Raw genomic sequence first — 121627 nt, forward strand, 5'->3', positions numbered from 1 at the left:
CCGGGGATCGAACCCGCAGACTTGGGCTCAGAAGGCCGACGACAAACCAACTGCGCCACCCAGCCACCGGGAATTAATTATAAAAAACAGAAAAAAATATGCATTTTCTTCTTAGAGATAAAACCTAATGCCTGCGTAATCACTCTACAAAATTTAATGATCTGATATGAAAGGCCAATTTAAACTTTGCACTCCATACTTTTCTGAATCATATTGCTTCAAACATTAAAATATGCAAAAAATATATAGAAACACATAAAGTTATTTAATTTAATTTTGCAAAAAAAGTTTTTTTGCAACAATTTTATCAAAAAATTTAAAGTTTCAATAAAAAAATCCCTATTTATAACTAAACAACGATGACTAACGACAAAAAAAAAATTATTCTAAAAATTTCTCATATTAAAATTTAAAAAAAATCATGTTGCTACTTTTTAATTTCTTTTTATTCTTAATCAGAACTAGAAAACCATTCTGTAGAGAACAATCAACAATTTAGAAAAAAAAATTATTTGAAAGTAAATTTTTTATTGTAAAAATCATGTCACTTACCAGCTATATAAATCCGGAGAATTCTAAAATGAAATGTTCTTCGTTTGAAAGTTATATTTTCAAATGTATTCATAGATTATCTCTTTATTACTTCAAGATGACATACCACACAATAAAATTTTATAATTATATAAAATCTCGATATGAATTTCAATATCTAACCAAAGAACAAAATAGCTGAATTCTAGTTAAAATTAATCATTTAAAATTAAATACTTACAAAAAAAACGATAAAAATTTATTAATAATCAACACAAATGATACTATTTTAAATAATTCGGATGATTCTTTATTGTTTTCAGAATTATATAGATACAGAAATATATACTATTCTATGAAGAAGAAGAATATTCTATAACTATTGCAGTTCTGCACGTTCTGAAATCGCATTTATTCATTGGAATGACGAAAGCAATGTTGACTTCACTTTGACTACTAATGAACTGAAGACAGAAAAATGTATTTTACCGTCATACACACATCTGTAACAGTGTACGATCACGAAATTGAAAGTTATCGGTTGCAAGCAAAATTTTCAAAATTTAAAATTTGCTTAAAATTCGCTGCATTGGTATTACTTGCCTTGTCGAAAAAGTCAGCACTCAGTTTATGGATGTATTTCATCAGTGTGTGGATTTTGTGGTCTCAATGAATGTTAGAGATACTGATGAACCATCAATCATCTTACGGAGAATCTTATTCAGGCAGATTTTAAGTATTTTTTGTAGATTCAAGAGGAGTGTGCACTAAGCTGGTGATGCTTAGGTGATGATAAATCGTATGAGAGGTGTACAGTCCGCAAAAAAAAAAGATATCACCCTGAATAACTTTCGTTCTAATGATCGGATTTTCACGAACTAAAAGTCAATCTTAATGGCTCCCGGGGGTGACCTCAAATATACTAATTAATTAGTGCCAACTATTAATTAAGTTACGAAATCAGACACAAAAACGTACTTTCTCTGAATAAACATATATTTTTTTTTTACATATTTGGAATCTAGACACTTGAATTAGGGGGGGGGGGGTAGGCAAAATTTTGAAAAAATTGGGTCATAAATTGGGTAGCAATAAAGGTTTATATATTTGGCGATAAACCAGAAATCCGCCAAAAAAAGTCGCCAGCGCAAATGAATATTTTAAGATAACCCATTGACTAATTCAAAAACTTAATGCTTAATTTTACTAGGTTGCTAGGCAACCTAGTAAAAGAACTCTGAATGTAAAAAAAAATGAAATAATGTTCATTAATTTCATAATGTAATTGCTGGGAGAGGTTTAAGTAATTGTTAATAGAAAATATCTCGAAGTTTCTAGGCAATAGACAGTTTTTAAGCTGATTTCTGTCCAAAAAGCAAAAAAAAATTTTTAAATCTGCTTTGAAAAGAAAATTTGAATTGATTTATAAATTATTTATGGTTTTTTAAGTTTTTAGAATTTAAATACATGAACTTTTTATCTGATATTATTTAGATATGTTGTTTTAGCTATATTTATTCGAGGATTTCTTACTAAAATCAAATTGACATAACTTATTATAGCTATATACAAAATTTTAGGGATAATCATTTTTACATATTTAATCGAGTCTCCTAGGCAAGAAAGTTTGAAGAAACAAAAAATGCTTGAAAAATAAAATGTAGATTGTATAGTAATTCTAATACACATTCACAAGGTTTTCTATAATTTACGATATTTCTTTTTTCTATAATTCAAGGAATTGCTGAATGTTTAGTGGCATTTTAAAAACATTGAAACATGTTATATTTAAGAATAAGATATTGAAATAATATGTTGCATATTGTATGATTCATTGTTTAAAAAATCGCTTCATTCTGCTAGATATTTAGGTTACATGGTTTTCTTTGGATAAAGATTATTAGCAAATAGCATCCTCATGTTTCGATACATTCTGAAACTTCGCAAATTCACCATAAAATGTCGCACAGCATATTCTTCAATTACGATAAGCTACATTTACCCCCAAATACTGCTACTATGATTATTGTTTTCTTATATATATCTGATACTCTCTTTTTAAGTAGAGCTCGTAAGATCTTTAAGATACTGAAATGGAGGCACAAAAATTTAAAAGATAAAATATTTAATTTCATTAACTCAAAATATCTGGTGTCAAAACTGAAATTTTTAAGTACTTATAACTTTCACAATATTGATGCTATTACGTTTTTAAAAACCACATAAATCCTGTTAAAATATAGAAATGCTTATGTTTACTTTAACGAAGGTAAAATCCTTATCAAAATAATGATCAAGACTCAAATGTAAAACGGTATATTTGATGATAAAAACTCACCTGGCTCAAAAAATATGAAGAGGGAAATAAAAGTCGACATGTTTCGAGCGTTCAAATATAATCGCCCATTCTCAAAACTTGTCAAGCTTGAATAACTTGTGACTTTTATTATTGGACACTCAAAACATGTCTATTTTTATTACCATCTATTATTTTTTTAAATCAATGAAGTTTCTATATTTTCGATTCAGTTTCTTGGGATTATCTATTTAGTTACACAACATATAAAATTCTTTCACTCGATATTAAAATAAGTTTTACATAAGTTATAGGCACAGGTTCTTAGATTGAAAAAAATAATAATTCATTACTTTGTAAAAAAAGCAATGCAGTACAATTTTTTTTTTTTTTTTTTTTTGCTGCATCCTTAAATTTCAAAAGTCGAATGTGAAAATGGAATGTCCCCTAGCACCAGGAATCGAAATTAAATAGTTACAAGGACAACTATTTCAAAAAAGTTTACGTTTCCGTCCTACTCGAAGTTGTTTGAAAAGGTATTTTTTATATATCGATTCCAAAGTTTATTCTACATATATTTTAGGGTATACGTTCGGAGTATTTTGATCGAGTTTATTTTTACACCCTTATTTGCTTAAAATTATTAAATAATTTGCTTAAAATAAAATATTCAAGCTACCTGATTTAATGCATTTATAGTATAATAGTAAACGGGCCTTCCACCGCATATCCTTAACCTTGATATCGCTATCATTAAATAAATGGAATAAGCTTAGATAAGTAATAAAATTAATTGTTTTCTCGTTTTAATTTTCATGCAAATATGTTTCGATCAAACAGATTTCATTCTGGAAATAACGAAATTTTTGAGTAAATCCCTTGGAGCAATATCATTCTTATCTTATTTTGACGAAATATAGGAAAAATTGGTTTTCACAGTATGTTAGCCTTCTTGCCACGTTTTTTTTATTTTTAATCAAAATAAGATCGGAAATTGCGTATTTTTTATTGCATTTTTTTTAAAAAAAATCAGATGGTTCTAAAATTGCCACGGCTTCGGAATGTTCTTACAAATTTCAATTTTTATTATTTCCTACTTAACAAAATAAGGCATTTCTCCTGATAACAAACTATACTGCAATAATATCTTGGGAATCGTGCTAAAGAAAAAAATTAAACAAAATAGATTAGCATATTATCCGGAAAAAAAATCTACATGTAATCATAAAGAAAGAGTAAAAGATAATGAAATAATTATTGAATAATGAATAATTATTGACAGATAATTAAAAATTTAATTTCACAACTAAGATGTTAGGACGACATTTAAGATACTGAGATATTTTAAGACGCTTAAAAATTTTGGCTACGTATTCGACAGCTTTTTATGTTCGGTATCTTTAGACTCTTTGTAGTGACTTCTAAAACATCAACTCTATTTTAGATAATCTATGTTGAAGTCACAAGAAACAAAACAAAAAAAAAAAAGACTATCAATGATTTATATTCCTTTTTTGAAAAAAATAGTATGCTTAGTAAATAATCAGCTGTTTTGCATTAAATAATTGTAAACAGTGGAATGTTTTCAATTTCTTAACAAGGTTTTATTTTTAGCTAGCAGACAATAATTCGTTTAAAAAAAACTTGACTATAATTTAAAAAGGAACTTCACTTAAAAGAAAACCTAAATTAAAGTACTAAAAAATTGATTAGTATATTAATGAGGAAATAATAAACGTAATATGGTAAAGAATAAGATTTTTAAAAATGTTATAATTTAATTAAATAGTTGGTAAAATAGTTCTGCGAAACGCTTCTGGACAGGTGATTAAAAAATTACTTCTAACATTAAGACGATATATAAAATGTTGAGAAATTTGCGATGATGTGAGGTATGCTTAAATATGTTTACTACGTATTTTTATTAATATTTATAAAAAATATATTCAAGAAATTGATAAATATTTTATTCCAAATCAATTCATACGTATGTATATTATTGAAATTGTATCAGTTATTGAGAAGAAAAAACTAAAAACTAAAAAATAATCACATTAAATAAGCACAATCTGGTGTATGATCTATCAGAAGCATGCTTTTATAAAACTCTACATTCGTTGAATAAAATGTTTTTTATTCAATAAGATGTTTTATTCAAATTTCTTTACTAAATTGCAAATAGAATTTTAGACTCTTAAAAAAGAAACATCGTATTTTATAGTTTTAAAAAAATAAAAATAAAAAGATTTGCAAACGATTATTAGCGAAAAAAATATGAATGAAATTTTCGCTACGCGCGCTTAGTTAAGTTCCTCGTAAGTTTATCACATTTTAATATTTATCGCCCCACTTAATCATTTCTTCATTGTCGCCAAATTTTTTTTTTTTTTAATAATTAATTTTAATTTTTCTCATCTTCTAATAAATAAAAACAGTTGAAACTTTAGATTTTTCAATTGAAAAATATGTTGATTAAAATGGTATAAAAAAATTCATACCTTATAATTCAACTTTTTTTCATCCTCACTTTAATTAAATGATAAAAAATAATAAATAATTATTAAAAATTATTTTCCTCATGAAATTATCTTTGGGTAAATGCGTTTTATGAGTGGGTGCAATTTTTTTTTGAGTTGCTTCATTAGTTTTTAAAATATGACTGAAAACGCAAAAAGCGAAATTAACATTAAGGGGCCCGAACTTTGAATCGCTCTCCTGACCAAACTATGGGAACCACATTTCCCAGATTGCTGCTACCCCCTATATTTTGAAGATGAAAAATCCAAATATGTAAAAAAAAAATGTATGTTTATTCAGAGAAAGTACGTTTTTGTGTCTGATTTCGTAACTTAATTAATAGTTAGCACTAATTAATTAGTATATCTGAGGTTAACCCCAGGAACCATTAAGATTGACGCTTAGTTCGTGAAAATCCTATCATTAGAACGAAAGTTATTCAGGGTGATATCTTTTTTTTTTTTGCGGACTGTACAAGGGTCTTTTAAGATAGATGTTCAATCTATGCTTGTAAATTAATTATAAAAATTAAAGGTAGAATTTGCTTAATTGTAGCCTTGGGACTTGTCAAAAACTTATTTTATATGTTCTTGGTAATTATGTTGTTAAGAATTGTTTATTCTTAAGTCCTAGATAGGTAGCTTTGTTTCCTGCCTTACACGTTGAGCACCGCGTCAGCCATCGGTTTCTGACACTGGACTTTCCATTTAGGCCACATCAACCACCGGTGGCTGACACTGAAATTACATTTAGGCTGCGTCAACCACCGGTGGCTGACACTGAAATTACATTTAGTCTGCGTCTGCCACCGCTTGCTGACACTGACCTTTCACATAGGCCGCGAAAAACAGCTGGCTGACAGCGTATAACATGATATAGAACTATAAAATTTACACTCTTTCATGGAATTGCAGAAAATTTATTCAAAATTTACTTAAAGAAGTTATTTTATCGATTAAGAGTTCTGTTATAGATTGGGGGTGCCATACATATTCAGAGATGCCAACTTGCTCTGAACAGCAAATATATATTTTAAAGTGATATATATTAATTGTGATTCTTAGTTTAATAAATTCAATTTAGTAGATTTTTATCCACGACTATTTCTAAATAATTCGTAGGTTTGCATAATTCACCACTTTTGTTAGATGTGCCATGTATGGGATTGGGGCCTTCTGCGTGGCCCAAGTGCCCAATTTTTTATAAATAAAGAAGGAAAGAAGATATGTCATGCTAAACCTTCTAAAAAAATTACAAAATCCGTCTAATATTTGCAAATTTAGTTTGTAGTTATTTACCGTTGCCAGATGGGCAAGCCATGTAAAATTAGCGTGGCATTCAACGTGTTAATTGGATAATTAAAGATTGCTGATTGGTTAAGAGGCTGTAGTAAAATTCTCATTTTTTTATTTTATTTTTTTGAATAACTATGTTTTGCGATTTTTGAGCATTCACATATTCACACGAGTCTTGCATCTGAGGGGTTTATCTTCTATAATATAAAGCAAATCTTGAAGTTTTGTACGAGCAGTATTAAGATTTACCAATTGGATGATCCTGGCAATTAATAGTGTTAATAGGAAGTAAATAATGGACACCAGGGTATTTCTGATATTACGGATTGATGATTTCACAATATTTATTATGCTTTGAGGTTTCTATTTGTAAGAGAGAAGATAATAAATTTAAGGATTCCAGGTTGAAAATTAAATTGTGAAAAGTTGGAATAAGATACGTGGGTATCAAACGCGGTCGAATACTTTTACTGACATCTAACATTAAAAATTGTTTATTTATAACACCTCTACCCATACAGTCAACGATACGGAGCTTTTTCTCGGAGAAATTTTTTTTTTATGTACAGTCAGCAAAAAAAAAAAGATATCACCCTGAATAACTTTTGTTCTAATGATCGGATTTTCACGATCTAAGTGTCGATCTTAATGGTTCCCGGGGGTGACCTCAAATATGCTAATTAATTAGTGCTAACTATTAATTAAGTTACGAAATCAGACACAAAATCGTACTTTCTCTGAATAAACATGTATTTTTTTTTACATATTTGGATTTCTAAGCCTCAAAATATAGGGAGTAGCCGCAATCTGGGAAATATGGTCCCCATAGTTTGGCCAGGAGAGCGATCCAAAGTTCGTACCCGTTAATGTTAATTTCACTTTTTACGTTTTTAGTCATATTTTCAGAACTAATAAAGCAATTTGAAGAAAATTGCTCCCACTCATAAAACTCATTTACCCAAAGATAATTTCATGAAAAAAATAATTTTTAATAATTATTAATTATTTTTTATTATTTAATTAAATTGAGGATGAAAAAATTTTGAATTATAAGGTATGAATTTTTTTATACCATAATAATCTACATATTTTTCAATAGAAAAATCTAAAGTTTCAACTGTTTTTATTTATTAGAAGCTGAAAAAAATTAAAATTAATTATTTTTGAAAAAATAATTTGGCGACACTAAAAAAATGATTAAATGGGGCGATTAATATTAAAATGTGATAAACTTGCGAGGAACTTGACTTCTCGCGCGTAGTGTAAAATTTCATTCATATTTTTTTCGCTAATAATCGTTTGCTAATCTTTTTATTTTTATTTCTTTCAAACTATAAAATACGATGTTTCTTTTTAGTCATTTAATAATTTATTTGTAATTTAGTAAAGAAATTATAAATAAAACATTTTGAATAAAAAACACTTTATTCAACGAATGTCTAGTTTTATAAAGGCGTGCTTCTGATAGAATATGATTATGCACCTGATTGTGCTTACTTAATGTGATTATTTTTTAATTTTCGATTTTCTTTTTCAATAACTGATACAATTTCAATAATATACATACGTATGCATAGATTTGGAATAATATATTTATCAATTTCTTGAATATATATTTTATAATTATTAATACGAATGCGTAGTCAACATTTTTAATCATCTTAAAACTTCGCCCGGTGGCTGAGCGGTAGCGCTTCGCGCTGTCGTTCCTCGGGCCGGGCAAGGCTGACTCAGCCTTTCATCCCTTCAGTGGGTCGATAAATAAGTACCAAGCATGATTGGGAACTAAACACTGGGGGTTCCGCGTTCGGCTGACCACCTGACCGGAACATCTGCTCCTGCACCCCAGAGCCCTAGGTCCAGAAAACTGAGATGGGCACAGTAGGCCTTGGCCCTCCATGGGCTGTCGTGCAGCTGAGTTTAGAGTAGAGTTTTTTAAAACTTCTTTACATCTTATATATCGCTTTAATCTTAAAATAAATTTGTAAATTACCTGTCTGTGCGTGTTTCGCAGAATTATTTTTCTAACTTTTTTATTGAATTTTAATGCAATTTTTTTAAAATTCTATTATGTATATTTTTTTCCAATAATCAATCGTTTAAGTACTTTAATTTATGTTTTTCTTTAAAATAAAATTACTTTTTAAATTATTGCTAAGTTCTTATTGAAAGAAAACTTAGAATTATTGCCAGCTATCTGAGAATTAAATCTTGTTAAGAAATTAAAAATATTCTACTGATCACACACAATATCATTCGAAGCAGAACAGCTGACTATTTACTAAAAATACTATTGTTTACGAAAAATGAAGATAAATTATTAATTTTATTTTTTTTATTGCTTCTTATTTATTCGAGTAATGAAAAGTAAATGCGTATGTGCGCACAGGGGAAAAATTTAACAGATTGTTTTGTTTTTTAAATGAACAAAAAACTATGGGCATGCAATTTTAATTAAACATTCAAAGAAAATCTTGTGCGCTAACCCTTTTAAGTTACCCTTTTGTCTTAAAAAGTTGAAAATATTTGCTTTAAAAGTTGTTTGTATGATTTCTCAACTTTTGCACAGTTCAAAAAAATATTGCTATATCAGGAAAATGTTCGATATGCCTTGTTTTGTTAAACAACTACTAAAATAAAAAATTGTAAAAGGATTTGAAAAACGTGCTATTTTTAGAATCATCATCTCAAAAATTGTTCTTTTACTCCATTTGACTTTCTTCTTCTTAAATAACTTATAATCATAGTTTTAACACACGTTTTGAAAAAATTATGTATACAAATTTCTCCTAATATTTCGTAATAAAAAAACAAGAATATTAATGATTTATTTATACAGTGAAACCTGCCAAGTTGACCACACTTGTAAGTTTTACATCTGAATAAGTTGACCTCAATTATCAAGAACGGAAATTTTCCTACATAATAAAGAAGCAAAACCTTTGTAACTTGACCACCTGTCTATCTTGTATGTTGACCACTGAAATAAGTTAATTTTGTCTAGGAGTATTATGAAATTCTATTCTAAAACCCTCATAAGTTGACCAGAAAAAAAAATCAGAAAATTTTCTGTCATTTTGCAATGTATGTTAATATTTCACTTGTTCGGTGAAATAGTGTAAAAAGCTAATCTAAACCCTTTTGTGAGTTGACCATCTGGGGAAACTGTAGGGAGTCAGCTTTTGACCATTTCGTTCATTCATTCTTTGAAAACAGGTGTGTTAGTTGAAAAGTTGCTCTTCCAGTTGCAATAGTGAGCAAATAGGCTTATATGTGTAGTAATAACAGAATAAATTTTGAAGTGTTAAAATTTTGTTTTGTTAAAGTTTTCAATGTTTTCGTGTTCTGATATTTTAAGAAATTATTTTTATTAAACACTTCACATGCATAACTAACAAAATAATTTTTTTAAAAAAGTTAGTTAAGTATTAAAATTATTTCTGTGTAACAAATTGAAGTTCGTTTAGGTTTAAACACATTTCTTGAGATATTCATTTGGCCATTTGCTAAATCAAATTTTTAAGTCAAGTAAAAAAAAAATTTAAATGTATAGCAACATGTAGGAAACGAAAAGGTAAACAATGTCCCACCCCTTCTATAAGTTGACCACTTGTCTACGTTGGCCACTAAAACAATGCACATGAAGTGGTCAACTAACACAAGTTTGACTGTAATTGTTTCATTGAACCAGAGTAGTTAATTGTTTTCGTAATAATCGGCCTTACAACTATTTAACTTAGATTCTTTGGACTAGGCGTCACTTCATGCATGTCTTTCGAGATTGAAATTTCAAAGATAAAATGTAAAAATTACAAGAATGCGTAAGCTGGTTTCAACTAATAAAAAAAAAGGGACAAAATCGTTGGCAAAAGAAGTTATCTCATGAAAAGAGTGTCAGAGTTGAAAAAGTATTGTAAAAACTGTAACAATTGTTACTCTTGTTTAATTAAGGGTATTATAAACCTAATTTTCTTTTAATCATATTTTTTAAAGAACTAACGAAAGGAGTGTGTAAATAACATCAACTCGTAATTTTCTTCGTGTTTTTTTTGTTTTTATTTATATTTACAACTATTTAATTTCTATAAAATTTTGCGATTATGCATCAGAATAGCTATCTTTTTTCAGGTCCACCTTTGCTTGATCACTTTTTTTTTCCTTTCCTGAGAAGCTCTTCATAAATTTATGATAACTTATGAAAATTTGGTTTTAATTCAAAACTGTCATACAAATTACATTAAAACAGCTTTAAAAAAATAAATAATGTCAGATAAAAAGTCAAAGATTCTATAATCTTGGAGAATCAAAAATAATTTATTAATTTATTTAAATTTCCTTTTTAAAGGAGATTTTAAAAAAAAAAAAAGCCCAGAAAGCAACGCGAAAAATTATGGTTGCTTAGCAACGAGAAGCACGATCTTTTCCCATCTTGTCATTCATTCAGTTTCTTTATGGTTGTTATAAATTATTTCCCCTTCTATGGCGAGGTAATTTGGCATATTTTTAAACCATCACCAGATATATAAATCCTTATTGCGACCTAATTTATAACCCATTTTTTTCGAAATTTTGTCTACCCCCCCTATTTTAAGGGTCAGGATTCCAAATATGTAAAAAAAAATGCATGTTTATTCAGAGAAAGTACGTTTTTGTGTCTGATTTCGTAACTTAATTAATAGTTAGCACTAATTAATTAGCATATTTGAGGTCACCCCCAGGAACCATTAAGATTGACACTTAAATCGTGAAAATCCGATCATTAGAACAAAAGTTATTCAGGGTGATATCTTTTTTTTTTGCGGACTGTACACATATGTTAGAGCTGTTATCAAAATCTAAATAGTTGTGGATATTTTAATTTTCTAAAAAATTAGCTGAAATGAAAATAATTTCCTTACCTGTCTTTGCTCTATTTTGTCTTGATATACAGTGAAAAACAATTGAAGAGAAAATTGTTTTTGCTTTTATTTCGTGATAAAGGAACTGACAAAGCAAATAAAACCAAACTTGGCTAAAATATCATCCGATTTAAGACCAATATATTGGAAAACAAAAATGAGCTCAACATGCACCCTAAATAAGGAAGCTGATTTAGCAGCAGAGCAGCTAACCGACCCCCTGTCAGCCAGATAATTTCTTATAGGGTGTATGATGACTTCTAACATAGCCCCACTTGAGCCCACCTAGTACCCAATAATAGTTCCCAAATTCCAGACATTCTGGATTTTGCTATCACCAATATTAAAATACCGATGAGCAGCTCAGTTATTAATGAATTTATCATAGACCTCTTCTCTTAAATGTTGGCATATCTGTAATTCACACGCCCAAGATGATTAAAACCACAAACTAAGACTACTTTCAAAATATCCTCACTACCAAACTGCCTCCCAATCTAGAGTTAAACAACCCATATGACATCAACAATCAAATCGCTAGCATTGAGAACATCATGACTGGCACATACGGGAAGCTTCCATTGAAAAAGAATGTAAAAATAATTTTCTCAAACTGCTTCAGGAAATTAGAAACTTAGTGAAAACTAGAAACTGGTGTAGTAAAAAATTCAAAAGAACCTGAGACCCGAATTATAAAACAAAGATGCTTGAACTAAATGAAATCATTCACAAAGAGACTAGAAAGTATAAAAAATTACAGTGGAATGATGAGATCAAAAATCTAACAACTGAAGACAATTCAGTCTTGAAAATAGGGAAGGCCCTCAAAACTGACCAATTAGAAAACCAATTAAGACCGATTATTGTTTTGCATGTATTAACACTGACAAGGCAGAAGTCTTTGCCACACATATAGCTAAACGATTCTCGCTTAACGATGAGTATGATATCAGCACACATGATACTGTCAATACTTTCTAGTCTCGGACTTTCTAGTCTCTAACTCCCAACTCACCCCTATTGAACCCACCAGTAATTATGAAGTACAAAATATTAAGAAACTAAAACCGAAGAAGGCACCAGGTGCCGACAATACTAAGAATAAAATGGTGAAACTTTTACCAAATACTTACATCTCTACCTTAACAGATATTTACAATGCCTGTCTGCACTTAAAATATTTTCCCACAAACTTGAAGAATGCAACCATTATTCTGCTCCAGAAAGCAAATAAGAACCTAACCTTACATGAGAGCTTCAGACCAATCAGCCTGTTGTGTACTTTCGGTAAAATTCTTGAACGTATACCGTATAACAGATTTAAACTTTTTCTAGGCTGTCTGCCTAATGAGCAGTACAGCTTCAGAAAAAACTTAGATACCACCAAGCAACTCCTTCGAATCATTGATTTCATTGGAAACGGCCTGCACAACAAAAAGACCACTGCATTTCTCATGCTCGACATCAGCAAAGCATGGCATCGTGTTTGGAATGCTATCGTGCACAAACTAATTAATTTAAACTTTCCCTATGGCAGTGTAAAAATAATACATAACTACTTATCAAACCGTACCTTTAATATTAATCTAAATAATGTTACTTCATCCAAGGGAAAAAAATAAAAGCGGGTGTTACCTAAGGGAGAATTCTGGGACCCTGGGACACTCACTGAGTTATTCACACGCAGATTCATCTTGTCCCTGTGAAAGAGCAATCCCCCGGGGTCTGATCAGGGGTAAGCTAATCCCTGTAACTTAAGTGTAGAGAGCAACCCGGCACGAGTGGTAATTACCAGGACTGGCGGGTCTCTACTATACACTGTTAAAAATTTCTTTCCAAAATTACGGTAAAAGGAACGGCAGCAGTCTGTCCATCCGATTAACCGTAAAGTTTACGGCTGAGAAAAGTTATTTACCTTTACGGATTTAATACTGTTTACAACAAACACGGTTAAAAAACAATGTTAACAAAAATAAACGGTTGTACTACTGTATACACCTAATACGGTTAATTAACCAGGTCTAAAGAATTTAATTTGTTTATAACCGTATAGTTTAGTATTGTTTAATAACAGTAAATATAAAAGTCTATGATTTAGAAACTATTTACAACATCTCGGGCTAAAGAGATAACTATCATAAATAGAATAATTAACAATAAAATAGAATAATTGTTTCATATGGAATGTCACTGAATATGTATGGAATCTTTACGATTTATTTTCTAATTGGAACTAACACAGGTAAAAAAAAATTAACATTAAGCCGTTTATAAATTTATGAGACTAAAACATTGAATTACGATCAGAAGATGCAAATAGCTTATTAAAACTGTTTAGTAAATTGTTAACTCTATAATATTAGTGACCAAGATTTCAGAAAACAGATTAGGTGCTGAAATAGTTTAAATTTTTCTAAGAAATATGAAAATAGTTCGCAGCTATAAAATTACACTGGCGGAGGAACTTAATAAATTTAATGGTAACCTAAGGCCTGTCGGGTGACCATTTTCTTAACATTGCTTGTCTACCTGAATAGGAACTATACAACAACAGGGTCCTTATTGCTTGTTTGGCATAAGGCCAATAAGAATGAAATTTTCAACAGGTTAGATACTGAACTTCAAGATATATCATTTAACGTATACGAAAACAGAATATAAATGATAATTAGAAAAATTTATAACACAATTTTTGAAAGTTAAGTTATTCTCAAAACTAAACTAGGTAATTCTAACATCAACTGTTTCAACTTTTTAAGTAAAATAAAGTTTTTTATTAAAACTTCATAAACATGTTGATAAATTGCAGATAATGAAAAGAAAACAATTACAAATAACAAAAATGACTTTATTAATTTCTACAGATCATTTCATACAAAATAAACACCTTTAAACACTTTTTTAAAATGTTACGCACCCTGTGAATGAAGGAAAGAATAAAAAATTGATGAATTTATTAATGTCGACAATCTTTCACCCAACTGTCATAGATAGAAAGCTTAAAATCTTGAGTGAATTTCTGATAAACAATCTTTTCCCTTTCTACTTTGGAGCCAGACACTGGATTTATTCTAACAAAGCACCTGAAAAATATGTTAAAATTAGTAAAAAATAATTTCATGTACATCAATTTTCTTATGCTTCAGAAACAACCATAATTATGATAAAATTCAATATAATAGCAAACTGACTTTTTCTATTGAAAATTTTGCAAGACAAACATTACTGATATCAATATTCCAAATACTGATTTTTAAGAAACAAATTTAGCCAAAATAGAAAACCTTGCCACACCATATCTCAAATCTCATATTGTGGAAAATGAAAAAAAAAAAAAAACTCCACGAAGTCAAAAATATTTTCAATACTATTTTAATACCAAGTTTTCATGGAGAATCCTTTTATTTAGAAACGCTCAACATACACATATGTAAGAAAATAAAAGCAAAAAGCTAAAAAAATGGCTATCAACAAAAGCAACTGAAAGGCAAATTAGAAATTACCATAAACATTTATACAAATTGACAAGTTTATTATTAGTTATAGACTGTTAATTATTAGAGAAACCAGTTAGTTGTTAATAAACTCAGCACAGAAAGGTTGACCAAGCCAAATGCAACTTGATGCAAAAGTAAATGAACAAATTTATTTTATTACCTCGGAACTAGATTAAAAAAATGTGTAAATATGTGTTATCTGTAGCAAAAAGAATCTATTCTCAATATGTATGAACACTCAATGAATAAAATTGATACATAGCATATATTCAGCAGCTTTTTAAGCTCTTAAAACATAATACAACACTACTGTTTTAGTGACAGTCTCATTTTGTTTAAAATATTTTACTAACATAGGAATTGTAACTTTCAGTTATTTCTAACATTTTAGATATGACATTTTCACATGAGAAAGCAAACAATTATAGAATATTGGAAAGTCACATACATTTGTTTAACAGACTTAATCTGCAAACATTTTTAAATTAATTTAATCTATTAAGAGTAGAGCATAAAAAAAAAAAAAAGGCGAAGGCACATCCAAGCAGAATCTATTGTTAATTTGTATAACAAAATACTTAAAATTTCTCATAATTAAACTTATTTATCGTAATATTTGATTTATTAGTGATTTGATTTCAGTAAAAAAAAAAAAAAATCGTGAGTTAAATCAGAGCTTCTAATCTTTAATCAGGGGTCTGCCCAGACATTTTGTGAAAGGTCCTTTTTTGTAAAATTGTGAAAAAATTACTCGTAATTTGTGAATATAAAATAAATGTTAAGTCACATTCTTTCAACCAGGGTCTGCTTTTGTGAATTTGTGCAAATAGGGTCCGTTATTGCAAAAAAACTTTTCCAAGGAGTTTTTAAATTGTAAAGACATACAAGATTATGCTTAACACTGTAAAATTATAATAAATTAAAAAAATTAAATTTTCAAAAATAAACAGCAATTGCTGCAACTAAATGAGAGGAGCAACATAGAAATATTTCGTATTCAGCTTTTACTGCTGAACGCAGAATATTTATTTCGGACGAATAAAGGAAGAAGCGTCTGCCGAAGACAAAACTTAGTTTGTTTACATCTGTCTCCCCCCCCGGGAAGGTCTTATTCGATTAGCAAAACAATAATGAAGATAAACAAATTTGTGAAGGGTCCGATTAAAAGATAAATTATTTTGTGAAGGGTCCGTTTTTAAGTTAAAATATTTTGTGAAGGGTCTGTTGTTATGAAAAGATATTTTGTGAAGGGTCCCTTTTTATGAAAAGATATTTTGTGAAGGGTCCGTTAACGGACCCAAATTTCTTCTAAACAGACCCCAGTTAATTTAAGTTGTTTACATTATGATAAAAAGCACAAAATAACTGATGGATCATCCCTTAACTGAATTGAGATTCATTTGTAATTAGTTAGAACTATTTGAATTAATAATTAAATTTTAATCATAAACAGCAATTCTGATAAGATATTGTTCCAATCATAGGTTTATTTAAAATATAATTGGTTTTAATGAATAATATATTGAAACACACATCAGGTAAATTTTTGTGCAACAATTGGAAGAATGGTATAAAAAGTCATGTTTATAGGTCTTGTGGCATTCTAACGATTTGCTAAAAGTTTTTTTTTTTTTGCTCAAGAACTTTAGAGCTTAGGGGAGGGGGAGAAGAAGAAAAATACAAGAAAAATCAATGAAATTTTTAGTACCTCTAATATGTAATAGATGCAAAAAATTTGGTGTTTACGGCTATGCCATCCATAGTTCCTCACACCTCAACATTGATGTCCCTAAAATTAAAAAAATAATAATAATAATAATGAGTGATATGAGAATAAAAAAATACATTATCTTATAAATTAATTTATAATTTTCACAAAATTTTAAATTTAAACATTTCTGAAAACATTCAAATGCTAAGACAACAAATATTAGATATAGATTATTTCAAACGTGTGGAGATACATCTCCCAGCAGTGAGAAATTTTATAAAATTCTAATTAATTTTCTCAATTATTAATAAAAATATCTTACAACATTTATTCTCATAAAATTCAATATGCAAGTTTAAATAGGGAGAGAAATATCCCAGATGAATTATTTTAATTCTTTTAATCATTTTTCTCTTTTTAAACAATAGCTAAAATTAAACTAAAAATATATTGACATTTTTAGTCACTGGCAAATTGAAACTCTATGTTTGTGGATCACACAATTACCTAAGACATGGATGCTTTGGTAACGATTGCAGATCAAGTGGTTTGAAGACCTGAAAGAAAATTAACTATTTAGATGTACCTACACTAAGTACATACATAATAAGTTTGAAATACATCTACATTTAAATAAAATTATTAATAGTAAAACAGCAAATTAATTTATTTGCAACTAACGAGTTACACTTAAATTTAACACAGAACTCATGTCTATGAGTTGACATGTGGAGATAGTACACTCTAGATGAGTAACTTACATAATTACATATACAGATAATATGCAATGATACATTATAAATTTTGCTTTTAAATTATTATTCATCACATTTTCAATTTAGCCTACATTTCACTTTTGCAAACTGTAAAAACATATAGCACCTTGCCTCATTACATTAAAATAACTTAAAGTGAATTTAAGTAATAAAAATGAACACACTAGATATGTTGTAACAGCAATTAATGGGATAAAAGCTAGAAAATAAAGACTAAATCATGAATATGAGAATTTTAAAAAGGAATTAATTGTGTAAAATCACTAAATACACTACTACACTTTACAAAAACAAATAAAAACTAGAAATTTTTTTTAATTTGACTCTTTTTTCAATACTTAGGTATGTTCAGGTTTAGTAGTCGGCCTGAAAAAAAACACAATAAATAAATAAAGACATTTTTTGTACATAATGGATGTACCAGACTAACTATAACTGAAATAAAAGGCTGGGATAGCTTGGTCGATAGGGCCCAGGGCACATGTCCAAGAGTTCGTGGGTTCGATCCATGCCAGCCGAAGACTCCATGTGTAGTAAATGGTGACTGATTAACATTAAATCTGTCGAGTCTCTAAGTCCCTCATGATTTTGTAACAAATCAATACTTCTGGGAGTACTGATCCAGGAGTTTTCTTGTCTTCTGGATTGGCAATGGAGTTGAACATTTGTTGTCATAAACCCAAAAATTGGGATGGCTGTTCAACAACGGATATAAAATAAATATAACTGAAGTATAATTTGCTCCACTAAAGTGCAAGAAAAGCAATTTCAACATAAAAGAAAGAAAAAACTGTCTTTTAAATTCAAAACCTACTATTTTTAATTATTATTTTGTTTAGAAGAGAACACTTTTATAATTTCCAGCATAATTTTGTCAATATTGTACAGTATTGTGCAAAATTAACAGTCACCACCTACTTTAAGGCACTAAACATAACAAATGGCAATTCACTAGCTAGTTGTCACACTGTCACTTTTTTCATAAAAAATATGCCTTTTACTACTATTTTAATAAATTGGAATCATTAAGAAGACTTTATAATATTCTGAACTTTATTTTACGGTTAATTCGCAAACTATCAACCAAGGTAGCATTAACCTCTTTTGCTGTTTCAATCAGATAAACATTTAATATTAATTATTAACAATCAGTTTTTTTTCTCGACAAATTTATTAAAGCAAAGAGTTTTTGAGTTGGTTCATACTATCAAAAGTAACCAGAATGTCATCAAGTTCATTTTAATATTTAGTATAGAACAGAACTAATCAAAACTTTTAATTTATCACAAGGTCAAATGTTAATTATATATATTGAGGTAAAAAGACTTCTTAAAATAATTTAGGGAATAAGTCCATACAAGGATCTGTGCTGCCACTATCACCAATGTGCCAAATGAATTTCAAACTACCAAATTTAGGATAACAAAATAAGAATCAGAAAAAAATACGATTTACAAATATACTACAAAAATACAATAATAAATTCTTAAATAATTGCAGTCAATAAATATTATGTGACTTAAGGATTTTTAAGGCGATAAACCTGAAATGAAGTATCGGTTTACAGTCGATGGTAAAGCATTTGTGAGTTATTTAGCCAATATCTTTGAAAAACCGAATATATTAAATAAGAAACTTCAAGGAACCAATAAAACTCTTGTTGATGCAAAAACGAAGATACTTGGCTTCATTACCCTTATTGAGTTATGTCAGAAATATATTAACAACAAAAATTTTGAACAGTTTCATTGGCTCCAAAAATGTGAAGTAAACGATACCGCTTTACTTGTTATTGTCTATCATCTGAAAATTCTATCGGCTGATTTAAGAGAAAGATATTCTGATTTAAAACAAATTTATATACCAACATGGATGTTGCAGTCCATGTTAGTGGATTTGTCTGATATATCAAGAACTTGCAGAAATGGAAAATGATTAGTCAGTTAAAACTTTATTTAATATGAAATGAGTGATGTCATGGCTTCGAGAGGAAACAAAAAACTAATACCCAAATTCAATCAAATGTGCAAGAAAACTATTGTTACCGATTCCATCTTCATATTTAGCTGAATGTGGATTTAGTGCTGTAAATGATTTCATTGGTAAAAAAAAGAAATCGTACACAATGGGGAGACTTGAGACTGAAGCTAACCAAATTGGAACCTAAGATAAAATCTATGTGCAGCAAGCATCAAGGGCAAGAATCTCACTAAATTAAAATATTAAATAATTATAGAAAAATCTTTATTAAAATTATTTCGAATTTGAATTTTTTATTATATGTTCTGAAAATTTACTTATTTTGTTTCGCTAGCAATTTCCTAAGTTTCTTAAATGAACAATTCGATTTTCTTATATTAAAAATTATGTATATGTTACATAGAATTTTAGAAAGGCTTAGGTGGGGCATGGTACAAAAAAGGTTGGGAAACACTGTATTAGACTTTCACGAATAATATTTCTTATGCAATGAATAAACTTTAATAGTAATAATATATTTAATTAAGAATTGTGTTTTCATTCGAAAATCAAAGTTCGTCGCTAGTAGAATATTGAAGTGCAATGGCGCTTACTTATCACTTGACACTACATAAGAACACATGTACTCAAAATTACATTTTTACGAGGGATTCAAACTTAAATACAATATATAATAACATGAAATAATTGATGATGAAATACTTACATTTTGTATCTTAGTCTTGCTCAATGGTGATGGAGATCCCATGCATTCCATCAAAGCTCACGCGATTTGGAATAATATTTATATTTCCATTATCGCATGAGCTTTGAGCTTCTAACGCTTCTCTATGGCGAAAGACCTAGATGGCGCGAATAAATTTACAGTTGTTTTAACGTATTTGGTTAAAATGATCAATCGACGATTTTTTTCACAGTTAACAGTTTGATTACCATATTATTTATGGTGATTTGACTGTTTTGTTTGAATATGGTGAAATAACAATGAAATAAATTGTTGTTTAACCATCTTTTCCGAGAAATTTCTAACAGTGTAACACAGCCACACTTACTTACGCATATACACACATCCTCACATTCCTTTAACTCTTCCCCCCTTTGTATATATTCCCAAACTGTAAATATTGATTGGTGTTTATTTTCTCAATGTACTTAATTATTAATTTTAATTTTTAATTTAACCTTTTGTCATGTACTTTAATATTGCATGTAATCTTGTTATTGCCTAATAATGGCAAAGTGCCATTTTTTCTCCTAACACGAACTGCATTTTGTTCCCCAAACTTTATTTTTGTCATGTATGTTTCCTAGTCTAATTTCAGGATGAATGGGAAAAGGGTCGTAATGGCCTCAGACGCCCAGTTCCACTACAACGAACGAACGAACTTTCTCATTCTTCAAAATAGCTAAAATTTCACTCTTATATAAGCTCTCTTGATGATAAGCGTTCTCGAAAGGGAGGCTAGAAATACCCAGTAGAGATGCACAAAACTGCTTCTGGGAATCAAAAATAACAGTCTCAAACAGCAGTGATTGTGATTATTTCGATATCTAAATAACTAAATAAAATACTTAATAGTTATATTTAGAAGTCCTTTTTATGTTAAATAATGATTTTTAATAACCAATGTATATGCATGTACAGTCCGCAAAGAAAAAAAGATATCACCCTGAATAACTTTCGTTCTAATGATCGGATTTTCACGAACTAAGTGTCAATCTTAATGGTTCCTGGGGGTGACCTCAAATATACTAATTAATTAGTGCTAACTATTAATTAAGTTACGAAATAAGACACAAAAACGTACTTTCTCTGAATAAACATATATTTTTTTTACATATTTGGATTTTTCATCTTCAAAATATAGGGGGTAGCCGCAATCTGGGAATTGTGGTCCCCATAGTTTGGTCAGGAGAGCGATTCAAAGTTCGGGCCCCTTAATGTTAATTTCGCTTTTTGCGTTTTCAGTCATATTTTTAAAACTAATGAAACAATTAAAAAAAAACTGCACCCACTCATCAAACTCATTTACCCAAAGATAATTTCAGGAAGAAAATAATTTTTAATAATTATTTATTATTTTTTATTATTTAATTAAAGTGAGGATGAGAAAAAGTTGAATTATAAGGTATGAATTTTTTTATACCATTTTAATCAACATATTTTTCAATTGAAAAATCTAAAGTTTCAACTGTTTTTATTTATTAGAAGATGAGAAAAATTAAAATTAATTATTTAAAAAAAAATAATTTGCTGACAATGAAGAAATGATTAAGTGGGGCGATAAATATTAAAATGTGATAAACTTACGAGGAACTTAACTTAGCGCGCGTAGCGAAAATTTCATTCATATTTTTTTTGCTAATAATCGTTTGCAAATCTTTTTATTTTTATTTTTTTAAAACTATAAAATACGATGTTTCTTTTTTAAGAGTCTAAAATTCTATTTGCAATTTAGTAAAGAAATTTGAATAAAACATCTTATTGAATAAAAAACATTTTATTCAACGAATGTTGAGTTTTATAAAAGCATGCTTCTGATAGAATATGATTATGCACCAGATTGTGCTTATTTAATGTGATTATTTTTTAGTTTTTAGTTTTTTCTTCTCAATAACTGATACAATTTCAATAATATACATACGTATGAATTGATTTGGAACAAAATATTTATCAATTTCTTGAATATATTTTTTATAAATATTAATAAAAATACGTAGTAAACATATTTAAGCATACCTCACATCATCGTAAATTTTTCAACATTTTATATATCGTCTTAATGTTAGAAGTAATTTTTTAATCACCTGTCCAGAAGTGTTTCGCAGAACTATTTTACCAACTATTTAATTAAATTTTAACATTTTTAAAAATCTTATTCTTTACCCTACTACGTTTATTATTTCCTCATTAATATACTAATTAATTTTTTAGTACTTTAATTTAGGTTTTCTTTAAAGTGAAGTTCCTTTTTAAATTATTGTCAAGTTTTTTTTAAACGAATTATCGTCTGCTAGATAAGAATAAACCCTTGTTAAGAAATGAAAAACATTCCGCTGTTTAAAATTATTTAATGCAAAACAGCTGATTATTTACTACACATACTATTTTTTTCGAAAAAAGAATATAAATCATTGATAGTCTTTTTTCTTGTTTTGTTTCTTGTTACTTCAACATAGATTATCTAAAATAGTGTTGATGCTTTAGAAGTCACTACAAAGAGTATAATGATACCGAACATAAAAAGCTGTCGAATACGTAGTCAAAATTTTTAAGCGTCTTAAAATATCTCAGTATATTAAATGCCGTCCTAACATCTTAGTTGTGAAATTAAATTTTTAATTATCTAACCACCCGTGATTCACTAATTATTTCATTATATCTTTTACTCTTTCTTTATGATTACATGTAGATTTTTTTCCGGATAATATGCTAAACTATTTTGCTTATTTTTTTTTCTTTAGCACGATTGCGAAGATATAATTGTAGTATAATTTGTTATCAAGAGAAATGCCTTATTTTGTTAAGCAGGAAATACTAAAAATCGAAATTTGTAAGAAGATTCCGAAGCCGTGCCAATTTTAGAACCATCTGATTTTTTTAAGAAAATGCAATAAAAAATACGCAATTTCCGAACTTATTTTGATTAAAAATAAAGAAAAAAAACGTGGCAAGAAGGCTAACATACTTTTTACAGAAACTGCGAAAGCCAATTTTTCCTATATTTCGTCAAAAGAGGATAAGAATGATATTGCTCTAAGGGACCTACTCAATAATTTCGCTATTTCCAGAATGAAATCTGTTTGATCGAAACATATTTCCTTGAAAATTAAAACGAGAAAACAATTAATTTTATTATTTATCTAAGTTTATTCCATTTATTTAATGATAGCGGTATCAAGGTTAAGACTATGCGATGGAAGCCCCGTTTACTATTATAATATAAATGCATTAAATCAGGTAGCTTGAATATTTTATTTTAAGCAAATTATTTAATAACTAGGAGGCTTCGCCCCCTGCTCGCTAACGCTCACCAACCCCCGGAACTGCTTTCGCAGTTTATTTCGGATTGCTTCGCAATCCAATGCTCGCTTTGCTCGCTCATTGGATACGTTCATAACGTCTAGCTTTTGTATACTTTTTTGAATACTGAAGTTCCGAAAACTTTTCACTGTAGAAAATTCTAAACCTGTACATTTCAATATTAATTTGAAATTGCAAACAGTTCACATATTTTTCTTAATCATACTATTCTAAATTTCAGTTGTTGAGAAAAGTAACTGTTGTAGGTTTTGTTTCAATGTCTTTCCCACCAGAGGGCTAAAGCCATGTGTTGTAAAACAATATGAAATAGTAGTCTGCCACTGAACGCCGGATGTAAAGCATCGGCTTTGATGAAGATAATTTTGTATTTTAATTCTCTGAAGGGCACCACCCTAATAATATGGAATTCGTAAAATAAATGTAGATACTTTTGATTGTTGATGAAGCCCATCATTTTGTGTTTTCATCGGTGTTCAGATGCAGAACAACAATAAGTTTTTTATTTTATCACAAAAATATAAGATGTATAAAAAACAAAGAAAAGAGTAAGAAAATGAGTATAGTCATAGAAAAAGTTAAAATTATAATATAGTATTTGTCAGTTAAAATAAAACTTTTTGTTTAAGTCATTTCTAACAATTCAAATTTCTCCGAGGCAATTCTAAAGTATAAATTAAGGTAGTATTGCTAAGCTGAAACACAATATTTTTAGTTTTGATGTCAACAATACAATTCAATTTTTCACAAAAACGATTGCTGCCATTGTTAAATTCAATATCAACAATTCAAATTTTTCTGAGGCAAACTCTTAACCTCTAAATATTACTTCTTTATGTACACATATCTAAATGTCAGTATTCCACCACAAAATAACCTTAACTCCTCAAATTTAGCATGAAGTTGTAAAATGTAATGAAAGAGGGTCATAGCAATAATGAAAGTAGAAGTAAAGTTAGTACTGTAAAATTAAAACAATATTTTTAATCAATGAGCCAAGTTTTTCAAGAATCAGTTGTAGAAGTAGGTTGTTTATTAAAATTTTTTATAGAATTTCTTTAAAAACACAATTGTTAATTTGGGCATTTGGCGATACAACACTTATAGAATTGAAGGATTTGTTACGTCAAGCGCTCAGGTATCATAATTTTGATCTAGTTGTGCTTCTATGTCATTTTCATTTATGTTGCTAAGTTAACTTTCAAAAAATTCCATGGCTGGCAACAGCATTTTTATTTTTTAGAATTCGTTATTTTTTTAGCGAAATGTTTTTTAACCTAACAGAATTCTTTGCCGACTGCTATATGAAGAAAATAAAGTAAATATTTAAGTGTTGTGAAAATAATCTTATTTAATTGTACAAAGTACTTCAGCCAAAATTTGGGAGCCACGTAAGAGAATTATATATATTAGATCAGAAACACATCATTAAAAGGCAGAATGCTTTGGTGTTTCCAAAACGTAAACAAAACAAAGCAAACGTTGCCACCGTCGGAAAAGAAATACAGCCAAAATTTGGGAGCCACGTAAGAGAATTATATATAATAGATTTTAAGCAAATAAGGGGGTAAAAATAAACTCGATCAAAATACTCCGAACGTATACCCTAAAATATATGTAGAATAAACTTTGGAATCGATATATAAAAAATACCTTTTCAAACAACTTCGAGTAGGACGGAAACGTAAACTTTTTTGAAATAGTTGTCCTTGTAACTATTTAATTTCGATTCCTGGTGCTAGGGGACATTCCATTTTCACATTCGACTTTTGAAATTTAAGGCTTGCAGCAAAAAAAAAAAAAAATTGTACTGCATTGATTTTTTTACAAAGTAATGAATTATTATTTTTTTAAATCTAAGAACCTGTGCCTATAACTTATGTAAAACTTATTTTAATATCGGGTGAAATAATTTAATATGTTGTGTAACTAAATAGATAATCCCAAGAAACTGAATCGAAAATATAGAAACTTCATTGATTTAAAAAAATAATAGATGGTAATATAAATAGACTTGTTTTGAGCCTCCAATAATAAAAGTCACAAGTTATTCAAGCTTGACAAGTTTCGAGAATGGGCGATTATATTTGAACGCTCGAAATATGTCGACTTTTACTTCCCTCTTCATATTTTTTGAGGCCAGGTGAGTTTTTATAAATTATACTGTTTTACATTTGGATCTTGATCATTATTTTGATAAGTATTTTACTAACGTTAAAGTAAACATAAGCATTTCTATATTTTAACAGGATTTTTGTGGTCTTTAAAAACGTAATAGCATCAATTTTGTAAAGTTATATTTAACTTAAAAAGTAAAATTTTGAGTCCAGATATTTTGCGTTAATGAAATTAAATATTTTATCTTTTAAGTTTTTGTGCCCCCATTTCAGTATCTTAAGGATCTTACGAGCTCTACTTAAAAAGAGAGTATCAGATATATATAAGAAAACAAAAATAATCATAGTAGCAGTATTTGGGAGTAAATGTAGCTTATAGTAATTGAAGAATATGCTGTGCGACATTTTATGGTGAATTTGCGAACGTAAGTTTCAGAATGTATCGAAACATGAGGATGCTATTTGCAAATCATCTTTATCCAAAGAAAACCATGTAACCTAAATATCAAGCAGAATGAAGCGATTTTTTAAACAACGAATCATACCATGTGCTACATATTATTTCAATTTCTTATACTTAAACATAACATGTTTCAATTTTTTTAAAATGCCACTAAACATTCAGCAATTCTTTGAGTTATAGAGAAAAGAAATATCGTAAATTATAGAACACCTTGCGAATGTGCATTAGAATTACTATACAATCTACATTTTATTTTCAAGTACTTTTTTTTCCCTTCAAACTTTCTTGCCTAGAAAACTCGATTAAAGCTGTAAAAATGATTATCCCTAAAATTTTTTATATAGCTGTAATAAAGTTATGTTAATTTGATTTTAGCATGAAATCCTCGAATAAATATAGCGAAAACAACATAATCTAAATAATATCAGATAAAAAGTTCATGCATTTAAATTCTAAAAACTTAGAAAATCATAAATAATTTATAAATCGATTCAAATTTTCTTTTCAAAGGTGATTAAAATAATATTTTTTTTGTTGCTTTTTGGACAGAAATCAGCTTAAAAATTGACTATTGCCTGGAAACTTCGAGATATTTTCTATTAACGATTAATTAAACCTCTCCGAGCAATCACATAACATTATTTCAATTTTTTTACAGTTAGAGCTTGGTTTCCTAGCAACTTAGTAAAATTAAGTATACCTCTTTTGAATTAGTCAATGGGTTATCTTAAAATATTCATCTGCGCAGGCGACTTTTTTTGGCGGCTTTCTGGACTATCGCCAAATATATAAACCCTTATTGCGACCCAAATTTTTTAAAATTTTGTCTACCCCCCCCCCCAATTTAGGTATCTAGATTCCAAATATGTAAAAAAAATATATGTTTATTCAGAGAAAGTACGTTTTTGTGTCTGATTTCGTAACTTAATTAATAGTTAGCACTAATTAATTAGGATATTTGAGGTCACTCCAAGGAACAATTAAGATTGACACTTAGTTCGTGAAATTCCGATCATTAGAACGAAAGTTATTCAGGGTGATATCTTTTTTTTTGCGGACTGTACATTATGTAACATCAATTTTTCCTGCCTGGTTAGTGTGAAGAAAACTAAATATTTTTTAGATTGGCAGTCATTTCAATTTGGACTTCATTTGATATGTCATGAAATTTCTTTCTTAATTTCTTTTTTTTTTGTACTCTTAGATTTCTTGAACAGAAAGAGTTAACTTTAAAAATCTAAATACTTACAAAACCCATCCAAATCTGCTTATCTTGCACTAAAACATTTATGTTGTTTAGATACCTTTTTAATCATTTTTTTTTCAATTCAAATTTGTGTGGACAAGTATTAAAGCGGAAAAGCATCTTTCATTGAAATTAAATCTTTCAGGAATTGAATGCAGAAGTATTTAAAAAAAAATCTCAATACATTAAAATTAAATGTTCTGAATTTTTTTTTATAAGAATGCAAACTTGGGTATGCGGATTGAGTCATTGTGCAATCAAACCAGATCATGAAAAATAGGGTACATTTTTTTTCTAAGTATAAATTTGTTTTACGAAGAAATGCATTTTTTATAACAGAAGCATATCTCGTTTCTCTAAAATTTTGTAAAAACTTGAAAATGAGAAAATTCTTTCGAAAAATTTTCAATTTTATATAAAAATGTTCTCAATTTCATAAATTTTATATTAAATTTTATATTTTACATATTTTTTTTTTAATTTTATACTAAAAACTTTTATGTATTTGCTTTAAAAAATTTTGCCTTCATTTATGGGTTTAAGATATACTATTTCCTTTTGATGTGTGTAGGATAAAATTTGATAAAATGAGCATTGAAAATGTGCATTGAAAGGGTAATCTCGAAAGTAAATCACTATTTTTCTGAAACATTCTCTCCCTTTTAGGTTCAATGTTTGTTCAATTTCTTTCGACAAATCATTTGAGGCAATTTTGAAAATTTTTGTGTCCATGTTATACTTATTTTTTCCCATGTTGCTACCTCTTTGACGAGTTAAATCTCCTTTTGAATCTGATGTTTTAAGAATATTTGTTTGGCGAAAATGATTATCTTTGTCTTCAAATCCTCTTTTTCACAAAGTATCAGCGTTTATATTGGTTCGAGCAAGTATTAACAGATTGTTAACCGGAGACTGATTAACTCGACTTTGCACTTGCATTTTCGCATCAACTCTTCATCGGTTAGCAACGTTTGAGCATTTAATCAATATTTAGGTCTTATTTTACTTTCATATTTAATTTCAGAATGCATGACAGTTTTTATGTAAAATTGCCACTCAGCAAAGTTTTAAGTCAACAAACTCTTATTTTATACCATTTCGTAATACTAATCATAGAGTCTGACACAAAAGCGTTATATTTTTTGAGTTTTTATTGGGATTTGAATCCTTGTATAAAATAAGAAGTAAACAATTTTGATAATCGCTAGGAATGTGCCTGGATGTTTTTTAAGCGAAAGAAACTTTTTAGCTAGTAATAAACACTGTGCACGGATTGAAAATGTTAGCTCCTGACTCCTTTCAATCATATCAAAGACAAAAAGTAAAAAACTATTAAAATTACTAAAAGCATTTTTGAGATTCGTGATAAAAGGATGTTCTTAAGCCGATTTAATAAAGCTTAAGTTTACCATATGAAAGCTTAAAATTGCTGGTGGAGCTCAAAGATTAATTCTCGAATTTTATTGTCGTGTGGATAAATACAAGGTATTATAAGAAAATGAAGGAAGTATTAATGTCTGGAAAAATCTAAATTGAAAATCCATATTAACCATAATCGATACAAGCTATTTTTTGATCGAAATGAGATCGAAAATTTTCTTCAAAAAAACTATCTCTTTTACATTACTATCTTGCCACAAACTATTAAGCTGGAAGATTGTTCAATCACAAACTAATTAGTTTACTGAAGATATTCATGTCCAAAAATCTTCCGCATACCTGTTCTCATTTCATCAAAATTTGAGATGAAAGGAAATATAGTAGTTTACTTTTCAGTAAGCTTAAGGAATTCTGTAAGTGCACATTTCAGCTTGCCACAAACTATTGAGCTGGAAGATTGTTTAATCACAAACTAATTAGTTTACTGAAGATACTCATGTCCAAAAATCTTCCATATATCTGTTCTCATTTCATCAAAATTTGAGATGAAAGGAAATATAGTAGTTTACTTTTAAGTAAGCTTAAGGAATTCTGTAAGTGCACATTTCAGCTTGCCACAAACTATTGAGCTGGAAGATTGTTCAATCACATACTAATTAGTTTACTGAAGATACTCATGTCCAAAAATCTTCCATATATCTGTTCTCATTTCATCAAAATTTGAGATGAAAGGAAATATAGTAGTTTACTTTTCAGTAAGCTTAAGGAATTCTGTAATTGCAAATTTCAGCGGTTTCATTCCGTTATCGAAGTAAACTCGCTCCAAAATGGTAGTTTTTGCTTTAGAAAACAAACAGCATTCTGTGCATCCTGTTTACTATATTCAAGGTATTAACAAACTGATCGTCGTTTTGTTAATTGGTCTACGTATTTATTGGAAACTTCCTTACCCCATTCCTATTATTTACTCACTCATTCAATAATTACATTATTTATTCGCTGTGTCGAGAATTATTAAAAGAAATAAAGTGGTAAACTTATTAGAAAAGGGTCGTCATATAAATTTAGAACATCAAATGTTACATCATTATTTTTTTGTTTTTCAAGGCACGCAAAACACCATGAATAACTTTTGATCTAATAATCGGACTTTTACGTGCTTGGACTTAATGGTTTAAAGCTCTGACCTCATATATGCTAATTAATTAACGTTGTTGAAATTTTAAGTTATGAAACCAGACACAAAAACGTACTTTTTCTGAATAAACCACGCATTTTTCCCGACACATATGAATTTCTTAGTTTCAAAATATGAAAATATGGTCTCAATAATTTTGTCAGAGGAATGATCAAAAATTTGGACCCCTCAATGATAATTTTAAATGATGAAGTTAAAATAAGACTTGTCCCGCAGTGGACTGATCGTTAAGACACTGTTCCCAGCAGATCACCGAAGTCAAGCATCACTGGCTGCGTTCAGTGTGCGGTTGGGTGACCACTGGGATCAGTCTGCGTAGGGACCGAGGGTGTGCGGTATTGGTCCTCGTTTAACTGTTCGACCGTAAAGTGCTCAACTTCGCGTGCAGGTCGTCGGGCTACTGAAGCGGGGGTGACATCCCCTCTGCTGAGGATCAAAATTGTGATGGCATGTCTTCGGATTATCCTCAGGGATGTTTCCCAGACCGTCGCCAATAGCCCATTGTGCAGCTCTAGTGCGACGTAAATGAACAAATTAAATAAATTAAAATAAGACTTTTTTCGATTATTAAGCAATTCGATTTTTAGGGAACTATATGACCGATTTCGATCAAGTTTTGTATTTTACCACGTACAATTGTTCTTTAAAATTATGTCACTAATTATGTACCTTATAATAAATTTTTTTCTTGTAATCAATATGGTTCCAATAGTTTAGGTAAGAGAGTGGTCGAATGTTTGGACTCCTTAATGCTGCTTTCACATTTTGCATATTTTGCTGCATCTCTGAAAAGTCTTAAGGGGATTCGAAAAAATTATGCAAACAATTATAAAATTCGTTTATCTGAAAATAATTGCATAAAAAATATTTTTCAAAAAATCAGCTATCATTTTAAATTATTTTTTAATAGTAGTCAAACAATTTTTGAATTTTATAACACGCAATTTTTAAATCACTTTAAAGTATTCAATTTTAAATAGCAAGGTACAAAATTTGAACAAAACGGGCTAATAGTTATCAAAAAATCTAATTTTTAAATATGTGTCTCTTTAAAACTGAACGAGCTACTTAGAAATTATTCGACAAATTTCGTTCATCTTTAACATTTTGCCATTCTTTAAAATGATTTGGAATTTTGCGCACCTTACCATTCAAAATTTTTTCAAATGTTATTAAATAATTTAAAAAATAACAAATAATTACTAAAAATTATTTTTACATAGAACTATCTTTGGATAAATAAATTTTATAATTGTATTCAAAACTTTTTCGATTCGCTTAAAAAGTTCTCAAAATATGACGAAATGCGCAAAATTAAAATTAACATTAAGGGATCCAAACTTTCGATCGCACTCTTCACCAAACTATTGGAGCAATATTTCTCAGATAGCTGCTACTTCCCGTATTTTGAGAGACAAGAATCCAAATCTGTCAAAAAAGGTTTATGTCCACGAAACATTGATATTGAGCATTGTCACTTAAAAATGAGATCATTACTATCAAAAATTATTCAAGGTGTTTCGTCCCCCCCATTTTTCCTTCTCCATCCCCACCCCAAAGTCTATGACTTTCCCCGTAATGATAACGCTTAGTTTTTAATAAACGTGATTCCTTATTTCAGCGTTGAAACGTGATTCTTTATTTCATTGTATATTGCAAGTTATTTAATGCGTGTTGTTTTATTATTATTATTCAATTCATGGTATATTTAGATCACAAGTTCTTAGAAGAGTGTCGTTTTTTTCTCCAATTTATTATATATTATGTAGATTACAAACTCTTTGAAGAAGGCGTATTTTTTTTTCAATTCATTGCACATTACGTCAAGTACGAATTCTTTATAGCGTGTCGTTTTTTTTTATAGATACTTTTTAATTCATTGTATATAAATAACGAAATTTTAACGAATATCATACAAAATATCATGCTATTCGTTAAGTCAGAAGAGGGTAAATTAAAAAGTTCATATCTCGAAATATAAAAGACCAGTAACTGATTTTGTTGTGTTGCATCTAACACTTCAAAACTGAAAATTTATGCAAGATAATATTTTCCATTCCTTTAACAATCTTTTAAAATGCTAAACTCGTAATTCTCAGAAGAAAAAAAAATAAATTCATTAATAAATAAATAGTCTATTTATGTGGGTAGTATTTTAAACAGCATTCTAAATAAAATAAAAAGATTATTTGGAAGAAAAAAAAGATTTAACTATCCAGTGTTATAAAAAGTATAAATAAAAATCAAGTGAGAAAAGAAAAAAAAAATAATATCCCGTCTAAAAAAATAATTTATTAAAACATGCTTTTTCCGGCTTTGAAATATCCTGGACAGCCTGATTTCATTCGTCAACCTTCCTGACCCGGATATCACAATATTTTCGCAATGAATATTTGACTATCGCAATCTATATATATATTTCTTTTACTCGGCGACAAAAATAAGCCTCATTACAACTCCCCGAATGGCAACGCTAGAAAATCGACCAATGATTGCCGTTAAAAATGTCACATGCCAAATTTAGCTGAGATGGCTCAACATATAGCGCTTTTAAAGACGGAAACTGAAATAACCAGAGAGAGCATAAGCTAGGCAGAAGCGTGTAGTCTTTGTTGATAGATCTCTATTTTAATATTTTGTCGAAAGCGCTTTTTTCACGAATTTATATATTACGAATTTATTTGACGATTTTTGATTTATTATCACGAATTTATTAGCTTTACTAGAATTTATTTGTTTATGCAGGTTTTTCCATTGCAATTCACTTATTTCAATTTTTAATAGACTTAATTGTAGCCAAAATTTTAACCTTCTTAAAGAGATTTCAGTTTTAGAAATTTTAGCTTAAGATTTTATACTATAGCACATTTCTAATAGGTTTAATGAATTACATGTCATTTATTTGAATTCAAATTTATTTTAATGACTATACTAAAAATATGTAATTTTTTTTTTTTAAAAAAAAGTTTTATATGGATTTGAATGATTGTTTTGAATTCTACGAATTTTGTGCATATGCAATGTACGTAAATTAGCAGCGAGCGAAGCGAGCTTGGTATACGAAGCAAACCATATAAGATTGCGTAGCAATTTTCGGGGGTTGGCGAACGTTAGCGAGCAGGGGGTGCAGCCCACTAGTATTGATTATCGCAATATGAATATTGATATATTATTATCGCAAATGAATATTTGAGCAAGAGAGCCGTTAAAAAATGAATGCGAAACGGAGCCTCTTAACTGTTTTGGTTTCATGTTTAGGTTCGCCTTAAAAGTAAGGTCATATCCAAAGTGAGAAACGAGGAAGCGAAAACTTCCGCTCACGCTTCAGAATCAGTTTTTGTTTTCATTCAGAGCAAAGAAATGGCATCTCCGAGGAAAATATTTACGTTTTGGCTTTAAGCTCGGTTAATAGTTAACTTAGCTGTGCTATAAAATGAGCAAAATGCAAGCAAAAAGAAGGCTGTATAATGTTTCAAGAGTTGGTGATGTTGATATACGTTTGCTCTGGGATCTTGGAATCCATTTGGCTTGCACTTTGGAGAGAACCTGTTTGTATTTGGCTTGCAGATGCAAACAGGTTCTCTTCATAAGGATCATGGTTTTTTCTTAACTTGCAACAGAATATAGTAAAAATAAAAAACTCAACACAATTCATAAAAATTTTAATGCTATATTGTAATGTGAGATTTACAATCACTTCAAGAAATTGAAAAACTAAAAACAGTTACTATTTTTTATAAGCTATTTATCTAAATCACTGAGGATGTTGAATTCGAAAATAGGTTCTACTTTTCTACTTTTTTGCGGAAAATCATGTATCAAGAACTTTTCTGAGTAAAGTTGCAAAAAGATTGATGAAAATTTAATAGTTAGATCTAAAGTTCCTTGAAAAATATTTTCTTTTTTAATACATGGTATATTATATATATCACCATTTCTTTTTATCGTGTCGTTCATTTTTTCCCCAGTTCATTGTGTATTTAGATAAGTTCTTTGAAGCATTTCGGGTTTTTTTATTCATTGCCTGTTATGTATATCACAAATCCTCTCAAAGAGGCAGGTCTGTTTTTTTCCTTCTTTCTAATCACTGCATAGTATGTAGATTACAAGGTCTATGAAGCTATTTTTTTTCATTGTATATTGTGTATATCACAAGTTCTTTAAAGCATGTTGGTTTTATATTATTGTTCTTCAATTCATTGCATATCTATATCACTAGTTCTTAGAAGTCTGTGTCTTTTTAAATCATACTATATTATACATACGACAAGTTCTTTAAAGTATGTAGTTTTTTTAATTATTATTTTTCAATTCAATATTTAAAACTAGAACACAAGTTCTTAGAAGCCTGTTGTTATTTTCAAATTTATTTTATATTATGTATGTCACAATTTCTTTAAAATGTGTACTATTTATTATTATTTTTCAATTCATTGTTTTTGTTTAGTACACAAGTTCTGTGAATTGCGTGTTTTTTTAAAATTTATTACATATTCTGTAGATCTTTGAAGCGTGATTCTTTGTTTCGTTGTTTATTACAAGTTCTTTAATGCGTGTTGTTTTATTATTATTATTATTCAATTAATAGTATATTTAGATCTCAAGTTCATAGAAGCATGCTGTTTTTTAAAAATTCATTATGTAAATCACAAGTTCCTTAAAGTGTGTAATTTGTTTTAATTATTTTATAATAAGTTGTATGTTGAGAACACTAGTTTTTTGAAGAGAGTCGTTTTTTTCTATCAATTTATTATATATTATGTAGATTACAAGCTCTTTTGAGAAGGCGTGTCTTTTTTTTAAATTCAGTGCACATTACGTCAAGTACGAATTCTTCAAAGCGTGTCGTTTTTTTTTATAGATACTTTTTAATTCATTGTATATTATGTAGCGTTTTTTCCTCCTATTTTCTTCTTCGTAGAACATGTCATCCTATTCAGAAGAGGGTAAATTAGAAATTTCATATCTCAAAATATAAAAGACCAGTGACTGATTTTGATGTGTTGCATCCAAAACTGCAAAGCTGATAATTTATGCAAAATAATATTTTCCATTCGTTTAGCAATCTTTTAAAATGCTAAACTCGTAATTCTCTAAAAAAAAACAGATACAAATAAATAAGTTATTTATTGAATACATTGTCCATTTAAGCGGGTAGTATTTAAAACAGCATTATAATTAAAAAAGATTATTTGGAAATTAATAATAAAAGATTTAACTATCCAGTGTTATAAAAATTATAAATAAAATAACAGGTGAGAAAAAAATGTAATATAATATCTGGTTTTAAAAATTAACTTATTAAAACATGCTTTTTCAGGCTTTGAAATATCCGGGACAGCCTGATTTTATTCGCTAACCTTCATGACCCGGATATCATAATATTTTCGCAATGAATATTTGATTATCGTAACATTGATTATTGCAATATGAGTATTAATTTAATATAGTCGCAAATGAGCAAGGGAGGTGTTAAAAAATGCTATCAAAACTTAATGAATGCAAAACGCTAACGGGGCAAAACCTCTTAACTGTTTTAGTTTGAGGTTCAGGTTCGCCTCATAAGTAAGGTCATATCCAAAATGGGAAAAGAGGTTCAACTGGTAAGGTAACGAGCTTTACTTTATTTATGAGGAAGCGAAAACCTCTACTCACGCTTCAGAATCAGTTTTTGTTTTCATTCAGAGCAGAGAAATGGCATCTCCGAGGAAAATATTTACGTTTTGGTACTAAGCTCGGTTAATAGTTAACTATGTCTTAGAATGAAAACTTGACTAGTTGTCCATTACCTCTGAGAAAAGTGGAAGGAGAACCAGATGATTGCCTTAAAAGGGTTTCTAATAAATAGAACTCAATTCTTTTTAATTTGTCTCGGCAGTCAAACAGGTCTTGCTTTCTCTAGTAGTGATTTGTCAGATTTTGATAGCATGTAGTAGTGTGATAGTCTTGTTTTTTTCCCCCTTCATTTAATAATAATTTGTTATCCTTTTTGATTTTTGATAAGGTTTATAAATGCATATTCATTACAAAACACCCTGCGAATTACTGTAACATTAAGCTGAACTAGAAAATGATGTTATTTTTATTAAACTTCTAACTTTGAAATGGCAATTCGTATTTGTACATCAATGAGTATAATTTCAATTATTTAAGGGCGAAATCAATATATACGACTTAAAAATGTATACTTTTAAGATTAACTTTTCTATTTTGCTTATGAAGTTTCGAATGTTTTATTTTTCATTGCGGTTCTTCTGTTTAAACTAAAATGAATTTCAAATGTCTTTAGACAGTATTCTTATATTCTACTTACCATTATAAGGGCAAACAAGTCCTAATTCATAGTAATACTTTCTCTCTTTCCTAGGTTCACCTTTGTGAGGAAAGTAGTGTTCAGCATCAAAGCCTGCTACTGCACAATTTGAGAAATCTTTCCTACAGCAACGTTTGCATGCGCCGGATAGAAAATCTTCGTAATTGTCACACATCGCACCTATTTGCAATCCTGCGGGGTGGTTAATGGACACTTTGTAGAATTGCAGAACTTGGAGGTGAGTGCATAATTGTGGAATAAGAATTGATGCAATGGCTAGGAAAGAAGGAAATAATAGTATTTTATCTCTTTGTAATCTTATCTTTTGTAGGCGTCTCAATCTTAAGCAATTTTCCCAGTCTGCACGCTTTTCCCGTCTCGTTACCATTTTCAGGAAAAATCCTGCATTTTCGTTTCAGTAAGAAATTTAAACATGCTGGCGGATAAAAAAAAAACGTAAAATTTATTGAAACCAAGGAAACGGAGAGGAGAAAAGTGGGGAGAGGAAAGATCTCAAGTTATTTTGAGACGCCTATTTCACTGACCAAGCGTGTAGAAAATGTCATGCAATGTTTCTGCGATTGTCAATTTCTCCGTTCTTCAAACAATCCCTTTCCGCGCACTCTACGATTCAATCACTAATTTCTGTTTCTCACCAGAGGTCAGCAGTTTAAAGATTTATCAATCGTACAAAGTAACTTTTAATACAGGTTATCGGAACATAATGTTTCAGAGAGTGTGGTGACGAAGCTAGGTTGTTTGTACCATCATCTGCTGTACTGCAATGTGTATATATGCCAGCTTTGTCTCCGAATTATCATTACAGATTACTCTGTCCCCACCTCCAATAGCCCAATAGTACAGCTTCCGTATAATCTTAATAACCCATGGAAAAAGTATTTATGAAAGATAATCGGATGCCTAATTGGAATCGTACAAGGAAAACTAATTAATAAAATATCGCTATGGTGAGATTGTAGGAGGATGTATACAACGAATAATTTTAGAAACTATGGGCAATTGACATAACTTAATATAAGAATACTAGTAAATAATCCACAACAAACGTAAAAGAAGAAAAAAATTTTCACGACATGTCTTTCAAAAGATACTTAAAAAGTTTGACCATTGAAAAGAGAAATCCTCTCACCTTGTCAGTTCAAATTTTCACACTTTCTAAAATAATTTTAATATCGTTATATACACTTTCTAAATAGATCTAGAGCAAAATGAGATTAGTGATAGTTTCCAAGAGGAAACTAAAACAATTGCAAGTATGTGGAGAATTCTCTGCTGATATTCATTTTTCTTCCTGAATTTACGTGTAATAAATTCTGATTTTTCTGTTCAGTCAGTTTTGAACGAATTTCTAAAATATATATTCGAAATTTTTAACGAAACGAAAGAAATACAACAGCATCTATCCTGAGTTGAAGGAGGTTTGAATTCGCCCCAGCAATCGAAGCCAGTATCACACCGTGGTACATGTGCAAGTGATGAAAACGGCACGTAGACTGTTGTGTAAATGAGGGTTTTCCTCTTATATCAAAACTGATTTTAATCTTTTCAGCCACACCTCCCTATGTAAAGTAAAGTAAATTACTCCATACAGTTGTTGCTCTTTCTCAGAAGTAATTTGAAAAATTTAAATATCTTTTGTGTTATAAATATTACTCTACACTATCTGACGTGTAACGGAAACTTTTGACGTAATTTTAAACAAGAGTGCCTAAAACATAGCATACTATTAAAGGCATTTATTACGGAGCATTACGAATAGAGAAATTTTATTTTCCCTGATTGATGCTTCTTCTAAGTCGAATCCATACAGAAATGCACTTTTTTTCATTTATATAATGCAGATGAATCTTAATTTACAATACAACAGAGATCAACATATAGCCTGCTTTTCAATTGTACTTACCATACAAAGAATCCCCTTTTAAAATAGCTTCCACAATTTCGTAATAACAAGACAATTCTAAGACTCCGCCATTGGGATAGAAGTCAGCATGACCAATTGGCTTTATCTGTCCCACAATTTGTGCTGCAATGTTAACATTTTAAATCCATGTTTTATTTGCAGTTTTTATTTACAAATTTTCGTAGAATATACACTATGGTGGTCATAAGAAACGAACGTTCAAATATCCTCGACGGCACACTCTAGAGGTGCCAACTGGCATAAAACTATTATTCTTAACATCCTACAGTAAGTAGAAAACCAAAGTTAAACATCACTGGAAGAAGTCAGAAAGCGGGTGAGCAACCTCTTTGGTATGCCTGTGTATGGACCAAGAGTCTATAGTAATCGAACCTTATTAAAGTATTCTGACATAAGGGGCTAGACTTTGTGCGTTATGTTACCAAAATGCAAATGGGGTCCCAAAGGGGGGAAGCCATCCCCTATGAAGATTATCAAAATTGTGATACCGTATTTTCAAATCATCCTCCCTGGATGATTCGAAGATGTTTCCCAGAGGGATACTTACAATATATTGCTTCATTTTTTAGGTCTCCACTTGGATCTAACACAGCAATTAGCTTAACTTTTATCTAGATGCTTATTCAGGAAAGACAGATACTTCTAAAAGTATCTATTTAGGCAAATTCATATCCGAAAAATTATTTAGCTAGTTGCGGGCCTTGCCATCCACTAGGTATACAAAGTATCGCAACTTAAGTTCTGAAAAAGACAGTTTGTTCAGTGTTGCAAATACCATAAACATCCAGCATAATTGCAAAAATTCATTATAATCTTCTCAAATAAATTATTTTATGCTTTGAAATTCTCCAGATATGATATGGCAGCATTTCCAATGCCATTAGTTATTTATTCAATCAGCTCATCATCAAAATTAGTTTTTACCGATTTGTGTTCATTTCAGGTGAAGTTACTTTCATTGATTTCAGGTGATGGTACTTATATTATTTTAGGCTTGCTCATTCCCCTTGTAAGTTAAATAGCACCTTTTTATGGGATGTCGAAAAAGATTTGAGGGAGAAAATTTTTTTTCCATGACAATTCTTTATGACAATTTACTTATTTTTGGAGTAATTTTTTCATTTGCGACAATTTTAGCAATTAGAAATAAAGTTGAGTAATGTTGTCTTTCAGTAAAACCACCCTAATATGCACTCTACAAAGTAAAAAATTGGATAGCAAGTTCACCAATTGTTTGTTATCGCCGTGAACTTTCTTTAGTTGATTTCCTAACTATCATTATTCTAAGGTCCATGAGCATTTTCACGATTTACCAAATTTACCACGTTTACCAAATTTTATCACACAATATAAAACCCTATTCTGTTGTTAATCTTACCAAAATTATAACTTAAAATTCCAAAGAATCATTACCATTGTGTACCAATATCATTACCAAAGCGCTTCTGGGAAAATTTCTGGTGTTCCCATTGAGCAAGAAAAACGGTAAACTTTGTTTTAACTTTGTTCTTTTTCTTAGTGTATATGCCAACATATTCTATACAAATATTATGAGAATTACGAGTCTAGAAAAGTGAAAAAAATCTTTGTTTTGATTGATACTTAAACGAGGGAAGTTACTGTAACTTTCTTCTTCATAAAACTCAAATATCGATCCTACCATAATAAACTAATTTTTCTCCAATGATTGATTTAAAAGTTCTCTTTTCTTCTAGATTGGATTGAAACACTTATTGCCGCTAGTCAAATACATGAGTTGACTGTTGAATTTCAGTTGGATGCATTAGGAGAAAGAAAAATAATTAATTCTTTCATCTATTCTAATTAAAAAAAATACAAGCAAAAAAACGCATAAATGAAATACATTTACAACATGAAAACACGTTATAAGAGGTATCATTCTTTTGTAATAATTTGTAAAATAAGAAAAACGATGATGAATATTATAGATCCATCATTAGGGAGAAAAGGAAAGATTTAATAAGATCAAAATTAAATTAATCAAGCTAATAATTTAATAATCTGGATTTATAATGTATTTAAAATACTGTGGACTTAGAGTACGAAAATTATAATACATCAGAAATTGGAAACGTTTTTATGTATAAATGTGTATTTTTGAAACTCACCTATTTAGATTTTTGGAAACGTTCTTTGTTATGTAGACAAGGGAGAAAATGTTTCCAGTGTGCAATTTCCGCAGAAAAGTATTAAATCAAACATCAGTTGATAGGATAAAGAGTTTAGAAATTATAACGATTTTACTCATAAAAAAAATCCACGCGATAGATGTCATAGTTAGAATTATAAAAGAAAAAAAAAATTAGTTCTTTTTATGAACGGTTTTACGCTAAATCCAATAAGATCAAAATTAAATTAATAAAGCCAATAATTTAATTATGTGGATTTATAATGTATTTAAAATACTGTGGATTTTTAGAATGAAAATTATAATGCTTCAGAAGTAGAGAAGGTTCTTATGTATAAATGTGTATTTTTCACTTTCTTCTATGCAGAATTTTCGACACTGTTTTCTTGTATTTAGACTGTTGGCAAATCAGAAATTGGAAACGTTTTTATGTATAAATGTGTATTTTTGAAACTCACCTATTTAGATTTTTGGAAACGTTCTTTGTTATGTAGACAAGGGAGAAAATGTTTCCAGTGTGCAATTTCCGCAGAAAAGTATTAAATCAAACATCAGTTGATAGGATAAAGAGTTTAGAAATTATAACGATTTTACTCATAAAAAAAATTCCACGCGATAGATGTCATAGTTAGAATTATAAAAGAAAAAAAAAATTAGTTCTTTTTATGAACGGTTTTACGCTAAATCCAATAAGATCAAAATTAAATTAATAAAGCCAATAATTTAATTATGTGGATTTATAATGTATTTAAAATACTGTGGATTATTAAAATGAAAATTATAATGCTTCAGAAGTAGAGAAGGTTCTTATGTATAAATGTGTATTTTTCACTTTCTTCTATGCAGAATTTTCGACACTGTTTTCTTGTATTTAGGCTGTTGGCAAATCAGAAATTGGAAACGTTTTTATGTATAAATGTGTATTTTTGAAACTCACCTATTTAGATTTTTGGAAACGTTCTTTGTTATGTAGACAAGGGAGAAAATGTTTCCAGTGTGCAATTTCCGCAGAAAAGTATTAAATCAAACATCAGTTGATAGGATAAAGTGTTTAGAAATTATAACGATTTTACTCATAAAAAAAAATCCACGCGATAGATGTCATAGTTAGAATTATAAAAGAAAAAAAAATTAGTTCTTTTTATGAACGGTTTTACGCTATATCCAATAAGATCAAAATTAAATTAATAAAGCCAATAATTTAATTATATGGATTTATAATGTATTTAAAATACTGTGGATTTTTAGAATGAAAATTATAATGCTTCAGAAGTAGAGAAGGTTCTTATGTATAAATGTGTATTTTTCACTTTCTTCTATGCAGAATTTTCGACACTGTTTTCTTGTATTTAGACTGTTGGCAAATCAGAAATTGGAAACGTTTTTATGTATAAATGTGTATTTTTGAAACTCACCTATTTAGATTTTTGGAAACGTTCTTTGTTATGTAGACAAGGGAGAAAATGTTTCCAGTGTGCAATTTCCGCAGAAAAGTATTAAATCAAACATCAGTTGATAGGATAAAGAGTTTAGAAATTATAATGAGTTTACTCATAAAAAAAAATCCACGCGATAGATGTCATAGATAGAATTATAAAAGAAAAAAAAAATTAGTTCTTTTTATGAACGGTTTTACGCTAAATCCAATAAGATCAAAATTAAATTAATAAAGCCAATAATTTAATTATGTGGATTTATAATGTATTTAAAATACTGTGGATTTTTAGAATGAAAATTATAATGCTTCAGAAGTAGAGAAGGTTCTTATGTATAAATGTGTATTTTTCACTTTCTTCTATGCAGAATTTTCGACACTGTTTTCTTGTATTTAGACTGTTGGCAAATCAGAAATTGGAAACGTTTTTATGTATAAATGTGTATTTTTGAAACTCACCTATTTAGATTTTTGGAAACGTTCTTTGTTATGTAGACAAGGGAGAAAATGTTTCCAGTGTGCAATTTCCGCAGAAAAGTATTAAATCAAACATCAGTTGATAGGATAAAGAGTTTAGAAATTATAATGAGTTTACTCATAAAAAAAAATCCACGCGATAGATGTCATAGATAGAATTATAAAAGAAAAAAAAAATTAGTTCTTTTTATGAACGGTTTTACGCTAAATCCAATAAGATCAAAATTAAATTAATAAAGCCAATAATTTAATTATGTGGATTTATAATGTATTTAAAATACTGTGGATTTTTAGAATGAAAATTATAATGCTTCAGAAGTAGAGAAGGTTCTTATGTATAAATGTGTATTTTTCACTTTCTTCTATGCAGAATTTTCGACACTGTTTTCTTGTATTTAGACTGTTGGCAAATCAGAAATTGGAAACGTTTTTATGTATAAATGTGTATTTTTGAAACTCACCTATTTAGATTTTTGGAAACGTTCTTTGTTATGTAGACAAGGGAGAAAATGTTTCCAGTGTGCAATTTCCGCAGAAAAGTATTAAATCAAACATCAGTTGATAGGATAAAGAGTTTAGAAATTATAAGGAGTTTACTCATAAAAAAAAATCCACGCGATAGATGTCATAGTTAGAATTATAAAAGAAAAAAAAATTAGTTCTTTTTATGAACGGTTTTACGCTAAATCCAATAAGATCAAAATTAAATTAATAAAGCCAATAATTTAATTATGTGGATTTATAATGTATTTAAAATACTGTGGATTTTTAGAATGAAAATTATAATGCTTCAGAAGTAGAGAAGGTTCTTATGTATAAATGTGTATTTTTCACTTTCTTCTATGCAGAATTTTCGACACTGTTTTCTTGTATTTAGACTGTTGGCAAATCAGAAATTGGAAGCGTTTTTATGTATAAATGTGTATTTTTGAAACTCACCTATTTAGATTTTTGGAAACGTTCTTTGTTATGTAGACAAGGGAGAAAATGTTTCCAGTGTGCAATTTCCGCAGAAAAGTATTAAATCAAACATCAGTTGATAGGATAAAGAGTTTAGAAATTATAACGAGTTTACTCATAAAAAAAAATCCACGCGATAGATGTCATAGTTAGAATTATAAAAGAAAAAAAAAATTAGTTCTTTTTATGAACGGTTTTACGCTAAATCCAATAAGATCAAAATTAAATTAATAAAGCCAATAATTTAATTATGTGGATTTATAATGTATTTAAAATACTGTGGATTTTTAGAATGAAAATTATAATGCTTCAGAAGTAGAGAAGGTTCTTATGTATAAATGTGTATTTTTCACTTTCTTCTATGCAGAATTTTCGACACTGTTTTCTTGTATTTAGACTGTTGGCAAATCAGAAATTGGAAACGTTTTTATGTATAAATGTGTATTTTTGAAACTCACCTATTTAGATTTTTGGAAACGTTCTTTGTTATGTAGACAAGGGAGAAAATGTTTCCAGTGTGCAATTTCCGCAGAAAAGTATTAAATCAAACATCAGTTGATAGGATAAAGAGTTTAGAAATTATAACGAGTTTACTCATAAAAAAAAATCCACGCGATAGATGTCATAGTTAGAATTATAAAAGAAAAAAAAAGTTAGTTCTTTTTATGAACGGTTTTACGCTAAATCCAATAAGATCAAAATTAAATTAATAAAGCCAATAATTTAATTATGTGGATTTATAATGTATTTAAAATACTGTGGATTTTTAGAAAGAAAATTATAATGCTTCAGAAGTAGAGAAGGTTCTTATGTATAAATGTGTATTTTTCACTTTCTTCTATGCAGAATTTTCGACACTGTTTTCTTGTATTTAGACTGTTGGCAAATCAGAAATTGGAAACGTTTTTATGTATAAATGTGTATTTTTGAAACTCACCTATTTAGATTTTTGGAAACGTTCTTTGTTATGTAGACAAGGGAGAAAATGTTTCCAGTGTGCAGTTTCCGCAGAAAAGTATTAAATCAAACATCAGTTGATAGGATAAAGAGTTTAGAAATTATAACGAGTTTACTCATAAAAAAAAATCCACGCGATAGATGTCATAGTTAGAATTATAAAAGAAAAAAAAAATTAGTTCTTTTTATGAACGGTTTTACGCTAAATCCAATAAGATCAAAACTAAATTAATAAAGCCAATAATTTAATTATGTGGATTTATAATGTATTTAAAATACTGTGGATTTTTAGAATGAAAATTATAATGCTTCAGAAGTAGAGAAGGTTCTTATGTATAAATGTGTATTTTTCACTTTCTTCTATGCAGAATTTTCGACACTGTTTTCTTGTATTTAGACTGTTGGCAAATCAGAAATTGGAAACGTTTTTATGTATAAATGTGTATTTTTGAAACTCACTTATTTAGATTTTTGGAAACGTTCTTTGTTATGTAGACAAGGGAGAAAATGTTTCCAGTGTGCAATTTCCGCAGAAAAGTATTAAATCAAACATCAGTTGATAGGATAAAGAGTTTAGAAATTATAACGAGTTTACTCATAAAAAAAAATCCACGCGATAGATGTCATAGTTAGAATTATAAAAGAAAAAAAAAATTAGTTCTTTTTATGAACGGTTTTACGCTAAATCCAATAAGATCAAAATTAAATTAATAAAGCCAATAATTTAATTATGTGGATTTATAATGTATTTAAAATACTGTGGATTTTTAGAATGAAAATTATAATGCTTCAGAAGTAGAGAAGGTTCTTATGTATAAATGTGTATTTTTCACTTTCTTCTATGCAGAATTTTCGACACTGTTTTCTTGTATTTAGACTGTTGGCAAATCAGAAATTGGAAACGTTTTTATGTATAAATGTGTATTTTTGAAACTCACCTATTTAGATTTTTGGAAACGTTCTTTGTTATGTAGACAAGGGAGAAAATGTTTCCAGTGTGCAAGTTCCGCAGAAAAGTATTAAATCAAACATCAGTTGATAGGATAAAGAGTTTAGAAATTATAACGAGTTTACTCATAAAAAAAAATCCACGCGATAGATGTCATAGTTAGAATTATAAAAGAAAAAAAAAATTAGTTCTTTTTATGAACGGTTTTACGCTAAATCCAATAAGATCAAAATTAAATTAATAAAGCCAATAATTTAATTATGTGGATTTATAATGTATTTAAAATACTGTGGATTTTTAGAATGAAAATTATAATGCTTCAGAAGTAGAGAAGGTTCTTATGTATAAATGTGTATTTTTCACTTTCTTCTATGCAGAATTTTCGACACTGTTTTCTTGTATTTAGACTGTTGGCAAATCAGAAATTGGAAACGTTTTTATGTATAAATGTGTATTTTTAAATCTCACCTATTTAGACTTTTGGAAACGTTCCTTGTTATGTAGACAAGGGAGAAAATGTTTCCAGTGTGCAATTTGCGCAGAAAAGAATTAAATCGAACATCAGTTGATAGGATAAAAAGTTTAGAAATTATAACGATTTTACTCATAAAATATTTATCATAAAATATTTATCTAAGAAAAATCCACGCGATAGATGTCATGGCTAGAATTATAAAAGAAAAAAAAAATCAGTTCTTTTTATGAACGGTTTTACGCTAAATCCAATAAAATCAAAATTAAATTAATAAAGGCAATAATTTAATTATGTGGATTTATAATGTATTTAAAATGCTGTGGATTTTTAGAATGAGAATTATAATACTTCAGAAGTAGAGAAGGTTCTTATGTATAAATGTGTATTTTTCACTTTCTTCTATGCAGAATTTTCGACACTGTTTTCTTGTATTTAGACTGTTGGCAAATCAGAAATTGGAAACGTTTTTTATGTATAAATGTGTATTTTTGAAACTCACCTATTTAGATTTTTGGAAACGTTCTTTGTTATGTAGACAAGGGAGAAAATGTTTCCAGTGTGCAATTTCCGCAGAAAAGTATTAAATCAAACATCAGTTGATAGGATAAAGAGTTTAGAAATTATAACGATTTTACTCATAAAAAAAAAAATCCACGCGATAGATGTCATAGTTAGAATTATAAAAGAAAAAAAAAATTAGTTCTTTTTATGAACGGTTTTACGCTAAATCCAATAAGATCAAAATTAAATTAATAAAGCCAATAATTTAATTATGTGGATTTATAATGTATTTAAAATACTGTGGATTTTTAGAATGAAAATTATAATGCTTCAGAAGTAGAGAAGGTTCTTATGTATAAATGTGTATTTTTCACTTTCTTCTATGCAGAATTTTCGACACTGTTTTCTTGTATTTAGACTGTTGGCAAATCAGAAATTGGAAACGTTTTTATGTATAAATGTGTATTTTTAAATCTCACCTATTTAGACTTTTGGAAACGTTCCTTGTTATGTAGACAAGGGAGAAAATGTTTCCAGTGTGCAATTTGCGCAGAAAAGAATTAAATCGAACATCAGTTGATAGGATAAAAAGTTTAGAAATTATAACGATTTTACTCATAAAATATTTATCATAAAATATTTATCTAAGAAAAATCCACGCGATAGATGTCATGGTTAGAATTATAAAAGAAAAAAAAATCAGTTCTTTTTATGAACGGTTTTACGCTAAATCCAATAAAATCAAAATTAAATTAATAAAGGCAATAATTTAATTATGTGGATTTATAATGTATTTAAAATGCTGTGGATTTTTAGAATGAGAATTATAATACTTCAGAAGTAGAGAAGGTTCTTATGTATAAATGTCTATTTTTCTCTTTCTCCTGTTTAGACTTTTGGCTCTGTTTGTTTGTATTTAGACTGTTGGCAAATCAGAAATTGGAAACGTTTTTATGTATAAATGTGTTTTTTTAAATTTCATCTATTTAGACTTTTAGCAACGTTCTTTGTTGTCTAGACAAGTGAGAAATTGCTCTCAGTGTGGATTTCGCGCAGGCAAGAATTAGATCAAACATCAGTTGATGGGATAAAAAGTTTAGAAATTATAACGATTTTACTCATAAAATATTTGTCTCTATATTTATACATCATTGCATAGAATTTGAAAAGAGCTGAAATTATTCCCGACCGCCTATCCTGCATATAATGAACGCAGGAGATCGTCTTTGTCTGGAATATCCTTATTTTCTTGAGTTGCAAATAAATATTTATGACGAATTTTCTTTTCGTTTTATTCATTGAAGTGTGTTCTATCAAACTTTGTAATCGAGTTTGCAAATTTTAAGTTGTAAGCATTTTTAAACCGTTTTTAAAGTTTAAAGCTTTATAAAGTTCAAATTTTAAAAATACTCAAAACCTTAAAATTTAAAATTTGGTAACTGAATTTCATATAGAAGACATTTCAATTCAATAATTATTAAATACAATTTCAATAATTATTAAAATGTTTTCACTGTGGTTGAAAATAATGGAAATAAAATCGCTCCTCTGTTTGAAGGGGACCCTTAACAATTTTTCAATAGGCAGTATTTTTTTAACGTCTGGATAAGGGCGATATTTTGAACTATGGTTTTGATTTCATACACTAATGAAAGGTTCTGGTTGATATACTGCAGAAGCAAAGCTGCAGTATGTTCATTTTGCACCTTTACTAGTGAATTATTCCCCTTGCTTTACTTTATTCACATAAAGGCTCATTATTAAAATACATCATTTGACGCTATATTAGTTTATTCGCATAAGAAGAGAAAATTGGAGATAACTCTATTCTCCGGTTTTTAAACCAATTGAATTTTTTCAATTCTTAACTTCCATTTTCTTTGTGTCACGAACCTTGATCAATGTCACAGAACTGTCAAAGTATCAGGGCTTTTAGAGATTTCGCTAATAAGAAACTTGTATATAATAAATAATTTCTTATTGTCAAAATATCAAACTTAATATTATTTTAATTTAAATTCCCTAAAATAATGCGTAAATCATTTATGGGTCATTCTCACTGAAAAGGTATAAATAGACTAAAAATTTTTCTTAAATTAAAGTAATTAAAAAGTGATAAAAATGACATAAATGCCTTTATTTATTTTTGTTATATGTCCTTATAATAATGGTCAAGTTTTCTATTTTATTTTTACAAGATTTAAAATATTTTAAATTCTGCCTCGTCCACGAAGGGGATGTAATGGTCAACGGAGGAGACATTTTATGTTATAAAATATAAAATGTCAATGAAAGTTAATTAATTAATTATTGGGTACAACTGATATGAGTTTAACATTAATAAGTAAATAATAAAATATTTCATTATTAGAGATAGAGCTACTTCCGATTAATCATGCTGCTATGAAAGGAAACATCCATTTTTAACCTAGGTGTACAATTTTTTAAGTAACTCTTACTGAATATTAATAAATTAAAATGTAAAACTATTGAAATAAAATTTCAGACTCCTAATGAAAGTTGAGTGCTGAGGGTACTCTTTTATGAACATTTTATGCAAGTTAAACATACTGTCATTCAAATAACGTTTTTGTTTTTTCTCTTTTCTTCTTGTTATTGTTTCTTTTTTCCCTGGGCACAAACGGCTTGCTCTATCAATTTCTAGAAATTTAAGTATATTTAATCACGATTTTTCTGTTAAATCTTTTTCTGATACAGATTTTAAAGTTTCTTGTTCTTTTTTTTTTTTTTTTTTTTTACTTTCTTCAAACAATATAGGGTCTTCCTTTAATTTCTGTCTAGCTTGTCTCATACTAAGTTTTTTCTGTTCCCTTCTCTTTTGCATTTGAACATTTGATTGATTTCTTTTTTTTTCATTTTGGTTTTGCCATTTTTTTGTTAAATTTTGAAGAGAAAAAAAAATGTTAAACATCATTGAAATTATTTAGAAAAATTGCCAATATTTACTTCTCCGATAAGAAAAAGTTAAACTTAATTGATTTTCTTTAAAAATACAAACAAATTAACACATTTGTTCCATTTAAAAAATATAAATTAAAAGAAAATAGTTTTTTAATAATTAAAATTGTATTATGGTTATCTAACACATTGTCTCTTCCATTGACTGTGTCTTCTCCATGGACTTGTTATGTCCACGGAGGAGACAAACACTAGTTCTTGAATTTTACTGATTTTTGATTTTGAAGTTACAAAAATGGTGCAGTTCTTTTTATTAAATATACTATTTTTGCAATATAAAATTCATCTATCAGAAATAAAATAATTTTCTCTTACCTTCTTTATGATATCCACAGAGGATACGGTGAGAACTTTGAAAAACCCCATTTGAACACAACAATCCAAAACTGACACCAAAGAGAACAAAAATAACTGATAGTTAACATTAGAAAATAGAATGGTTACCTTTCCCAGCAGCTGTCTTTTAGGGATTTCGCATATGCTGCCCTTTATTGCATATTTACCGAACTATATTAATTGTCCATGGAGGGAGATTTCATTTTTGAAGGACAAAATTTACTTGTAATTTATTTTTAAAAAAAAATTTTTTTTTTAAAAAAAATCTATTATATATAATTCTCTTACGTGGCTCCCAAATTTTGGCTGTATTTCTTTTCCGCCGGTGGCAACGTTTGCTTTGTTTTGAAAACACCAAAGCATTCTGCCTTTTAATGATGTGTTTCTGATCTAATATATATAATTCTCTTACGTGGCTCCCAAATTTTGGCTGAAGTACTTTGTACAACTAAATAAGATTCTTTTCACAACAGCTAAATATTTACTTTATTTTCTTCATTCATAGAGAAAACAGTCGGCAAAGAATTCTGTTAGGTTAAAAAATATTTCGCTAAAAAAATAACGAGTTCTAAAAGAAATAAAAATAAACAACTTAAAAAATAAAAATGCTGTTTCCAGCCATAGAATTTTTTGAAAGTTAACTTAGCAACATAAATCAGAATGACATAGAAGCGCAACTAGATCAAAATTATGATACCTGAGCGCTTGACGTAACAAATCCTTTAATTCTATAAGTGTTGTATCGCCAAATGCCTAGATTAACAATTGTGTTTTTAAAAAAATTCTATAAAAAGTTTTAAATAAACAACTTACTAGCTACTTCTACAACTGCTTCTTGAAGAACTTGGCTCATTGATTAAAAATATTGTTTTAATTTTACAGTACTAACTTTACTTCTACTTTCATTATTACTATGACCCTCTTTCATTACATTTTACAACTTCATGCTAAATTTGAGGACTTGAATACTGACATTGATGAATACTGACAAATTTGAATACTGACATTTAGAAATGTATACATAAAAAAAATAATATTTAGAGGTTAAGAGTTGCCTCAGAAAAATTTGAGTTGTTGACTTTGAACTAAACAATGGAAACAATCGTTTTTGTGAAAAATTGAATTGTATTGTTGACATCAAAACTAAAAATATTGTGTTTCAACTTAACAATACTACCTTAATTTGGAATTGCCTCGGAGAAACTTAAATTGTTAGCAATGACTTAAACAAAAAGTTTTATTTTAACTGACAAATACTATATTATAATTTTAACTTTTTCTATGACTATACTCATTTTCTTACTCTTATTTTTTTGTTTTTTATACATTTTATATTTTTGTGATAAAATAAAAAAACTTATAGTTGTTCTGCTTCTGAACACTGATGAAAACACAAAATGATGGGCTTCATCAACAATCAAACATATATACATTTATTTTACAAATTCCATATTATTAAGGTGGCGCCCTTCAGAGAATTAAAAAAACAAAATTATCTTCATCAAAGCCGATGCTTTACATCCGGCGTTCAGTGGCAGACTACTATTTCATATTGTTTTACAGCACATGGCTTTAGCCCTCTGGTGGGAAAGACTTTAAAGCATAACTTACAACAGTTACTTTTCTCAACAACTGAAATTTTGAATAGTGTGATTAAGAAAAATATGTGAACTGTTTGAAATTTCAAATTAATATTGAAATGTACAGGTTTAGAATTTTCTACTGTGAAAAGATTTCGGAACTTCAGTATTCAAAAAAGTATACAAAAACTAGACGTTACGAACGTATCCAATGAGCGAGCAAAGCGAGCATTGGATTGCGAAGCAATCCGAAATGAACTGCGAAAGCACTTCCGGGGGTTGGTGAGCGGCAGCGAGCAGGGGGCGAAGCCTCCTAGTATTAAATAAAAAGTTACTACAAGCATTTAACTAGTTAAAACTTCAAAAATCATTAAAATAACATTTAAATTGTTTAACAGCCATTAAAAATTATTTTGTGTCACAGATGTAGGGACGTCCACGGAGGGGATTTTGAAGTCATGTTTATTAAAAAATGGGAATGAAATATTAAATACATTTAGCAGAAATGCATATGATTTGCTAGTTAGAACTTTATGAAAAATGATGAAGAAAAATATTAAGAAATCTGCTGTATTTCCTAATATTTATTACTAAGGGACTTAAGAAATCACCTTTTTGTGAGAATGACCCTTATCCACTCTGTTTTTCAATTTATATTTAACAGAAATGGATATATTTGATTTATTCTTCAATTTATTTTTCATATAAAGTGTTTTAAATTAAACTGATGGATTATAATTTTTTTAAAACAGAAAATAGTTCTTAAACTTGTCTATATGAACTTGTGATAGATTACAAGATGATATGGACCTGATTTTAGTTCAAAAATGTTTCAACAGGTAGCGCTGCAAGTACTAAACTTGAATATCAAAGAAAAATAACTGGAAATTAATAATACATTTTTCGAAATATTTCAGTGAATGAATATCACATGACAGTGGTTTCTAAATATTCACCATCAGTCACAATGTCATAATCAGGCAAAGGACTTTTTATACATCAAAAAGCAACGGAAAATGGTAGATGAAGCTTGAAGAGCCATCTGTCAGGAAATTTTTGATATAAAAACAAGAATTCTGGGAGAAATGATTATGGCCTGTCTCATAAATTTACTATTATGAATTTTTGAAAACTGCAGTCTAATTAAGAAAACTCTTTCAAAGAAAGTTAAAAAAAAAAAGGGAAATTTTCTTCTGAGCTCATCCTTACTTTCCTACTTTTTGTTTATTTATTTTCATGTTTATTATTTACATGAATAACTATTACTTACGGAAACAAGTTCCACCATCTGAATGCATGACATCAACAAAGTGGGCTTCTTGATAGGCTGTATTTTGCGGGAATTCCCCATCTTTTAAGTGAAATACTCCAGGTTCTAAAACTATAATGAAATCAAAAGAAACTTTGTGATTTCTGTTACAAAATAACCATGTTCCCGTTTAAAGTTTTGTAAGTTAAAAATAATGCAGTTCTTGTTTTATGTCCTGATATTTTCAGCGTGCTACTTCAGGTTATAAAACCGTAATACATAAAATAAAACTTGAAGATTACTGTTTGACTTGTGAGTTAAAAATAATACAGTTCTTGTTTTAAGTCCTGATATTTTCAGCGTTCTACTTCAGATTATAAAACCGTAATATATAATGTTGTTAATATGCAAATAAAATCTCATTTTTCCTCTCCTTCTCAGTTAAGTTGCGCGAGTTGCGTGATGTAATACAACGACTTCCCGATAGGGGAAATAGATATATATTTGTTGAAGAAGCTGACTAGTTGTTGGTTGATTCAGACGTGTAGCACTGTGTGTGCGAACTATTGTTTCCTCATATTATGTTTTAATAAATACTTTATTTGCCGGCATTAGCCTCTGTGTTATTCAACCAAACAACAGTGGTAGCAGAGCGTGGTTTACGATGATCATGGAAAAGGACTTAGTTTTTGGAATTCCGAAGTTGACTGGAACTAATTATCATCTTTGGGCCATGAAAATGGAAGCGGTTTTGAATCTCAAAAAACTAATGTCGGCATTGGCAGAGGAAGCTCCAACTGACCCTGGTAAATTGCAAGTTTGGAAAACTACAAACCAAGATGCCGTATCATACTTGAAGTTGTCTCTATCAGACGAACAAGCTTTGCAATATGCAGAAGAAAAGAATGCAAAAGCTTTGTGGACAAGAATTAAAACTACCTACACTGGGCTTGAGGAAGATAGAAAGATTTATGCGGGTGCCGAACTTAAGAGCTTAGAAATGCTGGATTCAGAAGCCGTAAACGATTATATAGCTCGAGCTAAAGGATTATCGACTAAGTTTGCTTCCTTGGGACTGAAAATATCTGACAGAGAATTAGTGTTCTACACGGTCAGAGGTCTAGCTGGAAAATATGAGCGCATAAAACAAGTTTTAAAAACGCAACGAGAAAAGTCGATAGAAGAAATACTTGAAGTCTTAAGGGAAGAAGAAAAAGATTTACTACAGAAATCCCGTGGACATAGAAATTTGGAATCCGCATATGCTACTCAGAAGAAGAGTTTACCTAGGAAAATTTGCTATGCCTGTAGACGACCGGGACATATAGCAAAGGATTGTTATTCGAAACATCAAGAAGTGGGAACAGATAGGGGCTACAAAACATCGACCAGCAGAGCAAAAGGTCGCCGAAAACCAAATTTTCAAGAGACATTGGTATCCGAAAGTGCTACTCCAGATGATTACGCCTTAGTTTCAGCTGAACAGAAAGGACAAGTGGACGAATGTTGGATCCTGGATAGCGGAGCCACGTCTCATATGTGCAAGGATGAACGCTGGTTCGAATCTATAGATGCTTGCGACAGTAAAATATACCAGGCAGGTAAGACTTTTACATTAGATACTAAAGGAACCGGAACTGTTAAAGCTATTTCACTAAGTAATAATGCAAAAATTACAATTAGTAATGTATTGTATGTACCAGAATTACGTCATAATTTACTGTCAGTTACATGTTTAATGGATAAGGGGTTTAATGTAAAATCACATTCAAACTCAGTATTAATTATTGCTCCTAATGGACGCGTAGTTTTGAAAGCTTTAAATGTGAATAAAAAATTAGAAGTTAAGCTAAAACCTAATGTTAATAACGAGGTATGTCTTTCTGAGTGTAACAAAGTTAAAAATAACGCTGAAATGAATGTAATTTGGCATAAAAGATTGTGTCATTTAAGTGCTGATTATATGCGTAAAATGTGTAAAATGTTAAATTTAAAAATTGATAATGAATTGTCTTGTGAATCATGTGATATTTCTAAGATTACCAGAAAACCTCATTCTAGTATTTTAACTCCTCAAAGTTCAACAACTTTAGAATTAATACATGGTGATTTGTGTGGACCATTCCCAGTTAAGTCCTTAGGTAATTCAAGATATTTTTTAATATTAGTAGATGATTTTTCTGGCATGTATTTTACTTATTTTCTTAAGAACAAAACCGAAGTATTTGATAAAATTGTAAGTTTTAAGTTGAAATTTGAAAACTTAATAAATAAGAAAATTAAGAAATTTCGTAGTGATAATGGTCTTGAGTTTGTAAACAAAGATCTTGAGTTTTATTTCAGTGAATGTGGAATTACTCATGAAAAATCTGTGCCGTACAACCCAGAAAGTTTGGGTAAAGCTGAACGAGCTAATAGAGTTTTGTTAGATAGAGCTAGAACATTAATCTATGATAGTAAACTTCATTTAAATTTTTGGGCTGAAGCAATAGCCTATGCAACGCATGTTACTAACCTAACTCCCCGAAAAGGTAAAACTGAAGTTCCAAAAGAATTATTCTTTAATAAAAGGCAGAACTATAAATATCTACGTGTTTTTGGATCTACAGTATACTATCACGTTCCTAAAGCTTTAAGACACAAACTTTCGATTCCAGGTAAAAAGGGTATTATGTTGGGATATTCGAATGAAAGACGAGCTTATCGTATTTACGACCCTGAAAGAAATAAAGTAATCGAAGAGCGTTCAGTAAAATTTAATGAGAAATTATTAGGTAGTAGTAATTTGTTTAGTGAGGATAAATCTAATGACATCGATGAATTTTTTAATATTCAAACTAATGTAGAAGACCAAAATACAGGTTTTGAATTTCCACTGGATTTGAAAGATACCCGAGATTTAAGTGAAACTAAAACTCGCGGTCGTCCAGTAGGTGCAACAAAAGAAAAAATTAGGGAATTAAATGAACAACGAATAATTGAAGACGAAAACAGGTTACTAGAGCTAGGTGTACGTCGATCAGATAGAATAAAGGAAAAAACAAGTTCGAACTTAGTAACTAATATTCCGGGTAATTTTGATGAAGCTAAACGTGATAAAAATTGGTTAAAATGGGAAAAAGCAATGAATGAAGAATTAAATTCCATTCACGAACACGATGTTTGGGATCTAGTTGATAAACCTGAAAATGTAAAATTAGTTAAGAGTAAATGGGTTTTTACTATGAAAGAAAATAAATACAAAGCTAGGTTAGTAGCAGCAGGTTTTAATCAAGTAAAAAATCGTGATTATTTAGAGTCTTATTCACCCGTGTTAAGTACCGAATCTTTGCGTTTGTTGTTAGCATTATCTGCCAAATTAAATTTAGAAGTAAAATTTTTAGATATTAAGACTGCATATCTTTATAGTAATTTGGAAGAAACTGTATATATGACTATTCCCCCAGGTTTTAAACATTTGTTTGGTGAAAATAAAGTATGCAAGTTAAAACGTAGTCTTTACGGATTACCCCAATCAGGTCGAAATTGGCATTTACATCTTAAACGGGAATTAGAAAAGCTTGGTTTAAAACAGCTAGCTTCGGATAATTGTATTTTCACTAGAATAGAGAATTCTAAGTATTTTTATATTGGAATATACGTAGACGACTTAATAGTTATTTATTCAGATTTGCAAATGTATAATGATATAGTGGGAAAATTATCTCGGATATTTGAAATGAAAGAAAGTAAAGAGAATAAATTTCTAGGTATAGAAATAAATAAAAGTGAGAAGGGCGTAACTTTGTCTCAAACTGAATATATAAACTATTTATTGCAGAAACATGGTATGTTTGATTCCAAATGTGTAAAAACACCAATCGTAAAAGGTGAGGATAGGAGTTTTAATTGTTCAAACGAAATGGTTAACCAAACACAATATCAAGAATTAATAGGGGAACTTTTATATCTCTCGAACAGAACACGACCAGACTTAGCATTTGTCATGAGCTACTTATCTCAATTTAATCATAAACCTGAGAAACGGCATTTTAATTTAGCTAAAAGAGTGTTAAAATATCTCAATGGTACAAAGGATAAAAAAATTATTTTTTAGTAACAAATCAGGACTTTTGAATGCTCATGCAGATGCAAGCTGGGGAAATGCTGAAAATGGGAAATCATTTTCAGGAGAAATTGTAATGTTAGGTGATTCTTTAATTTTATGGAAGAGCAATAAACAAAAAACAGTTGCTCTATCTACTTGTGAAACGGAACTTGTTTCTTTAGGTGGTGTTTGTAGAGAACTAATGTGGATATTAAATTTATTGGAAGAATTGCATTGTTCTATATTTGTAAAGAAACCTGTGACCATTTCGTCTGACAATCAATCTGCAATTGATTGGTTGAATAGTGCAAAATCATCTTCTAGAACGAGACATATAAATTTGAAACTTCATTACGTAAAGGATATAATTGGCAAAATTATTAAAGTAGAGTATGTGCAAACGGACGAAATGATCGCAGATTTCCTAACTAAAGCTGTAACTTTTGACAAGCTCACTTGGACTGTGTCACAAATAAATTTAATTGATTAATTATTAATAAGTTTAAGTTGTATGAGAAATTAGTATATTTATGTTTTATATTTTGTGAAAAAATGTGTATTTATTCGCAGGGGGAGTGTTGTTAATATGCAAATAAAATCTCATTTTTCCTCTCCTTCTCAGTTAAGTTGCGCGAGTTGCGTGATGTAATACAACGACTTCCCGATAGGGGAAATAGATATATATTTGTTGAAGAAGCTGACTAGTTGTTGGTTGATTCAGACGTGTAGCACTGTGTGTGCGAACTATTGTTTCCTCATATTATGATTTAATAAATACTTTATTTGCCGGCATTAGCCTCTGTGTTATTCAACCAAACAACACATAAAATAAAACTTGAAGATTACTGTTTGACTTGTGAGTTAAAAATAATACATTTCTTGTTTTAAGTCCTGATATTTTCAGCGTGCTACTTCAGGTTATAAAACCGTAATACATAAAATAAAACTTGAAGATTACTGTTTGACTTGTGAGTTAAAAATAATACAGTTCTTGTTTTAAGTCCTGATATTTTCAGCGTGCTACTTCAGGTTATAAAACCGTAATACATAAAATAAAAATTGAAGATTACTGTTTGACTTGTGAGTTAAAAATAATAAATTAGATAACATACAATTCTCATAAATAATCATATTCAAAAGGAAATTAACATACATACATTTGTTACAAACATACATGTGTTTGGGAACTAAAAATGGAAATTCAGTTAAGAAAAACATTGTTTTATGTTTTTTCATTTATTTTTCCTTTTAATTATTCATATGCAATCATTAAATTATTATAAAATGCAAACGTAAAAGAAAATTAATAAAAGCATAAAAAATAAAGTTGAAATCAGAAAACTAAAATGGGAATTAAAATCAAAATTTTTTGAAAGTTTGCTTTTAGTTTTTAATATTTACTCTGCAATAAGTAAGTTCTTTAAATGACGAATGATCATATAACCTATATGGATAATACAGTGAAATCATGATGCAACTTTCAATACCTACGTGTCATTCTTCTGATTTTATGACTTGATTTCCACTCCCTTATAAATTTGCCAGCCGTAGGTACCGCATACGTACCAGCACTGTGACCAATAAGGTAAAATTTCGAACCATCTTCGTAATTATTTTGCAACTAGAAAAATAATAAATAATGTTTTAGAATATAAAATAATTGTAACAAATTAATAAATTAAATATGTGATATTTCATAATACAAATATAAGTTGTATTTGAAAGTATAAACACTTTTGAATACAGTTCTTAATTTTTCATCTAAATAGTGCCAATTTAATGTTTCAGTTTCATTGTTAGTTAAAACAGTTAAAACTAGTTTTTTTACAATTAAATGGATCATTATTGATTTTTAGGGTATACGCCGTGTGATTTTTAACACATCTAAAACATAATTGCTGCGATTTGTGATAAATTATAAGCTAAACGTTAAGAAACAAATGTTTCATTGTTAGTAACAATTTCTTGCAAGTTCTCGTTTCAACACTATAGAAGATTCTACGAGATTTTTTTACACATTTGTTAGAATACAACTGCTACACTCTAATTTCTTGTATAGATAACACTTAGATTTCGGAGAAAAAAAATATTGCAAGATTATTATATTTTTTCAATCATGTAGTTTAAACATCATCTGAAACATAATTGCATCGTTTTGTACAGTGCAGCTAAGTTGCATTATTTTTAGAAAACTCTTGCAACATATTGCTTTGACATTGATTCACCAGAAAAAGAAACAGAACCTTACTTTTTAAAATTATTTTTGAGTTGCTCTTACTGATGTATGTAAAGACAATTTTTAGCTAATTGGAATTACTGCAAGCGAAGTGAGAAAATCTTGCCATTGGCTTATGCCACAATTCAGAAGCTAATCTGATGGGACATTTATTAGCCAAGCATAACGACGTGATTAGGCCTAACAATGTGATATGAATCACATGGTTAAACCAAATCACCTATTCTTCTTATCGAGTTTCAAGTATCCAATAGTAGAATGACTAAAGCAAAAATAACAACGTGAATAAAGCAAAAATAAAAGTACAGAAACGTGGCATGCTATATTTTAGGTTCAACAATCGGGTCAATTATCTTCAGTGTGTATCGAATTTCGTGTCAATGTGGTCTTCTCTATACTGGACACACTAAACGTACCTTTAAATTTTGACTTAAAGAACGCAAAAGATAAGTCCATAATCAGGATATTCAGCGATCTTCCACCGTTCTATATAACTGGCATTATAATCATGGGTTTGAGTTTTTTTTGTTGTTGTTAAGATCATTCAACACTGCTCTTTATCAATCGAACTTAATATCGGGGAATCATTCCATATTTTGAAAAATTCTAATAATTTAGTTAATTATCATTCTAGTATTCCACAGTTTCCTAATATTTCGAAATCTATTATAATTTTATCTTTTGTACCCTGGGTATTGATCTTCTATCTTGTTTCCCCTTACTATACTTGCTTACTATCTTGTTCAAACTTCTTTCTCTATACCTATTAGTTAAACCATTTTGTACGTATTTATCCCTTTAGTGCTCTATTATCGTTCTGCTCTTAGACACTGAGGAAGGTCTTGTTTATAAAATTAAAATTATAGTATGTCCATTTCTTAACTTTTATGAATGCTTTATCCACGCTGTTTTTCTTTTTTTTTGTAGCTTTGGTTTACTTAACACAAAGTATACCCTATCATTTTTAGATAACTACAGAATGATTTACAAAGCATAGTTATTAATTTCTCTCGCATTAAATCAAAGTAAATGGAGAGGAAATTAAGAAAACCTGAAGTCTATGAAATACATTAAAAAAAGAATGTAGGCAAAATATTTTACCCTCCAATAATTTTTGACAAAATATCTATATTTAAAGAATAAATTCTTCAATTAAGTAATTAAATAAAAATGTAAACTTTTTATTTGCACATTCTACTTCGGGAATAGGGAGGACAGTATATAAGATTATGCAAAAATTTTTTAACATTTGAAATCTAATAGCTACTCTTTGTGCTATATAAGTAAAATTTCTAAAAAACAATGTTGCAGCAAAATTATTTCAGCTTTAAAGGTAATGAGAATAGTAAAAATTTAATTAGGTGCCTTTTTTTAGTTACTGTAAGTAATACAATGAGCAATAACAAGTTCCCACCTCTATGGAGCAAGAAATAATTATTAATTTTCAGTTTAGGTGTGGCTTAATTTTTTTTTCTGTCAAAAATTCTCGAAATTACAGGATCGGATGATAGATTATGGAAAATTGCCTCTTTCTCATGAAATAGAGTTTTTACCTGAACAAGAAATTTACCGACATTCATGAAAATATTCGAAAATAGAAGTGACAATCATTCTCAACAAGCTGCCAAATTATTGCGATGCTGAGATCGATTTTATCTGGTCGTAACAAATTTTATTTTACAATCTTCGAAGAAGTTATTCTGCCAAAAAGGACGTGGGTTTTCTTAGTTCTGAATATTTTCTAGAAAATAATCTCGAAAATTTATGTTGATTCAGCAGTATGTTTATTTATTTCAAAGTTAAGACTCGAATTTTCTGGGCAACCTCTAACTATTATAAATAAATCTTAAACTATTTTATTTAAATTTTTAAATGAATTAAAAATGAATGCATTTTGCTTTCAATTTTTGTTTGATATTTCAATTTTCTTCTGCTCTCATCTAACTATCAGTCTCATCTCCATCTGGCGCAATATTAGTTTTAAGTGAAATTCCTATAGGTTTTAGGTAAAATTCAAAAAGTAATTTTCTTTCTAAAATTTTAAAAAAAATTATCAGAATTCCCTTTTAATATCAAATGGTTAATATATTACACACCTCTTAATTTAACTATTTTAACTTAAATAAAGTAATTAAAATATTTTGGCGTCATGTAACGACTAAATGAAATACTGGATAATTAATAATATTTTAGAACAAATCCTTTTTATGATTTAACCTCAAACAATATTTCATTACATTCTTTATATTTCTAGAATAATTACTTTATCACACATATACTATTATACTGATTAATCAAAAAATTTGAATAACTACATCGACTTACAGTTGCAACTAGAATAAACAACCTTAACTTACAAATGCAACTAGAGTCACAACATCAATGTCAACTTACCATAATATTTTTGATTACAAAACCCATCTGCTCTCCAACAACGTAAGAATTTGTAATTCCACCAACCGGATCTGGAAAATTTCCCCAAGTCCAATCGACTAAAATTATGTTATAGTTTCCTCTTACGAAAAATTGATCTTTATATTCCTAAAAGAATACGATAAAGGAATATAAAATGGTCACATTACAATCATTTTACTGTTACAATGAAAAATGATTTGTACATTGCGCAAAATAAAAAAAATAAAAATATTAAACACTTTATATTAGTACTAGGAGGCTTCGCCCCCTGCTCGCTGGTGCTCTCCAACCCCCGGAACTGCTATCGCAGTTCATTTCGGATTGCTTCGCAATCCGATGCTCGCTTTGCTCGCTCATTGGATACGTTTTTAACGTCTAGCTTTTGTATACTTTTTTGAACACTGAAGTTCCGAAAACTTTTCACTGTAGAAAATTCTAAACCTGTGCATTTCAATATTAATTTGAAATCGCAAACAGTTCACATATTTTTCGTAATCACACTATTCTAAATTTCAGTTGTTGAGAAAAGTAACTGTTGTAAGTTTTGTTTTAAAGTCTTTCCCACCAGAGGGCTAAAACCATGTGTTGTAAAACAATATGAAATAGCACTGAACGCCGCATGTAAAGCATCGGCTTCGATGAAGATAATTTACGATGACGATAAGATTTTTTTTATAATTCGGTGAGAATTCACCCGATTAGACATATGATGCTCACTACGTGCTCTTGCGCTCCGAAGCCTATCAATTAAAACGTATTAGCGTTTTATATAATATAGATTAGCCATATGATGCTCACTACGTGCTTTTGCGTGCCGAAGCCTATCAATTAAAACGTATTAGCGTTTTATATAATATAGATTAGCCATATGATGCTCACTACGTGCTCTTGCGCGCCGAAGCCTATCAATTAAAAATGAAAACTGTTGCCAACGCGAGAAAAGAAATATCATCGATTTTATTGATACGTATTAGCGTTTTATATAATATAGATAGTCAGTCTTAATGACCTAATGTGATTGTTATTTCAGGTGATATAAGTTACGTGACAACATAAAAAAACATACTTTATTTAAGTAACATACTGTACCAAGCATTAAGTTGAAGATACAGTTAATATAAAAATTGACATTTATTTAAATATCAGGAAGCTTTTAATCATTTCTAAGTAAACCAAACCTTAAAAATTCCATCCGTTCAGGTAATTTTCATACTGTGGCATCAGAACTAGTTTAACTGCAGGAAATTATTTAGGGGATGATATAGTTCGAACTTCTTCATTTTCTTATTCCATAACCAATAGTCCACATCTCTCAGCAAAAACTAAATACTATAGTTTTCCGTAAGGGTTTCATTACACATGCTCACACAAACTCGGCTTGAATTTTTGTCAACTCCAAAAATCACCTGCTTTTTTTAATCTATATCTTGGTTTATGTTATTGCTTATGTGTTAAACACTGTTTAACAATTTTAATGTCTTTAAGAAAAGACATAAGTTGCAAAAATATAAGACTTGAAGTATTGCTTTGTAACAAGGAAGAAATTGCATGGACTGATCCTATAGGAGCAGATTATCTCGAGGAGCAGCTTTTGAGACGACATGGGATTAGGCTGAACTTTCCCCGCAGCGACACCTGTCAGCTGAGTTCCCGAAGTGCAACAGTATTCAACAAAAAGTAATGGCAGCGTGGGAGTGCGGGATTCTTTTTCTTTCCCCCTGTTTTTAGAACATTTATTCGAAGTTGATTTTGGGCCTCCTGATGTACGTTCGGGTGCATCGGGGAGGCGTGCTGTCCTGTTGTAAGAGATTTAAGATGCCGACAACTATTTTTGTGAGAAGATAATCCTTTTTCATCTTTATTTGTGAAAATTTGAATCTACAAGTCATGGCCTGTGTGGCGATATTTTTGTTGATGATATTATAATTAGCAATTTTTTTAATAATTTAGTGAGAATAAACATGGTGAGTTTTAACATTTCAGTATTTGTTTTATCTGTCTCATGTACTTTTTAACTCAAAGCAATCCATTCCTTTTCAGCTATTTATTTTTCTTTCAGGTTAATTACTAGTTTAGGTTTATTGCGACAACGCAATCTTTTTAACATTATACCTTTGGCCATGTTTCTTAATAAGATGATACGTATCCGTTTACAGGATATTGTAATTCTAGTATTTTGTGATTGTTTATTCTAAATTAATTCTTAATGGTTCATTCTAAATTAATCATTTAATCTTTTGTTTTACTTATTAAACCTTTTTCCCTAAGCCATTAAGGAACAGATATTATTATTTGGTGCCTTAGTACCAGGTGTGAGCTTGATATTTTTTTAAATTTTCATTATAAATGATATATATTTTAAGTAAAATTAAATTTTGGAATGGATTGGACTAATTTTGATTTATTTTTTTTTTGATAAATATGTTGCAAAATTTATGGCACATGGCATATTAAAATGATACGCGTGCATGATTCATATTTCTTCATTCTCTCTTCCTCGGCATGATTGTTGTTTCGCTCCAATGATTTTGATAATTTATTGATTGAAATATTTCATTGTTTGAAAAGTAATTGCTATATCACAATAATTTTAATTAGATGAATGTCTTGTGTGGTTTCAGAAGTAATGAAAATTAAGTGTATATATTTTGAAATATTAGTATTCTTGATTTTAAGGATTTGTAGTGGACAATTTTAAGCAATAGTTATATGAAAATAGTATTTTAAATGCAGTAGGGCTATACATATTTAATGAGTGTAATACCATTTATAATATATATATATATATATATATTTACATTTTTATGAATATTATTTTGATGACAACTTGATTTTTTGTAATTTTATCTGTGATTTTTATCTTGAATATTTTTGAGAGTGTATTATTTTTCTATAATTTAACTCTTATCTAATTTAATGGCAAAATCTAATTTTTCATTGGCGAATTCGCTGCAACCTTTCAATGGCAGCAGGGATGCAAATTTAACTTTTTTTCTTAACAATTTAGAGCAAATAGCTATATTAGAGAAATGGGACGACACAAAGAAATGTCTAATTCTTAAATTAAATTTAACAGGAGAGGCATTAAGAGTAGTCAGTGAAGCTCACACTGAAGATAACAATGAATTTGAAATAATAGTAAAAATACTTAAAGATAAATTCTTAAAAAAACCAAATTATGCTGAATTACAAAATAAATTTAACACACTTATGCAAGGTCCTAATCAAAGTATAAAAGATCTAATAGATGAGGTGGAGAAAGCTACCAATCAATATTTGGAAATAAATAATAAAAGTAGTGAGGAAACTTTGAATTTGGCTAAAAAAATGAAGGCACAAAAATTATTGGATAGTATGAGACCAGAGATAAAATTAGAAGTAATGAAAAGGGGAGCTACTAAATTTGGGGAAATAGGTAAAATCGCTAATGATGTGGAAAATGCTCTGGCAATTAATGAAAATCATGTAAATAATTTAACGAAGACAACAGATGTAGATATTCTATTAAAACATCAGGTAGAAAGTAATCGCAGGATAGAGGAATTAACTCAAAAAATAGAGGATTTAACTAAGAATAAATCTGTAAATAATATTTCAAGAACTAGGAACTTTGTGCAACCTAAAATAACTTGCCATATATGTAATAAAAATCACTTAACAACGGAATGTTGGTATTATCCAGGGAGAGGTAGTAATAATAGTAATAGAGTAACACCTTATGATAGGAGTCGTAGTAACTTCAGAAGAGGATTCAACAGAAATTTTAGGAATAGGGGTAACAACAGTAGGGACAGAAGACGAAATAATTTAAACTAGTTAATGGTTCTTGTAGCAGGTGGAATGAAACAGGGTTTACAAGAACCAATAACAAATCAAATGAGTTAAAGCTGGATAAAAATACAAAATTGAAAAAGAAGGAAATTTATAAACAAAATGTCAGTCCAAATTATAATAAAATATATAAGAGTAGGATATTTATTAGTAGTAATATCAAACATAAAAATTTTAATTCAGATAATAATGGTAAAAAAAATCAGGTAATAACAAATTCTAACTATAATTCAAATAACAATCAGAGATGTAGAAATGATATAAATAAAAATAATGATGAATTAAAAGAAATAAATGAGGAAATAGAATTAGGAAATAAGCATGTTATGACATGTGGTGATATTAACAATTCAGATGCTCTTCCTATTATAATTTTAAAATTTGGAGATTTATTAATACCTGCTTTATTAGACACTGGTGCTAATTTGAGTATAATTGATCCTGCAACTGTTAATGAAATAAAAGAAAAGACCAAACTTAATTATTTATCTCGATCAGTAAGAATACATACCTTAGATAACAACACTATACCATACTTATCAGCTATATCCTCAAAATTTAAGATCAAGACTAAATGGTTTAATGGAACCTTCTTTGTAACTCAAAATTCTTGGCATTACAAATATAAAATTATCTTGGGTTATGATTTTATACAGCATAACAAAATTATTTTGGGCACACCAAATAGGAAATTAATTATGGGGCATGAGTCATTTGAATTTTTTGAAGATACTCCTCGTGTGATAAATAATTTATGTAATAATGTGCAGATAGATAAAGATAATATTGCTTGTGCACCCGAGAAAATAGTAATTGAGCCTAATACCCAAAAATTAATTAAACTAACTGTATCTCAAGATATAAGCAATTGTAATCAAATATTATTTTCTCCTAATACTAATAAACTAAACTAATACTAATAAACCATGCTGACTTCGCACAAGACTAAGTTAAAACCATTTTAAATATGTTCTAGCGTAATATCTTAAGAAGTTAAATCAATTATTGAAGTCTTTAGTTTTTCTTTAAAGAATTAAAATTTTTAGACAATAATAAGTTATTTAAATAAAAAGGTTCAACTTGAAATAAAAAACATAAAATTCGCGATCGCAACGCTTCAGTACGCTTTCTAGCGGGAGTTTCAAATGAAGAACATATCATTTTGGAATTCTCTGGATTTACGAAGCAGGTAAGTGTTACAATTTTTATAATAAAAAATTTTACTTGTAAATAACTTTTTAAAAAAATTTAATGGTAATTTTCTATAGAATGGTTTTCTACGTACGATTATGAATAACGAAACAAACAAAAAGAAACATGAAAGTCTTTTATTTTAATGTGAGGAATTTTTAGAATCATTTTTTTTTATTCCTTAGCATTCTTTATTTTACGGTTTTTAGTTTCTAAATAATGATTTCTATTAAAACTTAAAATTTTTTAATAAAAACTGTTGTCAAAAAACTCTTTTTGAAAAATTAAATAATATAAAATTATGAGTTTATGTATACTTTTTACATATTTTAATGTTTGAAGTAATAGGATTCTGAAAACTATGGAATGTAAAGTTTAAATAGGCTTTTCATGTTATATCACGGAGACTTGCAGAGGTCTTTGAGGTCTCCAACTCCAAACGTTGCATCTATAGGGCCCCTGTTTTTGCGGGACTTCTGAGATATGCCACTGCCAGATTTAACTTGGTACTGCCTGTTCGGAAATCGGACTTCCACTAGACCGAGTTGTATCCTGTTGCTCTAGCGACTATACACGAGCGATACCCTTGCCAGGAACGGCTGCAGGTTTTTACTGATGGATCCGCCACTTTTTCAACTGTCGAACTGGAGCCGGTGCTTACTCCAAATATTTCAGCCTTAGAGATCCTCTTGACACTCGAACAGATAATTTTGATGGATAAATATTTGTAATCCTTATGGCTATTACAGCTATTGGTGAACCATCTGAACGAAACATTGTTATCTTTGTCGATTCACAGGCTGCTATTCAGACCATTTCTGAATATAATTTATACCCCTCTGAACTTGAATTTAAGTGTAAACAACGCATCGACTCTCTTCTTTGTTCTGGAAGAGAGGTAGGATCCCTGGGATCCCTGGCCTTTGTGGCATTTACGGAAATGAACGGGCTGACATGTTGGCTAGAGAGGTTTCAGCATTGCACAAACCTTCTCATCCAGTTCCCCTTAGAAATGCAAGGCGGCTTCTTAAGAGCAAATTCAGACACCGAACAATATCTGCTCTTAGGGATTTAGCTGATGGAAAATCCTGGGCTAGCCTTCTTGATGACCAGCAGCGCTCTCACCTTTCCCTCCTTACCAGAACCGAGGGAGTTGCTTGCCTTAGAATAATTACTAGACATGACTACTTGCAGACCCATCTATTTAAAATTAACCTGGTCAATTCACCTCTTTGTGTGCTCTGTAACACTTCGCCTGTGACTGGGGAGCATCTTTTCGATTGCCCCTGTCTTCTTGACATTCGTTCCTGTGATGACTTTCGTGCCCTCTCACCTTCTGGAGCTACTTCAGTGTTGTAAGCAAGACGCCTTATGTCTGAGAAGACGATGGCCGGCGTAATTAAAAAAAAATTATATTATTAAATTTAGTAAAACTATTTCTCAGGCATTAGGTTTTAACTTTAATATGAAGATGCATATTTTTTTCTGTTTACTTACAAATATTTTTCCGCTGTGTCTGGGATGTTCCTTATCTTAAAAAAGAGATACCATTTTGTTTTCGCTTGCTTAAGAAAGAGTATCAAAATTTTTTTTATTAAATTTAATAAGCCACAATAAAGAAGGAGCGTTACAATGCTGCACCGTAGACATTTCCAGAGCATCTGAATGACTGTTCTTATGGAAATCACAGGAATCCGTCTCATATAACAATGCCCCCTAGAGTTCGTTGCTATCTCGAATAGAGAAAATTGCTGAAACAAGACAATAATTATGCTTTTAAAAACAATTCGCGATCACAACGAACTAAAGGGGGGCGTTTTTGTATGAGACGAATACCTGCGATTTCTATATGAACAGTCATTCAGTTTCTCTGGAAACGTCTGTAATGTATCGTGTAGCATTGCAGCGTTACTTCTTTATTGTGGATAATTAAATTTAAAAAAGAAAAATGTTTGATATTCTTTCTTATGCAAACGAAAACAAAATGGTATCTCTTTTTATTAGAGAATGGATATCCAAAACACATCTGAAAAATATTTGTACATGAACAGAAAAAAATATGTATATTCTTATAAGAGTTAAAACCTAATGCCCGAGAAATAGTTTTACTAAATTTAATGATATAACATGAAAGGCCCATTTAAACTTTACATTACATAGTTTTAAGAATCATATTACTTCAAACATTAAAATGAACAAAAAGTATGCATGTGCCTCATAAATTTATGAAATTTAATTTTGTAAAAAAAGGTTTTGACAACAATTTTTATCAAAAAATTTGTAGTTTCAATAAAAATCATTATTTAGAAACTAAAAAACGTAAAATAAAGAATGCTGACGAAACAAAAACAAAGAAACAATTCTTTTTTGTCGCCATTTTTTAGTGCTACGAAAATTCGTCTTTGGGATTTGCCAAAAACAAAACAAGATGCAATTTTATTTTTTCAGGAGCGAAATATTTTACCGAAAAAACGAAAATGTACCAATTCCCACGACATGAAACTTTATCTTGGTAAACGTACGTTTTGGAAATGTTATTTCATTTGGAATTTTATTTATCAGAGTTCATATGGTGATATGATTGTTTTGAATCTATGCTAAACTCTATATCGGCCCATTTTCCACCGAAATCCGATTGACTACTTTGATTTGAAATAAAGTGTTTTATTTCATGATTTGTTGCAAAGATTTTAAGTGTAGATTCGCGGCACTTAAAAACCGCCAAATCTGTAGCGGCGGTGGTGTTAATACGCAAGTACCGAATTTTTATTCCATACTTTTCTGAATCATATTACTTCAAACATTAGAATATACAAGAAGTATACATAAACACATAATGTTATACCATTTAATTTTTCAAAAAAAGTATTTTGAGAACAATTTTCATCAAAAAATTATAAACTAAAAAACGGAAAATTAAGAATTCTTAGGATAAAAAACGATTTTAAGAATTCTTAACATTGAAATAAAAACTTTCATATTGTTTCTTTTTTTATTACTCTTATAGTTCTTAATCAGACGTAAAAAACCATTCTGTAGAGAACTATCATCAAATAAGAAAAAAAAATATTTACAAGCAAATTTTTTATTATAAAATTCGTAACATTCACCTGTTTTATAAATCCACAGAATTCCAAATGAAATGTTCTTCGTTGTAAAATTTTATTTTCAAATAATATATGCATAGATTATCTCTTCATTACTTTTAGATAACATACCACACATCAAAAATTTATAATTGTAAGATCTCGATATGAATTTGAATATGTAGCTTAAAAACAGGATAGCTGAATTCTAGTTGAAATTATTCTTTCAAAACTAAAAAAAACTTATCAAGAGAACGATAAAAAATTATTCATAATCAGCACAAATGAGACTATTTCCTGTATACAATTCCATAAAGAAGAAGAATATTCTATAACTATTACAGTTCTGTAAGTTCTGAATTCACTTTATTCATTGGAATGACGAAAGCAATGCTGACTTCACTTTAATTTGTAAAGAATTGAAGACAGAAAAATTTATTTTACCGTAATACACTCATCTGTAACAGCAAGTGATCATGAAAATGGAAATTATGTTGTTGGTAATAGAGAGGTAAAAATTTATTGAGAAATTGTTCTTCAAATGCTTGGCGTGTTCTGCTTCAATGTTTGGCATGTTCTGGTTAATTTTTTTCAAGAAGTTCTACTTTTTCCTTAGGGAAATTTTGCTTCTTATTTGCTGCTAAGAAAATGGCGTCCGTTATTGCCAATGGTTATGTGGGAACTAATGCCTGATATTTTCAGTCTTCCGCTAGAGGGCGTACTAGAGCGTTGCAATTGCGAATTTCCATTTCAGATTCGATATTAAAAAAACATAATTGGGTGCTTGCAGTTCAAAAAGAAGATCATTTGACCTATGACGTCAGCTCCAGCTTATCGTTTATGAGCAAAATGGCGTTTTAAAGTGGCGGGAAAGTTTCTCCACGGAATTCAGAATGTTTATAAACTTGAAGTTATTTAATTACAGCTCCACATCGCATATTTAATTTGTTGAAAGATAATTTTTTATCGTCTATATCTTTTACTTTATTAAGATATATTATTCGTTTATGTATTTATTGTAACCCTGATGTATTTTTGTTTGTGTACCTGGCACCTACGATGCATAAATATTAGTTTGTTTTTGTTCAACGTGTCTTCATGCCTGTCCTTGGGTTAAGTAAGAAAAAGAGAAAGAATTGAAATCCTTGCGAAATAGTCTTCGTGTAAGAATATAGAAAGCTTCACTTAAGATAGCTGATACTTGACAATCTTGCCTTACTCAAAATAGAATAGAAAGAACAGTTGCTAATGTAAACAAATGTCACGTTTCAACAATCAATCAGGATTGAGATACCCACACTACGTTAGTTGCAGGTATCCCATTGTAATTTTCAGAACTATATGCGCAATCAATGTAAAGTTGTCAAATGTAAATTCATTGTTAACTAAAATTTTCGATCCATCTGTGGATAACTCTAGTCCTTTATAAGTAGGTAAATTTAGTTGATATTTAAGTAAAACTTCTTCAGCCGGATGATAAATATAAGGTGTAGGTATTGGTTTATAGATTATATGTTCTTCTTCATGTTGAAAAATATTATTAAGTTGAACTTCTACGTTTACTGCCATATCTAGAGGAATTGTCCCTGCAAGTACTTAGAGAGCGTCAGTAGATGCAGTCTTGTATGCCTTAGTGAAAGATAGAAAAGAAGTTCCTTCCATTTTTTTCAATCTATTAACGATTCTTACCTGTTGGGAAAACCAAATTTTCGCTCCATAGAAGAAAAGTTTCTGAGTGCTGTTTAGGTAGATCAGGGCCAATCCCCCAGTCGACCCCAGAGATTCTATTTAGTTTAGATTGAAATTTAATAACTTTGCTATAGATAAAGTCAAGGTGAGGCAACCAGGAAAGCTGATAATGCAATCTAAATCCCAGATAATCTATGGTTTCCCTCGTTGCATTGTTAGCCCCACAGAGTTTTATAGTTGGTCGTCTTGAGAGCCGATTGGCTTTGGAAAATACAATCGTGACAGTTTTCTTGGTACTGAATTGAAGATTGTGAGACGTAGCCCAATTTTCAAATTTCGTCAAAATCATAGTGGCTTGGGGTCCAAGTCTATCAAGAAATGTTCCGTTGAGAATTAAAAGGAAGTCCTCAGCGTATGCGATTATTTGCTCATTAGTTTCCCTTTTCATATTTAAAAGAGTGTTCGCTATAACAGTTGGGCTGAAAAGTTCGTAGGCTAAAACATAGATGGGGCTACTATTATTAAAAACATATGATTTTTAGTTAGTTCTATCCTTCGAAAGACACGTGTATAAATTTGACAGCTGTCGGACTAACAGTTTGTGAGATATAGTATTTTTAGTGAAGCAACTTTCGTTAGTTTAAAAACAATGGATACAAGGGAATTTCGCGTTTTTATAAAGCATTACTTTCTAGCAAAAAAAAATGCTCTTGAAGCCAAGGCTTGGCTTGAGAAACATTATTCGAACTCTGTACCAGGAAAATCTACCATTGAGAAGTGGTTTGCTAAGTTTAAATGAGGCGAAATGAACACTGACGAAGATGCACACCGTGGACGCCCCAGAGAAGCTGTTAGCGAAGAAAATATCAAAAAAGTCCACAAAATAATTTTAGATCACCGTAAAGTGAAGTTGATCAAAATATCTGAGACTTTAAAGATATCAAAGGAAAGTGTTAAAGATATCGTGAATGAATATTTGGGTATGAGAAAGCTCTAGGCAAAGTGGGTGCTGCACGAGCTCACAGTTGACCAAAAACAACAACGAATTGATGATTCTGAGCTGTGTTTGAAGCTATTTAATCGTAATAAATCTGAATTTATGTGGCGATATATGACAATGAGTGAAACATGGCTCCATAATTTCACACCGGAGTCCAATCGACCGTCATCGAGTGAACTGCACGAGAAGAACCAACTCCAAAGCTTGGAAAGATGCAAAAGTCAGCAGACAAAGTTATGGCGTCAGTATTTTAGAATGCTCATGGTTTAATATTCATTGACTATCTTGAAAAAGGAACAACCATCAACATCGACTATTATATAGCGTTATTGGAGCGTTTGAGCTATGAAATCGCAGAAAAACGGCCCCATTTGAAGAAGAAAAAAGTGCTGTTTCATCAAGACAATGCACCATGTCACAAGTCAATGAAAACAATGGCAAAATTATATAAATTGGTCTTCGAATTGCTTCCGCATCCACGGTATTCTCCAGATCTGGTCCCCAGCGACTTTTTCCTGTTCTCAAACCTCAAGAGAATGCTCGCTGGAAAGAAATTTAGCGCCGATGAAGAAGTAGTCACCGAAACTAAGCCCTATTTTGAGGCTAAAGACAAATCGTAGTACAAAAATGGTATCGAAAAATTATATGACAGCTATAATCGTTGTATCGCCCTTGAAGGAAACTATATTGAATAATAAAATGAAATTTTATCAAAAAAAGTTTTTTTCTATGTTAGCCTACGAACTTTTCAGCCCACCTGTTAAGTTGCCATAAGATCAGTTCAAGACTTGAACCCTGTGGGACTCCTCTTGCTAGAGGCCTCTCCAACTTCTCATTCTGGATATCAAACAGGATCCTTCTGTTGTCCAAAAAACTTGAAATCAACTTAACCAAGTCATAGGAGCAGTTGCAGGAATTCAATTCTTCTATAATTTTGTTCCATAGGACGCTATCAAAGGCACCTTTGATGTCAAGGGAAATACCCAGTGCGTGATGTTCATTATCCTTCATTTTCTTAGTTCATAGCTGTGGTAGTCGATCTACCTCTCCGAAAACCGTGTTGATCTGTATGTGGAATGTTATTAGATTCAAGGTGAAAGACTAATCAATTTGTTATTAATTTATCCAACTCTTTCCCCTAAACCGGAAGAAGAGAAATGGGACGATAGTTTTCAGGTTGGTATAAATCCTTTCCAGGTTTGGGGAGAAGAACTAATTTAGCTTTTTTTCCATAATGTAGGGAAATAATTTAACAAATGACATTTGTTAAGGATTTCAATGAACCATTTTTGTTCCAACTAGAATATGGATTTAATGATTTCAGAGGGGGATGCTATCGGAACCTGCAGCTTTATTGTTCTTTATACTATTAACAAAAACTGTAATTTCATTCGTAGTAAATAGTTGATCTTTGTTACAGATCTTAATTACTTTCAGGTTCCAGCAAAGGGGTCCAATGGGAAATGATATTCCAGGATAGCTTCAACTGTGGTTTTTTTAGTGGTAGTGATAGTTCCATCTGATTTATGTATCTGTTTAAAGTCATGATGGCTTGTCTTGAAACATGATCATGAAACTTGTCTCTGGTTATCAAATAACCAGGACCAAAGCATTCTTGGGTTGTAATATTTTTAAGATAATTCTTTAGTCTTTCCTTTTTCGTTTTTTTAATGTTTCTTTTATAGATAGCTTTTTCTTTTTTGTATTCAATTTGTTTCTTAGTTCTAAGTTGAAGATCCTTTTCAGCTTGAAAAAGTCTCCTTCTTGCTCTCAGCTTCTTTCTTTGTATGGAGAGATCAACCGACCACCATTTAGGGCTATGTTTATGGCTCTTACAGATTTTCTTTTTTGAGCTATGACAAATATTGGTAATCTTCTGAGTTACATCTTCAAGAAAATCGTCCAATTGAGATGTAGTGGTTATCTTTGCTAGAGCGTCTTTCGTCTCCATCACAAGCTTCTTGAAGGATGATGAGAATGTAAAGAGATCCAAGTCAAGATAGTTTATGTGTTTCAAAGCAAGAGAGGGTGTTTTTTCCAAAGCTATTGATATAATTAAGAGCCTATGATCACTCATTGTTTCCTCGTCAGATACCTGCCAATCTGTTACCTCGACGTCACCACGGGTAAGTGTGACGTCAATCCAGCTTCGGCCAGTGATTGAGTCAAAGGTTGGAGGAGAGTTAGAGTCATTTTCGATATTCATATCCATTAGGACAATAAACTCCCGAATTCTCGACCTCTGTCATCCTCCACAGGGCCCCACAAGTAACTCTTAGCATTGAAATCTCCATTGATAACAATTGGTAAGGTCGGAAGTTGCATAAGATGCATTTGGAGTTCATCGAGTGAAGGCGCAATCACCGCCGAAGGGGGAACATAGATGCTCACAAAGTAAAAGTTGAAATCCCGTATTCTAATTTCGCTGATTATTAAGTCTCTTTTAATAGTAATAGGTAAAAAGTCAACTATTTTATGATTGATGAGAATTGCTGCTCTTGGCCTATGATCACCAACAATTATATCTATTCCTGTCTGAAATTCTGTAATTTTATTATCTATGTTGAAATAGGGTTCATTTAGTGAACTTACAGCAATCTGTTTAGAGATAAAATCTGCGGAGCGATGAGCATTAGCAAAATGGGAATGGTTAAGATTAATGTGAGCTATTTTAAGTTTGTGAATATCTTTATCCATAATTTATTCTTTTAATAATCTGTTCTCTCTCCCAGATGTAGGTTTCATAGTATTTATAGAGTGAGCTATGGTTTGTAGGAAGGTTTAAGTTGTATCTCTGATTCGATTGTTTACAATTAATGCACCTACTTTTGGCAGTGCAATCATCAATCTTGCTGCTCTTACTGCCACAGTTTGCGCATACCTCTTCTGCTTTGCAGTTTCTTGCTATATGACCAAAAGAGCAACACTTAAAACATTGCATGACTCGTATATATTCTTTTATTCTAATTTTTGTACCTACCCAAGTTTATTTTTTCTAATCGTAAAACTGCCCTAAATGTATCTGGATCTGTTTCGATAACCCAGTGGTTACCATTCTTTGCCCTTAATGGAAACTTAATGTCAATGATTCCGTGTTCAAGGGAATTAAGTTTTTCGACCAATTCTTCCCTAGTAAATTCCTCTTGTACGTCATATAGTATAATTCTTGGATTCCATTTCTTTGGCTTACCACAAGTAAAGTCCTTTCCCAGGTCTCCTTTCTCAATTTCGTTTCTCAGTTTTTCTATTTCCTCCTCCTCGCTTACCTGCACAAAAATGCCCACCATTTCTAATCTTATTCACACGCTTGACTCCGATCTTAAGTTTAATTGGATTAATCTTATTGGTGATCTCCTGTCTAGTGGCATCGGATGAACTATCCGGATTTCTAGGGTGAATTAGAAGGACGTGCTCTTGTTTGCGTCATGAAAAGGTAGATTTCAAAGTTGGTCCCACAGCAATGGCTTGAGTGGAAGTACCCGATGCAGTCACCGCAGCAAAAGTTGGCTTTAACTGTTTAACGATCTCAGATCTCTCATGTATCTGTCCTCTCAAAGCATAAATAAAAGCATTCTGTTAGTTTATTAAGCTAAGAAATGAAGCAGCGCAATCCAAGATGCGTTCCTTTGAATCTTTCGAGAATTTGCTACTAGTCTTTGCCAGGAGAGCACTGAGTTGTTTTTGGATACTAATCGCTTCCTTGAAAAAGTCTGTCTTGGGATCTAGAACATCGGGGTTGACCGTTGAAAAGTCCCTAGCTTGCTCCAGCAGCTCATCCTCGGAATCCGATCCAGAAGAAGAATCACCCATCTCCGGATCAAAACCTCCTCGGTTCAGGCGGTAACTCTATCCCCTTCTCAAAGGAGTAACCGAAAAAGCGTTCGAAGTAGGTAGAAGGTTCGAGTCAGCAAGATCACCGAGACCGAGAACAGCTTCTGCAGAGGACGGTGAAAACAGGACCGGGGGATGTAGGCTAGTTTAGAATCAGTTCCAGTTAGATGAACACTTAAGGAAGACACAGATGGTTACAGATGGACTCTACCAAGGAGCAAATCTTACAGCGAGTTCAACACTGGGAAGCATATCAAAGGAATGTACACAGCACAGCGGATTGATCCAAGATGTCGGGGTATCAATAGTGAATCATCAGTCAAGACAAAAAGTCAGTGATGAAGATCAGTGAAGTACAATGTTCAGTATGAGTGGGACGTAGATCGTCAGTGAGCAATCCAGTTAATAAGAGACAACACTTAGCCAATAGAGCCCAATTGTCAACAGATAATGAACTGCGGAATCAAAACAAACGCTTGCAGCACGGAGGTAGATCCAACGAGCCGACAACCCAGTAGTGCTTCAACAAACAGAATCCAAAAGCCAATAGTAAAGACAAACGAAGCACAGTGATCAAAATCAATGAGTTGTAGAACGTCTGTGAGCAATCCAGTTGATAAGTAGCAAAGCGTAGCTCGATGGTTCCGGTTAACAATAACTGGGAAAATAATTCAGCAAAGTATCAATCGATCGGATGATGGACCGGAGAATCAAAACAAGCACAAGTCACGTGAGGTCAGTTTGTAAACAAATAGGATTTCAGCAGTTTTGCATCCAATGCTTATTAGTATCATATCAAAGTACGGGCCTGAGTAATAGCTTAGAGAGCGCTATAAAACTCCCATGAACAGTTCAGAAAGCAAGTAACGATTAGTGTTCAGTATAGTCAAATCTAATAGTAGTCACAAGGCACTTGCAATGAAAATATAAAGTTCGGAATTAAGCAAGATGACTGCTCACCAATTTCCACAAGAAATGTCGAATCACAGGTATTTTCCCAGGACAGGAATTCGCTCGTTGAGTAATTCCGAAAATTAAGTTCAGATAAATATCTTGAAAAACATTGTTGTTGTTGTTCATTTACGTCGCACTAGAGCTGCACAATGGGCTATTGGCGACGGTCTGGGAAACATCCCTGAGGATGATCCGAAGACATGCCATCACAAATTTGATCCTCTGCAGAGGGGATGGCACCCCCGCTTCGGTAGCCCGACGACCTGCGCGCGAAGTCGAGCACTTTACAGTAGCACAGTTTAACGAGGACCAATACCGCACACCCTCGGTCCCTACGCAGACTGATCCAAGTGGGTCACCCACCCGCACACTGACCGCAGCCAGTGATGCTTGACTTCGGTGATCTGATGGGAACCGTGTCACGATCTGTCCACTGCGGGACGAAAAACATTGAGTAGGCGTTTCACTAATGCAAGATGGTCGCCATGTTTAACTGGCGTATTTGCAAATTGAAGTATTAAGGTTCAAGAAAAACTAATATCACATCCCATACGTTAGAAAATCTGTAGAAAAGGGGTTTAAAACAATTTAAAACTAATTAAATTCAATTTAACTTAGAAAAATCACCATTTTGAAATGTAAACAAAAGAGCTCGAAAAAACACGTCAAACTCTCAGAACGAGGTGTCTTTACCGTTTACGATAATTGATGTTCAATTCCGGAGTCCTGTAATTTGAACCCAATCCAGAAGACACGTGCACTCGTGGATCAAATAGTGGAAAAATTTTGCTTTCGTGGAGGACTTTTTGAGGGAACTAACCCGAATTTGTGTTACTTGGAAAGGAAAACCATGAAAACCTCATACGGTTAGCCTGATGGCTAGGTATTTTCAACCCATGATCTGTCTACCACCGAGGAAATTTTACGTCAGTACTGTGCTCAGTGCGAGCCGGGTGAGGAATTTGTATCGACAAGCCATCGCTGGGATTCGAACCCGGTTTGCCTCATTGGAAGGCAAACGCTGTATCGCCCGAGCCACCAGGGCTCAATATAGAGAAACTGTACCTACCCTTTGCCAAGCTACGCGACAAATACTCTCTATTATTCCGCCAGTTATGATTATGGTCTCCTGTTCTGGATCAAAGGTGCTGTTTTCTGGCAGTTTTCCTCCGCATTTGTGTAAAGGTTCAGCTCTTTCTTTGTTTTTGGTAGTAAAAAGCCAGAATTCTGAGTATGGCACATTCGTATCTGTTCCTTTATATATTGGGGTGAAAGCCTCTGGTATCGATGTATTGCAATGCTCGAAATCTATGGTTTCAAAGCATGGCTCTCCTTGCATTAGAAGACTCAAAAAAGGATCAGAAGCTACCGAGAAAGTTAATATGCATCATTATCAAATAAAAGCATTTTAAAATGAAAAGAGTACACTTAATATACACTACCTACAATAATAGAAGAGACATTAAATAAATAATTCCAAGAAATTGAAGCGGTAAGATAGGGGTGCACAACCTTTTTCAGTGAAGGGCCACATGCACAGCAGATTGACCAATGAAGGGCCGCATGCCAAAGTGTTTAGACCGACATATTGAAAGCAATTGTTGGTGGTGATTGTTATATAAACATCATTGTTTATATAACACTAAATTCTTTTTGTCGGTTTACCTTGTAATCTCTTTGCAGAAAATACAATACTTTAAAGCGTTTAAAATTAGAAAATGCAAAACTGATTACTTAAGAAGGAAAACAGAATTCGAAAATCAGAATCAATTTATCAGAAAAAATTTAGATAAATTGAAATAATTAAAAAACTATGGAAAAATTGAAATTTTTTTTATCACACTACAAAATACAGAAGTCCATTTAAACATAAATTGTAACGTTAAATTTTTTTTCATAGAATTAAATTTCAAATAAATAAATATTCTAGTTATTAATATAAATTCAAGTTAAATACTTTGATTTAAGGAAAGTTTATACGGTTAAAAATTATTAAAACTAAAACAAAACCCCTTAAGTGGAAAATAAGATTTAGCATTTATTAGGGACTGTACTTTAAGATATTACTTTTTCAGACATTTTTATTTTAAATTAATAATAAGAGGCTGAGAGAGGAAAGAAAGAAAGAAAACACATTAAATTTTAAGGAACTATATTCCTTAATAATAAAAAACTATTAAGATACTTGTTTACAACTTTTTATGACGAATATATTTTTAACATAACACTTACTATTTACAATTAATACACAATCAATTAACAATCAATAAAATTTACATTACTTTACGAAACTTATCTTGATTAAATTTTTTATACAGTTAAAATTTAATGATATACAAATCATTTCCCAGCATATAATCATAAATGATATAAAATGCTCCAAGAAGGTAGAAAATGGTTTAAAAAATTTCTTAATGGTTATACTGTAATTTGCAAAATTTTTTAATATTGTGATAATTTTATCTACTTGATCATGTGATATTTTTTGAGCCATTAAATGAAAATGTAATGATTGTATTTAAAGACTACTCTCTAATTTTGAACAGGCCAAATTCATTCTGGAAAACAGTCTTTCGACAGAAGCTGTTGTTGTGGGTAGTATTAAACTTAGAGCAAATAACATAATCAGTTTTGGAATTTGTCCTAGATGGTGTTCTTCCTTTCTGGGTTTTTAAATCGCGGAAATACAAATAGCGATGTGTTATTTTTTAATTGATTGAATATGAATTGCAATGTGTTATTTTTTAATTGCTTGAATACGAATTGCCATGTGTAATTTTTAAATTACGTAAATAAAAAACTCGATGCCTGTCAAATCGCGTGAATACGAATCGTGTGGCTTTTAAATTGCGAAAGGACTACTCACAACACTTGATTTTTAAAATGCATGAATATGAATCGCGATATATGGTTTTTAAAACGCGTGCATATTAATTGCGAGAAAAGTAGCAAAGGATGATATTTTAAACGCCAGAACACAAATCGCGATCTGTGATTTTAAATCCCGTAAATACGAAACGCGATGGATTATTTTTAAATCTCGTTAATGTTAATACGAAATGCAATGCGCAATTTTCAGAGAGCGTAAATACAAATTACGATGTATGACTTTTAAATTACATGTGAGAACAAAAAGAATAGGTTCGATGTGTGTTGTTAAACTTGCACGTGTTCATGGGACTAAAGAATTATGCCGTGTTTTGAATTATTTTTTTTGCGAAACGGACCGCGTTTAATATAAACACATCTCGTTTTTTTTTCCCGGGAAGGTGTTGATTTGGCTAAGGTACGTAATTACTTTTTAAGTTACGAAAAAAAATTAAAACTGAATCGAATTTCGCGAGTTGTAATATTGTGTGAAAATATCAGGTATATTCTAAATCACAAATAAAAATGGAGCAATAACGGGAAAGAAGAAAAAACACGTTCGAAAAACCTCTTAAAAAATGCGTGTTAAAATCGGTACAACGCAAATGATAAAATCGGTACAAACAGAGCACATAAAAAATAATTATTTTAATGCTCGATTCAAAACTCGCTTGCTGTCAAACCATAGTATTAAAAATATCATAATCTTTTTAAATCACAGGGAAAGCGTAATAACTACTAAAACAATGACCAAAATACTTTTATATTTCAGATGAAATTGGAGTAAATTAAGTCCATCAAAATTTTATGTAATTTAAATGCCGGATTTGAAATTAAAATGTCGCAATAGCGTATAAAAAATGTTGGTACTTTCAAAACCTTGTAAAAATGTGTAGTAATAATTTCTAAAATAACGATTGAAAAATAATTTGATTTGCGATAAAATCGTTACAAGTAAGCCATGTCAAAAAATGGTTACCTAAATGAGCGATTCTTTACTCGCAATTCGCAATAATATCGTGGTAAAATATCGAAGTTTTAAAAACCGGGCGGAAATGTGCAGCAATAACTGTTGAAGAAAGGATCTAAAGTCATTTAGATTTTCCATGAAGTTTGCACAAATAAAGCGTTTCATAACTTTCAAAAATCGCTATTTCAGAAACTACTTGAAAATGGGTAGCAATAACTACTGAAAAGTCATTGGCACATACGAAAAGCGTCAAAAGTGGTAATTAAAATTCGTAAATCGTAATAATGATGTATTAAAAATATTGGGATTTTTAAAACTATGCTGCAATCCGTAACCATCGAAAAACTACATTGATTGAGATTGGGTGCGTCAAAAACTTAAAAGTGTAAATTTAAATTACCGAATTTTTTTTTATTATTCTTCAAAAACAAATATTTAATTTTTTTCTCATTTTGTTCAGATTGCAGCCGCGGGCCGCACATCGAGGGTTGGCGGGCCGCATTTGGCCCGCGGGCCGCAGGTTGAGCACCCCTACGGTAAGATATTACTTCATTAAAAACTTCATTCGCTTCAAAAAATTACAAATTGAAAACAACAGTCGACATGTTTTAAGCGTTCAAAAAATAGACATCCATTTTCAAGATTTGCAAGATGTGAATGAGAAGGAACAAAAGTGATTTGAAAAATAAACGTAATGTTGCCAACAAAAAAAGGAAAAATAAAGGTGAGAAAACCTGAGAGAGAAAAAAAAAGTGAAAAATAAAACAATAAAAACCACAGAGACCGAGAGGGGCAAATCATTGTAAATTGCATTACCACGCGCTATGGAAAGATGGTGTGGAACAAATATCGTTAACAAGGGAATCAGCATTCATATGAACGAAATAAGATTCCAGGACATCAAGAAAAGCTAACACGACTGGAGAAGAAATAATTTTGGTACTGTCGAAATTGAATTTGTTCCCAAGATTTCAACAATGTGCAGCAATTGATGATTACTATTACTTAATTTTAATTACTATTACTTAATTACTATTACTTAAATTTTATTTCGTTAACAGGTCTAAAAATAGCTTTAAAACGAAAACAGCAGAGAATATTAAAAATTTTGTAACAGACGGGAGGAAAAAAAATTGCAAATTAACAAGTTTTCTGTAAGAATTAGAGTTTCAGGTCTCTTGAGTTTAGCAAGAGCGGAATCCACTGCAGAAGGACTAAATCCACGGAATGGTGGAAGTTAAGTTCGGAATTTAAGAAAGAAGAGTCATAATACAAGGCTAAGTGCGAGGAAAATAAAAGTATGAAATGAAGAAAGTCTTTGAAAATTTAAGTGATTAAAATTAACATGAGCACGCAAAGAGGCGGGAAAATGTTTACGACAAAGAATAATCACTTTTTTTATTCCTTACCCTTCACGTCCACGTCTGGTAAGTTTTGAAAACGGGATCCTGTTTTTTGAGTGCCTAAAACATGTCATCTGTTATTTGTAATTTTTCGAATAAAGTTTTTAATCAAATAATAGTTTTTTTTACATTTCATTAAATTTCTATAGAAATACTTAGAGGATTATTTCATAATTTTAGAGGTGTTTAGATGATATTCAATAAATTTTAAAGTTCTTAGATTAGAGTAACCGACAAAAAATGAGTAACGAAACAAGCAGCACCTAAATCCAGAAAATATGATGACAAACTTGTATCGATTACTTTGGTTGTCATTTGTAATAATTGCTTAAAATTTCTTCAATTTTTAAACATTTTTGATATGAACATTTTTATGAATTTTTTTTTGTCTTACGTTATTTTGCAATAATTTTAAAAATATTTAATAAAAAGGCAAAATTTTGTCGCAATGTTTAGTTAATAACAAAATCATAATTTTAAAACTTAAAACAAAATCGTTAAAATTTACTATAAAGAGCATTTAAAGTAATTCTTTCATACGAGAGTTGCTATTTATATTTCTGGCCTAATAATAAAAAAACAAATATTCAGGATCGAAATTGGTTTTATTGTTTTTCAAAATATTCTCCATGATGATCAATACACTTTTGCATGCGTTTGAACCAATTTTTAAAGCACTTTTTCCAGTCCGATTGAGGTAACTCCAAAGCATGCGTTTTGAATGCATCAGCCACTTCTTCGGGGGTCGAAAATCGTTGTCCACGTAATTTATTTTTGAAATGTAGGAATAAGAAGAAGTCATTGGGTGCCAAATCAGGGCTGTACGGCGGATGACCCATCAGTTCGATCTTTCGCTCCGTTAGAAATGCCTTTGTTTGAGTCGATGTGTGAGAGCTCGCATTGTCATGATGAAGAATGATTCGCCTGTTCTTCTGCTTTTTTCGAATTTCTCCGATGACTTCTGGCAAACAAATGGTCGTGTACCATTCAGAATTGACCGTCCTGCGTTGCTCTAACGCCACTGTTGCCACATGACCGTTAATGCCGAAGAAACAGGCAATCATTTGTTTCGATGTGCTTCTTTCTCGAACAACTTTTGTTGGTTTTGCCTCGTTTTGGAAGACCCATGCAGTTGATTGCTGTTTTGTTTCCGGCTCATATGCATAGATCCATGATTCGTCACCTGTGTAGATGTTATACACAGCCTTTGATGTACATTGAACGTATTTTTCCAGCATTTCCTTGCACCAATCGACACGAGCCTTTTTTTGAGCGTTTGTCAGATTATGCGGGATCCAACGCGAACAAATTTTTTTTACGCTCAAATGTTCATGCAATATTTTATTGATGCTAGTCATACTAATGTCCAAAGACGCCTCTATCTCACGGTATGTCACATGACGATCTTGCTTTATCAGTTCACGCACAGCATCGATCTTTTCTGGCACAACAACGGATTTTGGACGACATGCACGGGATTCGTCCTGGATCGAACATCGACCACGATTAAATTCGTTATACCAATTTTTTGCAGTGCTGTAGGATGGCGCTTTATCGCTGAATAAAGAATTAAATTCATCGAAGCACTCTTGTCTTGACAATCCACGTCGAAAGTTATGAAAAATAATGGCATGAAAATGTTCACGATTCAATTCCATTTTTTGAAAGAGAAGAACTTTTCAATTTACTGTCAACAACACAAATGAAGCTATAATGGTAAATCGTCTGTTGAATTTATGTTTAAAAATATCAAACTTTCGAATAAAGTCGTCTACCGTCGCCTAGCAACACTTACTGTTGCCAAGGCCAGAAATATAAATAGCAACCCTCGTACTGCGCATGATCGCAAAAATTGACTAATTTCTTGTCATGATTTTGTTGAGATTCATTTTTGGTAAGTAATGAAAAACAATCCTTTTGGAATATCTTGAAAATTTATAAAGATTTTAGTAATTTTTTAAGTATTTTTTTTTAACAGAAAGCTCTGAATAATAAGAAATTTTCCACAAATATCATTATGTTCTATTTGATAAGATTTATTAAAAATTACACCAGCATGATGAATCATATCCCATTAAAATAGGTTTTCTTTTTCCAATGCTTTGTTTTTTTCCTTGTGCCATCACAATTTGTTGTACTGACGATTATTATAAGGTATTATCATCTGTTAGTAAATTCAGCCTCATGATAAAAATTTGATTTGTGGAAAATCCCTTATAATTTAGAACTATCAAGAATTACAAAAACTACGCAAGAAATTACTAGAAACTTTTTAATTTTTCAAGATATTCATATCGATTCATATCAAGATATTCATTTAATAACAAATACAATTCACTACAAAATTATAAAGAAAAAAAAATCACGTATGCACAGTTTGAAAGAACTACTTTAAATGCTCATATGTTGCTCAATTTTTATCATTTTTTTTCTCCAAATTTTAAAATAATAAATTTGTAATTAATAAAAAATTGCTTCGTAAACTTATTTAATTTTATTGATTATTTTTAAAAGTTATTTAAAAAAAACATGAGACAATATAAAACATGAGACAATATTTTTCATAAAAATGTCCATTTTTCCATAAAATGTAAGCTGAGTTTACGAAATTTTATGCAATTGAGTATTTGCACTTCAAGAAGACCGCGGATACCCACACATGTGAACTATGACGTCAGCGCCTTCAGATCGTTTTTAGTTTTTTTTCTACTTATAACTGCTGTTGAACAGCCTATCCAATTTTATGGGTTTACGGCTACTACTGTTCAACTCCGTAGCCTTGTAAATTTGAACCCAATCCAGAAGACAAGGGAACTCCTGGATCGAGTATTGGGAGAAATTTGCCTTCGTGGAGGACTTTTCTGATGGAGCTAACCCGCATTAGCGTTACATGGAGAGAAAGACCACGAGAACCTCCCACGGTCAGCTTGACGGCAAGGGGACTCTAACCTATGATCCGTTGATCGTTGTAATGTGTGGCAAATAAGTATTCCAGGATTGAAAATCTACTATTTATTAAATCTTCCCATTTCCACAACACACACAAAAATACAAACAAACATAACATTCAGACAAAACACCAAATAAGATTAAAAAAAATTGATTTCGAGCGAGAGAACATTCAGAAGTAGATCTACACTTCTCGGATGATCCAACTCTACATCATATCGCCAAGAGAGGCGCGCCTAACTCTCACAGGATCTCTCAATGTTACAAATTATTTCTTTTTATGTATTTTCTTAAGAAATGTTTATTAAAATAGAGAGTTAACGAAAATTGAAATCTTACATCGCTTATAAGAAAAATGACGTGTTAAAGTTGAGCTTAGTTTCTCCACATAAATAGCATGTTAATTAACGTGAAGTTAATTAAAATACAGTGCCGTATCGCACATCGAATTTGTTGAAATGTAATTCTTTCTCGACCATGTATTTTACTTAATTTAAATTTATTATTTGTTTACGTATTTTATTATGACCATGATATGTTTTTGTTTCGTGCACCTGGCAACTTCGATTTATAAATAGTCTGTTTATGTTCAACATGGCTTCGTGCCTGGCTTTAAGTTTAGTGCGAAATATATGATGAAAGAATTGGAATCTTTGTCAAAGAATATAGAATGTGTCACTTGAGGGAATTGAATCTTGACGGGCTTGGTATACTCGAAATAGAATGGAAAAAACATTGCTAACATATATAAATGTCGAGTTTCAAGAACCAATCAGGATCGAGATAACCATACTAAGTCACTTGCAGGTATCCCATTATTGCAAATAATAGTCAAAGTAAACGGTACAAATTGCAAGCGTACTTCAGTACTTTCTGGCATAAGGTGTTCAAAAACACATGTTTTCATTCATAATTTATTACCGTTTCTTCAAATTTCCGAAAGTTTCAAACTTTAATTTCAAGTATTTTAATTTTAAAATGGTATATATAGAAACATTTTTTAAAAAAATAACACCTTTTGAATTATTAAACCTGAAAAAGTGACAGAAGCTGCTAGGAAAGCAAATTATCAAATAAAAACTGAACATTCTAATGCCTATTTCGAAAGTGTCTGCTTCTAAATAAATTGCAAAAAGGAAGAGCTGGAATGCAAATTTTGTCCTTATTCATTTTGTGTTATACAATAGGTACTGTATCATTTTTATTTTCTTAAGCTAATGTTTATTTTATTTTATAACCGTCGTTGAACAACCGACCGAATTTCCAGTTAGCGACTATCAATGTTCAACTTCGTATACTTATGATGTTGAATACAATCCAGAAGACAAGGGAACTCCTGGATCAAGTATTAGGTCAAATTTGCCTCTGTGGAGACTTTTCGATGAAACTAACCCGCATTTGTTTTACATGGAGAGGAAAACCGCGAAAACCTCCCATGGTAAGCCTTACGGCAAGGGTACTTTAACCCATGGGTCGTCTACCACTGAGGATATTTTACGTCAGTACTGTGGTCGGTGCGAGTCGGCTGCGGAATTCAAATCAACCAGCCTTCGCCGGGATTGAGTCCCGGTTCACCTCATTGGGATTCGAGAGCTAATCCCCTGAACCACCACGGTTCAGCTTATGTTTATTAATCACAAACGTCTATCTGAAACTTTTAAGGGAGCAAATTGACGCCAAGGTAATGTTTTTCTCTTTTTAATAAAAACTAACAAGCCTATCTTAAAGCTAAAATTAGTATATTGGGTATTTCATAAAAGCCGCTCGTAACATATCTTTATAGAATCGTTGAACATAATGAAGCAAGAAAGCTGGGCACATTAACCGTAGATTAATATTTTCGTTGAAAAAGAACGAAAGCGTCTTAATACTCTCTAATTACCTAACATTATAGAAGTCGACGAGTTCAAATGAAGTATTATGATTATTAAAAACAAATTTTTTCTTCTAGTGGGACAGAATGTATATTCTTTTTGCAAGTATTTCAACTTCATCCTTGAATAAATTAGATCTCCTAATATACACGAATATTTAAAAATCTCTCATTTTTTTATCTCATTTAAATGTTAACTTGCTACTCGTAGTACTTGCTATTCCTAATTCTTTTACATTTTTACAAAGATTCTGCATGTTTGTAATGCAAAGATTCTTAGACGGTACGCGGTCTATTTCAGTAATTTATTTAAATTGGCTTACTTGGCAGATTAATTTAAAAACTATATTAAAAAATTCATCAAACCTTGGAAGTCATGTTTTATCTTTTCTTCCATTATATATTAAAGATAAGTTTATAAATTTTGAATAACAATTTTGCAAAACTCCATTGTTGTAGAACAATCTGCAATTATTAAGTGTCTATGTATGTCGTATTTATTCAACAGTTACAGTTTAAATGCGAAAAATAGAAAGCGATTCTAGAAACTCATCATTTAAGAAAATTTTTTCCCAAAAGAAATATTGTTCTTTTCCTCTCTTTAAAGCAGTGTTTCTTAACCTTTTTGATATAATGAACCCCTTTTAAAAATTTTTAAGAAGTCACGAAGCCCCCCCCCCCCGTGAAAAAAATAATTGCAAAAAACATCAATTATTAGAAAACTTTCAATTTTATTATTTTAAGAGTATTTCAAAATAAAATTTTTTAATGTGAAGGTTACTACTGCTTTTCCATAATTAATAAATTGAATTGGGGGGATGGTTTTCGACAAAGCAACGTGCATATCATGATCAATATTCAATCGATTTCGATGTTATGTTCTTATTGTCACAAGTGTGGAAAATCCTGTTTCGCAAAGATACACTGTAGCAAACGGAATTATAGCTGCCATAGCTCGCTTTACAAGCAATGGGTAGGCTTCCAAACGTTTTAAAAATTAGTAGTCAGCGGACCCCCAAAATATAACTCATGGACCCCTTAGGGGTTCATGAACCACAGGTAGAAACAATGGTTTAAAGTGTTAATTTTCAATGAACAGAAACATAACGCTTTACAACAAAAGCATTAAAAATTGTACAATATATTTTGTACATAAAATAATATGAATCCTACATATACTTGGGAGGACGCCACACTACGGGAGAAAACGGTTCATCGCAAATTTGTTTTTACTCCCATAACTAATTTAAAATTTAAGAGAAAGGAAAAGTGAGTTCAGGCAAGCCTAGATGAAGCCATGAAGTTTGAATTGCTGGAAAAAAAAAGCTTTAAACTATCAACAAATTATTGGAGGAGAACTTCTCCGTAATCCTACGTTATCTTCTCATAATTTATTTTCGTTTTTATGGTTAAAGAACTTCATTTTAGTATTTGAAACTTACTCTAAGTTTGTCTGAGTTCACTTTTTCTATACTTTAAAATTTAAATCTGTTATGGATGTGAAAGAGAATTTGCGACAAAAAATTTCTCCTGAGGTATGGCGTCCGCTTAAGCGGTAAATTACCACATCATCAAGTTCAATAATATTCAAAATTTTTACTTACATCGAGATAATGGAAACGCAATCACAAGTATCAGGCATGCTCTAATAAAAAGCATATTAATGTGATATATTTCTTCAAAACTAGCTTTAGTAAAAAAAAAAGCTTTTCCTTTCTTTTAAAAGAGAAACTAGAAGGAAGTAAAGTTCTTTTACCGATCGCCTGAACTCATAAAAACTTGATAATTCTACAGTCATTAAAGCTCTTAATCACGAAACAGAACGCTTCTTCTGGAAAAGCGTGAAAAAAAATATAGAAAATATTTACATAGTCACTTATTCTTGCAACTATGCATATATATTTATATTCTTATTCGCTTTTCTTTAATCTTTCGACGTTTTCTCCGTATTTTTACTTTTTTTATGAGTTCTCTTAGCTAGATAAAAACGAAATAGTATCTTTTCCGATTCTTCGCAAATAATACATGAAAGAACGTGATCTTGGACTCCAGACGACATCGACATGGCAGATTTACAAATGTTTTTTTTCCTGTATTAAATGCCCATTTCTATACCTGTATCCTAAACCTTTTATTATTTCATGCTTTTGGACATTTTTGTCCCATTTAGCATGATTACGGCTTTTTTTTCGCTCAATCGAATTATTTGGCGGATTTTTTTTACATTTCTGTGATCAGATGACGAATCAGTACCAATACAAAATCGTTTTCTATATCCCATCTTTTTGCCTATATTGAAGAACCATCTATTTCATTTTTTTTCCATGGCGGAATATGTTTAAGCTAATTTTGATGCAAAAACGTGATTTTTCTGAAGAAACATAATTTTTTTTCCTATTGTATTTGATTTAAAGAGCAAAAATTAACCCTGAAATCAAATTTCATAAAATTTTGACAATTATTGAGCTTTACAAACACAAATGAATATTTGACTTAAAAATCGGAATGTCGACATTTTTGACATTAGTAGTAACAGATTTACGTAAAGCTTCATTCAGAATTCGTGCTGCCTTTAAGTAATTTATTGTGCCCGCTAAAAACTGCATACAGTCAAGTAAATGTAACCAAAAATTAAAAAAAATAAATGAAAGTGGTAATAAGCTCTTCATAATTATTTATTGAGTAAACTTGTCTATAAGTTGTAGTAAGATTTAAATTATTCAAGTTATTAAGTTGCTTACATTTATCAATCGATGCATGATGTAATTTTTTTCTATACTTCCATTGTTAACATTTTGTCAATTCAGACATTTTACAGGGCAGATTAGGTGGGCTAACGTTGCGCCCACAGTAAGGACAAATAATACAGAGAATGAAGGAATTTTCATGCCTTACTCGGGATTCGAGCTCAGACTCTTTCCGATGCAAGGCCAGTTACCTGTCCAGTCGGCATAACAGTGTTGTAAATCTGACCCATATTTAAGAACTAAATTCGCGAAAGCAACGACCTATAGGGAGTGTTTTTTTTTTGTCGCATGCCTGTTTAGGCAGTGGGGGTGCAATTGTTCCTGTTTTTCAGTGGTGCCATCTATGGCCAGGAATTCGACTCTGACACGCCATTCACTCAACCACAACCCATTTATAGGGTGGGTCACATTCACACACAAAGGAGAAAGGACATAGAACACACACAGTGAGAAAGAAGCATCCATGCCTTGCCCAGGATTCGAACCCAGGACCTTTCTGATGCAAGGACAGTTCCCTGCCCCCTACACAGACCAGTCGGCATAGGGAGTGTTGTTACTTGAGACAAACGACCGCTAGCAGAACAACACGACCATCAGTTGAACTGGAGATTTCTTCAATGTAACATTGTAACGTTCTTTCTTTATTGTGCCTTATTAAATTTAAAAACGAAAATGTTTGATATTCTTTCTTATGCAAGCGAAAACAAAAAAGAATGTCTTTCTCTTTTTCATTTTTTTTACTTATTTATTAATTATTTTTTTTTTAGAGAAGGCACATCCAAAACACGTCGGGGAAATAATTATAAAATAAACAGGAAAAAATATGCATTTTCTTATTAGAGATAAAACCTAATGCCTGCGTAATCGCTCTACAAAATTTAATGATCTGATATGAGAGGCCTATTTAAACTTTACATTCTATACTTTTCTGAATCATATTACTTCAAACATTAAAATATGCAAAAAATATATAGAAACACATAAAGTTATATCATTTAATTTTGCGAAAAAAGTTTTTTTACAACAATTTTTATCAAAGAATTTAAAGTTTCAATAAAAAAATCCCTATTTATAACCAAACAACGATGACTAACGATAAAAAAATTATTCTAAAAATTCCTCATATTAAAATTTAAAAAAAAACATGTTGTTACTTTTTAATTTCTTTTTACTCTTAATCAGAAGTAGAAAACCATCCTGCAGAGAACAATCAACAAATTAGAAAAAAAATTATTTGAAAGTGAATTTTTTATTGTAAAAATCATGTCACTTGCCAGGTATATAAATCCGTAGAATTCTAAAATGAAATGTTCTTCGTTTGAAATTTATATTTTCAAATATATTCATAGATTATCCCTTCATTACTTTAAGATGACATACCACACAGTTAAATTTTATAATTATATAAGATCTCGATATGAATTTCAATATCTAACGTAAGAACAAAATAGCTGAATTCTAGTTAAAATTAATCATTTAAAATTAAATACTTACCAAAAAAAACGATAAAAATTTATTAATAATCAACACAAATGATACTATCTTCTATATTATTTAAAACGCTAATACGTATGTATCAATAAAACCGATGATATTTCTTTTCTCGCGTTGGCGACAGTTTTCATTTTTAATTGATAGGCTTCGGAGCGCAAGAGCACGTAGTGAGCATCATATGGCTAATTTATATTATATAAAACGCTAATACGTTTTAATTGATAGGCTTCGGCGCACAAGAGCACGTAGTGTGCATCATATGTCTAATCGGGTGAATTCTCACCAAATTATCAAAAAAATTCTCACAAAATTATTTTCATCGAAGCCGATGCTTTACATCCGGGGTTCAGTACTATTTCATATTGTTTTACAACACATGGTTTTAGCCCTCTGGTGGGAAAGACTTTAAAACAAAACTTACAACAGTTACTTTTCTTAACAACTGAAATTTAGAATAGTGTGATTAAGAAAAATATGTGAACTGTTTGCAATTTTAAATTAATATTGAAATGCACAGGTTTAGAATTTTCTACAATGAAAAGTTTTCGGAACTTCAGTGTTCAAAAAAGTATACAAAGGCTAGACATTAAGAACGTATCCAGTGAGCGAGCAAAGCGAGCATCGCCAGCGAGCAGGGGGCGAAGCCTCCTAGTGTTACTTATAAACTCTTTGTCGAATTATAGTTATACGTGTAAAAGTGTGAACGTGAACATTAATTATCTTCTTATTACATCTTTAGAATTTTATGTTTTGGCAACAGCAGTTCTTGTTTTAAGTAATTCGGATGATTCTTTATTGTTTTCCGAATTATATAGATACAGAAATATGTACTATTCTATGAAGAAGAAGAATATTCTATAACTATTGCAGTTCTGCACGTTCTGAAATCGCATTTATTCATTGGAATTAAGTTAGCAAAGTTAACTTCACTTTGACTACTAATGAACTGAAGACAAAAAAATGTATTTTACCGCCATACACACATCTGTAACAGTGTACGATCACGAAATTGGAAGTTATCGGTTGCAAGTTTGTTAAGAATGGAAAGGCAAAAATTATTGAGAAATTGTTCTTCAAATGTAGGGTGCGTTCTGATTCAGAAAGATTTACAGATGTTCTGGGTCTTTTTTACAAGTTATTCCGCTTTTCCCTTTAGGGAAATTTTGCTTCTTATTTGCTGCTAAAAAAACGCGTCCTTCTCTACAAATGATTCAGATAGAACTGTTACGGCCAAAGCCCGAAGTCGGCCAATTCGCGATCTGGCCGGCCAGATCGCGAATTGGCCAAGAGCGCTGTAAATTAGCTGGCCCAAGTCCGACATTTTTCTTGATTTCGGGAACTGGCCGGCCAGATTGCGAATTGGCCGAGGATGGCTGGCCAAAGTCCCAAATTGTTCTTGATTTCGGGACTTGGCCGGCCAGATCGCGAATTGGCCGAGGATGGCTGGCCAAAGTCCGAAATTGTTCTTGATTTCGAGAATTGGCCGCACAAATCGCGAATTGACATGGAAAGATCAGCCAAAGTTGGAAGAAAATATCATTATACCAGGCAAACCGGGCAAATGTATACCGGGCAGTGGACAAGACCTTTGGTATGCATGACAATTAAATAGACAATTTAATAATGATTATTAGATTAATGATTATTTAATAGATAATTTAAAAACTTCTATTTTTTATATTTTTAAATTAGAAGATTTATAAGAATTATTTATATAATTATAGAAGGCCGCCATAGTAAAATATTCACTGATCGTTTCAATTATTTCGGACTTTGGCCAGCCATCCTCGGCCACTTCGCGATCTGGCCGGCCAATTCCCGAAACAAAAAAAATCGGACTTTGGCCAAGAGGGCCGGCCAATTCGCGATCTGGCCGGACTTCGGGCTTCGACCGTAACAGAACTAAATGAATATCCTGAAAATATCCTTCCCGTTAGAAGGCGTATTCAGGCGTTGCGATAGCGAATAGAAAGTAGTCGTAATATTTTCTTTCTTATTAAAAACTATCATTTTGTTTTTCTTTTGGTCTCGTCGTACTAAATGAATTGCTTTAATCCCATTCAAACAAAATATAAGTAACCTCCACGTAGTTAGATTAGTAATTTTAAGTCACGAATTTGGATCTGTATCTGTAATTGAATTATAAATTTCAATTATTTAGTGTTACTAACGTAATAAAAGCTTACTTAATATCCAAAATTTACTATCATTTCTTCCATAATACTAATAAATAATTTCTACTACTAATACTACTTAATAATTTTGTAATCATGATTCACTTTCTACATCATTGAATGAAATTCGACTTTAATGAAAATTTAACGAGTGATTAATTCTCACTTGGACCGGATCACGCTATTGGTCGAAAATGACATCACTGTTTGGGGGAAGGGAGATGTTGGCTGGTGTTTGTATGAGTTTGGCGACAAATTTCGTATGCACACGTGCTCGCTCGGAATTTATTTATTCCTTGTAAATGTTTACGTAATATTACGTCGTCTGTAAGGTGGGGGAGATAGGTAAATGACCACTTCAGCATTTCAGACAATATTTATGTTTTAATTGATTTAAATTCATCAAAGCTAAAAACAATAAAATTAATGAATGTTTTTACAAATATAAGATGGTATAGTAATATTACAAATACGTTATTTATTTTTTTTTTGTTTGTTTTTCCTTCAGAATTATCTTTTGCAGTTATGAAGTAACAAAAATTGAAATAAACATAAGCTCAAATTTACTCATACATCGTAACTTAGTTGTGTTATGAATAATTTTAAAAACTTCATAATCAAGCAACACGTAAATTTAGTTTAAAGTAATGACCAAAATTCTGGACTAGACCCCCCCCCCCTGCATTTCTAGAACAGTCCCAGTTGCCAATGACGTAAAAGCAGTATAGTTTAATTTCACTTACTTAGATTCTAATAAAAAATTACCACAAAACTGTGCAAAATGTGAATATTGTCTTTATTACTCAACATTAATACCACGTGTAAATAGAGCGCATTTGAAAACTAAATAAAAAATCTGCCGCCAAATCAAGATCTGTCGCCAAAATACTATGCAATACATAGCATGTTCTTCCCCAAACAGTGATGTCATTTTTGACCAATAGCGTGATCCGGCCCAAGTGAGAATTAATCGCTCGTAAAATTTATTATTTACAGAAAGGATTATTTCTAGATTTTTTCAGATTCCTTGTGCCTAGTCATCCTTTAAGGATAGAAGGTATTTTTATTTAAAAGGTGACATTAACCTGATTTCATTATTCCTAGTCATGTTCAAATCATTTATATTCAGCATAAAATATTCATACATTTTTTTTAATAGGTGTAAAATTGACCTAAAACATTTTTATTTTTTATTTTAATGAAAGCGGTTATCTTCACTTAATTTAAAAGTAAACGTCTAATTACTTTCTAAATAGGAGCATTTTTCACCTGATCTCATTATTGAAATTCCAGCGTTAATGTGTGTAATGCAATCAGAACTTATTTTATTATTATTTCATATTACAAAATTTGAGTAACAAAATATCGTAGAAACTAATATCTCTCAATTTTCACGAAATACAAGTATTTTCTCCCATTAGTTTATTAATGTCTGTTTTAACGAGTGCTTTTCTCTATATTTATCTTCATTTCACATAATTATAATTGTATTAAAAATATGATAAATTCTGCACAAATCCAAATCAATCTGAACTTTTTTTTTAAATCTTATAAACAATGTGTTCGATTCTGATGGGATGAACTACTAGTTTTGCTTAGTTTAATAATTAAAATCCATCGGAAAAAACAACAAATAATTATAAATAAATAAATTTAAATTATTTTAGCGTTATTAATTAAAAACTTTGTGGAAGAACCAGGTAAGCTAGATTTTCAAACAGGTTATTATCAGGATGCGAACGAAAATGTCTCTACTATTTTATTACCAATTTATTAGAAGGTGAGACTAATAATTCTTCGCCTTTTTTATTTAACACTGACTAATTTGAAATAAAAATCATGCAAGAATATGAAAAAATAATGTGGATTTGTTATGTTAAGATTAAAGTCAAAGCAAAGATTAAGATTAAAGTCGAAGCAAAATCAATACTATTATATTAAAAACACCCACATTGATAAAAACCAATGTGTGTTAATTTCCTTGATCCATTAATTCCCCTAAAAATGTCACTTACCTGGTTCCTCCACTAAGATTTTCTAGTAGGTATTTCAGTTTTGAGTCACATGACTTCGTAGTGTTGTTAAATACTGATTCATTGATTGTTATTTTTTTATATTTACCTTCTGTGCAGGATGGGTGATCATTTTAAAAATATTAATTTACACAGAGTTTAATAAATTTATTCATTTAAATTAATAATAAATAGCACATTATAATAAATAGTACCAGTAAACAAATAGTTAAATAATAAATAAAGAAATAGTAGTTTAACAGACAATATGCAAACAAGAGCTGCTACAGCAAGCAGTTTTTATTACAATAAATAGTACAGAACAATTACACACTATGTTTGTGAAAATTGCAACACTTATAACGATCTAGTGGGCTGCGCCCCCTGCTCGCTAATGCTCGCCAACCCCCGGAAATTGCTACGCAATCTTATATGGTTTGCTTCGCAAACCAAGCTCGCTTTGCTCGCTACTAGCTTAGGTACATTGCAAATGCACAAAATTTTAAGAATTCAAAACAATCATTCAAATCCATAAAAAAACTTCTTTTTTAAAAAAAATTACATCTTTTTAGTAAATACTAAGTCATTAAAATAAATTTGAATTCTAATAAATGACATGTAATTCGTTAAACCCATTAGAAATGTGCTATAGTATAATTCGTGATATAAATCAAAAATCGTCAAATAAATTCGTAATATATAATTCGTGAAAAAAAAGCGCTTTCGACAAAATACTAAAATAGAGATCTATCGACAAGGACTACTCACTTCTGCCTAGCTTAATAGTATGAGATTGCCGCACCTGATGCTCTCTGTTTATTTCCGTTTCCGTTTTTAAAAGCGCTATATGTTGAGCCACCTCAGATAGATTTGGTATGTGACATTTTTAGCGGCAATCATTGGTCGATTCGTCGTGTAAGAGAAATAGTAGCGTAAACAAAACAAAGCAAACGTTGCCACCTGCGGAAAAGAAATACAGCCAAAATTTTGGAGCCACGTAAGAGAATTATATATATTAGATTATGCAAATTTAATCAAACTTACATGGAACATAAAAAGAAGTAAAACATGCAAATGATTAAAATTACAAAGTGATGGCGTATGCGTGGAACGAGAACTGATACCTTATCTGCCTCTTGTTTCTTGTATATAAAGGACTGCAAAGATCAGTTGAAACTAGTTTTATCGTCTTCTGTCTGCGATAAACGTTTAATTAGTGGTCATTATGCCTCGTCAATAGCGGAAATTATCATATCAACAACTGACGGAGTTCATAGGAGGCCACATCGTCGGTAAGGGAGAGGGTGGATTTTTGTATCGAGAAATCACAGCCCATGTGCTGTGTAATACCACCACAGCAATGCTTGTTTGGAAAGAAATGACCACAGGCGAAACAAACAAGTCGAAGACCTGGCAGTGGAGCACGCAATAGCACAACAGTTCGGAACAATAGACACATCATCCACATGGCTGTGATGGACTGTATAGCGTATTCTCGTGGGTTAGCCTTACAGCATGGCTGCAAGTGTTTTGCTGTCTAGCTGTGCGGTTTGTCTCTGTCTGCTGCAGCATCAACTGTGTACAAGGATTCCCTGTCTCCAATCCCCAACTCCTTCGACTTCTCGCTCGTACAGCACTAAGATTGAACTTTGGAGTCAATTTGAAGCAATATTTAATGCCATTTCCCAAGAGTACATTCAAAACCAGTTTAATTCAATGCCACGACGTGTACATGATCTTATTGCTCAACGTGAGTGGCATATAAAATACTGATTTCCGACGTTTTTTTCTGTTTTGTAAATATGATATGATCGTTTAATTGAACCACTTTTAATAATACGTGGAATAAATTTCATTAATTTCTGACTATTCCTTCACAGTGTTGCATTTTTCACAAACATTAATGTTTTGTTATAACAACAAAATTTTGAAACTATATACACTAGCGTAAAATAGTGAAGCGTTATTCAAAGAATATCTGCATGATAAGTCACATATTCAGCAGTGATTTTTGTCCTAATTAAAGTTAAAAAAGGCATGAGTAAATCATTAAAGAAACTCTATACTAATAAGCAAAGGTATGCAAAAATATCTTTTTTTTGTGCCTATTTTCGCAAAAATATATATCCCTATTTAAAAAAATACATATTAAAAAATAGTATAACTGCAGAACCTCGATTATTCGAGCCTATTGGGACCACTAATACCTCGGATAGTGGAAAGAAACTGTGTTTAAAAATTCGCCTTGATCGCAAAGTTAACATCTTGAAATAGAACGCTTTTTTTAACGATAAAAATTTTAAAAAAAAATTCTCTTCTAGTAGTAAATTTTAAAAAGCATTTAGAAATTTTCCGAATTATTTTTAAAATTATACTAAAAGATGCATTTTCAAAAATAACACAAATATCAAGAAATCACTTTATTTTTAAAAATTTAATATACACTAATTTGTTAAGTTTACGTTACTATTTCTTAAAATATTCCTTTACCTTTCCTTACAAAAAAGTCCATTGTTCATAAAAAAGGCCCTGTAACATTTTCCCTGGGGTTCAATAAGGCCACACGGCCACTGGAAACAAAGCATTGTTCGCCACTGTTGACTTCTTTGGGTGCAAAAGTTTTTGGAAGTTGAGTGCTGTCGGAGAAAGTTGAGAAGGACAGCGAACTAAAAAGTGTGGTCTTTTTTAGGGCTCATTCAGAAAAAAGAAAAAAAAAAACCCAGACTTCGTTATCGGCTCGGTTAACAGAAACTTCTATAAATCGAGGTTCCACTGCATATAATAAAATATTATATAAAAATATATAGTATATATATAAAAATATATTGTATATATATAAAAAATATATAATAAAATATATATATGTAATAACAGGGCTCCAACCCTGTTATTAGAATTTTCTGCCAACCTGTTGTTAGAATTTAAATGAGTTTCACTTCCAATTAAAGTTAATGCATTTCCCTTCAAACATCTTTTAGCAAATAAAAATTTTTGCATATCAGGCAATTTAAATAAGGTAGCAAGAGTTTCAAAATTTTCAAACCAAGAATTTATATTTTCGTGTTTTTCTCCTTTAAAAATAGGAGTAACTGCTTCAACATCAGCGAAATTAACTATTAATTTAGTTTCAGGTTCTCTATTATTTATATCATTACTAGAATTTTGACTATAGGATGCCATATCTTTATCAGTATAAACATGAGTTTGTATTTCTTTATCAACATACATTTTAGTATTTAAACAAGCTTGTGTAAATTGACTTACACAAGTTTTAATTGGTAAATGTGATTCAAAATCAGTTTGAGTTTGTTTACATTGAAGCTGATTAGTTTCCTCCTCATCTTCAGAGGGATTTTCAATTACTAAAGAATTTTTTAAAAAATTGAAATCGCATAAGCAAGTTAAGATGTGTTTGGCAATTTCATCTTTATTTCCTTCACTGGAAATATTTAAAACTAGGAGGCTTCGCCCCCTGCTCGCTGGCGCTCACCAACCCCCGGAACTGCCTTCACAGTTCATTTCGGATTGCTTCGCAATCCAATGCTCGCTTTGCTCGCTCATTGGATAGGTTCTTACCGTCTAGTTTTTGTATACTTTTTTGAATACTGAAGTTCCGAAAACTTTTCACTGCTGAAAATTCTAAACCTGTACATTTCAATATTAATTTGAAATTGCAAACAGTTCACATATTTTTCTTAATCACACTATTCTAAATTTCAGTTGTTGAGAAAAGTAACTGTTGTAAGTTTTGTTTTAAAGTCTTTCCCACCAGAGGGCTAAAGCCATGTGTTGTAAAACAATATGACATAGTAGTTTGCCTCTGAACGCCGGATGTAAAGCAACGGCTTTGATGAAGGTAATTTTGTATTTTTAATTCTCTGAAGGGAGCCACCTTAATAATATGAAATTTGTGAGATAAATGTATACATTTTTGATTGTTGATGAAGCCCATCATTTTGTGTTTTCATCAGTGTTCAGAAGCAGAACAACTATAAGTTTTTTATTTTATCACAAAAAATAAAATGTATAAAAAACAAAGAAAAGAGTAAGAAAATGAGTATAGTCATAGAAAAAGTTAAAATTATAATATAGTATTTGTCAGTTAAAATAAAACTTTTTGTTTAAGTCATCGCTAACAATTCAAATTTCTCCGAGGCAATTCTAAAGTATAAATTAAGGTAGTATTGTTAAGTTGAAACACAATATTTTTAGTTTTGATGTCAACAATACAATTCAATTTTTCACAAAAACAATTTTTTCCACTGTTAAGTTCAATGTCAACAATTCAAATTTTTCTGAGGCAACTCTTAACCTCTAAATATTATATTTTTTATGTACACATTTCTAAATGTCAGTATTCAACCACAAAACAACTTAAAGTCCTCAAATTTAGCATGAAGTTGTAAAATGTAATGAAAGAGGGTCATAGCAATAATGAAAGTAGAAGTAAAGTTAGTACTGTAAAATTAAAACAATATTTTTAATCAATGAGCCAAGTTCTTCAAGAAGCAGTTGTAGAAGTAGGTTGTTTATTTAAAACTTTTTAAAGAATTTCTTTAAGAACACAATTGTTAATTTGGGCATTTGGCGATACATCACTTTTAGAATTGAAGAATTTGTTACGTCAAGCGCTCAGGTATCATAATTTTGATCTAGTTGCGCTTCTATGTCATTTTTATTTATGTTGCTAAGTTAACTTTCAAAAAATTCTATGGCTGGCAACAGCATTTTTATTTTTTAAGTTGTTTATTTTTATTTCTTTTAAATTCGTTATTTTTTTAGCGAAATGTTTTTTAACCTAACAGAATTCTTTGCCGACTGTTTTCTCTATGAATGAAGAAAATAAAGTAAATATTTAACTGTTGTGAAAAGAATCTTATTTAGTTGTACAAAGTACTTCAGCCAAAATTTGGGAGCCACGTAAGAGAATTATATATATTAGATCAGAAACACATCATTAAAAGGCAGAATACTTTGATGTTTTCAAAACAAAGCAAACGTTGCCACCGGCGGAAAAGAAATACAGCCAAAATTTGGGAGCCACGTAAGAGAATTATATATAATAGATGTCTGAAATTTTGACTAAGTCCGAAAAATTGAAAGTATTACAAATTTCTTGTAGTTTGTTTGAAAATTCTTCATCGTTAGGTTCAAAAGAAAATTCAGAAAAATTTAGAATTTTGTTACGGTTTAATCTAGAAAAATCATTTGGAAACAAAAGTTTAAATAATAACTTAATTTTGTTTGCCGTCACTAATTTAATTGACGTTTGAATCACATTTATTTCCTTTAAAAACATTTTAGATGCACGATAAATACAATACTATATCATAATGTTATATAAAAAAAAATATATAAGCACAAGAAATGCAAGCTAACTCTTAATAATACTCTATTCCATTATTCAAAATAAAATATTTAAATTACTACTCATATCTAATATTACTAAAATATTTAATCATAACATTGAGACAGATAAAAAAATGAGAGGAAAAAAAAATATATCTACAGTCAATCCTTTCCATTTGTCACTTTTCTTTTGACCTTCATTTATTTCGTTGGAGAGAAAAAAAAAAGCCATTTTTTTCTTTTTCTTTCGCGCACTTAATTCGTAGCAATTCATGAATAAGATTCGCGCACATTCTATTTTTTTTTGTTTTCACAACTTGAGCAGTAAGAATTGTAGGATCACTCGGTATCGAATCACTACCATGGTTGATGTTTCTTCATACTTAGAGGCACTATGGAATTGTAAGGTCATCGGATGGGATACTTTCACTGGTTTCAGGGGACAATCTCCAGCCAACGTCCTTCCTTCCTTTTACATCAACATTTCAGGCGCGACGAGGTACAAGTAGTACGGGTGGAAAATCGCCATCCTTCCTTTAACGTTTTTTTCACTGCCGATTTTTTTCTCCTCCGGGGGTGATGGAAAATTTCAACGTAGCATTCAGCCAGACTACTTTACGCTTAGTTTTTGCGAGATAAAAATGGGTAAACTTCCTCCGCAAGTATTAATCCTGCCGGCTTGTAATAACAGGGCTCCAACCCTGTTATCAGTGTTGTATTTAGCTTGAAATAATTGCAGTCATAAGCCATCAGACGTTCTAAACAGGTTTATTTAAATATAGGCTGGTATTGCTAACAGTTTACGTCCACACTCCCTATGGGAGGGGAATGGACAAGACTTCTGACAATTCCTGAACAGCTTATCAGGATCAAATCATGATGAAAAGGACACGCAAAACTATGCGTTCTTACGTTTTATACCAACATAGATTTGAAGTAAAAAGGCACCTTCGTACATTCCTTGTATCCTTACGCATTAAGGAAAATCATTTCTGCTTCCTTTTATGGAATTGAAAAAGGGAACGATTCTAAAAATATCTCTTCCCTTGAAATATAAATCTATTTATATTTCAATGGTATGTTTCCAGCCTTGAATTCCCAAAATAGAATCTCTCGACGTTTATTCTTTAACAAAGACATTTTATGAAAACGAAAGAGATTTAATTCTTTTATTAATACAAAAGTATTTAATTTTTGTATTACATCCCCCCCCGAAAAAAAAATTTTTGGTGAGCCAAAATAAAAAAAATTTATAATACTTTAAATTTAAAATTTTTAGGTTGGTACGAATGTTCCTTTTTCCTTACTACAAACAACATCTTTTCAGTTATGAGAAGAAAAAATATTATTTACAATGACAAAAATATGAAAAACATGATTATGCAATTTATCTATTTAGTAACTAAACAGAAAGAAAAATGAAACATGTTTATAAACTATTCTACTAAAATTTTCAAAAAAATTTTTTCACACAAAAACATACAAAATTTTTATGCAAAACGAACTGGACGACAATTGTCATTTATTCAGAATTTAAGATTCTGTGTGGTTAATAGGGGTTATTTACTCTATGAAAATCTGTATTCCCCGTTAAAATGGAGGAAAACAGAATTTCATGAAGCAGAGGGAAAATGAGAGATCCAGATTGGACAATATAAAAATAGTTTATAAAAATTTTTCTCACCTTATTGAGAAAAAAAAGGTTCAACTTACTATCGCCCTCACATCAAAATGATGTAGAGGTAAACATCTCCACACGTGATTCGGATCTCTCAAAATTATAGGGTTTACTTCTTCCTTTGAAGAAAGTAAATAAAATTTCTTTTCCTTTGGACTCTATTCATGATTTAATTTCAACATTTGTGGGTTGTGATATTTCCTAAGCTTTGGAATATGTACTATTTCAAAATTTTGTTTACTCAACATATTCTTTTTATTTATTTTGTAATTAGTTTCTGAAATTTTTTGAAGAATTTTATACGGTCCACTAAAAGGAGGTGACAACTTCCTCGTATTAGGATAAGTAAATTCTTCAAACATTCATCCGTTTTAAAATCTATATCTAAAAATCTAGCATCATAATAGATTTTATTTCTTTCATGATATTCTTTAGTTCTTCGAATTGCTATTTTTTTAGCTTCCTCAACAGGTGGATAGATTTCGTCCTTTAAGGGATTTTCATAGGGGAGTCTACCATGCATGAGGTATGCAGGTGGAAATTTTGTTACAGAATGGGGAGTTAAGTTATAAGTATTAACTATATCTTTTAACAAAGTAGGCCGGGGAGTTTTAGTAAGTTTTTCATTGATTTTACATTTTAAACTCGTAATTATTGTTTGACCAAGGCGTTCTACCTTGCCATTAGACTGCGGATGATGTGCAGTTGTCAATAATTGTTGAATTTTATTATGCTTCAAAAAATTTTTAAAATGAGAAGAAGTAAAGGCAGCGTTTCTATCACTCAACAAGGATTTAGGAATTTGATTTTGAAAAATTTGATGTAAAAAATTTGTATAGGTTTCTGAGCTAATCGATTTTGATGCAAAAGCCCAAATGTATCTTGTGAGGTGGTCAATAATTAAAGTTAAATATTTTTTTGTTGAATTATAGTAATTCAATCCACCAACACTATCTATTGCTAGCAAGTCAAATGACTGATTAACAGGGGGTAAGGATTGTAATAATCCAAATCTTTTTTGTAGCGGTTTTTTATTTAATTAGCACGTATGACAATGTCTACAAAATTTTGTTATATCTGAAGTTATGTTATTCCAATAATAAACAGGGGTTATCAAGTTAATCATCTTTTGCACTCCTGGATAATTAAATTTATCATGAGCAATTTGCAGAATTTTTAATCTCAACGAAAATGGAACAACTATTTTAATAAAAATTTTCTTACGTACCCATAAAACATTATTGACATCAACAAAATTACCTTTTAAGTTATCTTTCCTTTGAGCTTTAACAATTTCATCCAATTTTAACAAATGTGAAACATGAACATTATTATTGTTACAATTACTTTGGACAATTGAATGTGTTGCATCTCTCGAAAGCCAATCTGCTTCAAAATTAGTAGAACCTTTTGTGTATTTAATATCATATTCATACATACTTAACAATAATGACCATCTAAATAATCTACCTTTAAAATTTTTAACATTTTTTAGCCAAACTAAAGCAGCGTGGTCAGTATGTATGGTGAATTTTTGGGCAAAAAGATAATGATGGAATTTATTTAAAGAATCTACAATAGCAAGACATTCAAGTTCTGTAATTGTATAGTTTTTTTCATAGTCCCTTAAGGAACGAGAATGAAAAGCTACAGGATGCAATACACCACATTCATCTGTCTGTTTTAACACAGCACCAATTCCAACTAACGATGCATCAACAAAAAGATGACATTCATGATTAGGATTAAAAATTTTCAAAATTGGTTTACAAACAATAGCATTTTTTAAAAGTTCAAAAGATTGTTGACATTTTTCTGACCACACCCATTTTACATCTTTCTTTAACAAGTTATTCAAAGGATGTCGAATACTTGCATAACTATCAATAAATTTATTGTAAACATTTATTGATCCGAGAAATCTTTGCAATGATTTTACATTTTTAGGGGGCAATAATTTTTTAATAACCTCAATATTATGGTTATCGGGTGACACAATTCCATTGCTTATTTCATATCCTAAAAATTCTATTTGTTTTTGCAAAAATGAACATTTTGAAAGTTTTAATTTTAAGTTTTCTTGTTTACAAATATCAAAAATCTTTTTAAGATGGGTTAAATGTTCATCATAAGAATTAGAAAATATAATGATATCATCAAAGTAGTTTGTAGCAAATTTAATTTTATGTTTATTTAGAATTCTACGAATTGTACGTTGAAAGATGCTTGGCGCATTCTTCCAGCCAAAAGGTAATCTTAAGTATTCAAATAGACCATTGTGAGTAGCGAATGCTAATTTCTCAGTGTCATCAGGATGAATACGAACATGATGATATCCCTGTGATAAATCTATTTTAGAATAATAACAACTATTGGATAATTTTTCAATTAAAGACTGTATTAAAGGTAGAGGTTCAGAATCTGTTTTTGTAATTTGATTTAATTTTCTAAAGTCAACACATAAACGACTCTTTTTATTTTCATCTTTTTTAAAGACTAAAGTTACAGGGGCAGCATAAGGGGATGAACTTTCTTTTATAATGTTATTTTTTAACAATTCTTCTGTTTGTAAATCAATTTCCTGTTGTTGTTTTGAGAATGTTTTGTAAGGCCTTAGAGATATAGGTAAATCTGATGTTAACCTGACTCTTTGCGGTTCGATTCTGATTTCTCCCACATCGTGTTTATATTTTGCAAAAATATCATCATAACCTTTTAAAATTTCTTTTAAGTCCACATTTTCTATTTTGTTCTCATTTTTTATTTTTTCGTCGATATTGACCTGATAATGTGCGCACTCATTACCTAGTTCTATCTTCGAATCATTTGAAATTTTTGGACATTTCTTCTTTTTCCTATTTTTCCTTTTCTTTTTATTTTTGTTACCCTTTACATTATTTTTTTCGATGTTTACTTTTACTGAAACATCATCAACTTTTATTTTTTCATCATTTTTAACCTTAACATTTTGAGAACTTTGCTGTCTAATGTGCAAAGATAAGTTGTCATTGTTAGAATTAGCAGAGGTGATCAATCTCTTACCAAATTGAGTAACAACTGGCCCGACACAGTCAATAGACAAACAAAAATCTTTGCAAGTCTGCAACCCTAATAAAGCATATGGTAAATCAGTATCAATTATAAAAAACTTAGCTGAGTTAACAATTTCGCCTATCTTAAGGGGAAACTCAAAAATTTCGTTAAGTGTTAATTGTCCTTTCGTTTGAGTAACATTTAATTTTTCACATTTTTTAATAGGAATATTTAATTTTAACACCAAATCTTTTGGTATTATATTCAATGTTGACCCGGTATCAACATTCAATAAAATCTCTTTGTTTATATTTTTATTTTGTTTTGGACGTCCCTTTAGGTATTTATTTTCCACTTTATATCCATTTTCAACTTTATATCCATTTTCAACTTTATATCCGGATATTATTAATTGCTATTGATTTTTTGCCATATTTTGAACGTTCATTTCAACAACATTGCTAGGGTTGTTTACACACGAGGAGCCCATGTGAAATTGATTCAAAAGTCCTTTCTTCGAACAGTATTTACACTGATTTATTGGGATCTCCTGTGTTGTATGATGTATTTTGGGTTTTGTCACATTCGGGGTTACACATTTATTTTTAGGACAAGCCAGAGCTTTATGTCCTGGTGCATTACATTTAAAGCACTTAATGTCATATTTTGGGTTTTCCATTTTATTCATAAATGGTCCCTTATTATTTTGAAATTTATTTTTGTCTAAGTCACTTTTAATTTTTTCATAAATTTTAAGTTTTTGTTTAAATTCAAAAAGATTATTGGCTCCACAAAGAATTGATTTATTATTTGTTTGGTCTGGTATTCCCTGAATTATGTAAGCGATTAGAGCTAAGTCATCAATATCACTTTGAGTTGCAATTTCTTTCATTTTTAGGAAATATTCTTGAAGTGTTTCATTATACCTTTGCTTTCTTTTTTGCAACATTGCATGTACTTCTGCACTATTACAACTAAGTCGAAATTCTTCAAGCAAAAGATTTTTTAATTTTTCATAAGAATTTAAATGAGTTTCACTTCTAATTAAAGTTAATGCATTTCCCTTCAAACATCTTTTAGCAAATAAAAATTTTTGCATATCAGACAATTTAAATAAGGTAGCATGAGTTTCAAAATTTTCAAACGAAGAATTTATATTTTCGTGTTTTTCTCCTTTAAAAATAGGAGTAACTGCTTCAACATCAGCGAAATTAACTATTAATTTAGTTTCAGGTTCTCTATTATTTATATCATTACTAGAATTTTGACTATAGGATGCCATATCTTTATCAGTATAAACATGAGTTTGTATTTCTTTATCAACATACATTTTAGTATTTAAACAAGTTTGTGTAAATTGACTTACACAAGTTTTAATTGGTAAATGTGATTCAAAATCAGTTTGAGTTTGTTTACATTGAAGCTGATTAGTTTCCTCCTCATCTTCAGAGGGATTTTCAATTACTAAAGAATTTTTAAAAAAATTGAATTCGCATCAGCAAGTTAAGATGTGTTTGGCAATTTCATCTTTATTTCCTTCACTGGAAATATTTAAAATGTCTGAAATTTTGACTAAGTCCGAAAAATTGAAAGTATTACAAATTTCTTGTAGTTTGTTTGAAAATTCTTCATCGTTAGGTTCAAAAGAAAATTCAGAAAAATTTAGAATTTTGTTACGGTTTAATCTAGAAAAATCATTTGGAAACAAAAGTTTAAATAATAACTTAATTTTGTTTGCCGTCACTAATTTAATTGACGTTTGAATCACATTTATTTCCTTTAAAAACATTTTAGATGCACGATAAATACAATACTATATCATAATGTTATATAAAAAAAAATATATAAGCACAAGAAATACAAGCTAACTCTTAATAATACTCTATTCCATTATTCAAAATAAAATATTTAAATTACTACTCATATCCAATATTACTAAAATATTTAATCATAACATTGAGACAGATAAAAAAATGAGAGGAAAAAAAATATATCTACAGTCAATCCTTTCCATTTGTCACTTTTCTTTTGACCTTCATTTATTTCGTTGGAGAGAAAAAAAAATGCCATTTTTTTCTTTTTCTTTCGCGCACTTAATTCGTAGCAATTCATGAATAAGATTCGCGCACATTCTTTTTTTTTTTGTTTTCACAACTTGAGCAGTAAGAATTGTAGGATCACTCGGTATCGAATCACTACCATGGTTGATGTTTCTTCATACTTAGAGGCACTATGAAATTGTAAGGTCATCGGATGGGATACTTTCACTGGTTTCAGGGGACAATCTCCAGCCAACGTCCTTCCTTCCTTTTACATCAACATTTCAGGCGCGACGAGGTACAAGTAGTACGGGTGGAAAATCGCCATCCTTCCTTTAACGTTTTTTTCACTGCCGATTTTTTTCTCCTCCGGGGGTGATGGAAAATTTCAACGTAGCATTCAGCCTACTTTACGCTTAGTTTTTGCGAGATAAAAATGGGTAAACTTCCTCCGCAAGTATTAATCCTGCCGGCTTGTAATAACAGGGCTCCAACCCTGTTATCAGTGTTGTATTTAGCTTGAAATAATTGCAGTCATAAGCCATCAGACGTTCTAAACAGGTTTATTTAAATATAGGCTGGTATTGCTAACAGTTTACGTCCACACTCCCTATGGGAGGGGAATGGACAAGACTTCTGACAATTCCTGAACAGCTTATCAGGATCAAATCATGATGAAAAGGACACGCAAAACTATGCGTTCTTACGTTTTATACCAACATAGATTTGAAGTAAAAAGGCACCTTCGTACATTCCTTGTATCCTTACGCATTAAGGAAAATCATTTCTGCTTCCTTATATGGAATTGAAAAATGGAACGATTCTAAAAATAACTCTTCCCTTGAAATATAAATCTATTTATATTTCAATGGTATGTTTTCAGCCTTGAATTCCCAAAATAGAATCTCTCGACATTTATTCTTTAACAAAGACATTTTATGAAAACGAAAGAGATTTAATTCTTTTATTAATACAAAAGTATTTAATTTTTGTATTACAAATATATATATTAAAAAATATATTTAAAAATATATATTTTCTTGTAAATATTGTAAATTTTCTATTTAAATTCAACAAAAAATTAAATCTGCTGAATGTATGTTTTAACAACAATAATATTTACAGTAGGTGGGAGACTTGTTTACAGTATTGTGGATAAAACTTCTAAGGACAATTTTGAACCAAATAATTAACAGGTGCCACAAAAATAGCCGATGATAGGAAAAATCAGTAAAAAAGCAGTATGAAATCTGTATGAAAAATCAAGTTAATAAACAAAAAATATATTAATGTACCGTTTGCTGCGTTCTGCTTAGGAAATTTTAAACTTCATATCCTTCATAAGCTTCAAAATTAGTTGCAGAGTTCATCGAAACTGAGAAAAACTAGAACAACATTCGAAATAATAATGTGATGTATTCTGACGACAAATTTAACAGATGCCATGCATGCAACAGAAAACAATGATTCGTAGTTTTTCTCTCATCTCCATCTTTGATGCATTTCGTAACTAATTTTAAAAACTTGTTGAAAAACATAACTTGATTTCTTTAGCAAAGTTTCAGCTTGAAGTTCATTTCTAAATCCATCCACTTGTTTTTCATTAACTATCAAATTATTCATTCATGTCAATCATTTAAACAACACCTGGTATATCCATATTAAGCAAAAATAAATTTCAATGTAATTTATATTTTCTTCCTTGTCAATCTTTTCAAAATCTAATGATAACATCTTTAAAGTGTATCATATTGTATTGTTCCATTCCTTTCAGTTATCATAACCATTATCAATATCCTTATAGTTCAATGAGTTCATTTAGCGGAGCCTTTGATACCATGTTTACCATTCAGCAGTCAAGAATAAGAAATGGAGGTATTCAATTAATAAAATTCCAAACTCCCCTAGATCCACTGCAGTGGCGGCGTTCCGTCTGGAGACTGGACATGACTGCCTTGCTAAACATCTATACAGAATTGGTATATTTGGCAGTCCTATGTGCACTTTGTGCAACCAGAACTTTGAGATGGACAAAGATCATTTGCTCAGTTGTTCTTCATTAAATGAAGAAGATTTATTCAGTCGATATTGGCGAGTTGGGGAGTTGATGCAATTGGTACCCAGCGACTAATTCTCGTTCATGTTTGAGTGATTCACGTTTTGCAAGTATTTATTGTTCTTATTATTATATTGTTCTTGTATTGTTCAATGGTTCAGGTTTTGTTTTATATGCTCCAATCTCATGCATCTTCAAAGCATGGGGGCCAATGATGTAAAGTCAAGTGCTTTTGCAATAAAAACAAACAAACCATTTAGCAGTCTTTGTTAATAATATCATAATCCTCTGAAATTCAAAAAGAAGTTTAAGATCAAATTTAAAATGTTTAATCCAAAGATAAGATGAGGTACATTAAAAGTATAAAAAATGGAATTAAACAAAAATGACATTTTAAATACAATAAGACGAAATAGAAAAGTGTTAAAAACAACATAAAACCCAAATTATCTTTCGTACAAACAAAACGAAATTTCAAAAATAAACATGTTAGCAAAAGTAGTACTTCTTCAAGGGACACACTGCCCTGCTGACATGCTGGAGCCTTTCTGTACTCAGTGGTTCGAAAAAAAAAAAAACTCACTATGCCCCGAGGCCCGAAATGGCAGACAAAATAAGAATAAAAACACAATACTTCAAACATTCAAAGATTAAAATAAAAAGGAAAATCCATTGAAACACAATTATATTGAAAAACATAATCCAAAAGCTCTCTTAGTATAACGCGTTAACATATAGAATCCGCAAATTGAAAGTTACAGTTAAAATAACCACACAAAAAAATATATATATATAAATTGTCCGATCTTTAAGACACCGAAGTGAAATTAAATCATCCCAGAGCCGTCCTCTTTCGAAAAACGTTTCAACTGTAGACGTATGTTAGTTTGAAATTATATAATGATGCTACCATGTGGAGAGTATTGCATTTCATGAGACATGAAAGTTTCTTTCAAAGAGTGTAGTAAGTAAAATATCCTTTTTATGAGACTTACTCGTCGTTAACGTTGAAGTTCTTTCTCTCTGCTACTGTTTGTATTGCTGTTAAAATTGAAAGAGAATAAAACTATTAAATCATCAATCATCGTAGTAAAGTCGTAGTAATCATCGTAGTAGTTACTAATTTTTTTTTCCGAAGTATTTTTTAATAATAAAGAATTGAAATTAAAATTTTTTTAAATCAAAAAATTTTAGTTATGTTTTATTTCTAAATTTTTTATAACGAAAAGAAAATTAAAATAGAATTATTTTTTCATTTTATTAAATTAAAAATTAACGCTAAATTAACGTTATGCGAAGTTAAAATATATCATGGTTACTAAATTATAAATGTATAAGTATATTTAATTTAATATTTTTTTTGTGCAAAATTTAAATTGAAAGTATGTATAAAAATATATAATTTAATAAATATGAAAAAAAAAGACTATATAAATGTGAAATAAGTGTTTAGTAGTTGATTTACAATACTTTAAAAGATAAAGTGCGAAGCATATGCTTCCTTGTCGCTGCTGACAATCAAACCCCTGATCTCTTGGTTTTCAAACTTGAATTCAATTAACTTTAAATTTATTCCATTGTCTGAAAAAAATCTGTTCAGCGTATTTTAATAACAGACATACTAATAGTAGAATACATTTCAGAATAATCGACTCGAATATTATTTAAATGAGGAAATTAAATAGTGCGTGATTGCCATGTTAAGAATTCCTCGAAAATTAGGACCACACCAACTACTAGCACAAAGAAGAGGAGTATAGTAAAAGATTTTTATAAATTGAGAAATATTCTAAAAAATTTATTTGGCCTGTGGAAGGTTTTAGTGAATGGAAATTTAGGATTTTAAATTGTTTAAAATTCAATTTTTTAAACAGTTATACCAAAGTTTTTATTTGAATTCTAATATGATTAAATTTATTCAAGAATTGAAATATAATTTTATTGTGTTGTTGACAAAGCATCTAATAATTTTTCCTTTATTTGCAAAATAATTTTTTAAACAATTAATGAATAAAGAATATGAAAACAATAATACATTTGTCAAAATTAATAATTTTAAAAAAGAAATTAGCAACCGAACTTTAGCTTTTTTCCAAAAAAATTTGGTTTAAAAATCAATAGCTTTAAATTATCCTTATTTATTTCCAGCTGTTAAATTTCACAAAATTCCATAAAAATTTAGATTTATTACTTATAGTACTGGATGTTATAATTCTGTTTTTTGAAATTTTTTTTCCAAATATTTTTAGCATTATTTCATATAACATTATTTCTGATGATAAACATCATATTATAAATAGCAATATTTATAATATAAATATTTAAAATACAATGAAATTGATAGTATTCTTACATGAGATTTCGGAAATTTATTTACGATTATAATACATTATAACTTAAAACACATACGTTTAGAAATTTTTTATACCTATTTGATTAATGAGGATATTATTAGAGAAGATTGGATTATTTTTATGTAATGTAAACTTATTTAAAAATTATCTTTTTAGTGGCATTTGTTTTTATAAACAAATTCAAGGTATTTCGATGGGAAATTCCACTGCTTTTGCTAATATTTATTTGCATTTTTATGAACAAAAATTTTTTTTACAGCATATTTTATTAATACGCTTTAGATTCATTGATGATTTGATTATTTTTTATTCTACTGATTGGGATTTAATTACTAATATTTATCTTAAAGAACTTCATTTAATAAGGACTAACTCAGATATTAAACGGACCAATTTCTTGGATCTTGAGATTAAAATTCACAAAGATAAAGTTTCACTTCGATTATACGATGAAAGAGGAGAATTTAATTTTAATGTTAACACATTTTAATACCAATTTATACTTTTAAATATTTTAAAATATTTTGATTAATCAAATTTTAAGGTTTAAATATATTTGTAATAATATAACAAGCTTTCTTACAACTGTTAATAATTTCTGAATTACTTTGGATAATAATAATTTTTCTTTTAATTTTTGTAACTGTAATCTTTTAATTCAAACTGTTTTAAAGAAATTTACTTAATTCGGTTGATATTGAAATCCGCAGAAGTAGACCTATGCGGAAGGATTTTTGTTCCTGTTAAATATAGATGGCAGCACTAAATTGTATTTTTTCCTGATTAGGAGAATAGTCTTCATTCATTTTTATTTTCACTTTTACTGAGCAGAGGACAGCATTGAAATGTTTTTCGAAAGAGGACAGGACTGGGATGGTTTAATTTCACTTCGACGTTCTAAAGATCTTTTTTGGGTTATTTTAACTGTAACTTTCAATTTGTAGATGTTAAACAAGAGAATTTTTAGCTAATGTGTTTTTTTTCTCGATATAATCGTGTTTCACGGGATTTTCTTATTTATTGTAATTTTTGAAGTATTGTGTTCTTATTTTGTCTCCCATTATGGGGCACAGTCAGTTTTTTGTTAAACCACTGAGTATAGAAATTCTCTAGCAAGTTAGCAGAGCAGTGTGTGCCCAGAAGAAGTAGTGTTTTTGCTAACATGCTTATTTTTTTAAAATGTTTGGTTTTTATTTAAGTTCTCCCATGTTAAGATAAGATCTTAACATGTAAAACTAGAAGGTTCATAAAACTCGTTAATAGACGGGACTGCTTTCGATATACTATCAGATTTTTAACAATATATACGCACCAGTGTTTTAATTCTGAACGTATATTTTAAGAAAATGCAAATTTTTTTAAACTTTTATGATGTTATAATAGAAGCCGACTCAGTTCATGAAGAACTAGGCTGTCAGTGCGAATTTTATCCGCGGTGAGAGGTTGCATAGTGTCCAGCATCAAATCGATGGCTACCAAATTTGTCTTAGCAGACAAGGCGGTCTGTGCGTATTATTGACCAAATACTATGAATTTGCGAAGGTCATGAATTAACCTCTATGACCATGAATTATTGGCCATGAATTTGCGAAGAATTAACCTCTATGACTTGTAGTCCGCGGGATAAAATAAAGTTACCCTGATCGGATTTCCATGTGAAATAAATCCTATCAGGATATATTATTTCCTATTCCCTTAATATGCTAATCAGATAAGGCTACCTAATAATTAAGTTACCTAATTAGTAATTAGTCAAATGCAAATTTGGAAATTTTGGTTTGTTTTGGTTGCTCTGTTTGGTAACATTCCAATTTACTTTTCAGCAATTTAAAAAAAATATGAGAAGTTGAACTAGATTACCAAGGAAATTAATGATTGGTAATCTTGATTACACAGTTCAGTTTATAGTTCATTTTGAATGAAAACATGGGTAAATTTATCTCGTTATTTTATTATATTATTTAATTTACGTATATTATTTAATTCGAATATTCGTTAATTCGTATATAATCACGTATATTATTTAATTTACAGCATATTTTTTTTTAAGATTCTAGGTTATGGTTTAACGTTGTCTCTAGGTTCGAGTTAGGGAATCAAATCTTACCTTCAATTAGTAATCGTACTAATTAAACTAAACTATAATTTTCATTTTAAAACAAAAATTTTGCCAATTAATCTTTTTTCTGATGAAATTCAAGATACAATTACCAACATTTTGCATTTTTAGCAAAATTACTTTAAGTATTCGGATTATTTTTAAAAAAATAATTCTCTATTTACACGTACGTTTATTATTATTATTATTATTATTGATCTTAAGACGCAGAAATATTACATGAATTGAAAGCAAGCTCAGATATGATTAACAAATACATACTCACCGTTGTAGGGGCATACGAGTCATTATAATAATACTTCCTCACATTCCTTGGTTCCTCTAAGTAAGGAAAATAGCGTTCAGCATCCATTCCTGCTACAGCACAATTCATTCTATTTTCCTTACAGCAACGCGTACATTTTCCAGACAAAAAATCTTCGTAGCTGTCACACTCCACTCTTATATGCAATCCCCCGGGATGATTGATAGATATTTTAAAATATTCAATAGCTTGCAAATAAAAGCATAATTGTGGAACCCCAAGTGAAAAGGCTAAAACAAAATTTTTTTAAACGATTATCCAACTAAAAAATTTAAAAAATTGATAAAGTAAGTGAAGATGCATCATACATAGTAAAATGTTATGACATGACAAAGAAGTAGCTCACGTCGTAAGAATCAATTAATTATTATTATTAATACTTGGTATTAAAGTACATAGTTTAGTGTTAAAATTTAGTAAATTAAAAAGCCTTGAAATTGATATGGCGTTTGTGTTTAACATAACCACTGACGTTGAAATTCGCGATCGCAAAGCTTGAATACGCCCTCTAGCGGAGCCTGAAAATATCAGGCACTTATTTATTAAGTTTTCATCTAGTTCTATCAAAATCATTGGCAGAGTCGAACGCCATTTTCTTAGTAGCAAATAAGAAGCAAAATTTCCCTAAGGAACTTGAAAAAACTAACCAGAACATTGATAAATCGTATTGAAACAGAACACGTCAAACATTTGAAGAACAATTTCTCAATCATTTTTACCTTACTATTATTAACAAATTTGCAACCAATAACTTCCATACTGTTACAGATGTGTGTACTAAGGTAAAATCCATTTTTCGTCTTCAATTCATTACAAATTAAAGTGAAATCAGCATAGGGTGTATGATGACCTCTCAACATAGGGTGTAAGATTTCTTATAGGGTGTATGATGACTTCTAACATAGCCCCACTTGAACCCACCTACTACCCAATAATAGTTCCCGAATTCCAGACATTCTGGATTTTGCTATCACCAATATTAAAATACCGATGAGCAGCTCAGTTATTAATGAATTAACCATAGACCTGTTCTCTTAAATGTTGGCATATCTGTAATTCACACGTCCAAGATGATTAAAACCACTAATTGGGATCTCTTTCAAAATATCCTCACTACCAAACCGCCTCCCAATCTAGAGTTAAACAACCCATATGACATCAGCAATCAAATCACAAGCATTGAGAACATCATGACTGGCACATACGGGAAGCTTCCATAGAAAAAGAATGTAAAAATAATTTTCTCAAACTGCTTCAGGAAATTAGAAACCTAGTGAAAACTAGAAACTGGTGTAGGAAAAAATTCAAAAGAACCTGAGACCCGAATAACAAAGATGCTTGAACTAAATGAAATCATTCATAAAGAGACTAGAAAGTATAAAAAATTACAGTGGAATGACGAGATCAAAAATCTAACAACTGAAGACAATTCAGTCTGGAAAATGGGGAAGGCCCTCAAAACTGACCAAGTAATTAGAAAACCAATTAAGACCGACAATGGTTTTGCATGTATTAACACTGACAAGGCAGAAGTCTTTGCCACACATATAGCTAAACAATTCTCCCTTAATGATGAGTATGATATCAGCACACATGATACTGTCAATACTTTCTAGTCTCGGACTTTCCAGTCCCCAACTCCCAGCTCACCCCTATTGAACCCACCAGTAATTATGAAGTACAAAATATTATTAAGAAACTAAAACCGAAGAAGGCACCAGGTGCTGACAATACTAAGAATAAAATGGTTAAACTTTTACAAAATACTTACATCTTACAAAATACTACAATACTTATGTAAAAAAGAAATAATTTATGTTTATTCAGAGAAAGTAAATTTATGTGTCTTTTTCGTAACTAATTAATAGTTAGCACTACCTAATTAGCATATTTAACCCCTTACTTCTCGCTCCCGTGAAAATGACGGGGTGAGGTTGCGCCCTCTATTTCTCGCTCCCGTGATATTTCCGGGCTGGAGTGTTCAGTAGTAACGCGCAAATAAGAATAAAACTAATTCATTTCTTTTGCCCAGAAAACATTCTATTTCTCATTTTAAACACCAGATGGCAGTACCAGGATATTTTTAAGGTAATTGTAGATAGTTCTCCAGAAGAGATGAAAACAATAAGAGATGTGGGAAAGAAACTCGGTACTACTGTCCAGATTGTGACGTTGGCCTCTGTATCTCATGCTTTGAAATTTATCACACAAGAAAAAATTACTAAACTTTATTTATATTATACGTAAGTTTAATGAAATTCTTTTTTAATATTTAAAACAAATATTTTTAAAATTTTCCTTTCTTGCTGGGAAATCAACATTAAGTCATAGTAACCCTGAAAGTTGACTTTTCCTGAAAATTAATGATTTTAAAATTTCAAGCTAAAATCAAATCAAAAATTGAAAATGATTGCTCATACACATACTTTTATGTAATTTTCATCGATAAAAAAAATAGGCACTTTTATGACCGTTTTCTTGAAAATTAACCGATTGTTAAGGGGTTAAAGTCTCACCCACGAACCATAACGATTGACACTTAGTACGTGAAAATCTGATCATTAGAACGAAAGTAACTCAAGGTGATATATATATATATATTTTTTTTTTGCTCACTGTACATATACGAACTCAAAGAAATTAAGAAATTCCATTTAGGAGAAATTTCTCTGTTACCATATTTAGATAGAATTCATTTTTAAAACCATTATAATCTAAAAGTATGCCTTAAATATTTTTTGAAAATTGCTATTGTTGAAGTTATTTTGGGTAGAAAACTATTGTTTCAATAACATGTTACTTGGTTTCTTAGTTCTGTATATATTAGCAAACTCATTAAATGCACGTTAGTTCTGAGAAGATTTTCTACTTTCGAGGAATTACATCTCTTTCATGGTAATTTTCTTTGTTTCGTTTCGCTGTTTTGAAGTGTCCAATACAGGAGAATTTTTAGAGCGATATTAAGCTCTTCAGAGTTATTGCTTCTCTTATATCTTTGATCAGTTTCTGTTTCTGTGGTTAAGCATATGTATATTGTAATTAAGGCTCTTCAGAAGTGCTTAAGAAGAAAGCAATATTGATAGATAGTTCCTCTCTACACTATATAATGACGGTGCTTCAAAGTGCCATTTTCATGTTTAAAAAAAAGAACAAATAACCGATATATTCGCGTTTATCGTTATATAATGGCAACTCAAACGTTCATAACATAATAGGGTGTATGCATCTTTCACAAATTTAATGTTGTCTAAAATTTCACGATCGTAAAACAAGTCGACATGCTTCAAGCCCTCAAAAATAGGCACTCAATGTTAAGACTTGCTAGTAGGACTGAGGAAAACAAAAGCAATTTTTTTTAAAAAAAATTACTTTTCGCTCATATTAAAATCATTTTTGTTTTGTTTCAAATTACTTTTGTTGTCCTTGTTCAGATCTGGTAAGTCATGAAAATGGATGTCTGTTTTTGAGAGCTTGAAGGACGTGGAATTTTATTAAACGCTTCATATTTTTTTTTTTTTTGAAGGAAGGGAAGTTTTTAATCAAGTATATCTTTCAGCTTCAATTTTTTGGGATTACTTATTCAATATTAAATAACTATTAAGTTTAGAAAGAATTGAACTACCACGTATGTTGTGGTACAGTGTTTGCATCTTTAAGTAAAATTAAGTTTGAAAATAAAAGGTTACAAATAATTTGGACAATACCCGCACAATTAAGTATCCTCTTTTCTCTCCTAAGCTATGTAACTAATATTGCTTTTACTTATATTCTAATTTTATGATAATTTTATTTCTATATAAATGTGTTATTATTTGGAGGTATGCTAATATCTAGCTAGTTTTATCCAATCAAATAAAACCGGTTGTATGAAAATGAAAAAAAAAAGTTTTTTTTTATACAGAAATAATTATTTAAAGAAATAATTAAACTAATACAATAACTTTTTGGTCCTTAACCGGGTCCTTGTGGGGTTAATATTGTTATTGTTATAAAATAGTTACAAATTTCTTTTTAAAGGTGTTCATTTCAAAATTAAAAATTCGAGCCATCAGATTCCGCAACTAGACTTATTCTTTAAGAAATATTATAACTATTATATAAAATACATCTTATTTTTTCACCACTTTTTAAGTTTTTTTAACGATTGCACGAATCCTTAAAAAGTGCCGTGTCTTTACTTCAGATCAAAATTTAAATAATTATACTATTTATATATTACATGGTAGGCCAAATTATCTTGTTTCTGAAAATTAAATCCTAATAAGGAAATTTCTGTTCTGCCACATTTTTTGTTTAAAAAAGGTACCCTCTTCTTGAAAGGACACTAGGTCCAAAAGGAAAATTATGTATTTAATTTTTTTTTCTAGAAAGAAAAAAAAAAAAAAAAAAAAACTCTGATTCTTTAGAGTCTTGAATCAATCCTTTTAATACAGGCTGAAACCGATATTTTGAAACTTAAGCCATTGTTTTCACTCTTGAACAGCATTTTTGGAACATGTTTCAGCTTTGCAAAAATAAAATGACTGGTAATGGAATCATTTCATTTTTAGCATTTATTATACATACATACATACATATATACATATATATATATATATATATATATATATATATATATATATATATATATATATATATATATATATATATATATATATATATATATATATACATATATATATATATATATATATATATATATATATATATATATATATATATATATATTTATATATATATAGTGACGTTTCCTGTATACAAAGCTGTAATCTGATCTCAGTTCTCAGATCCGTTAGTTAGAAGTCGCCTTAAGCTAGAAGTCCCGCCAGTCAATGTAAGCCGCAAGCTGATCCCTGTGCACGACTAGGAAGCAATGGGAATTTCCCTAAGACATGAGAGCGCGGTTGAGAACGAACCGAAACAGACGTATATGGACTCCAAAGAGGAGTTATGATTATACAAAACATCGCAAAGACGAACTCTTACTCATTTATTATTTTTTGTTATTTATGTGATTGTTAATCGTCCGTGTTTATGTAAATTTAGTCTTTAATATATGTTTTTGTTAAAGAACAGTGTCTTTTATTTAAGACCACCACTCATGCCGCCCCTATATATATATATATATATATATGTAATGTTATGTCTTTAAAGGCTAGATAATTGAAGAGACTTAGGCGGTTTCTGTTAAAAAGGCATTTTATTTCGTTAGATGGAGTATTGCAAACACTATGCGTGGGATATTTACATCAGGTTTCCCACTTTGCAGGGATTGTTTGGATTTGGCCCAGCTTTATCTAGCCATTGAAAATATGGAAAATACACGCAATTTTGCCTGTCCTGAGCTTTTGAAGTCAGATTCTGAGAGGGCGTGGTTGCAAGGATCTTCTTATCTCAATGAAACGTCATTCAATTTATAAAATTTAAAGGTTTTGATTTGCTAAAAGTATCTCGCCACTCTGACGGTGGGAACTTTCTGGGACTATCTTCATCGACGAATTATTGCCCATTAACTTTAGAAAATACACTTTTATCTGGCCTTATCTGGTTCATCTTGACTTTTTATGGCTCTTTGTGAGAGACCGACTTCTACATCTTAAACTTGATAAGAAACATATGTTTCAAGCTTACCAGTTAATATAGAATGACTCGTATGAGAAATTCTATATTACATATATATATATATATATATATATATATATAAATTTTATTTACTGCGCATAAGCTGCAAGTACATAGAACTCATAAAATAAGTTCAAAATATCGAGAAACAAGTAAGAAGAGATAAAAAGGATTTATTTAAAGGCGAAAATAATGTTTTTAAAAATATTCCAAATTTTCAAATTTAAGAAATTTTTAAAATTTAAATAACAGAAATTGGAAAATACAAAAAGGAAAAGATATTTTCTCGTCATCAGCTCGCAAGATTATATCCGGAAAAATAGTGCTATCTAATATTGCATTGATATAGCCAAAGCAAAAAATATCAATCTAATAGTGTGAGTGTAATTTTCCAGAATTTTTATTTCATATTTAGCTTGATTGTTTTATTGTGCATTTTTTGTTTTATCCCACATTTTTGCTTATTAAGTTAGATTTTCGTTTAAATTTTTTTGGTGCTCCTTATACTATATATACTATATATATATAGTTAAATACATACTATACATACATGCATACATACACATACATACATACATATATACATACTATACTATTAAATACATAATACATACTATATATATATAGTATTGATTTTTTTTTTTTACTTTGGGCTATATCAGTGTTTCCCAAACTTAGGACTTTTGTGTACCCTTTAAAAATTTTTCGTAGCACTGTGTACCATAAATATAAAATAAATGTATTTTTTACTATAAAAATTTCCACAAAAGTTAAAAATCACAACTGGCGGTTGACACTACTAATTATGAACTGTTGACTCTGAAAAAATAGCCAATAGAAAAATACGTAATCGTAAATTTTCACGGCTAGCTTTGATTTTAAATAAAATTTTCTTGACATTTTCGTTTTTTGCAAGATATTTCGCATAAGAGCGAGTACCCCCGCTAAGCTGCTCCCGTACACCTAGGGGTACGCGTACCACTCTTTGGGAAACACTGTGCTATATAAATGCAATATTAGAAAGCACTTTTCAAATTTTAAATGGGTGAATATTTTTTAAAAACACTTTTTTCTTATCTTTTATAAAATCTTTACGTCTTTTTTTCCATGTTTTCTCTGTATTTAACTACACACACACACACACACACACACACACATATATATATATATATATATATATATATATATATATATATATATATATATATATATATATATATATATATATATATATATATATATATATATATATATATATATATATATATATATATATATATATATATATATATATATATATATATATATATATATATATATATATAAATAAATGTTTCTTTTTTTTGGGGGTCGAGAGGCCCCGAACCCTCTAGAACCCCCGTCAGCTGCGTCCCTCTTAACGATAATGATATTGATTAATGACATGAAAATCCACATTTGAATAATGATATTGATTAATGACATGAAAATCCATATTTGAATAATGATATTTTGATGAAATGAAAACCAATATTCGATTAACGTAATCAATATTTGGTTAATGATTATGATATTGTTTAATGATGAAAGATTCAATATTTAATTAATGATACTGATAATGATATGAGAATCAATATTTAATTCTAAATGAGGCAATTGTTTAACCCAATTGGCAGAAGAAAATATTTATAAAATTTAAACCCAAGTTAATAATTTTTTATGAAGGTATTCGTATTTCAGTTAAAATTTGAGATTTATAGATAAGATGCTAAAATTTTTGAACGAAAACCGCATTGAAATAATTCCAGTCTTTAAAATTTGCCTTTACTAATATTTCCTTTAAAGTGGTTTATCTAAATGTGCAAAGTATTTCTTAACATTAATTCAAGCATTTTTTTTTCTTCATAAAAATTCATTTATGATCAGAACATCAACTAATTTTGGTATAATCTCTATTCTATAAACCAGTGAGATTATATTCCTTATCTGGGATATTTTAGTTTTGCCCTCATAGGAAACTTTTTTTTTTTTA

The 121627-nt window shown here is 30.2% G+C and overlaps 1 protein-coding gene and 1 long non-coding RNA gene across 2 annotated transcripts; both read right to left on the reverse strand.

The window, feature by feature from the left end:
- Nucleotides 1-14364: 14364 nt before the first annotated feature.
- Nucleotides 14365-20486, reverse strand: LOC147807749 (uncharacterized). Its single transcript, XR_015434568.1, has 4 exons — nucleotides 20208-20486; nucleotides 17253-17302; nucleotides 16743-16823; nucleotides 14365-14620 (listed from the first exon to the last, which is right to left on the reverse strand). It is a non-coding gene; the product is annotated as an uncharacterized LOC147807749 (long non-coding RNA).
- Nucleotides 20487-33594: 13108 nt separating this feature from the next.
- On the reverse strand, nucleotides 33595-88370 carry LOC147807750 (pancreatic triacylglycerol lipase-like). Its single transcript, XM_087165586.1, has 8 exons — nucleotides 88240-88370; nucleotides 77642-77937; nucleotides 60970-61116; nucleotides 57831-57960; nucleotides 52274-52384; nucleotides 38185-38307; nucleotides 36261-36536; nucleotides 33595-35040 (listed from the first exon to the last, which is right to left on the reverse strand). The coding sequence occupies exons 1-8, from the start codon at nucleotides 88292-88294 to the stop codon at nucleotides 35006-35008; spliced, it is 1173 nt and encodes a 390-aa protein (XP_087021712.1). The 5' UTR covers nucleotides 88295-88370; the 3' UTR covers nucleotides 33595-35005.
- Nucleotides 88371-121627: the final 33257 nt, after the last annotated feature.

This window comes from Parasteatoda tepidariorum, chromosome 6, assembly GCF_982258835.1.
Source record: "Parasteatoda tepidariorum strain Cologne lab strain chromosome 6, Ptep-v5.0, whole genome shotgun sequence".
NCBI classification, from domain to species: Eukaryota; Metazoa; Arthropoda; class Arachnida; order Araneae; family Theridiidae; genus Parasteatoda; species Parasteatoda tepidariorum.

Coding starts and splice junctions, on each gene's coding strand:
- LOC147807750 (XM_087165586.1), bottom strand. CDS start 88,294: ATGCTTTTTATTAGAGCATGCCTGATACTTGTGATTGCGTTTCCATTA. Junction 36,537..38,184: donor AAAAGGGGATTCTTTGTATG/GTAAGTACAATT, acceptor CTTCTTTCCTAG/CCATTGCATCAATTCTTATT. Junction 35,041..36,260: donor ACTTGTTTGCCCTTATAATG/GTAAGTAGAATA, acceptor GTTTTTTTTTAG/AGAATTACGAGTTTAGCATT.